At 45.3% G+C, this 144,179-nt stretch overlaps 1 protein-coding gene, 2 long non-coding RNA genes and 2 pseudogenes across 13 annotated transcripts; 3 read left to right on the top strand and 2 right to left on the bottom strand.

Annotated features, from left to right (window-relative positions):
- The first annotated feature begins 7,364 nt into the window (after positions 1-7,364).
- LOC146184805 (uncharacterized) lies at positions 7,365-75,704 on the top strand. 11 transcript variants are annotated; one of them, XR_014708920.1, is made up of 6 exons: positions 11,497-11,778; positions 20,000-20,124; positions 22,269-22,416; positions 26,057-26,150; positions 52,648-52,704; positions 75,447-75,704. It is a non-coding gene; the product is annotated as an uncharacterized LOC146184805 (long non-coding RNA). The 11 variants fall into 11 exon arrangements; XR_014708924.1 differs by lacking the exon at positions 52,648-52,704 and adding an exon at positions 17,685-17,786 and having other exon boundaries at positions 11,500-11,778; XR_014708928.1 differs by lacking the exons at positions 11,497-11,778; positions 52,648-52,704 and adding an exon at positions 7,365-7,385 and having other exon boundaries at positions 20,003-20,124.
- LOC146184806 (uncharacterized) lies at positions 33,652-38,445 on the top strand (annotated as a pseudogene).
- LOC146184807 (uncharacterized) lies at positions 74,351-75,065 on the bottom strand (annotated as a pseudogene).
- Positions 75,705-80,634: 4,930 nt separating the features above from the next.
- Positions 80,635-81,070, bottom strand: LOC146184808 (uncharacterized). Its single transcript, XR_014708595.1, has 3 exons — positions 80,960-81,070; positions 80,798-80,878; positions 80,635-80,730 (listed from the first exon to the last, which is right to left on the bottom strand). It is a non-coding gene; the product is annotated as an uncharacterized LOC146184808 (long non-coding RNA).
- A 4,308-nt stretch (positions 81,071-85,378) lies between these two features.
- LOC146184809 (uncharacterized) lies at positions 85,379-87,420 on the top strand. The gene is made up of 4 exons (XM_084608623.1): positions 85,379-85,469; positions 85,907-86,013; positions 86,105-86,217; positions 86,828-87,420. The coding sequence occupies exons 1-4, from the start codon at positions 85,379-85,381 to the stop codon at positions 87,198-87,200; spliced, it is 684 nt and encodes a 227-aa protein (XP_084464749.1). The 3' UTR covers positions 87,201-87,420.
- The last annotated feature ends 56,759 nt before the right edge of the window (positions 87,421-144,179 follow it).

The following is a 144,179-nucleotide window of genomic DNA, read 5'->3' on the forward strand; positions in this document are numbered from 1 at the left end:
TTTTCTCTGCAGTCTAGTGAGAGGCACTGGGGAAACAACAATCGGGAACCGCGCTTCACCACTGGCGACACAGTGAAAAAGGAAGGGATAGAGGCGAGCACGTACGCGCGCACAAAACGAGAAAAAAAACACCGATGCAATCGTCGCCGAGCAGGTAGAAGTGCGGAACGACTCGCATGAGCAAACACCTACACCGTAAATAAACTACTGCACCTTCGTGAAAGCAAAAGACGCGCAGAAGCAGGTTTAACACGCACGCACAACACCAACAGATTGCCGTATTCTGAAGAGAGAAAACTGCGTCGTCTGCTCAGGTGGCACCCTCCCGACAAGGAGCGCCCTCTGCCGCTAACGATTGGCTTTCATTGCAAAGAGCGCCATCCTCACCCATAGGGAAGCGCGGGCGCTCGTCACACTAGCCAATATATTCTAGGCACTATACCAATGCATTCGAGTAGTGACCGCGTGATTGCCGCCATCATCACACTGTTTAATGGTTGCCAGATGATTTTTACTTCTAAATCGGGCACATGAAGATGGTTTGAAGCTGGCAACGTAGATCGTGGGAAGATGGCGGCGTGCAGTTAACTGGACCAGACCTTCTTTATTGGAACGCTCCGTTGCTTCTGCGCATGCGCCAGCTTAAAGAAGTGAGGAGAAATAACTTTTCGGATGTGACGTAAAACTTGTTTTATGTTTTGTTTGTAAAATGTCTGCCGCTTCTCGTCGCTGTTTATAGCGATAGGCCGATAGCTGGTCGCCAGTGTCGCCGGCTCCGTGATCGCTCGCACGCCGGACTGTGCGACTTGGCTGTGGCGATGGTGGCGGACGGGTTTCTTCGCATCGTAGTTTGAATATCGTAGCCGAGTGGCCGTGTTCCTTTCCACTTGTTATAATACTCCTTGAGCTTCGGCCTCGCGTACTGCTGTTCGTCAAGCGGCATGCTGTGATATTCCCATGCGTTCTCTTAGTTACAGATAGCACCATCCCCGACCTGTGGACTCTGCGACGCTAGTTCTGCAATGCGTGTCCCGCCCTTGTCGATGGAACATGCCTGCAGTATGTTGCAAGTAACTGGTGTGGTCAGCATTCCATGTACTTACTTGCATTTCCCGAAATTTATACGAGTCACTGCCTTTGGATCATCCGGAAGTACGTATACAATTCGGACTGAGGTGTACAGCGCAAGCAGCGCAACACATGGGATGCGAAAAACTCGTCTCCGATCGAGTGCTTGAATGGAATCTCGCTGTCATTTTTGTCGTTGTCCTCGACTTCGACACCACTATTCAGCAGCAGCGGTAAACTTTAATCACCTCGAAATACCAGTATAAAAAGGCCGGTTGGAGCCTGTAATTTGTACGAAATTGCCTCGACTCTATCCTGGATTTCAAGAGGTCGGTTAGTGTATCCGCAGGGCAATTGTTTTGCCATTTTCGTTGCCTATATCGGATGTACAAACAGGAATTCGGTGTCCAATTGATGCAGGCAGCTTGGCACAGCTAATCTATTATGAAGCTCCGGTGCGATAGCCAGCCCGGGACTAACCGGGAAATAGAACCTCAACCGGGAAGGCCAGCTATTCATCACAGCTCGCAAGCGACTCACTGCCCGCCTACTGGGCTAGTCATGCAACCGTGGAATTCAGGTATATTTTCAAGTAAACTTCTGTACTTAGTGTACTTAGGAGTGCCGAGAGGTAGACCGCCCGCGCAAAGAAAAAATGCTCTCCACATCTCCCGACGCAGTCCTGCCTCTAGTTTTGCTCCTAAAGTTGAAGGCTCGAAGCGCAAGCTGTGAAAGTCCTGGTATTTTTGCACAGTATTTATCTTCCATCTGCTCTAGCTCTAGACAGTTCTTGTATCGAATTCCTGCATTTTTTTATTTTTTTATTTTGTTTCAGAAAACATCCCACGACGTCCTATTCGATCGATGTTATTTCTACCTGCCCTGTTGTGCTTATCATTGTAGACAAGCATGTAGACTAGTGTCAAAACAATAAATAAACAGTGCTGCGTTCGTGATTCCATCTTTGTCCAGTCATTGCCCTTGCGACTAGTTGCAGCATGCACCAAAAACAAAGTTTGCCAAGTAATTATTTCCTCTGCCTTAGGAAACTGCAAGGATATCGACTGATATCCCTTCATATTGTTTGACACAATCATGCTAATGATGTGTTGTATTTTCAAAGACCTGCTTGCTTGCCAGCGCAAGACGGAACATTTATTGCGGACTGCATATTGGTTGTGTAGTGTCAAAATACACACATGCATCTCGATTTCAGGACATTCAGTACCCTCGGGTGGTTGCAAAATACTCCTATTGTCATGATAGCCAACTGCAGCTATGGGATAAAAAAGGTATAGGGACATAAATCATTGCAAGAGTAACAAAACTGCGTAAATTTGCACTGTTAAAAGTATTACACAATACACAGTGGAAGTAGTTTTGCTAGTACCATTGCTGTGACCGACATGGCAAACAGTGCTTGTTGCCTTTAGTGATGTGTTGAGCACAAGGCCTGCATAGAGATTTTAATCCTGTCAGTTGGGCAGAGTTATGTCCTGTTTTTGTTGTGTTATCATACATGCAGGCCAAGGTAATGCCATATGGTCCTTGTTTCCAACACTGCAATTCTGAAAAAGTGACTGCCAACACAGGTCCGATGTACACCGTCCCACTGCTGACCGTGTATATTCCTAAGTGATGTCCAAGTCTTGGGCAGACACTAATCGACGCAGCTCACAAAGCAACATTCCTGCCAAGGTGGTTGCCTACCATAAAACCCACATGCCATAGCTGCCATTCATGGCAGCCCAGAAGTAATGAAGTGCTGACGAAACACATTTGAGATGTTCAGTGAGTTTACACAAGAGGGAGTTGTTAATATGGTTAATTAGTCAACCAGTGAAATTTACACTGCATTTATTTTGTTAAACAAAGCTCCTTTTGTGAAGTGAAACAAGCTCCTAGTAGCCACAGGCAAAAAGTAGGCAAATGGCTATACATATTGAAATACTTATTGTGAATCGTGTTTTATTGTCGGATTCCTTTGAAGGGACACTAAGGAGGATGGAAAGCAGGTTTCCTGCATTGCTAAGATACAGTGTTCTAATCTTAAAGAGACCACACGAGTCGCTTTGGGACTTTAAATAATATTCGTGATGACGTTGCCCGCCTTGTCCCTTATCGCATACATCTGGTTTTTGCCTATGCCCAATTTCTTCTTTACCGCTTTAAGGCTTCCCCCGTTCTTTACAGCATGTTCAATTTTCTCCATGTTATACTTCCTTATATCAGCCACCTTGCGCTTATTGATTAGCTTTGATATCTCAGCCAATTTGATCTGGTCTGTTCGATTGGAAGCTTTCATACTCTTGTGTTTCTTAATCAAATCTTTCGTCTCTTTAGACAGCATACCGGTATCCTCATACCGGTATTTGTCATATTGATCGTATTTATGTGCTGTGAGCAAGAACGTTCTGATACATTCTAGCAATGCAAGGAGGAGAAAGCTGTCTTATTGAAAGGTCAGAACACTGATTGTGGGAAGGTGCTGCTGAGAGGTTTGTGATGAGCAGAGCCTGTTTAATTCATCAGCAAGCCTCACTGCACCATAATTACGATATGACATGAACGGCCAACACTGTTAAGTTGCGCTGACATATTCATGTGTTTTATGCATGCACAATGTCCGTCATTTTTGGTTGCTGAGTGGGCTTACACGTATTTTTGATGTGATACCCAAAATGTGAGCTCTTTTTTTTTTTCCTTCTTTCGTGCAGATGTCCGTGCTTAGGCTACACATGACCACCTCTCTTGCATATGCTCTGGTCGACGGCTGGCAGAGATGCCCGTTTAGGTAACTTTTGGGTCGTCGAACATCGGACCTTCAAATTTGGATGAATCCACCGTCAACTGGTTAAAGGAGAATGATTCTCTCCTTGCTCCTCCAGGAGAGAAACCTAGCACATCTAATCTGACCCCTACATGCCCTTTCTTTTGTTGACCAAAGGTATGGCCGTATATATGAAATAAATAATTGAAGCCACAAATAAATCTCTGCAATCTGCAAAATATGCTTGCACATTTTATGCCATTACATTTAAAATAGCGAACACATTTCATGACATTCTGTGAAATGCAATGCATGTCTGCTAATTATTGCGATTGCTGTATATGCTGTACCAGTGTACCTAGGCAGCTGTTTTCCCTCTTTGTGGTGAATTTGTCAGTCTTCTGTTGGAGCAAAGATTGTGTTACCTTAGCATATTTTCTTACATGCATCAGTGCATACTTTGCTTGAATGCTTCAGTGCACCCTTTCAAAGGGACACTGAGTACAACTCCATTGAGTCATTGGTCTCAGTAAATATTTGATTATTTCTCTCATTATGGCTGTGTTGTCTGGCAGCAGTCGTGGCATATAGTATTTATTGGTGAGAAAATTTAAATTAGAAGCCTTCCCATGAGTCGATTCATGATGACCTTGCTGAAAAGGACATGTCACTGCCACATTAGAGTGGATCATGACACAATATATCTTGCAGTAATCTGAACCAAAACTTCTGTGTGGAAGCATGCATTTTACTCTGCAAAATTGGCCGGCAATGGCAACATCTTTGTTCTGTTTTTTGGTCTTTCCATCCTTTTAAAACCTCTGCTTTCATTTTAAGTGGTCTCTTTAATGGTTTGTGGGGTTTAACGTCCCAAAGCGACTCGTGTGGTCTCTTTAAGATTAGAACACTGTATCTTAGCGATACAGGAAAACTGCTTTGCATCCTCCTTAGTGTCCCTTCAAAGAAATCCGACAATAAAACACAATTCACAATAAGTATTTCATTATGTATTGCCATTTGCCTACTTTCTGCCTGTGGCTACTTGGAGCTTGTTTCACTTAACAAAAGGAGCTTTGTTTAACAAAATAAATACAGTGTAAATTTCACTGGATGACTAAATAACCATATTAACAACTCCATCTTGTGTAAACTCGCTGAACATCTCAAATGTGTTTCGTCAGCACTTCATTATTTCTGGGCTGCCATGAATGGCAGCTATGGCATGTAGGTTTTATGGTAGGCAACCACCTTGGCAGGAATGTTACTTTGTGAGCTGCGTCGATTAGTGCCTGCCCAAGACTTGGACATCACTTAGGAATATACACGGTCAGCAGTGGGACGGTGTACATCGGATCTGTGTTGGCAGTCACTTTTTCAGAATTGCAGTGTTGGAACCAAGGACCATATGGCATTACCTTGGCCTGCATGTATGATAACACAACAAAAACAGGACATAACTCCGCCTAACTGACAGGATTAAAATCTCCATGCAGGCCTTGTGCTCAACACATCACTAAAGGCAACAAGCACTGTTTGCCATGTCAGTCACAGCAATGGTTCTAGCAAAACTACTTTCACTGTGTAGTGTTTAATATTTTTAACAGTGCAAATTTACGCAGTTTTGTTACTCTTGCAATGATTTATGTCCCTATACCTTTTTTATCCCATAGCTGCAGTTGGCTATCATGACAATTGGAGTATTTTGCAACCACCCGAGGGTATTGAATGTCCTGAAATCGAGATGCATGTGTGTATTTTGACACTACACAACCAATATGCAGTCCGCAATAAATGTTCCGTCTTGCGCTGGCAAGCAGGTCTTTGAAAATACAACACATCATTAGCATGATTGTGTGAAACAATATGAAGGGATATCAGTCCATATCTTTGCAGTTTCCTAAGGCAGAGGAAATAATTACTTGGCAAACTTTGTTTTTGGTGCATGCTGCAACTAGTCGCAAGGGCAATGACTGGACAAAGATGGAATCACGAACGCAGCACTGTTTATTTATTGTTTTGACACTAGTCTACATGCTTGTCTACAATGATAAGCACAACAGGGCAGGTAGAAATAACATCGATCGAATAGGACGTCGTGGGATGTTTTCTGAGACAAAAAAAAAAAAAAAAAAATACAGGAATTCGATACAAGAACTGTCTAGAGCTAGAGCAGCTGGAAGATAAATACTGTGCAAAAATACCAGGACTTTCGCAGCTTGCGCTTCGAGCCTTCAACTTTAGGAGCAAAACTAGAGGCAGGACTGCGTCGGGAGATGTGGAGAGCATTTTTTCTTTGCGCGGGCGGTCTACCTCCCGGCACTCCTAAGTACAGAAGTTTACTTGAAAATATACCTGGGTTCCACGGTTGCATGACTAGCCCAGTAGGCGGGCAGTGAGTTGCTTGAGAGCTGTGATGAATAGCTGGCCTTCCCGGTTGAGGTTCTATTTCCCGGTTAGTCCCGGGCTGGCTATCGCACCGGAGTTTTATAATAGATTAGCTGTGCCAAGCTGCCTGGATCAATTGGACACCGAATTCCTGTTTGTACATCCGATAAAGGCAACGAAAATGGCAAAACAATTGCCCTGCGGATACACTAACCGACCTCTTGAAATCCAGGATAAAGCGGCAATTTCGTACAAATTACAGGCTCCCACCGGCCTTTTTATACTGGTATTTCGAGATGGTTTAACAAAACTTCAACAAAACTTTCGAGGTGATTAAAGTTTACCACTGCTGCTGAATAGTGGTGCCGAAGTCGAGGACAACGATAAAAATGACAGCGAGATTCCATTCAAGTACTCGATCGGAGACGAGTTTTTCGCATCCCATGTGTTGCGCTGCTTGCGCTGTACACCTCAGTCCGAATTGTATACGTACTTCCGGGTGATCCAAAGGCAGTGACTCGTATAAATTTGGGGAAATGCAAGTAAGTACATGGAATGCTGACCACACCAGTTACTTGCAACATACTGCAGGCATGTTCCATCGACAAGGGCGTGCTGACACGCATTGCAGAACTAGCGTCGCAGAGTCCACAGGTCGGAGACGGTGCTATCTGTAACTAAGAGAACGCATGGGAATATCACAGCATGCCGCTTGACGAACAGCAGTACGCGAGGCCGAAGCTCAAGGAGTATTATAACAAGTGGAAAGGAACACGGCCACACACGGCCACTCGGCTACGATATTCAAACTACGATGCGAAGAAACCCGTCGACCCGTCCGCCACCATCGCCACAGGCTACAGCCAAGTCCGGCTTGGAGCGATCACGGAGCCGGCGACACTAGCGACCAGCTATCGGCCTATCGCTAGAATAGCTAGAAACAGCGACGAGAAGCGGCAGACATTTTACAAACAAAACATAAAACAAGTCTTACGCCACATCCGGCAAGTTATTCCTCCTCACTTCTTTCAGCTGGCGCATGCGCAGAAGCGACGGAGCATTCCAATAAAGAAGGTCTGGTGTTAACTGGTGGCTACTGTGCTACTGTAGAGTAGGTGCTGTAAACAACGGCAGAATCGTCGCGTCTGGAGCATTTCTGGTGGTATGTTGCGTCGCGTACCTACTGTAACATCACATAGGTGTCCTACCTCTTCTGGGTTGTTATCGTAAGGCGGGCTATCCCTGCGATTGTTACGCGCTTCGCATGCATTTCGTCTGTCGAGGACACATGCATCTCCTCTGTGCCCGATCACCTGAAAAGACGTCTGAAATTTGGTTTGGCGCAAGACGGCAACCACAGTATATTAAAAAAACACAGTGACGAATTCCACAGCAACGGCCCTTCTTGGTCTATCCCCGGATGGCTAGTGCTGCATACAGTAAATGTCAAAGGGTGCTCGTGTGTGTTTACTGTTGATTTGCCTTGTGTGCGGATTTTTTATTTTGTTTCCTTTTATAAATGTCAAAGGCTTCTTAACTCCTGTGTATCTTGTGCATATTTTTACCTTGCGTCTCGTATAGGATGAAGTTGACGTATCTTTTCTGGCGCGGGACGATGTCGCAATGGGATTATCTCACCACAGCATCATCTTCAGCCATTTTAACAACTGTTTGTTCTTCAGTATACGGAGTAGCAGTTATGAGAAATCAGAAATGCGCTAAATAATATCGTCTTTATTACCGCATGTATTAGCGATGCAAAACATTATTCTAAAACAAATTTAGATGCCACTGAAAATACTCAATCATTCACCTTTTAAAATTAGCATAATATGTGTCCCCTAGTAGGCTGGGGAAATGGCAATAAGGAAGCTGAATATTCCTAAATATAAACAGGATCATAACGGTTTTTGTGCATCTCATGGCAAGACATGCACACAGCGGTAAGGCGTATCACTGAAGACCTTTTATTCGAGTTGCAGCCCGAAGTTATGGACTGAGCATTTTAGTCATCTCATAGTGTGCAATTTCATAGCCATGTAGCATTAAACGAGATGATGTAAGTATATCATAATAATGATCCATTCGTGGAATGCCATGATGCATATATGGGCGTGCCAAAACTAAGAGAAGGCTTGTAGGGCAGTTTTTAGCAGCATAAGACAAGTCTGAGCATACATGCCTGTCAGCTGACAAAAAAAAATAATGTAAAACTAAAGATTAAGCAGGAAAAAAGAAAGAGGGGAAAGAATCAAGCATACAAATCTAATCTAGCATAACTTGACTTGCTTCAAAGAAAACTCTAGTTGGCACAGGTATTATTATAAACACCTATTATGAAATTTGCAAATATAAAATGTGGCACGTCTACTCACACGTGAAGCAATATGCCGGATCCTTTTATAGCTGTTCCCTTGCATACAGCGCAGGAAAGCGTCATCGCGATGCGTGAAAGAGCAAGCACCTGTTTGCTATAAACATCTCGTTGTTTGAAGTGTCTGATCTCGAGGCGCTCGAAAACTGAAATTTGAAACCGAAACTCAAAGGGCGTATGCTATATCTGCTCGCAAACATGGTTTCCAATTGTTCTACATCATCCCTTTACGACCAAGAAGGTGCCTGAAAGATTATATAATGGGCTTGAAACTTGAAAAAAATGTATAGAAATTTGCTAGAGTTGTGTTATCTGCAGTGATTTTTAAAACTGTTGTTCGAACCTTTGTTCATTTTTGACGCAGTGAGCAGAAACTGTGCTGGCCACAATGACAAATTTGATGATGGTATACTGGTTAGTGTGACGAGCGCCCGCGCTTCCCTATGGGCGAGGATGGCGCTTTTTGCAATGAAAGCCAATCGTTAGCGGCAGAGGGCGCTGCTTGTCAAGAGGGTGCCACTTGAGCAGACGACGCAGTTTTCTCTCTTCAGAATACGGCAATCTGTTGGTGTTGTGCGTGCGTGTTAAACCTGCTTCTGCGCGTCTTTTGCTTTCACGACGGTGCAGTAATTTATTTACGGTGTAGGTGTTTGCTCATGCGAGTCGTTCCGCACTTCTACCTGCTCGGCGACGATTGCATTGTTTTTTTTTTTTTTTTCTCGTTTTGTGCGCGCGTTCTGTGCTCGCCTGTATCCCTTCTTTTTTTACTGTGTCGCCAGTGGTGAAGCGCGGTTCCCGATTGTTGTTTCCCCAGTGCCTCTCACTAGACTGAAGAGAAAAATGCCAAAGAGAAAGCGGTGGTGCACAGAGAAGACTTACTTTTTTGGCAAACGGGGCTACCGCTAGAACAAGGAGCGTACGTATTACTGCGTTATCTGATGCTACGTAAGTACGCATTCTGTACAATGGGAACGAAGCATCGATAGAAATGACGGAAGGTAAACGGCAGCTGCTTTTGTTGGCGAGAAACATTTTTAGAGCATGCAGTTATATTCACAAGGATGGAAACTTGGGCGAGTCGGTAACGGTGCTCCATGACAGTGTGTAGCACAGAGTGTACACAGTCAGGCGCTACAGACAGCACCTGTGTTGTGTACCTTTTCTGTGTCCCTCGATTGTCCTTTTGCGCTACACATATGTCATATGGATGCAGTTATATATATTAAGCGCATGTTTCACCTTAAGCGCGGCATTACCAAGCTTCATCGCGATGAACCGGCCGCGTCTCGTGCATATTGTGTATCTGAGAAAAAAAAACTTCGTCAGCTCCTTCATTCCAAAAAATGGTGACTTCGGCAAAACCTTGTGCAACAGGCCGCGATGTACCTTAGCCGCTGTAAGTAAAGGTTCCTCGTTTGTGCTCTGCTGTTTTTTTATTTTTTTTTTTAATTCAAATACCTCACAGGCTCCGATTGGAGTATTATGTGAGGGAGGTTACATAACTGGGGTGCGAAACAGAAGCATGTAGAAGATGGTTATTTTAACATCGTTATTTTCAAAACGTTAACGTTTAACCTCCACACCTTGTGCCCAAGACGGCACCAAAAAGGAAGGAAAGAAACATATGCGAGCAGCTACCAGCTCGCGTAAACGCCATAAGCGGGACGCAGGGACTGGACCCGGCGATTCGGGCTCGGAAATCAACGAGGGCTCCTGTTTTCTCGAAGCTGGCTTTCAAGACTGCAACGACTCCTCCGGCTCCAGTGAAGCGGGCATTGTGGGTGAACAGAGAAAGATGAATAAGGTTGACCTTGCATTCCAACTTTTTGGAGATGAGGTTATTAAAGGACTTTTTTTGCACCGGCGGCATGTGGAGACTATATACACTCGGGTGCAACCAACAGAAGACTTCGTCAAGCTAATCAATCGCCTGACACGAGTAATGACCTCCAGGATAACCAAGCGTGCACTTAAGCCGGGTAGCCCAGACATGCGTTTCTTGGAAGACTTTTTAGGATATCTGGACAAGTGGGAAGAACATGCCAGCATTGCCTTCCACTCGAATTGTCACCTTTGATTAAACATGCTGCCTTCGTTCTATTAAACCGAATATGTGTTTCGTGACTTTTATTCTTTGAGTTTGAAATCCTCCAAACGCGAAAGCTCTCATGTGCGTTTACCGGGTTAGCGTGTGGCTCACGTACCGATTGAAATTTCAAGTTCGAGCAATCTGCACAAAGCAATTCGATATTATCATTAGCATGTTAAAACGTTATATCAATCCTAAGCTCCTGAAAGAGCTCTAAAACAAAGTATTAAACGTGAGCCAAAGCAACGCGCAGCTCCCTTTCCAACTCTCAGCAGCGCGGCGCAATGTGCGCGAGAAACCGGCTCGCACCCTCTCGCACCACAGCGCCGCTATGCGGCCGCCTGCGGCTTTCATTGCTATGCGAGCCATCCCAGCCGGCGTGCTCGACACACTAGTCAGTATATTCTAGGCACTATAATGATGGCGACGAACCAGTGGCCAGTGAGGCCACAAAGCCGGTCGTGAGTGAGGCACTATAGCCAGTGGGAAGCTCGTTTCCCTGCCCAGCCATGGCCCAGCTTTCCCTCTAGAGTCTTTGTATTAACTCTATGTTCTCGGGGCTAATAGCTATATAGTGAAACTGAACGAGATTCGCGCGCTCTTTCGGCGAAGGCATACAAAAAAAGGTAAATAAATAGCTGGACAGACTGATTATGTTAGCATAAGGAATTTTAAGTACCCACTGCTGGCTTGCCACAACAAGTTCAGGGTACACAAGCGGCCGTTATAGCTCAAAAGGGCGCTTTCCACGCAACCGCCGCGCCGGAGTTGTTTTTGTTTTTTTTCCCTTTTTTTTTTCTTTTTGCCGACGCCATGACGTCAGTTGTCACGTCAATGTAGCATCACCGACGGGCGATGGTGGTGCTACGGGCCGACGGCGGTTGATGACAACAGTATTTCGTGAACTTAGTAGATCTACGGCTAGTGTTTTGCGATATTGACATGATCTAAACGTCGTTGTCATTATGCGTTACTTCCGAAGCGTCTGCGTAAATTTGAACAGACTAGGGGGTGTCGCAACTTCTGGTAAGGCTTTTTAGCCTTACCGACTCTACAAGGCGACTCTACAAGGCCGAGTCCGGTGATTGTTGGGTAAGTAAAACGTGTCTCTCGCTCCTTTTGTGGTCATCTAGTTGAGTAAGGTGTAGTACGGTTGGTCTGAAGTCCAGCAGATTTGTGAGAACTAATTTAAATCACAAAGACGAGCCGTGACGCAAGCGGGCTCAACGACTACCAGTGCAGATTGGCAGTGATGACCGCCGCTGTATTATTCTGCTCCGGTGTGTTTGGCTTTATATATGTTTCTGCCTCGGATTTTTCCCCGCATTTTGGTGATCGCGGTTTATGCTACCGCCTGCTATCCCGTGAAGTGCTGGTAGTTGCGTTTGAAGCTAGAAAGCTAGCCCGAAAGTATGTAAACAGGCAAAAATTCGATGGGTTGCAGTTGAGAACGATGTTCGCTTTTAAAATTGAAGTTTCTTGCCTTTACGAAGGGAGCTTATAGCTTGAGAGGCTACATAGCAGTGGAGCCTTACGAGGGAAAAGTTATTCCTGCTCAGAGAAAGGCTACTTCGCCTTCAGTTTCCCGGGAGGCAGAGTGCGCATTACTGATATCTGACTATTAATGCTGCAGGTGTTACGTTTATCCTAATTGCTTTTTTTTATTTATCACTTAATGGTCTAGCCTGGTGCTGTATGCAAAAGCGATTTCTTGAATATCTTTTTATCATATTTGAAAAGAATCAGAAATGCTTGCACATTTTTTTCTTTTCACAGTTGCTGTACAGCATCAGGGCACCCTGTGATGATGGGGACATCGGTGTCTTCTGTTGTGTTGTCACTAGGGGTGGAAGTGCTGCTCCATTTGCTCTATTCTGCTCCAAACTACTTTCCCTGCTCCAAACAGGCTGCTGTGGTGTTTTATTATCAAATTTAGTGGAGCACGGTTTTGCCTCTGAGTGGGTCAGTAATGGTATTGCTAACGAAAAATGTGATCCGATGATGTTTTATTAAGCGACTGTGAGAAGCACAGCAGGGTGATGGCATGTTGTGAGTTATGCCTATACAGCATAGGGGCTGCCTTCGTAAAAATGATGGCAGCATACCAGTGGCAGCGGTCTCTCTTGTGGAGCCTAATAGATTTTTCATAATGTTTCACTCACATTGTGTGGAGTCAAGCCACTGACACGATGAGGTAATTAAAGGAAAGGTTTAATGTGGTTGCACATTACAGAACAAACATGAACACACCACCACCACCTGCTGTGCGAATGTCGAGCGCTGAAGCTGATGCGGATCTGGGACCTGGTGGCAACTGCCGCTATAATCCGTCGTCATATGCTGCTTGGACGCAGGAACCACATCATCGTTCACTCCTAGACTCCATCACATCGGCCAACCTTTTTTGATTTATTACATGAACACACCATGTTCCACACTCACTTTGCACAACATGCGCACACACACACACACTCTCATCCCAACTGTTGCTCTGTAGTTCGCACACGCTGCTAATGATAAAGATGGTGATAGTTCTCTTGATGCGTCATGACACAAAATCTGTGCCCTATAACACTGGAGAAGGACAGGACTCACTCATAGGAAAGTAAATAACATTTCTTAACGTCCTCGTTAAGCAGAGAAAAAAAGAAATTACAAGAGTTCAACGCTGCTGAACCAAATATTGAGTGAAACCATTAGCTGCGGGTGACCGAGCGTTCTTCTCTTTTTCTTCTTCCTCAGCCCACATATAAAGCACCGCTTTAACCAAGCCGTATGAACGTGCCTTAGTGGCCTATAGGGGTAACATGAATGCCAGGGTCCTAGCAGGCTGATTCTGACATAACCGTCCCATGTGAAACGAGAGACTCAAGTTAGCAGCTCCTGCCAACTGAGCTGCGGCTCCCACCGTGCCACGCCGACCGCTTGAGTTGGGAGCCCATCTCTCGCTTTTGTGTCACGTGGGGTGTGACATCACAGCGTCCTGTGGGTAAGACGTGGCTACTGTCGTGCTACGCTGAAGGCTCGAAATCTAGAGTAGTATTGCTTTCGCAATAAAAACGAAGTTAACCGCACACACACACAAACAAAAACATGATAACTGTTTCATAGAACACTGTCACGGATCTGCAGTCTAGCAGGCACTACTTGCTTGCCTATGGGGACAAAAGGATAGTCATTCTGATGCCAAAACCGGAGACAACCTGCCACGACAGACTGGGCTCCGTCTGGTGCAACAAGGATCGGGACATCCTTTGCCATAATACTATCAATGCGCAAGTCCTCGTTGCATCTTCCAATACTCTTGGTAGAAGGCACAGTGCTATTTCCAAAAACATGTAGAGCTGTTGCCTCAGGTACCATTTCATTTTTATGCCGCACCTTGCTGCTGCCGAGGCACGCAAAAAACAACCAGAGTTACCTGTGGCAATGAGAGGGAAATTGCCACTCAAACTAACTTTCCTTGGTAAAACAGCTGCGCTCTTGATTTGACATATTGGCTAACTCACTGTGTTTGCTTCATTTTGTTGCCAAACTTGCTTGCAGTGACGCTGCATGTGGTCTGTTCGTTGCAGCGAAGACATTGCATTAGTCGTTTCAGTTGCGGACAGTCTTGGTCAATATTTTAACAGTTGTTACACAGAAGTACAGCACAGAGCAGAACTACTGCAGCTGCTAAATGAGGACATCCAGAACGTGCCTACACTTCTATGTGCTCCACCTCTACTCCCTGTGTTGTCTTCCTTCTTCTACAAATGTAGTACGAGGAGAAGATGGTTTCATGGTGTGAAGAACTGAACAAGGGTAAATGGGGTACGCCTCAGTTCGTAGATGAGCCAACGTTTCGACAAGTGGACTTGCCTTCGTCTGGACACATATAACATATCCGTCAATATGTCTATACAGGGTGTAGTTGTAGCATTTTTGCTTTCCTTTTTCGTTTGACAGCAGAGGCTGCCTGTCCTTCATACTTCTTTCTTCTCCTGAGGAGCATGCAACATGCTAGTGCCTTGAATGCGTGATCTATGTCTGGCAGATCCACAGTCCTGCGGTGACCCAAAAAACTCCTGCCTTTCCTGCTCAATTCTCTCTAATTTCTGTATGTTGTACAAAATGTCACCATCATCTGTGTGATTTTTTCCACCAGTGTCATTCTTAGTTGTTTTGAACGTAGCCCATGATCACTTGTTTGCGAGTATCAGTCCAAGTTAGCCTCTGCACAAGCGCACCATGGCATGGAAGTAGGTAACAGTTGCCTCGCTGCATTGCTGAACATGTTAATGCATCTTGTGTCAGCGTTCCGCTCTGACTTATGAATATCTGCCGAAAACTCTCCTCAAAATATTGCCACACTTTGATTTCAGCTCTCTTAGCACGCAGCTAATTTTGCAGGTCCAGTCAGTCGTGATTTTGCGGTCTCTAGCATGAATAACTCGGGCCAGTAGGGCGCATTAGCCGTTGTGTGGTTTTCAATCCAATCTCTCGCAGAGGGCGCATCCTCTCAATTGTCAAAATTAGCTATGCCAATACTGAAGTTGGGTATTATCTGGAAAGCAGTGATGTTACCTGGCATTCCCGTTGTCAAAGGCTGTGGCATCATCGTTAAAATGTTCCAGCAAGTCTATCAATATGCGGTCCTTTTTCACAGTGACGTTTAACATTTGATGCATGTCAACAGTTGCACATTGGTCGGGACTCATGATTGAAACAAATTCTGTCATAGTCGCAGCAGTCTCGTTATTGCCACCAGCTACGCCACTTGCGTTTTAAGCTTCTTGGTTCATGGCATACTATGCAGGCAACCGCGTTTAGACCTAGTTATCACCAGAATCAGTATTCCTTCAATCCCACTTCCGAGATACCTCTCTTTCACTTACTCACTAGGGGTGGAGTCAAGCTACTTCTTTCATGACATGAAAAGGTAATTAAAAGAAAGGTTTAATACGCTTGCACATTGCAGAACAAACATGAACGCACCATGTCCCGCACTCAGCTCACACACTACATCACACACGCGCACTCTCGTCACAACAATCGCTCTGTAGTTTGCATACAACGCTGCACACGATCAATGATGATGATAGTTCTCTTGAAGCGAATCTGTGCCCTCTAATGCAGGAGAGGGAGAGGAAGTTACTTGTACAGAAGTAAATAAAAAAAACTAACACGAGTTGTTCTATGGTTCTGCTGTGAAGACAAGCAGGTACTTCACCATTGAGGCTGTCATGCCTATGCCAGACAAAAGCATACTCAAACTGCTATGGGGTGACAGCACTTAGGTGCCAATCCCTAAAAGTGTTCTCAGGAGTATTGGAAAGCCATGGAGGGCCTATTGCCAGCATGTTGATATTAAGGAAGCCCCAGCATAGCTCAATTGGGCCGCCGCTGTCAGAAGGCCACCAAGTAAAGAACCTAAAGGGGGAAGAGGCTATCCTTCAGTACCAACTACCCTCCCTGAAGGCACTGCTAACCAGTGCCCATAAATTTATCAGTACAGGCACGGGATCATAATGCATATGCACAATATATGGAGTGGAAGCATGCTGCTCATCGATGTGAACTCCAAATGGTGCTTGAGTGCATCAGTGGGCTCTCTCTGAATCTATCAAGTCAAAATAGTGAAAAGCTTTTAGTTAAACTTTATGTTCAGTTATGAAGTGTAAAGTCAAGCATTTCATTTCCAAAGTCTGTTGCAAAGTTTTGCTCAGGTTGGGTTTTTTTAAGGATCTGTATGTTTTGGCTGTTTGTCTTGTCAGAGATGCATGCATAGTTGGTGAAGCATTGAACATTAAATAAAAGTAATCGTATTAGAGTTTTTTATCTCAGGAAGTAAAAATTGCCATTATGAAAGTCGTTTGAGTCTCAATACATGCTCCAAGACATAATTCGAGTGCTCCAAAACTCTTGTTTTATGGCTCAAGAGCTGCTCCAAAATGGCTTTATTACTTTTCCCTGAGCTGCTCTAAAATGATTGAGCCTGCTTCCACCCCTGTGTCACCTTAAACTGCACTCTCACTTCGTGCAGCCCTTCAAGTTAAAGAAGCTTCAAAATGCATGGTAATGTCTAAAGTGCTTTAAATTGGTGGTACCAATGTCTCACTAGCCACCATGTTTGAAACCAGAAGCATGCATGATAGAAACCTGCACGGTTTCCTGATCTGCTCATCATTGACTGCTTCGGCATGCACTGTGGAAGCTATGTCTTGGATTTGGTCATGGTGTCTATGATGTCAAGTAAAACGAGTGTGCAAAGACGTCATCCAGAGGTCTGGTCACCATGCATTCATGCTATTCGTATGCTAATCTGCATCATAATTTTTGGTGACATGCACTGCGCAGCAGCAACATTTTGGTGCATTTGAATGCAGCTTAAGGAGCTGTATACTATGTGAGACTGTTCTCAAAGCCAATAAATGCAATCCTTGCAACTCTGCTGCATTGTCATCAAGTTACCTATTTCATCACGTGGTTACTGATGGCACTGTATTTAGTACTCACAACACACACCTAAGTACACTGGCTTTCAGTGCCAATTTATTTTTGGAGATCTGGCTACCATGGATACTGGCATCCCATACAACACAAAAACTTGTGCCATTGAGGAGGCAAGTCTGGCTAGCATGTATGCCTGTAACTTCGCTGGTAATGCCAGCAGTTATTAGACCTCACCTTAAGGTGAGGCACTCGCTCTGTTCCTAGGAATAGAGTTCTCATTGCTGAATGAATGAAAGGTAGAGGTAGTATGTGGGCTTTAGTGCAATGTGCACAAATGCAGGCAACATTTGAGCCACCTAGAACATTTTCACATGTTCCAGTGGAAGCACCCTTCACTTAAATTTTCATTCAGGGTCACATGATTCTATTGCACTTGACCTGTTCCTGTGTGGATTCCCATCAAATGCATTGTTCTTGAATGACTTCTTTCCAAATTGTTGATATTTAAATTAAAGTAGTGTGGTGTAGCTAGCATGTTTTTCTGAACAAATCTTTCTATGCAGCTAACTTCATGGCAGCATCTGTTTGAAGCTGGAACACTTGCAGCAGTACCAGACTGAAAGACAAAAGTGTCCATGCAGATTGTAGACATGTAAAATAATCAAGTATGATTCATACTTTTGAAAAAATCTTTGCCCTCGTATTCGTTTTGATTGTGTGGCCAAAGGCAGCTACAGCACCAAGATTTCCATAGGTCAACAGGCCCACAAGAACCAATGCGACCAACCGACCTTCTGCAGCTTTCAGCGAGACCCAGCCGCTGCTGATTCCAGTGGCTATGGGGAATGTGAATAAACCAGTACTACTGGAACTAGAGAGAGGAGTCGCTGGAGAAAGATTTGATGTTGGAAAAGGTTGAGGGTCGCCGGAGAAGCGGTAGGCAGCGAACGCGATGGTTAGATGGCATCCTCGAGGCACTGCAGATGAAGTTATGTGATGTTACGAAGATAGTGAGAGACCGGAAAGCGTGGCGTGACATGGTCCATAGGGTCACGAAGAGTCGGACACGACTGAACTGAACTGGAACTAGTAGGGTCCCAGCAAGAAACCAGCAGGAAATTTTTACCTGGGATAAACAATTATCTTTGGCATTTTACAGCAGTTGCTACAATTGCTCTTATTATAAGGTGCTGTACTCCTAATACACAGCCCCAGCCCCTGAAAAGGTATTGGCTACATATCTACAGAAAATCATTTAATTTCTCATCAAGAGATTATGTATGGGCATATGTGGGTATTCTGTAGATGTTCACTTTCTACTCTCGTCAACGTGGACATTATAATGTATACTAAAATGATATATTATTAACACTTGCGGCAGAGTTTCACTGGATGTTCACTGAAGAAGTTGTTTGGCTAATATTTTTTTTTTTGCAAATTGATTTCAGGAACGTTTACATGGGACAGCATGTGACTATCACTTTTTGTCATCATTTCTACAATTAGTCATACAGGTTCGAAGTGATGACTTCCTTCAAAAGTCTCTTCTCTCGCGCTTGCCAGCTCATAGGTCTGGAGACTACCTAATATATCGTGCTCGTGTACTTTCCAATCCAGTCTAAACGAGAAATATAGCGCTGCTTTATATTACATTGACTAAAATCCAACCCACATATAGCACTAGTGACAATGATTGAAATATACCGCTAAGAGCAGTATGGGCTGCTTGGCAGTGTGCAAACCTTTTGCACGATCCAAGATGTGTTGGTTTCAACGCTGCATGCTTCCAGTCATACGTTGACGGCTGCCTTGTTTGCCAGGTTCGCGCGTTACACTGATTCGTACCCTTTTGACGCAAGCTTATCTTTTACGAGCTCGAGCGGCTCTGGGAGCTCGTCCATCATCTCTAGTTAGCCGCAATTGATACACAAATTCGCCAAGCACAAAATCACCCCGGTAAGCGCAGCGCGTAATAGATGAGCCAAGTGCACGTGCGCACGACCCAGAAGCACCGGACGAACTGCCACGGAACTATGCGGATGGGAAGAAGTGCAAACTTTGCCTTGTAGCCGAGACGACCGGTAATTCTAGAACATACCAGAACAAGAACAGCCGCTCAAGTATGAACTAGAAAGATTAGTATTCTAGTTCAATATACACGCAAGTGATCATTGGACCGAAATTTATGTGACGTGACCGATAACAGACTGACGTTTACAGAACACCAGAGCAAGGAGCCCACGCAATGGTCACTGGACTGAGATTAATGTGACAGTGTGACCAAACTTTTAGCCACGGCAATTTGCGTAACTTTTACGTGAACTTCAGCAAACAGCCGTACGTAAATGCGAGCCCTGCGCGAAACGAAACTGAAACCACGAGGAGTCTCGTCACAAGGCGCTAGTGGAAAACAGCGTCACTGCTACTCGTGGAAGTGACGTCGTGTCAAGTGATCGCATGCTAGAGCGTCGTCTGCTCGAGTGCTCCTATGGGATATGGTTTGTCAATACGCGTCCCGGTACAATCCTCTGCCCTATGTCAATTGCAAAATTCACAATGTAAATGTAGGCGTGCAAAACTTGTGAAATCAAGTGTAGTCATGCCCAGTTAAAGCTGCTTTAGTTATAATGAATGCTCGCTTATTGCTAACAGTGCGGGAGGGCCAACCAGTGTTTGCAATTTTGCCTCTGTAAATGCTGTGTAAATGCATTGATCCTCCCTAATGAACTGTACGTGAATGTTGGCAGTTTGAATAATTGACTGCAATTAATATTGGAATAGTATGTTCCTTCTCAAAGCAATTTTAATTTTCTTAATTTCTGTAAGCTAAAGGAGAGAGGTGGCTGCCTCTTAGAAATTTTTTTTTTTGCATTGGAAGAAGACAGAGCAGCAGTGAAAGCTTGGTGGTGTTCCAAGGCCAGTGCATTCTGGATGTGGCCACCCAAGAGCCTTGGCGCACACAGAACACCTACAAGGAAAAGTGAAGAGGCCAGAGCCTGAGCGGTGAGCATTTGGGGTGTCAATGTAGGGAGCATGATTAATGGTCATTTATCACATATATTTTCAGTCTAATGCTATGTATTTTAGGCTGTTCATTTTTAAATTTGTTTTTAATTTGCCTTCACTGTAAAGTGCCTGCCGCAGCCAGGATTTGATCCTGCATCTTTGAGTGAAGTAATCAAGTGCCCTACCAGCTTTATCACTGTGGCAGGTCACTAATGGCTAAGAGTATCACTAGCTTGTAAAGTTCACTGTGTCTTCATTGCACCTTTGAAACTTTAGCGGTATTCCCATGGGGGATTACGACAAGGATGGATGCGGAAATAAAGTGCACGACGTCAGCAGCCGGCAGGCAAACTCACCCCTGCTCCTAAACCTGCACATTCACATAGGCGACGGAGAGTTGCCGAGAATGATGCCGTGGTTTCCAGCCGCACACAGTACGACAGGAACAGCAAAGTACACAGGAGCAAAAAACCTGCAAAATAAAATAAACTAGTTTGAAAGAGCGAGGCACGTAAAAGAAATATAGAGTGCAAGAGACCAGGGGGAGGTAGATATTTGCTCAGAGCCTGCTGCCCATTTTTTTCTCTCGGGGACTCTGGGAGCTTTTATGGCGACTGGCTGAGATGTCCCGCTGCCCAGAGATGGCAGCTGCCACCAGTCAGTTTCAGCTGCAACATTGCGCAGCCTTTCGAAGGCGTGACATGAGCACTGTCCCCCTGTCTTCGCTTAGAGAGGGATTCAGCCACCTGTGTGAATACTGCTTTAAAGAGACTTGCAGGGGAGATATCAGGATAAGCCAAAGATATAGATAATTATCTCTTAGATATAGGACATGTAGTGCGAAGAGAGGATAACCGATGGTCGCTTAGGGTAACAAACTGGATTCCAAGGAAAGGAAAGTGTAGCTGTCTGGAAAGCTGTCTGCATTGCTAAAAAATTACAAAAGTTCAACACTGCTGAACCAAATATTGAGCGAAAGCATTAGATGCAGGTGACGGAGCGTTCTTCTTCTCTTCTTCTTCTTCCTCAGGCCAAATATCAAGCCCCGCTTTAATTAAGCCGTATGAATGTGCCTTAGTAGCCTATAGGGGTAACGTGAATGCCAGGTTCCTAACAGGCTGATTCTGACATAACCGTCCCACGTGAAATGAGAGACCCAAGTTGGCAGCTCCTGCCAACTGAGCCACGGCTCCGACCGCGCCACGCCGACCGCTTATGGGAGCCCATCTCTCGCTTTTGTGTCACGTGGGGTGTGACGTCACAGCGTCACGTGGGTAAGATGTACGTGGCTACTGCCACGCTACACTGAAGGTTCGAAACCTAGAGTAGTATTGCTTTTGCAATAAAAATTGTAAACAACTCTTCTGAAACCTTTCTGCATTATGAATGCTCGTGAAAATTTGCTGCGGTGATGTCATTTCTGTGATGTTGCTGCAGTTCGATTGATTGGAGGTGCCATAGACGAATTTTAAGCAGTGCGTGTTGGTTTATTTGTTCAAGTTCTCTTGCAGCTCAGTGAGACAACACATGTATACGAGGTGTGACACAAAAAAAAAACGAGACTGGTCTAATAAATTATTGTACAAACAGAATCAGTTCTATGTGACATTATCAAAGTAGTCGCCTTCAGCATTCACACACTTCTGCATTCGGTGCTGCCACTGCTGGTTACAGTTCTGGAACGAGATTTGTGGAAGGCTCTCCGTTTTTGCCTGAACCTCTTAAACTGGGGTAAAATGGATGCCCTTTAAGCAAGATTTAACTTTAGGAAATAAAAATATGTTGCATGGAGCCAAATCATGTGAGTAAAGAGGATGCTCCATAACAGTAATGTTTTTGCTAGTCAGAAACTGCTTGACAGATAGGGCCGTGTGAGCGGGTGCATCGTCCTGTGTGCAACAGGCATCCATCACTCCCCAACTGTGACAGTTTTGTTCTAATTTTTTCGTGAACTCTTTTTAGTACTTCAATGTAGTAGCGTTGATTAAGCTCGTTAATTCGGACTTCTAGGGTCCGTAAGATATGTCCGAATTAACCGAATGTCCGAATTATCGAGAGAACAAAAAAAAATATGCACAATTTTATCTCAACATACCTTTATTACTTAAAGTAATCACGGATGCTTGTCTGCTTTCCCGCAGAAACCCACCCTTCTGACGCTTTGAATCCATTGATATGCATCATCAGTGCAAACCTCTCGGCCTGCGCCATGATGAGGGGTCCACTCAATGGGAAGTTTGCATCACGCGAGTTGACCACCCACCGAAGCAAGGCTTCTTCCAACTCCGGGTGAGCTGCTGTTCGCAGACGCTTTCTTGCCGCTTGGAACTTCTCGCTTTCGAACGCCTGAAGAATCTATTCTTCATTTTTACATATGTGCTTAAAGTACTCCTTTTAACGTCATATTTTTTCATTGTTTCTTGTCGGGAGAGCCCGTTCTTAAGGGCCCGCAAAATTTCCACTTTGGTAGCCAAGTCCTTGGCCTCGTAGCTCTTCGGCCGTTTTGCCGGTGTTGCCATCGGGGGCGAGTGCGGTGATACCAGCGCACAACAGAGAAGCAGTGAGCCGCACTAAAGCGAGCAGTCTTCAATACAACAGCGTAGTGCACCGACAGCAGCAAAACGACAAAATGGCACCGCCAGTAACGTCGACTCGTGAAAAAACAAGAAAAAGCGCCCATCCAGCAACAAGTCGAGCCAAGTTGATTAATTGATATCCATGGCGATGCTGCTTTTGGGTATCGCTATTGCGCCGCGTTCGTCTCTTTTTCGTTTTCGAGCCTCAGTAGCTGCCCAAAGTTGTCCGAATTATCCGTTGTGCGGTCAAATCCGTCCGAATTAACGAGAGTTTCGTCCCATAGACTCCTATACATAATTCTGGAGACCAGGCGCGAAGGTCGAATTATCCGATTTTCCAAATTAACGGGAGTCGAATTAACGAGCTTTTACTGTAATAGGTTTCGACCCACCAACTAAGCAGAAATGTGTTTCTTTACACTACTGAAGGCCCAAACGAATGTAATTTTGAGGTAAATGAATGTCCCATGCTTGTACGCCGCCGAAACAAGCCCATTGTGAAAGCGTGCAGAAATCGGCAGGTAAGTGCAGCAGAAGCCGACGTACACTTTTCGGGAATCCCGGCAGATGGTGCAGCCATCCTGTTTGCACTGCATAGTGTACTAATCTTAAAATGCACTGCATTAACACTGTACTGGCCTACATTTTAGTAAATTATTTATTTAATAATGACATGAAATTTCTCTGATTGGGTAATATCCCCGACCTCACTCCTCACAATTTATGAAGGCACTATATTCTGCTGCGTCCTTAGCTAATGCGTTTCGGCTCTGTGGCTTTGGCTGCATAGCCACAAAAAGTTATCCAGGAGTATAGTTCACCTATCACATGAATAATCGAGCCTGCTATCTTGCCGGCTGGCCCCAGCCTCTACTTTCTGTCTCACCCTCCACTGAAAGGCAGATGGCTGTTTCACCACTGCATGCATGCATTTGCCTCTCGTGGCAGCATGCTTGCGCGGTGTGAATAGGTATTCTAAGTGCAAAACTGCCGTATTTACTCGCATAATGCTTGCACTCGTGTAATGCTCACACCCCCAACATTGGGTATAAAAATTTGGAAATTTTTTCCTTGCATAATCATCGCACTACCAATTTTACCACCACAAGAGTCGTCTGCTAGTAGTAACAAGCACCACCTTTGTAGCGCTACTGAACCTAGCTAGCCTCGTTGTGTGCACGCGCTACCTGGTGGCGATAGCGTGCTCAGGTAGATCATCACCATCGGTTACGCTTGTCTTTTTATTTTTACCTCCATGATGCATGTAGTCGTCGCCATTTTGCAAGGCGTCTCATTGTCATCGTTCCTTCGTTCCGTCTGTGTTGCTTGCTTTGTTCCACTGGCTACCTTGTTCTTGGTGCCGCATCATGGTGGGGCGGTACGCAAGTTATACAGGCACTTTTAAGCTGAAAGCCTTCAAGTACGGGTTACAGCATGGCAACCGCACTGCCAGCAGGCACTTGGCATCAATGAGTTCTGCGTAGCATGGAGACAGCGATTACAGTGTCGACACGGACTCGGATCAAGTCTCTGATCAAGAGTAGAACTGCAATGTCTGCTGTGAGCATTATGCCGCGAAATGCGGGGAGTGATGATGAGATTGCGTGTGGTAAATAAAGTGTTTTAGCGATTTGTGCTTTTGATGACCCTGTACTATTATAACAAGGGTAAGTTCTGCTTGAAAGTAATGTTTTGATTATATTTACAATAGCTGACCTATGAATCCCAATTTGCACCTATTTAAATTTGCTTTTAGCGCTCCAAAACTTTTGCTCGAAAATTTTATCCGCATAATTATCGCACCCCCCAACTTAGCATCAATTTTCCGCAAAAAAAAGTGCAAGCATTATGCGAGTAAACAGGGTATATGAAGTTATTGAGCTTTGCCTCAGGCTAGGGAGCAAACTGCTAATCACACATACACACGTACACATTCAGTGATGATGATGGGAGTGTGTGGCCTTTGGTGCGTGCTTGGAAACTTCAAATGGTTTTTGAAGAGACACACAGTAGTTGCACACAAGGTATTACACTAAATGAAAAAATGAATGTGCATTGCTCATAAAATGGCACACTGGAATGGTTTAGCTGCTTGAAGAGTACTGTGCCATGTGACCATGTGTGTTGTTTTTTTTTTTTTTACTTCACTAACTGCACTCTGTAGCAAGTAGGATTGCGGGCAACCCTTGTGATTGGCTCTTCTGTCTTAATTTTCTGTTTTGAAGTGCTCCCCGTGGTGTAAGTGAAAAGGAATCTATGTTCTGCTCTACTATCATCTGCCGCTTTCTGGCTATAGCCATCGGCAAAGGTGTGCATGGATAATCTTTATGAATGCACAGTTTTTCTAGTGGAAAATCGTGCCTTGCGTGCCGGCACTTCATGTCAATATTGTAGGCTGATGGCCTGTGGCGAGAAATTTTCTGTCAGCAAGCTAAACAACAGGTGATTCTACATGTGCGTAGTACTTTTCGTACAATTTTCAGCATGTCTGAAAATATATTCACTTGTTTACAGCGAAAAAGTATTGAGAAGACCACGCGCTCATCTCGTGTTTTGACAACATTCATGCATGCAAGTGTTTCCATGAGCACCTATTGAATAAAAAATAAAAATCGAAATGAGTGTTTTATAATTTCTTCATGTCTGCAGCCTGCACGAATCGGCGGTTGAAAGGGATGTAGTGGCAGTGAAGCTGCTTTACTGGCAAACTAGCTAGCAGAACAGGGCACAAATGCCGCCGAGAGCTTGAATTTAATTAAGTTGTTGTGTGTACTAGCCGCGCACAAGATTTAGTGCTTGTGTTTGAAACGAGCCTTTCTCTCCAGTGTTTGTCTAGCTCTTTTAAATGTGACATTTCATTCTTGGCTACCTTTGCTGCTGTGCTGTCTTGATATTTCGATGGTAGTTGCCCATTGAGGTGGCAAAATAGCTTTCCTTGACAGCTCTTATACTTTCTTGGCTCGTTACAGCCGTGGAAATACACCGAGGGTACTTTGCTTTTGAGCAATTTTCAGGCTTATTTTTGAAAGCTTTTAAAGCATGTTTGCTATCATGTAATGCTAGCCTAAACCTGACTTTCCATTTCCTATTTCCTTTCAATTTGGTTTAAGGGTACTTGTTCATCAGTGATGCTTGAACTGTTGTATACCCTGTAACTTTGTTAGTTGTTTTCTGTAGAGTTCAGAAGGGAGCTTCATATAGAATACCAACTGAATGTTGCCACAGCACCATAAAAGCCAGTTACAGCCATTGTGGAACCTGAAATGCATACATATGGTTATGTTGTATAAATGGTCAGCCGTTACATGTAGTTCGTCTCAACATAGTATTGAGCATATATTCATATGTTACAGGAGATACTACGATGAAGAAGGCTGTGCCCTCCTTGGTGACTCTTTGCCATAGAGCTGCAGAGGAGCCTTCAGCTGTATGTAAATGGGCCCACAGGTTAGTGCACAGATTAATGTTTACATAATATAAGCACTATGGCTTTCTCTACTGGCTTGTACTCTACTCGGGCACTGTGGACCATTCGAGTAATGGTGCATTCCACTGTGTGCAAAGAGCACTAATTAGGACTCTTGGAAATTTTTTTCAGCTTTGAGTGCTTTCCGCTGACATGGCAGCCACAAGATCACAGTTATTTTGTGGTCAGAGTTGCAGTTGCAAGAGCACTTGAGGCTCGTCCCTTCTGAAAAATGGAGTCTGCAGTAATTCATATCAGCATAAAACACAATACCCTTGCTTTGCTCTTGCTTCATTGCCAATGCGAGCAATGTTGGCATCTAAGCATCTGCTTGCAGATGAATACGAAGCAAGGCTTCATGGTTGGAATTCTGTTTTAGATGTGGGCTCAAGTGTGGCTTCTCTTATTGCATGTGTTGACATTACAGTGTAGCGCTCAAAATATGCATGCACATCAGACAAATACAGTAAATAATGTTTGCCAGTTACATGACATTACAAGGGCTACCATAGGCTGGTGATGGCAAGCACAAGAGTGCTCTAGAAGGGCCTAAACTATGCGAACGGCAGAGCAAGTATTCTCTCCTACAACTTGCTCAGCCGTATTCCACTCTGCCCCAAGCCTATTCGCCTGCAGGAATGTGCCACAGATGAGTGCACCGGCCATGAATGTTGGTGTCTAGGTAGCTTTCTTAAGAAACACTGCGCTTACTAAGCAAAGAAACAATGTAAAAACAAAGATGAATTACTTTTTTTTTGTACAAGTACAGCAGCACTCTATAGCAGTCAAGTTTATTGTGTATTTTCTTTAACATTTTCGGTGCAACTTTTCATGCACCATGCTTTGTGGCATGAAAATGTGTAGCAGGTGCTATGGGAGGCCATGATATTTCTGAGCAATGTTAATTTCTGCACGACTATGAGGAGTGGTCCACATAGCAAGGATAAGTGCAAAATGTCATTACTAGCCCGAATTGTTTTGTTCACTAACCTTGTGACCTTGAGATTTGAGCTTGAGAATGCTTCAGCTGCTTTAGGGTGCTTGGCTACTGAGCTAGAGGACACTGGTTCTATCCTGGCTATAATGGCAGCATTTTGATGGAGGCTAAATGCACTCTTCCATGTGCTGTGTGATGTCATTGCATTTAAAAGAATTTCAAATCTAAATATCTGGAGCTTTCCACTTCAGTATGTTAAACCGCACAATATACATTCATTATTGCGTTGCAGACTGATTAGCTATTCTCTAAAATATGTTTGCTATTGCAGTTAGGCTTGCTGAGAGATGTAACTTCATGTATAATTCCATACCTGCCAACTCTCCTGATTGTCTGGGAGTCTCCTGAATTTCAATTACATGTCCCAATCGTACGGACGTGACTTCAAATCTCCAGAAAAGTGGCTGCCACAGCACAGTGGATCTTTTTTTTCAAATTTTTTAAATTCTTTTTTTTGCGTGCTATAGCTATAATCCTATAACGTCCTATAATATAACCATGCTGGACAGCAGCGCGGGAGCAGTTAGTTACCAGCATGCAGCTTGAATCGAGGTAGTGGCCGCGGGCACCACCACGAACGCAAGCAACCGATGGGTGTTGCCATGGACCAGCATGAGGAGTCAGACGCTTTCACGAGCCTATATACCATATTTACATAATTGTAAGTCGACCCCTTCCCCCCAACCTCCACCCAAATCGCATGGCCTGAAAACAGTGCTAAAACAGGGACAAATAGAAAGGGACAAACACACATTTGTTTTTCAATTTGTTCATGTTCTAGTGCTGTTTTAACATCTTGTTCAACCAACTTGCCCAACAAGCCACTTTGGAAAGAATATTGCTTGGCTGTACTATTTGTCTCCACTTAAAATTGCGTATTTCGGTGATATACACTGCAAGCTTGGCCTCCTGCTCTGGATAGCATACCAACTGTGTTCCTTGGAAGCCTCTTCACTTGGCATTGAAAATTTTGTCTCACTGCCACCGCCATTCCCTCATAACCCGTTTAGAACCTTCGAACTTGTGGCTCACAATGCAGTTATTCGGCGTAAATGATAGCCCCCCTCCTTAGACTCTGTGCGGAACAAACGCTGAATTGCTTTTTGGACTGAAGAGCCGATGACAAAGCATGTGGCCGGTCATAAAGTCAAAAGTGCGAACACGTGAACCTCACACAAACTCAACGAACAATCGGTGTTGGCTCTTCCATCACTCCCTGGAAGTGCCTCCATGTCACATGACCCGACACAACTGACATGCAAAAAGCGAGCATCGCTGTGATTTGAAAAGTGGCTTTTCCGTAAATGAGTAAAAGTTAGAAAAGAAAAATTCTTCCTGAGAAGCGCGCACAGTAACTTAATTTTGCACTTGAAGCTGTAGAGCAAATAAATTTGCCGTAATCTCCCTGCTGCAGTTTTTATCATGCTCTTATTAAGGGTGCCATGGTTTGGTTTTGAATTTATGTCGACCCTTCCCCAATTCTGATTTTCGAATTTTAAAAAAGGGGTCGGCTTACAATCGTGTAAATACGATACTTGGAAGTTTCTGACGGTGCAACAACAGAGAGATCAGTTCAAAATGGCAGGTATGTAAGTCATTCCATGCCAAATGCCTGAGACTTTGTGCTTGAACCTCTGTGATTTCTCCCTCAAAATTTGTGGCTGTTTACTGAACTATCAAAAGCAATTTCCCTTAGTATCTTCCTAGGAAAAAAAATTGGAGTCATGTGACAGCCTTAGAATTTTTTAGTCCAAAGCAAAACTAGGTCCCTCCAAAAGGTTTACAAAAATTTTTATTTTTCTGGTCTTCAATTTTTTATGAACAATGTACAGAGTGGATCACTTAACTTAAATCAAGGATACCAAAAAGTGAAGCAATGCAGTTGGGTGAAAACAACAGCATATTGTTTGATGTCATGTCATGTAGTGTGGACTTGCGCAGCACATGTTTGCTTTATAGGATTTACTGTCCCAAAGCGGCTCAGGCTATCAGAGATGCCGCAGTGGTGGTCTCCAAAAATTTCGACCAGTTTGGGTTCTTTAATGTGCACAGAAATAGCACAGAACACAGGTGCCTTGCTTTTTGCCTCCACCAAAAAGCATTCATCGAGGCCGGGATTCGATCCCGTATCCTTGGGAACAGTAGTCGAGCGCCGTAACCACTACGCCACGCCGGCTGGGTTAGTGCAAAGAGAGGATGGCCGAAAACTGTAACAAGGGAAGGAAAGTGCAGGAGTAGGCAGCAGAAAATTAATGATGTTAAGAAGTTTGCAGGGTTCAAGTGGATGCAGCTAGCACTGGACTGGGTTAATTGGAGGAGTATAGGAGAGGCCTTCGCCTTACAGTGGTTGTAGTTTGTCTAATGATGATGGCAGTTGCCTCTTAGATATATTTGGTAATTAACCATGATGAATTATGCAAAAGTTTCAATATCCAGTTTAGGGCATAGTCTCCAGTATTTGCCATACCCAGTCATTTCCTCTGACGCAGTCATTCGAGACTATCTACAGTTCGGTTTGTTTGTGCCACTTCAAGACATGCACCAAAAACTAATTGTTCAGCATGATGGAGCAGATTTCCACAATGAGGCGCTTACTTATGCAAGACCCTCAAATCATGCGCTGCGCTTGGTTCTCATTGCAGCGAGAATCTAGTTTGTCGCTTGACGTGATGCTGTGCTCATAGCCGAGGCCTCCCACCCAAACCACTCTTGCTACCTATACCTAGCTCCTGCATCACCGCAAGGCATGTTCAGTTAGTTTTTATGCTTAGCATGGGCTGCAAGGAAGAGCACCGGTACTGAAGGGACTTTCTTATATGGTGGCACTCGGAACATGCGCTTCATTCAACTTTTTAATGACTGTTTTTAGGCTGCGGGTACGTTCCTTTTTTGCCCTTCGCTTCGAATCCCCTCTGCAAGAGCACTGGAAATTGACACCTTCTTGCAGGGCAAGTAGCGGTGACTGCAGCAGCTTACAAAGTGCTTCTTTCCAGCAAGGGCATAAGTGTGCTCTTCTTGCCATAGCCAAACGAGAAAAATAATCAAGGCAGTGCTTCAAGGTACTAATCTGCAGTATCAATCGAAGAGACTGCACGAATTGTTCTGCGCTTCACCATATTCCTGTCAGCTGAGCTGCTAATCGTGCAGTGAGGCATTGTTGTTGGCGAGGGCTCCTTTTTGGACGAGGAGATCTATCACTGGTTTCTCCGCTGCTGTCTCCATAGCTGCTAGCGGGCAACGTTTGGAAGTTTGAAAATTAAGTGATTTGGATATTATGAAGCAGTACGAAAGCTCCTTCTTGCCTAGAAATATGCATTTAAATAAGCAAAACAGGTGTATTTCAACGTTGCAGTGATTTATTGCTCAAAGGGTTTGCAAAGTTTATATGTACACGGCGCTTCTCCATAAGAATGCCAGCAGAATTAGTCTAAATAATATGCTTGCATGAGAGGCGCACACTAGTAGCCATTTTATCGACGCAGCATGGGTGTTCCAAGCCTTTCTTCCACCTTGTCCTTGAATGCAACCGCCCACATCATTTGAACTTTGCGCTTATGACGTGACATGAGTAACATGGGAGGCTTTTTTCTAGGGCCAAGTGCATTTCATTGAGTTGTAGACAGGATTTGGAAATAACCAACCCATTTTTTTTCTACCAGTGTGCCTCCTACATGATAATTTTTTTTCAGCATTTCAAGGAGGCCTACAAACTGCAAAAAATGCCACATGACTGCGCTGCTGCGCACTACCAAATGCATTTTGAATTAACAAAATGTGCACGCTTTCTGTCTCAATATCAGTGGCTGTAGCACTATCAGCATAGTCTTGAAACTCAAGTGTATCAGCATGTTGTGTCCAAGCATGGCAAATGTGAGCTGCCATCAGTGATAAGTTATGGGTAGGCCACCAATAGGCAGAAGCTTTAATCAAGCTTTCACACTGACATAAGAAAAATGGGAGGAAAAGCACTGAAGTTGCTTAATTTAACGTAGGGTCCCCTTTCTTTGTATCCTTGTGCAGCCTATCGAAATGAGCGGCGGCTGCTCACTTGGGTAAAGTCAGTGGGCACATTTCGTTCATCCCAGATGCTGTTAGGAGCAGTGCAGTATGGTAGGATATTAGCATAGTCACGTGTTATTTTTTTCATGCTTTGCAGACTTTGTAGAAATGCCAGAAAAAGCAGCCATGTCAGACGTAGTTTGATAAAAACAAAACTGCTTAGGTTGATTTTGAACCCCACAGCAAATTGGTGAAATGCACTTGGCTCCCAACTTAATATTTAACGTTTTGAACAATGAATCTCGTTATATTGAATAACTGAGCAGAACGTAATGTATATTGAGAAGTGCTACATGACTGAAAACAATGTTGTTGGCAGGCTCCTCCCCAGAAAACTGAAATGCAATTCAATTGATAGTTCATTTATTGTGATTTTATTTGGTAATGCAGTCGAGTCCACTTTAACAATATTCAAGTGCCATAAAATTTCCATTGTTATAACCGATAATTGTTATAAACGGTTTGCACGAAAAAAAGCATAACTGCAGAGAGGGGTCACGGATGGCAAGTGACATGCGAGCTCCGCCGAGACATCGTTTTGGTGGCCCCGAAAGGGGTCTTGTAAAAAATGCGAGCAGGTTGCCGCGGCTGCCCCTCAGCTTGAGAAATCCCGAAGGACCGCAGGGGTGAAGAGAGAGAGAAAGACGAAACTTTTATTTAAAAGCAGAGGAGATTGGAGCACGCAGGCCCCTGGGGTGAAATTGCCGCAAGCATCTCACCACGTACCTCTCACTGGCTTGCACGAGAAAACCCCATGTCCGTTAACCTTGCTTGCCTCACGCGAAGCGTGTCGACATCCGTCTCCATGGCATCTAGGTACACTATTTAGTGCAGCGGAAGGTCCCTCGCGAAAACAAAGCCCCAGAGGGACTGAATCAACTGCAGGGCCTCTTGCGAGAACAACGTTGAGGCAGCCTGCCCTACCGCGTGATCGTCGCTGTCGTCATCAGGCGCCTTGTTGAACGCGTTTGCGCCCACTGTCAAGCGAGGACTACCGTATTTACTCGCATAATCCTCGCACTTTTTTTCGCAGAAAATTGGTGCGAAGTTAGGGGGTGCGATAATTACGCGGGGAAAATTTTTGAACAATGCTTTGGAGTGCTGAAAGCAAATGTAAATAGGCTGTGAACCGGGGTTCTCAAGCCAGCTATTGTAAATTTAACCAAAACTTCAATTGCAAGCAGGACTTACGTTTGTAATAAAACCACAGAGACGACAAACACTAGCTGCAGAAACACTTTATTTGCGAAGGCTGGCCGCCCGCAACATCACCATCACTCAGAGTCCGCGGAGTCCACGTCGACATTGCCATCGCTATCGCTGGTCGCTGCTTCGTCGGACCACGGAAGGCACGCCGAGTCTTGCTGGTTGCCTTGAGCTTGTCGTGCTGCCGTCTCCAGTAGCGGACACAAAACTCGTTGACTCCAAAGTGTCTGCTGGCAGCGCGGTTGCCGTGCTCCAAAGCGTACTCGACAGCTTTTAGCTTAAAGGCAGCGGTGTAGCTTGCGTATCGCCCCATGGCGAAGCGGCACCGAGAGCACGGTGACAAAAGTAGCACGCACTGAGCGAGGCCTACGAAAGTCTTCGCAAAATGGCAGAACTATGCGCGGAACTCGGGAGAACGTGCGGCGGTACCAGCGGAACAAAACTGACGAAACACCTTGACGTTTCCTTCTCGAGGCGCTCGGAGTGGTCGGAGCTGGTGATGATGATCGTCGGTTGGGTCGGGTAGCGCCTCCTGGTAGCGCACGCACCTAACGGGGCCAGCTAGTTTCAGTAGCACTAGAAAGATGGCGCTCGCTACGCGTAGTCGACTGCCGCAGTGCAACATGTCGACTCTCGCGGCAGTGATGTTGGGGATGCGATGATTATGCGAGGAAAAAAAAAATTCCAATTTTCGATAGGCAATGTGGGGGGTGCGAGCATTATGCGAATGCGAGCATTATGCGAGTAAATACGGTATTCTTTGTCGACCTTCTCAGAGGAGCGGATGATCGTCGACGCCGTCGGTTGCGATAGTGCGTACTCCTTCGCGATACTGCACTTGTCGTCTCCAAATCGATAGCCGTGCCGTGCGCTTTCTTTTCACTGGCAACGTTGTCCGATAATCAGCGGATGGATCAGCCATCTTACGTTTTGGCGGCAATCCAAATGAGACGAAGAAACCGCGTCGCCAGGAACAACTTCGACGCAATCAACTTGCACAAACAACCAAATCCGTTTGCAGAACTGCACAAAATGAGGGGCGAGCGGGTGAGTGAGCACTGAGCAGATCAGCGGATCAGCGCTGTCGGCGCGTTGGCGAAGTCCATTTGTTTCGGAGGGTGGCATAGCGCAGAGCTATGGGCACAGTTCATTTGTGTTCCAAGGGGTGGGAGGGTAGCGGGAGAAAGCGCACTGGCTTACAATGCGGAGAAGGCCAGAAAACAGGTTCTATTGTATGAGCGCGCGGCGGGGAGGGTGCAGCAGCTGGAATTTCTTTTTTTTTTCTTTTCAAAGATTTCGCATTTAACTACCTTTTGGCAGAACTCAGGAGCGAGACTTCATTGTTATAACCGATAATTTGCCAAGGGGGCATTGTAGTAAGCGGGTTATTTTACCCTAGAAAACATTCAAAAGTGGACGGTACAGCAGGTTTTCATTGTTGTAACCGATATATTGTTAAAACCGGTATCGTTATAAGTGGACTCAACTGTAATCTCTTGTTTTATTATTAGAAATTGAGTGCCAGAGTACCGGTCGTAGTTACCCTGTCTGACACGTCACTGCAGAACACAGCCTTAGTGCTACTCATACTGCTCTTCCACATTCACTGAAATGCTGAGGCATTGCTCATGCACTTTGACACAGCTGGCGTGATCTCGTTCTAGCTACTGCGTTTACAACATCAGCGATACGCAAGGATGCAATCAAGTGACTCAATGGGGCTTGCAGTTATGATTGCCTTGGGGCGTGCACAGTGCAGGGTGTGCACAGGTGCTTGAAAACCTTGAATACCATTGAATTACGGAAGTCTGTTTTCAAGGCCCTTAAAAACCTTGAATTTATGACTGGTCCTTGAAGATTCTTGAATTCCTTGAATACTAAATTTGAACTGGTGTTTTTCGTCATGAAAACGTTTTTGTTGCTAAACTTTTATTATTGACTGAGTTCTGAATGAACTGCAGGGAAGGAAACGTATCGATTTTTAGCCTATTTAGCGCATTCTCGTTAGGCGGCTGGGAACACTGCAGTGGGCGCGCGGCTGCGTCGTCCCATCGCTATCGCATCGCCATCACTCACCGAGCCCAACGTTTTTAGATAGGTTTACCGAGCCGTGCGGCCGTGTCTACGCTGGCGTTGCCCTAGTGCTTGCATTTTTGGAATGAGCGTGGCTTCTGCCTGTCAGCGCACGTGATATTTTCATATGTGACACAATGCCCGGAAAGAGCAAGTTTCAGGCTACGTGGCTCCACCATGACGAATACAAGCAGTGGATTGCGCCTGATACAACGAGTCCGCATCGGGCTAAGTGCAAGCTTTGCGGTAAAACTGTGGATGTGACTGCCATGGGTGAATCCGCTTTAAAAAGTCACATGAAAAGCGGCAAGCATATTGGCGCAATGAAGGTAGCGCAAGGGAGTGCGTTGAAAAGGTACCTGACGCCGGTCGCGGTAGAGCAGTCTACTAGCGCGTGTTCCTCGCAGTCGCCAAGCCTAAACGATGCTTGCAAAGCGCACGAGCTTGTCACTGATGCTGAAATTCTTTGGACTCTGAAAGTTGTGACATCCCACTTTTCGTACCGGTCGTCATCCCAAGCAGGGGAGCTATTTTAGCGCATGTTTCCGGACAGTGAAGTGGCAAAGGCGTTTTCTTGTGGTGAGAAGAAATGCACCTATATGACGTGTCATGGTCTCAGGCCTTTCTTTCTTTCAGCATTGCAGCGAGAAATAGAACAGTGTGAATTCTATGTCGTACTGTTTGACGAGTCGGCAAATGACTTTCTGCAAAGTAACAAATGGATGTGCACGTGAGGTGTTGGGACTCTGCTCACCAAGTGACGACCAGGTATTACACCTCCGTTTTTATGGGGCATTCCACAGCCGATGACATTCAGGAAAAGTTGCTAAGCGCCCTCGAGCCTTTGCCTCTTGCCAAGATTCTTCAGATATCAATGGATGGGCCCAATGTCAATCTGAAGTTCTTCAAAGGTCTTCAAGAGCACTTGCAACAAAACCACCAAGTTCTGTGTGTGGACTTAGGAACTTGTGGGCTACACACAGTGCACAATGCTTATAGGGCTGGAGTTTCAGCGACTAAATGGGGACTTGACTGCTTGTTGTCTAGTCTGAGTGCAATTTTTGAAGGTGCTCCAGCACGGAGACAGGACTTTTCGGCAGTTACAGGCCAAGATACCTTTCCTCTTAAGTTTGTCGCCCACCGGTGGGTGGAGAATGTTCCTGTAATTGAGAGAGCGTTGCTGTTGTGGTGTGACATGAAAAAGTACATTGAGGCTGCTAGAAAAAAAGAAGTCAACCTGCCAAAATGTGTATCGTTCAATAACTTGTGGGAGTTCTGCTGTGATGCTTTGCTGCCAGCAAAGTTGAATTTTGCCTTATGTGTGGCGATGGCACTGAACCCTTTTCTGGTAGAGTAGCAGACAGACAAACCAATGGTCTTTCTCCTTGCAAGGGATTTAGAAACTGTTCTCAGAAAGCTGCTGACGAAGTTTTTGAAATGTTTGATCCTGTCTGCCAAAGGGATAGTGGGTCTGCTGAAGATCGACATTGATAATGCCGAGAACCATGTTCCACTTGAAAAGGTGGATATAGGCTACACAGCAGAGCAAGTTCTCAAGAATTCTAAAGTGAGCTCAAAGGACGTGTTTCAATTCCGGATGGAATGTAAACAGTTTTTGATCAGTGCCACAAAGAAAGTTCGACAGAAGCCCCTTGAAGTTTGCATTTGTTAGGGGTCTTTTTTCACTAGACCCCTGACAGATGTGCTCGAAGCCAGAGGAATGCCTTGCAGGTTTCAGAAAAGTGTTGGACACCCTCATCACTGCAGGTAGAATGGCTGATCACCTTCGAGACACGGTGCTGGTTGAGTACACGGAGCTCCTGCACGAGCAGAAACATCAGCTTAGACAATTTGACAAGTGCGCTGACAGACTGGTTGAATTTTACCCTGATCTCTTGAAGTTCAGTTCAACCTACTCGAAGTTTTGGAGCATTGTGAAACTTCTGCTTGTCCTCAGTCATGGCCAGGCAACTGTCGAGCGTGGATTCAGTGTAAACCGACAGGTGTGCGTTGAGAATCTGAAGGACCTTTCATATGTTTCACAACGGATCGTGTGCGATGCGGTTGAGAAAGCAGGTGGTGTTCTAAACATTCCAATCACCAAGGAACTGAGGATCGCTGTGTCAGCTGCAAGGCAAAAGTATGGAGCATACTTGGAAGCCCAGAAAAAGAAGGACTTTGGAGCTTCAAAGCAGAGAAAAAAGCACTGCATTGAGGAAGAGCTTGATGCAATGAAAAGAAAGAAAAAGAAGCTGGAATTGACAATTGATGATCTCATGGCATCTGCAAATGCCTATGCTGATAAAGCAGAGGCAGAAAACAATGTGACACACATTGTAAAATCCAATAGCCTCGGAAAGACGGCCAAAGACAAGAGTGAGGAGCTACACGCCATCAAGCTCCAAATTCAACAAAAGCTGCTGGAGCTCCCCTGAAGTAGCCCTGAGGAGCTGCTTCCTAAGGATTTTTTTGTTTTGTGCAGTTGAAGCAGTGGACAATATTTTGTGAGGGTATAGGAAATAACCAACAATTTTATAAAACAAATTTTTTACTTTTCTGCGGGATATGACCAAACTTTCACTGTGATATTTTATGAAGCTATATTTAATTTTTTTCTGTGCAATAGAAGCAAATCTGCGTAGTGATGTTTTTTTTCTTTGTGGAATAAATATTTCAGACGTTTTGAGAGCACTGTTTGAAGATCTTTGACATGGAAAAAAAAAATTAAGCCCTTGAAGGGGGCCTTGAAAATCCTCCTATGGGGGCTTGAAATTCCTTGAATATCCTTGAATTTTTTTCTTTGCCACCTGTACGAACCCTGACAGTGGCACTATCGAGTCTCTCTTCTTTCTTATTTAATCACAGCTTGGCAGGCTGATCAAAACAGGAGTTTGTACACTTCATGCTGTTGCTAGAACCAAAGCGCGATAAAGTCTATTTTTCGCAAAGCTTGTTTAGCTGTGGTGCCCACCACAATGTAAAGGCAAAAAAAAACACTCTCAAGCTTTGCAATGCAATTTGGCAGCAAAAGACACAGTGAAACAGCTTAAATGCCATCAAAATTCAGGCGTGCAGCTTGGTTGCCTGACTTTAAGGGGGGATGTGGGTCTTACAATAGTAAAAAATGGACAAAAAATCGAATGAGAAAATTGCATTTTTTGAATGTTTATACCTTCAAGCATCTGCCCTAAAGATATCAACGCTGAATTAGATGGAGAAATACAATAAAACTGACTTTTAAAAAGCGCCATGGGAGCCGCAAAGGGGCCCAGAAGGAGCAGAATTTGTTCAAAACTCTCGCGCGTGCCGCGGGCGAAGCAGCCGGCCGGTCGCCGCCCTCTTGGGCTGGTTTCGAAGGCTTGTTTCTTTATAATCATTTTGCGGCATGATAAAATGGCATCACTCAAGCAGAACGACTGCCATCGCAGGTTTTCCGAAAGTCGTTCTCAGCCACTGATTGGCTGGCGCGCATCCTCGTGAGGCGAGCCTCGCGTCTCACGCTTCCCATTGGTCACCACGACTGGCACCAATTTCTTTTTTCGTGGCGGCTGCTGTGCACATTTCTTGCCTGCTCTTGCTATCGTATCAGTTTCTCTTGCAGTCGGCACTGATCTTTTGAACGTACGCGAGTAAAGAGCGTATAAAAAAATTAAAATGAGAGCTTCCAGGGAACCCCACACGTGCTGCTCAAAAACGTGGATGACTGAGCACTGCCAAGGTCGGCATAGAATCTTCGCCGAGTGCTTCCAGACACATTCATGACAGCATGAATACCTCTGTCTGCTCAGTTGATACTGATCAAATTCATCGACGGTGCCGTCTGCAGCTTCTTCATCGTATCACCTCTGACAACTGATTCTGACAGCGTGCCATTGTCCCCGTACCTTGGCCGCGACTTTGTGGACGAGCTCGTTTTTTTTTTTTTCGCAGGGTGTGTGATAAGTGCGGCAAACAGGAAATTTCGCAACGGAGGGCAAATAGAAGCTTTTGCTCCAGCAAAGGACTCTGCATGCAGCTCTGCATCTGCTGCACAGCAAAGTTTTAATATGGGACAGTGACCAGTTTATTAGATCAATTTGAGAAATATATGCCACTGTGTTCTGGCCTTAAACCTTGTGAAAGCTTATTAATATGGTGATATCATGTTATTGCACAATTTTAAGTATTTCTTTAATATGTAGGGCACTGGAACAGGCATGTGAAGGGATAAATGTAGTTTCTCATGCTGATTCTAAGGGTAGAACATGGATTTATGACAAGCTATTGCAATATTGGGGGGATGGTACTGTCACATATTTAGTATAGTCTTTCTCTTGAAGAACATACACTGATGTCATTCACACTGCTATAACTGAATTCTAGAAAAAGTTAGTTTTCTGAAGCTTCAAATGCGTTTTTCTCATTTTAGTGTTGTTGGGCAATGCGCTCTGCCTTACGGGGATTTTTTCTATGTTGTTTTTAAGTGACACTGACAAATTAGGTATCATTGTAATCATACTGAAAAGATCTAGGGGGATGCTATACATATTGCGCTGGTGCAATTGTGCTAATTGCAAATTAGCATGTTAATGAGAGCTGATTAGAGAGAAGTGTATGTAGTAAGAGTTGATCAGTTTCCTTGCCTATAAGTTGCTTTCGAATGAATAAAAATAGCATCATTCCCTATAGCGTGTCTTTGGCATTGTGTCTATGCAATTATTTTTTTCTGTTCGGCAAGGTGAAATTGCCAAAAAGCCCCGTAAGAAGTATCCTTCGATTATTCTTTAAATCTGCAGCAGTCCCTGAACCAATGTAGCTATCAAAAATCCAAGTAAAGATTTGAAATCAGCATGAAAAACTGGTCAAGACTGAAAAGTTTCATTCAGACTGGACAAATAATAAAGAAAATATTTTAATACCCACATCCCCTCTTTAAGGTCTTCACCCCCCCCCCCCCCCCCCCCCCGCTCTTTGGCCATGGCCACATGCTACATTGGGAACATATATGTGCGTGCTCTTTGCTAAGATGGGTGATGAGCTAAATATATTCTTACACGAGTGTGACGCTTTCATTGGAAAATGTAATAGTTGGTACGATTTAAGCCCTTGCTTAATTGTTTGAAAATGGGATGAAGATGCTGAAAACTGAAAGTTGCAAGAGACAATACTTGGGAGCGAAGAGCCTCAAAAACGACGTAGATAGTAATTTCCAAAAACAAGTACAATTTATTGGTCGAGATTTGCGAGGTATGTATACCAGGTGTTTCAGTGAACACTATAAAATATTTTTAAAAGATTCATTTAAGTGCTTTCTGTCAGACATCACTCTCATTTTTATTTTATTTATTGGGTTCTCGTGGTCAACAGGTGTCAGCCACAGCTAGTGCAGCCACAAATTAAGCCCACAGCAATAAAAATGCTCTCATACTCTTTCCATTTTGCATAACGGCTAAACATAGTGCAGCGACCCACGTGTTTTTGAAGATCCCTTTGCTTATTCTGCTTACAGCTGAGTGGCGAGCTGCCATGAGATTGCCTGAAACATTCTGTGCATTGGTTGACTCCTACTTTCTGCAGGGCAGGGAGCTTAAAAAAATGGCAACAGGCTAATATGGTGACATAAAAAGGCTCTTTGCTTGAAATGTATACAGTGCATGCTGTGCAATGACACCGGTTTTGGGCAGAGTTTCAGGGAGTCAGCTCACGGGGCTATCTGTGTGTCCGTGCTCGCACTATGGCGGCAGTTCACAAGCATTGACTGGTGCAGCATGCCGGCCGAGCTTTCACACGTGTACCCTGCCTAATATGTGGAGCGATCTTCGAAAACTTGCGTGTTGCTGGGTGGGGCATGTTCAGCCGTTATAGTATTTTTATTGGCCGCAACAGAGTGAAGGCTGTGCCTTGGGAAAGCAAAGTAGAGGCAGTTTTATTGCAGTGGCCTTAATTTGCAGCTTCATGTCTGTTATTAGTATTTCTATTCACGACAACCTGATAAACAAAACAAATGATGCCAGAATGACGTTTCTCAGAATTTTCTAAAAAAAAACATTTTAGTGCGCCTTTAAAGAGTTCAAATTGAAATGCAGTAAACCCTCGTTAACACGGACTCGCATATCTCGAAAAATTTGGTGAAGTCGAAAATTTCCCACGCTGTGCCTTCACCTCCCATAGGTGCTATGTATTAGCTTCTGTTTATCTCGAAGCAATTTTCGGGCTTAATGCGGATATCTTGAAATTGAAATTTTGACCGGAAGAACCGAAGGCAACCGTCATTACCGAAAGGTGATAGGGGCTCCTAGCAAGCGTTTTGTTCTTATACTAAGTGCCGAACGCGGTCACGTTCGAAGATCGAATACAAAATTCCCACAGACACAGCCGTTTTCCGCCTTGGGAGCAGTCACATGAGCGCCGCTCGCGCGCGCGGGGGCTGATGGGTTTTATTGGGCAGTCGGTTCAGCCAGTTCAGCGTGGTTCGGTCAGTTGCCCTTTGCACGTGCAAAGCGGCAAGTGCGATTTAGTGATTGTGTGGTCCTGTTTCGTTGTGCTATGTGCACGAAGCGTTGATTGATTTTTGTTGTGTATGATTGCTCTGGAACAAAGTTGAATGCAGCAGTGGCAACCAAAGGCTTACGCGATGCGTTCAGCAGCTCGAGGACGCTTTTGTCAGGCTGAATGCGAAGCAGGCAAAGCATTACCCAGTTCTGCCTTCTAGAATAATAAAATTCAGTTTTTTCTGAATTCTGTTGTGTTTAATTAAAAGCTTCCCTTGTGTAGTGGAGCATCAACGGGCCAAAGGCCGCCAAAGGATTTTCGCTCGTCGCTGTCGCGCTCAGGTTCTGGGTTCTTGGAAAATTTCGAGTCTCACCCGGAAGCAGCTCGCGAGGCAGCCAATCGCAGAAGGCTTTGGGCTGCTCAATTACCATCCTGGCTTTTTTTTTTACGGGTGAAGTTTGTTTTCCTAGTCCGGTTTGAGCGAAGAACCTGCAGACGCTCACCTCGTCTGATCCGTGCATATATGGGCACATTGAGACAGTTCAGTAAAAGCTTGGTAGGGTAGTAAACGAAAATAAAAAGGCTAGTGTGGCTAGATATTGTTAATTATTGAAAGGAGCAAGAGAAAGCCACTGCTTGCAATGCAAGTATGCATTTGTAGCAGCACACCACTGCGCTGCCACCTTTTTATTTTTTTTTAAACGCGATGCGTAGAAGATTTCATCAGTGTTGTATTTCAAGCTGTGTAGTGTTAGAAATGGGATATAGCGGAACTGTACTCTCCGTGACCGAACGACGACGGGGCGGTAACAAAGCAACAATTAAAATGTGCCTCTGTCGCAGAGTCCTGTAGCTCCATGCGATGTGCACCAGTGGCAACGAAGGGCGGCGGCGTGCGACGGATCGCCAGGGGTTGTGGCCAGAAATTTTCTGCATTTTGCCTAACTCGAAACTTCGCTTATCTCGAAATTTTTCCCGGATTTTACAACTTTGAGTTAACGAGGGTTTACTGTATATATAGATATATATATTGTTACGAAGAAGATAGGCAGTGGCGCGAGAGGAGCCCTCGTGCTAGGCCAATCATTAAATCATCCTTCACCCTATCGCCATGTTGTGCTGTCCTCTTCGCTTGTCACCACATAACATTTTTGGTTCGAGGTACAGCGTACGTCATCCCCATCTTTGCCTTGGAGCATCGACGCCATCTGTGTGTCGGGACCATCGACCGAGGGCCCAGGGACATCGCTGAGCAGCTTCGCCCCAGCTCTTCTAGCCCAGACCCGACCAACTACCAGCCCCCAGCCCGGACCTGAAGGCAAGGAGATTAGACAGACCAACCAGATCCAAGGCGAAGGACCCAAAAGACCCGAAGGAACAGATGGACATGAACACGCAACCCCTGCCCAAGCCGCCTGACGTGACCTCGAGCCATCGGTCCCATGGACTCTGGTGACGGATGGTTGAACAGCTCCAGGGGAGGCGGATCACTCACGCATCAGACATCATGGTGGCAAGCAAGTCATTCACTCTTGTCTTTCCTTGAATATCCTCACCGTCACGTCACTATCAATTCCAAACCAACTGATCGGGACGATCGCTCGGTGGCCCCAGGAAGTGTTATGAAGAAGATAGGCAGTGGCACGAGAGGAGCCCTCGCACTTGGCCAACCATTAAATCATCCTTCACCCTATCGTCATGTTGTGCTGTCCTCTTCGCTTTTCACCACATAACAATATATATATATATTCAGGAACAGGCTCTCAACTACAGCAGAGATAATTTAGTGTAAACACTACTTTAATTTCATAGTTAATGAACTGATATTCGTGAGTTTACTTTCTAGTGCTACAGTTGAGTAGAAATTCTCAGTCATTTCTGTCAGCTGCTTTTGCGTGTTCTGTTAGCTCCAACTGGAAATCTTCCCCACCCTCAAGAAATGCTACGTGTGGACTAGCCACAGTGCCCAAATTCTGAAAACAAACTTTAGAGAATTGCCTATTCATGCCTTAGCTCCTTCCTCGATTTTGACCCATCTATCCAACCGGTCAGTAGCATTTTCCGAGTTTCTGATTGAAATTATTCATTAGTCTTAAGACTAGATTTTCTCATTTTTGTTTTGGATTTAGAGGTCTGAGCATGAATAAGAGGTAGGCAATGATTAAAAAACTGAGTACTAAAAGCAAGAAGACAAACAAGTAGGGAAAAAGCACTGGGACAGGTTCAGCAAGATAGCCCGACTGTGATCGCCAGGGGGGGGGTTCCTTGGCACATAGTGATGGCTGCTGGGAATCCTTCTGGCAAAAAAATTTTGAAAACCCCCACATTTAGGCATTCCGTTCTAGTAAAGAGTTCAGAGCCACTAAAAAGTGAGCACAATATAGGCCTCTCTGCAAAGATTATGATACCAGGGAAGCGTGTGGATGCACCAGAAGAAAACCGGCTTGGTGGGCAAATGCTTCCTTTTCAGTCAGGTCTCCCGTTTTAAGACGCACCAGTGAGTTGCTCGTTACTGTGCAGTTTTTGCCTCAAATTGTGAGTTAACTGTGCTTAGATTGTACGCAAGTATGCAGTGCCCCTTAGCGCTCACACCTATCATCAATTCTCTTGAAAGTGATCACATAGCCTCAGCAACTATGAACTTATTTTTCTATTCCAAGGACATGCATGGCGCCTTTCGGAGGACCTGAAACCCTACCAAATGCTTGAAACACATATGACCTATGCATGCTGAAAGAGGGTCTGTGCAGGCCTATTAGAGGCATTGGATACCTTTTTTTTTTCGAATATCTTTCTCAATAGTCACAGCCAAGCCCCTCAATGCATGAGCAGTCGTGAACAAAAACAGCAGCGTATGCTTGAGCTCTGTGCTTGGCTGGGTAATTTCCTTTTTAAGTACAGACATCTTTAGTTTGTGTTTTGTTCGACGAGAGAAACAATCTGTTACTCCTTGTTTACTATCGGTGAGTGCAGGAAAAAATTATTTCCACCCCGTTGACTAATCCAGTCACCTAGAGTGATTACGAGGGAGCACGATTTTCTCCGCTGCTATAATTATGACAGAAATGGGTTCTGAAGCAAACCTAAAATAAAATTATTTGGGTATTATTAAAATACAAAACTGCGCAAAAGGGACGGGACAAGAAAAGAACACAGGACAGAACTTTCGATAATATTTCGATAACTTTCGATAATCGAACAGAATATTCGATAATATCTGGGTGTCAAGTCTCCTGCAAACTTGTAATTACATTATAAAGCAACAAAACATGTCTTGTATCTTATAATAGTATTTACCCAGGGCGTACAAATATGCAAAAGTGCACTTAAGAAAAGATAGGGTCTTAAAATATTTTTCTTTTTTATTTGTCTAATCTGAATGAAACTTTTCAGTCTTGATCAGTTTTTCAAGCTGATTTCAAATCTGTACTTGGATTTTTGATAGCTACATTCGTTCATGGACTGCTGTAGATTTAAAACATAATCAAAGGGTACTTCTTTTGGGGCTATTTGGCAATTTGCTTTTCCAAACAAAAAAATTGCATACACTCAATGCCAAAGATATGCTCCAGGGTGTGATGCTCTTTTTATTAATTTGAAAGCAATTTATAGGCAGGGAACAGACCAACCCTTACTACATAGGCTTTCTCTAATTAGCTGTCATTACCTCTCATTACCATGCTAATTTGCAATTAACACAATTGCATCAGTGCAATATGAATAGCATCACATACTAGATCGTTTTAGTATGAATACAATGATACCTAATTTGTCAATATCACTTAAAAACAACATAGAAAAAGTCCCCGTAAGGCTGAGTGCATTGCCCAACAACACTGAAATGAGAACAATGCATTTGAAGTTTCAGGCAACTGTAACTTCTTCTAGAATTCAGTTATAGCAGTGTGAATGACATCAGTGTATAGCTCTGCTCTTCAAGAGAAAGGCTAACTAAATATGTGACAGTACCATCCCCCCAATATTGCAATAGCTTGTCATAAACCCATGTACTACCCTTAGAATCAGCATGAGAAACTACATTTATCCCTTCACATGCCTGCTGCAGTGCCCTAGAAGGTAAAGAAATACTGAAATTGTTCAATAACATGATATCACCACATTAATAAGTTTTCACAAGGTTTAAGGCCAGAACACAATGGCATATATTTCTCAAATGGATCTAATAAACTGGTCACTTCCCATACTGAAACTTTGCTGTGCAGCAGATGCAGAGCTGCATGCAGAGTGCTTTGTTGGAGCAAAAGCTTCTATTCGCAATCCGTTGCGAACTGCGGCGCGAAATTTCTTGTTCGCCGCACTTATCACACACCCTGCGAAAAAAAAAAAACGAGCTCGTCCACCGAAGTCGCGGCCAAGGTACGGGGGACAACGGCACGCTGTCAGGGTCACTTGTCAGAAGGGATACGATGAAGAAGCTGCAAATGGCACCGTCGATGAAGTTGATCAGTACCAACTGAGCAGACAAAGGTATTCATGCTGTCATGAATGTGTCTGGAAGCACTCGGTGACGATTCTATGCCCACCTTGGCAGTGCTCCGCCATCCTTGTTCTTGACTGGCGCGTGCGGTGTTCCCCGGACGCTCTCGTTTTTATGTTTTTATACGCTCTTTACTTGCATCGAAAAGATCAGTGCCGACTGCGAGAGCGATTGATACGATAGCAAAAGCAAGGAAGAAACGTGCACAGCGGCCGCCACGATGGCGAACTAAACAAAACGATTCGTACAGATTCAAAATTGGCAAATTCAAGGATATTCAAGGAATTTCAAGGCCCAGTTAGACTATTTTTAAGGACTCAACACAATGCTACATGCAGCAGTTTTCAATTCCGGGTACCAATTTTACTGAACAAAGTAAAAAAAGATACATTTCAAGGAACAGCTTGTATGCACTAAGCCTAGATTATACTAAGCCAATGTATTAAACCAGTATTGCATTAAGCCAATATAATTAAAAAATGTTCCGTCTTGAAAAACACCCTGCAATGCATTGCACCAGTGTCGAAGAGCAATCCATTCTGCAAAACTGCTAATGGAAACTGCAGAGGAGCTCCTGGCGCTTTTCCTGAATCTTCTCGTTGAGGTTATATAGTCAAACCTTAATATAATGATCACGCGTAAAACGAATTATTGAATATATCGAACTCGTCCGAAGTATTTTTGTTAAACACATGCATTTTTAACTTCCTGTAGCGAACACGGTTTGGTATAAAACATAAAACGAACTTCGGGACGCCGAGCACTACCTCACTTTATTAGCAGGATGCAGGCTTCGTTGCACTACAGGTGTGTTATGCGGCGCAGCAAACGTTCCGGACTACCTCGCAGGCGCTGACAGCGCCACAGATGCCACGTCGGCATTGAGAGTAGACAGCCAAAAAAATCGTTCGCATCCCACAATTGCTGACAGCGCTGTTTCATCAGTGGTGGCAGTGACACGATCGAATGTTGTTGCTTTTGCCCGTTCGCGTTCTAGTGTTAGCAGCGGCGTGGCCGTCGTAGCGTGGTAGCATTCTGTGGAGGTTGCGTCAGTGGTTGTGTCGAGTGTGGTGCGTGGGTGTGCGTAGTGCTGTGATGGCTGTGAATGGGAAAAAAAAGAGCAGCCCTGACGTTAAAGACTAAATTCGAGATAGTTCAGCGTGTGGAGAACGGCGAAAAGAAGTGCATTCTTGCGGACTTATTTGGCATGCCAAGGAGCACTTTGAGTGCCATTCTCAAGAACGAAGCTGTCATCAAGGCACAAGCACAAGAGACCACACAGACAAGTGCACTGCGTCTTCGGCCCCCTGCATTCGGTGACGTGGAGAAGGTGCTCCACAAATGGTTTTTGGACGTGAGAGCTCGAAACATACCGGTGTCGGGACCGATGCTTCCACAAAAAGCAAAAGACTTTGCCTTTATCCTCGATGCCAAAAACTTCGTCACCAGCTCGGGATGGCTGCAAAGGTTCAAGGCACGCTACGACATCGTAGGCAAAACGATCTCTGGCGAAAGAGACGGTTAACTGCGAGAGCATCAAATATTGGTTGGAAGAGGAGTGGCCGCAAATTTTTGCAAAATATCAGCCCAAGGACATCTTCAATGCGGCAGATTTTGGCAGATGCTACCCAACATACATCGGAGACTGACCCCAGCAGCGCGAGAGAACTACTTGTAGAAAGTCATGCTCGGCAGGAGTGCACACTAATTTGCGCTGAATGGGACAGGGATATAAAGGAAAGTGCTCCGCGGCGGCCGCCGGTGTGTGTGGATAGCATCCTGCCCACCTGCAGGTATGCACTCGCGAACGATCCGAGTCGTTCGGGCTGCAGTCGCACACAATTCCGAAAGGTCAAGAAACTGAAAAAACCGGTGGCCGAGGAAGACACCAGACAAGGTTGAAAGCTATGCAAACGCAGACGGGACAGGAAATGCAGAGACCGTGAATGCGTGGGCAATGCTTGGGAAAACAGGCACGGCAACCGGAAGCTTTAGAACTGAGCGTCGACGCTTTGTGTGCGGGGCTAGCAGGGCGGAGTTCCTGAGCTGTTTTCTTCGTTTTTTTTCTGGTGTCTCCGAGTGTTGAGTTGAGGGGAGAGAGGAGTGTCATTTTTAATTGCCGATATCTCCGGTGGTAATGAAGCTAGCTGAAAAATTCTTGCAGTGAATTGACTTGTGAGAAAGTATCTATCTCTCTACCGATTCGCTTTACCTCATTTTAGGCATTGCATGACCCCTTTAATATATATAAATGACTTACCAGAGCTCCTCTCATGCAATATCCGTCTATTTGCTGATAACTGCAGGATTTACCGTTCAATAAAAAATATCTCCGGCCAAAGTGCCCTTCAGGATGATCTTAGCCGTGTTAAAAAATGGTGCGATGATTGGCTAATGACCCTTAACCCAAACAAATGCAAACTCATTTTGTTTCACCGCAAACATCAACCATTTTCTTTCTCTTACAGGCCTGCTAATACAGTTAAATCTCATTACAAGAGACAGTTACAAGAGACACTCGGTTATAAGAGACGTTTGAAAATGGTTTGGTTGGTTTTCCTATGTCTGCCACGTTAACAACATTGCATACAAGAGACATGGTTGCAAGAGACACTCGGTTATTAAGGGCAACTTTTTCAGGTCTCTGGAGTAAATTATTCACTATTTAGAAGAGACACAACCAAGGTGTGCTCATGCAATGCATCTGGAACGCACCAACTCGTACATGATGCACTTCAGATTCCCTTAGCTAAATTATGTTCCATATCAATGTCCTTTTTGTTGTGTATGTCAGGAACTGAGGAGTGCTTCCCCATGATTGGAAAGTCAAAATGGCATTGCATTACTGTTACCTACGAAGCAAATCAAAAGGCATGAATGACGTCCATCATTTTTAACTCCTCACTGTTAAAATTTGATCACAAGATGAAAGCTTAGAATCCTGGTGTCTTTCTCTTTGTGAATTATCTGAGGGTGACAAGCATGTAAGAGTGACTCAGAGGTACTAGAGCAACAGGAAGGCTTGCAAAGGGAAGTGCTTTACCTCCAGAATTTGGGAAGAAATACACTCAGCGTTCACAAATGTACATACTAGTAGTATGAATAACATCGTTAAGCTTTCTTGAGCAATTTCCTGTTAATGCGTGTGAATGCATTTACTATATGCTGATGTGCAGTAAACTGATCAACCCAGTGATTTTAGAATTTTTGGTTACAAGAGACCTTGCTTACAAGAGACATGTTTTTCGGTCCCCTTGAGTGTCTCTTGTAACGAGGTTTTACTGTACTTCAATAGAGCTCATCCACTCATATAAATACCTAAGTATCATTTTAAGCCATGACTTATCTTGTCGCGAACACATTACTAACATAATTTCTTCTGCGAATAAAACCCTAGGATTTCTCAAGCACCATTTACGGCATGCTTCTACAGATGTAAGATTACTTGCCTACAACACACTGGTAAAACCTGAGCTTGAAGATGCATCCCCCATTTGGAGCCCCCATCAAGGATACCTCATCGATGCACTTGAAGCCATCCAAAATTGCGTAGCTTGTTTCATTCACTCGCAGATTCATACGAAGACAGTGTATCATCCTTGAAATCTCAGTCTAACTTGCGAAGTCTTTCTTGCCGTCGCCGCACTGCCACACTATCTCTCTTCCACAAATTCTATTACAGCTCGCTCCACCAAGAACCATACATCTGCGCACCTCCGCAACGCATATCCCATCGCACCGGCCACCCATTTCAAGTCGCTCATTCATGCGCCTGTACCGTAACCATTTCCTCTTTTCACGAGCTGAGTCAGACTGGAACAACCTCTCCCACTCCACTGCTGCCATCACCTGCCCATCATCCTTCAACGCCAACATTGAAATGTGTATATCAGGTGAAAATCTGTGAAAGTAGTGTAACATTTGATGATTATCTACCCCACTTATGTAATACCTTGAAAGGGGCCTTTAACCCTTTCGCTGTCACGAACGTACCAGTATGTTTTTGCACTCCCCCCCCCCCCCCCCCCCCCGCAGTGTCACCGACGTACCGGTACATTCTCTAACGTGTGTTCACAATTTTGTGCCCAAGCGCGAAGCTGGCGCACTTGGACAGGCTGCGCCATCTGTAAAATCTTTTCTACAACTTTGTATTTTCGCCCCGCGTTGTATTGGTACGTATATACTGTAGAATATGGAACTACCGCGCCCAGCCCCGCCACCTTTGCTAGGGAGCGCGGTCGCTCCGCGCTCGCTATTCTATTGCGCTAAGCGATCACGCAGTGCGCGTGTTGCGCGGCGCGTGCGTGCGGTTACGAGTTCAATGGTTGTTCTGCCATCTGCCACAGGTTTGCAGGTTTTTATTTTTATTTTGTTGGCATGTCTGCTACGATGTACCTCGTTCAGGGGCTCGCGCCGTTGCCACTTAATAGGTCGACACGACTCGATCGCTGCTATCGCTCTCTCTTGGCGCACCCTTGCTTGCGGCTAGCAGCAGCAATGGAGGTTGTTTTAGCCTCTTTTCATCTCCCTCTGTCATCTTGATTTCACAACGTGCCATGCTTTCCGTTGTGCGGGCCACTGGAAGTGCGCCCTCGTGTGCGCAGTTACTTTCGGATAGCTGACTGCGGGGGACCTTCGACTTCGGACTGGAGCGATGGCTCTTTTGACTATAAATACGAGCCAAGCTCGGATTCGGACTCTCAAGAAGTATCTAGGAGTTTTTTCTTTTATCTTTATTTATCTAATTTATATCTAATTTATATGACGTTAATTACAAACACCTGCAGGACACTGAAATGTGCATATTCCGTCGACTGTTATTTGTATAGCAGCCATAATCAAACATAAATCGTTATGCTCGTTCCCTGAAACCAAGTCGACACTGGGGGTGCGTCACGGCCAGAAACGCTTGACAGTGAAAGGGTTAAGGTTAATAAATGAAATAAAAACCTTGTCAGTTCAAAGTCATTGAGACCGAGAAAAAGGTTCAAATTAACCAGGTTTTCAAATTACTACAACACTGCTAAAAATCTGACCCAAGCAAACAATTTAATTTCGAGAACACGCTGGGCATACCCACCTTCCTCCTTTTCAAGCTTCTATCCATCAGTCATCAATGAAAGCGCTTGGTCACCTGCAATCAAGACCCCGCTTTTAGCATCATTCATTTGAAAAGGTATTTGCTGCTATCACGATTTCCAATAAACTAGTGGCAATATTCAGCACACACCCTAGTCACGAGATGTTAAAGCGAACATACCGAAAACCAGGCTTGCATAACCGGATGGGCTGAGCAAGCCATTACCAGCACTTCTGTCAAGACTTTCTTTGGAAGGAGCTTATGTCAAAAGATAAGCACACCGCAATGTTATTGCTGTGCAGCATCTTGGCGCGTTACCATAAAATTCGCTGTGGACTGCAAGTATTGAATTTTTTGTGTTAAATTTGGAGTAGCATAAGTACAGGATGGGTTCATTATGCGATCACAAGTCTATAGAAGCTGCACAAAACACACAAACAACAGAACTGGCACTAACGCCTGGCAATTTATTAAAAATGACAGAGCTTTAAAAATGTTTAACTCACTGAAACGTTTATCACAGAGGCATAGATGGGCATACATCCCAAAAATTGCAGAAAGGCATGTGCTACTACTGAAAGAAAAGGATTTATGGAAAATGCCAGCAAAACAAGTCATAATATCAAAAGCTGAGACAAGGGGAAAAAACAAAAAAACCTTACAAGGGAACAGAACTCCAGCAACATCAAGAAGTCATTAAGCATAGCTAAAGCAGAGTCAAACAAGTAAAAGCAAAATAACGAAATAACACCTGAGGAGAACCCCTGCTATAACAGCAAAAGTAAAAAGTGTAGCAACGGTAGTGTCATAGAAGTAAAAAGAAATGAGAACAAAGCTATCAGCGAAGAGAGACCTACAAACAGAAATAGGACTAGGCAGTGCTACAGACAGGAAACCCAGTTTCTTGGATAAGGCATTCGATGGTTTGCTTACGCACTAGTCGCCTCCCCTGGATGTGAGCCAGGCTTCGATAACCTCCCTCTGGCCCTTATTTCAGACTCCCCAAACAGAGGCTCGCACTTGAAGTCACAGTTCGATTTGTAGTCATTCTCACAAAAGCACTTCTTTTCTTGCAGTGGTCTGCCAGATGTCTGCCCGCATTACCATTCACACACCGCTCATGATACGCTAAACATTCATCTATGCGCCTGCCAGTCTGCCCTATGTAAGAACTAGCACATAGAAGCGGAATCTCTTACTCAACTCCGATAGTATATTTCATGGATTGCATCATATGTTTGAGACCACAATCTTCACGCTCTTTTTTCTTGGTCATCATGTTGGAGGTGATGGACAGCTTGCATGGCACAGAAAACACCAGATTGATCTTGCACCTACTGGCTATTTTTTTTTAGATTGTGCAAGAGCTTAGAGAAGTATGGGACAAGATCCAAATGACTCCTACCTTGCTGCCTAACATGCTGCTTCTTGGGCTTGAGCTTTTGCAGAATGCCTTCCGATACACTGGAAATCACATTTACTAGATACCCTGCACCCCTCAAAGCTTTCATTCACACAGTGCTCGCTGCTTCTTTTCAAAGGTGACTGCTGGCTATTACTGACAATCGCCCATTCGGCAAGCTTAGAGAGTGCTATCATAAGGTAGGAGGGCTTTCCTTGAGCGAGGATTGTACTCCAACAGATGCTTTCTGAGAAATAGAAGCATAAATCTAGGAACTGGATGCGGTTGCTCTGCGGGTTGGAGAGGAGAGAGGCTAAGAGTGCACGCACCGCTGCCTCCAGTTCAGCCGTACTTTGACGAAGCACCGAGAGTACCCACGGCTGCGTTGCAGTGAAGGACGATTCACTTCTGCAGGTGGGTGCTTCGGCAGTGGTTTTTTCTGCTTGGAGCTCTGGGGTTGAGGTGCTATGGCATTGCTTTGCGGTGCCACTCCACGGCTCAGAAGGGCTATTGATTCATCGGTTTGTGGTGAAATTAGTACAGGGCCGCTGCAGGCCGCAGCTTCAAACTCTATGCTTAAATTTTTGTTAAAATAAGGAATTATAGAAATTTTTTTCGTTATCTGAGGCTTCGAATTAAGCAAGTTTGAACTATTGCTGTTATACTGTAAATTTTTTTTTTTTTTTTTTCAGTTTACAACTATACATCTAGGAATTTTTAAAAGTGGTTGCTGGAACATCCAAATTCAGGCAGGTTCCTTTCTTCTCTTGTCTTGCATCCCCCTATGTAGCCATATCACACTTGGCAATTTTAGATGGTACAGGATATTTATCACATCAGTGTACAGGGTCATCTACTTTTAGTATGAACAAGCATGCTGTTTTCAGAGTGCCATTGCCTTCGATTCGGCCACATATTGACGCAGTTGCCAACTTTCAGGTCGCAATGAGCCTGCAGCGCTTTGCTTTGACATGTGGCTGCCTCGCACACAGTGGAGCTTTGAAGCATGCTTTTTTGCAGCAAAAATGGAAGATCCCATACAATGTACCAACAGCTTCGTTGCCACTGCCATCAGAGTGTGGCATCCCTCTCAGCACTACGATTTCTGTCTCCCCTCTTGTGTCATTTGGAGCCGTTCCCTCCTCTCTATCCTACTTTCCCACAGGCCCTTGGTTGCTCTCTTTTAATGATTTCTTAATTGTCTCTGGAGCCAACTTCTGTTTTCCTAGCTGCCCTTTCATAGTCATTGCTTTAGTTGGCCACGAATACTTGAAGGCCACCGACTGGCCTTACTGAAGATGGCTGTGGGAAGATTTGATGTCCTTTTGAGGGCAATGCTTTTCCGCAGCCAGCATCTTTCCTCTTCCGCTGGCCATCCATGCAGTGCCAGCCTGCAGGGTTTGCCAGTTCTAACAGTTCAATTGCATGAAGTATTTGCCACTGCATGGGCCGCTTGCACACGCATGGCAGTCTTCCTGTCTGCTCGTTCTGTACGCAGTCAGTGTGGTGCAGTTGCGTGTATAGCACCCAATTTGTATGCAGTTTCCCTTTGCCAGCTGGGTGACAAAAGCAATGATGTCTGTTAATGAGTCTGTTTTTCTTATTTTCCCAAATGATGAAAGCTTCAGTCAGCATAAAGTTTCGAACATTCCCTGTATATAGCACTGCTCGCAGTGAATATTCATAGGTTTGTAGTGCTCATGTGGCCTGAGTTCATGTGTCCCTTGTTTTGTGTTGGTTTTATTCTTAACTAACCGTCAGCCCGATTTCATGCCCTTGCTTAAACTAAACTTGTGTGAATTGCGATACAAGTGTGGTAATTGGTGGGCAACCTACAATATGTTTATTCATGAGGTTAAAGCTTTATGGTTAATTTTTATGCCTGATTTGGTGGCAGTGTCAACTAGAAGGAAGCTGTAAGATTTGTTCAATTACAATGCTAAATAGAGCAAGTCATAGTTGTCCATCTTTTGAACACACATTCTTGCCGTGTAGTTGTAGAGTAGCAGTCATTGAAGGCATTTGTGTGCTTTAAAGTCAAATTTTGTTTCTACAATTTGATGCATTGAGAGCATCGTAATGTATGAGGTAGACTGCACTTAAAAGTACTTCAGCATTACATTTTGTGACTTGTGCAAAGGCAGTTGTTAGTATCTTGCTTAGGGCAAATCCATGCAGTGTGGCGGAGCAAGACACCCAACAGTGTGCCATCTGTAGAATGTGCTTTGCAAAGTGAGGTCTGCTTTTTGTATGCCAGTCTCTCGAGCTTCACAAGTCAGTTTCGAGATGAAGTTGATAACGTCACCATGAACATACCATTTCTAGTTCTCTGATTAGTTTAACTTCAACATGATAGGCTTCATTCAGCTGTAAACATCTGCCTAATTTTGATTGAAACGATGCATTCCTGTAGTATATATTAAGAGGTTCGCTTTACAAGAAACTCATTGCTATTGATCACTTAAATAAAAAGGTGTGTTTTAGTGTGCAGTAATAATTTCCAGCGCTGTTATAGATGGCAAGACTTGAAAATTACTTTTTTTGCAACATCTTAAAAGTGCTTCAGGTTGTCTTCTAACTTGTTATAATTTGAACATCCAAGGCTCAGCAGCACATACACGAGCTAAAGGAGGGAACCTTCAGTTTTCTAGCCAGCATAATAATGGGACTTAGGTTTAAAGACAGGCCTTCTGGTCAGAATGTTGGTTCGCTGCCAAGGTTCTTTTCAATTCTTGTACAGCCTTTGTCAAAAGTTTAGTGCGCAGAGGGTTTGCTCTTAAGGGGAGACGCGGGTCTTGAACGGCCGAAAATGGTCAAAAAATCGATTTTGAGATACACCCATTTTCTGAAGGTTTAACCTTTCGAGCACCTGCACTCAAATTGTTAACGCTGAAGTTGGTCAGGAAATGCGATAAAATCGGTTTTCAAAACATCACGGCAGCTGCGAAATGCCCTCCGAGGAGAGAAAATGTGTTCGAAATTCCCGCGCGCGCCACGGGCGTTCCAGCTGGCCGATCGCCGCCATCTTGGGCTTGGTTTGAAGCTGTTTTCTTTGTGCGCAATTTGCGCTATCTCAAAATGGCGTCGCTCAAGCAGTATGGCTGCGAGCGCCGGCTTTTCGAAGGACGTTTATGGTCTCTGATTGGCTGTCACGCGGCGCGCATTTTAAGCGCGCCGTTTCGCATCTCCTATTGACTTTCGTGACCAGCGCGTCATTTTTTTTTCTTTCTGTTTTGCGTTCGCCGCCGTGGCTGCCTCTTCGCGTGCGTCTGCGTTTGCGCTCGCGTTTTTCGATGCACTGTTTTGTGCCAATCGTTTTTTCTTTTTTTTTTTTTTTTCCTTGCAATCGAGATGCCGGAAAATGGTAGATTGTAATCATGCACGCAACGAGCCTTTGGAAGCCGTAAGCAAAGGCGTGGAACAAAAGCCAGAAGGCGCCGGTCACAAGCGTGCTGTCGGGGCTTGCGTTACGACGACACCGTGGGTTCAAATTACAGTACGAACTATATCCCGGATCGCGATACACTGATGCCGCCGCCTCGTACTACTCTACGGCGGAGCCGACGCACTGTGTTGAGCGGTCGGCATAAAGTCCGTTTTGTCGGAAGAACTGAACTGTTTCAGGAAGAACTGAACTGTGGAACTATGCTATTTTTATGTTGCTAGGTTGAACATATCAAATTTGGGGGAGAGTAATGTCAGACTAATTATATTTAAAAATTATGAGGCATCGGCATAATTGTACATTTTTATATGGTAACGCACCTCAGTGATAATATAAATAGCATAGCTCCACATGGCAGGTCTTTTGCTACAGCTACATTTCAATCAGAGCCAAATAATATTGAGGTAAAGTGTCTTAATCACCCGTAAGAAATTACCTAATTAGGCATCAGTTATTTTTTCATAGTATGAGAACTAATTGAGATATAGTAAAACAAATTACATTTTTGAAAACAGCAGGAAGAAATACATTTACACACCGAATTGCATTGTGATATCTATAATAAAAAAAATTGTTTTAAGACCAGTGTCTCCCCTTAAGCCATACATTATGACTAATAATCGTGGAAGTCCTAGCCATTGGAGAGGGTAAGATGAAAAATATTGTTGCCTTCAGCAAGTTAGGAAACCTAGGAATGCAATACGAGCCACATAGTATGGCTCTGAAGGTTATTTTCTGGGCTGTAAACTTTTGACAAAGCAATGTGTTGGGCAAGTTGATTTTGGACATCCATATATAACAGCACACTTGACAACTTGACAACGCACTTGAAAATAATGTGCGGAGGAAAGATTCCTCGACAATGATTCTAGCAGACACGCCGACTTCTGTACAGCTTGCGAAAGAGGCCGAGGTGGCAAACGAAAAGCTTTTTTTCAGGGGTTTCGCACATATGAAAGAGCGGGATTGGGCAATGCCGCAAGCACTTATGCAGTGCGCAAGGGGGAGGAAGAAAGACAACAAACCATCAAAATGCCTGGAAAAATCGCAGCTGAGGATCCACAAGCACAGAAAGAAAACAAGGCCAGTGCACAGAAAAAGAACATGGTGGAAAACTAGTGTTTTGTCAGTGTTGGGTTGTGCCAGGTTGTGTACGTGAATGTGTCAGTGCTGATGTCGGGGGTGTCCGTCAAAACGTCGACCTGCAGCTGTGTATTTTCAGTACTGCGCACTGTTACTGGTGCACCAGTGGTTTCATCTTGGAAAGAGCACTACACGGGGGCCACTAAGAGGGAGAGTGAGCTGGAGCCCTACGAACTGAGTCTAAAGCCAGAGGTCTAGTGGGAACTAGATGAAATCATCAGTTCTGTGGGCATTGTGACTGTCACTGCAGATCGAATTGATCAGTGATAAGAGATTGATGTACTGTGGCCGATCAGCACCAACGAATCGGCAATTTGTTGCAGGGCACATAGAATAATGCTCGGAAGAATTTGGAATCATTGTGTGGGCTACAGTGTGATTCGAACCTGTGCCGCCATGCCACTACGGATCCATCTTGTTTACAGTGTTGGTGTCCGGTTGTGGAAGCTGGAAACCGGTCTTAGTGGAGCATGCCATCATTGACTGACAAGAGTCATGATCGAGTTGTCAGTAACGATTTCATAATGGTGGCCATTGAAGTGAAGTGAATGGTGGTCACTGTTCTAGCTTCGAGCTACGTTTCATCTCAGGGCGTGGAGCGTGTTGCAGATTGGGCAAGAATCTGCAAGTGGAACGACGAGGAAGAAGTTTAGGACTTGCGTGTGCAAGAGAGACTGAGCACCATGTTGGCATATTGGGAATAGTGTGGACAGCCGGGCATTAAATGCAGTGTAGAGGCGGCCTGGTGTCTGCCCTGCTTCTATAGCTGCCGCCTAGATGGGAGGAAAGCAGCATGGTGAATGCAGCCAAGGTAGCCTCATAAATGAAACAGTGCGGAATATGTGATGGAGACAAAGGCTGAGGTCATAGGACAGTGTGCTGAATCCTGCGTATAGTTGGTGTACACAGCACGTTGAGAACTGCAAGCTGTCGACAGCAAGCATTCATGATCTGCTTGTGCTTGCCAGGTGATAAGTTTTGCGGTTTTGTTCTCAGCTGAGTCCTGCGAATTGCCTGCTCTGTTGTGCTAGCTGCAGGTATGATGAAATTGCTTTTTGTCAGTAATGTGCACTTGTGGTCTTCACTGTGTTTACGCAGTAGATAGGCAGATATGCTGTAAATATAGAAGTACCAGATGCATGTTGAATCACCTCTTTTTTGGTTCATTAAATTTCCAATTCTTGGTCACAACGAATGCAGTACAAGATGCTGGCATGCAGAGCAGTGTTTTCCAAAAGAAAAATTGTCAGGCAGCTGATGCATGCTCATGAAGATTATGTGAAGACTATGTGCACATTTCCTGCCAACAGCTATAGCCGGCAAGTATGAGAGGCCAGCCTGTAGCTTGTGGCTTGGGCTGCTTGATGTTGAAACCCTGCTTTTACTCAGCCATACGAATGTGCATGCAGCACACCTGGCTCTGGAACAAGGGTCTTGGAAGTTTTATTCTACTCCCACTCTCACACCTAAAATCAGCTACATAAGCTCTTCGATTTGGCTTGCACTGGCTGCATTAGTTCTGAAATGTGCTGCAGTGGTGGGCGTGCAGTGCCAGTTCCAACACTGGCGTGCAACGGCAGCTGTCAAAACGAGTGCAAATGTAGGACTGCAGCCTAGCAGACGTGTGCGCATAGTATGGGCACCATGCAGGATTAACTCGCGGCGCAGTGCGAAGAACACTTTCGTACTGACCCGTGCGCCTGGCCGTGCAGCGGAGATGCAGCAGATCTGCTGTGCATGGGGCACATTCGCTGCTCGTTCTTTCGATTTGCGGCATTCTATGGTCACAAATGAATTGCTAGATTGCAGTCCATAGGTTGCTGATGTTGTACACATTTTCATTGGCCTGATAAAATATTTTTCATGTCCCCGAATAAGCTTTACGAAATGAGGCGACGCAAAGTTTGGGATCGCTGCCGTCCAACGAGCAGAGAGCTGGCAATCATGCCCGAATTTGCCGCGTTCAGATTTTCCACGAAGCATTTTTCCCGAAAGAGGACACTGCCTGCACCTGCATTAGTGTCCTTTGTCCACCTGCAAAAAAAAATAAAGAAATTGGGCCACTCATAGGCATCAGCGGTATCTGCATGGTGCCAATTAGCATGCCCAATAAATGGAATGCACGTCTGCTGGGACCGCCGTGTGCGCCCAGTGGGCCACGCTCGTGGATGCAGTTGTTCATTGCATAATTTTTATTTAAGCTATCCTGTGGTCTATATTTCCCTGTCTACGATAACTTGCGTAAGCACCATTACAATGCAGAGAGTAATCAATGGGAATAGAGCATTTTAATTGCGCATTTACTATGGCTTGCACTTAGTTTCGCGAATTTGGCTTGGTAACTCTTTTTTTGCTTGCCTGCTTGCTTTCATTATTTTTTTCCTCCCTCTCAGCTTGTTCCTTTTTTTTTTCATTCCACGCTTGCGTGATTCCTTTCTCTCAACGGTAGGGTCCTCCGAGCAGTGGCACCTGGCAACAGGTAATGGAAATATTATAAAAATGAATAAGAGCGCATTTAAAGCTTGCAGTACTCATTGCCACAGTGGCGCAATGGATTAAGACTACTTACCTGAGTACTTAGCAAATAAAACATGCTCGAATCCTGTGTGTGCAACTTTTTTCTTAATTTTTTTTATTGCAACATTAAAATAAGCTACCAATATCTTTCCTGAGGGGGGGGGGGGTGTTCCTCTTTAGGTTGCATCACGTGATGTTTTTAGTTCTTAATAGCCACAAAACCAACCGTGAACAGAGACACGAGGTGACACCATGACAATGATAACACCATTTAATAGTTTTCAGCGTAATCATTTCCTGCCTTTAGTGAGTTGTTGCCTTTAGGTTGCGTTCAGACACCTCTCGGTAGCAATCACCACTTAAACTGCTGAGGGGTGACCGCTGAGGAGAAAGAAGTTGCGGGATCCTACCGTTGAGGAGACTGAATTACGCTCCACGCTTATGCCGCTACTTTCCTTCTCCTCTTGGGCGGTTTCCTTTGTCCATCCCTCAGCCTGATGAAAGGGTGGAGAAAGAATGTGAGGATAACGAACTGTTAAGAAAAGAAGTTAAAATAAGCTAAATTGAAACTTAATTTTATGAAGACATTTTATGCAACATAGGAAGCACGGGAAGCTGCCGAAAGCCTTGACAACCTACATCGGACGATTGGCCGATGTTTGACCCGTTTTAATCATTTCCCCAAGTATTCGCTAAAACTTTTAGCTATGTAGATGAGCGCCTTGTCTTCCTGGAATGTAATGCAAACTTAACAAAAATATCTAAAAAACTTCCCTATCTGACTTCGAAATACAAGCTGTCCATTTCGCTCTGTAGATGTGGTTCATAAAGCCCATGTCTGCCATTCCATACGCTTTATTCATTTAGCTGTGTTAATGACATTTTGATTTTTGCTGAGGTGTTGAACCTCAAATGATAAGCTGTTTGTCATGCCGTACTGCTCAATCGAGACTGTAGTAAATAAGAAAAGAAAAATAAAATTCATTTTTTAATTATTTATAAACGCTCTGAACAGATCTTGCATTCGCTACATGCCATCCTGCTCCAAACAAGTGGTCGAGCGGCTGGCTGCCACCTGTTACCCTCCCCTGTCAAAACTTAATTTTGTGGCAGAGGACTTGAAAGGGCTGTTAGAGGCAAAGATTGTTAAAAAAAATGAAAGAAAACTACCATTCCAGTCAGGATTTGAGGCAAGACGTTCTTTCACTGAAAAAGAAAATTAGACTTGCTACAATTTTGACAGCTGACAGAGAGGAAGACATGCATGTGTATTAGAAACTGTAGATCGCTTGTGCTGTGCTGTAAGGGAGTTCCCATTCTCATAGCTGTTTTGCTGTGTCAGCGACTGCGTGCCATCTGCCATCCTTTCTTTTATCATCGAGAAAAGTAGCAACTGCCTCACCAGAAAACAGCTAAAGCTCTTCAAAAGCCATCTGGTTAATATAGGTGCCTCGGCATTTTGAGCCCCTGGTAATCTCGTTCTCGAGTTTTCAGGCTTGGTCGCTTTTTTTTTGGGGGGGGGGGGGGAAGGGGGAGGCTTTTTTCTCTGACTCCAGCTTCATTCATTTCTATTCTCCCATACTTGTTCCATCCTTCTCAGCCGCTCAATTCCCTGCAGCTTTCTTTTCTCTCAGCTACCTCAGCTTGGGGCGTTCTAGGCTGGCCTTTGTGAAGCTGTGCCATACTTGGGAGGAGGGGTGTTCACCACAAATGTTTTATGTATTTTTCAACATTTTTACCGTGTTTTTTGCACCCCCACCCCCCTGCCACCTTCATTTTTTGCTCGGTCTTTTCCAACTGCCCGCGCTTCTCCTGTCGTCTTTCATTTCATATGTTCCAGCCTAGAAATAAATGCCCAGCAGGCACCCAGGGCTCGTCCCTGTCTCTCCGTCTTGTGTCATGTGGCTCTCGCATTGTTTGCGCTTCGCTGCATTGCTTCAGCTGGCTGAAACTGCCACTATTTCGCTGCGCAAGTACACGCCCTGCCCAGGCGGCCGCGCGGGTCACTACGAAAATGTTTCGGCGCTCACTTGTGGCGCTGCTTGTTTGCAGCGAGTGCTGCCCCCTGGGTTTCTGCACGATGCTCATACATGGCATGTATCGCATGCCATTACATGATCACCTCCAATTTCGAAGCAAGCTGCCATAGACCTGCAATCGGAAAGTGATGACTATGGCGACATTGATGTTGACTGCGATCAGCTCACCATTGTACGCGCGGCTGCACGATCATTGGTCGGCGAAGATGCCATTCATGCTTCTGGGTACGAGAGAATTTAACGTAAGCAATTGCCACGAGCCTTAGTTTAAATAAGACTGCCTAACGAGACAATTGACTGGTTCAGTCGTATAAATCCAAGGTTCCGATCTTCCGTCTAAAAGCGCATTGCTTCATTGCACAGTGCATACATTGACTGAGACATCTGTGTACTCATCTGTGGGCGACCAGTTCGATGTCACAGTCGCTGTGCACGCTATTATGTGGGTGGGTCTCACACACATTTGGCACGGCAGCAATGACTATCACAACTGATTTCTGTTCGCAGCTGCTCGTCTTTTTGGGTCAAGACCAGTGACAAAAAAAAATACATAGGACAATGTGTGCGAAGGTGCCGTATCATGGCCACATACCGCTATATGTGCAGCATTGTCTACTCTTGGCCGAGCGGTGCATACACCATGTTACTTTTTTCTGCACTTCTCTGGAGTGAGTGCACGATGGGTGAGAACTCGTGCAGAACTAGTCCTGCCCCTTGACAAAACAAGAAGTGCAGACGGCACGCGTGGCACTGGCAAATCAAGGGTGGCAGTCCTACACTACTTGAACTAGTGCAGCCAAATCGAAGAGACCTATAGATTGGCTGCCCTTTGTCATATTGTGCGGTTTCATTAAGTCATGCAGCCAACCTGTAAACGATCGCCAGCCTGTCTACTACTACCACTTGCCATCATAATTTTTTACTCTCGCCGACACTGGATTTTCTGGAAAAAGAGACCTTTAATGCAATAAAACCATCCAGCAAGGCTTGTGCAGAAATCAGCAGAACTTGTGCAGTTTCGTGTCCCAATGAAGGTGGAACTGTGTGCACTTGACAAATTGAGGCCATCAATTTCTGTCTGCTTTACTAGTCTTGGAAGGGATGCCTGATGGGTTGGAGACCTCTGTTACAAAAATATCAAAAGTGACATCACTAGAGTTCATTTTTTGTGAATACTCTGAATGTGGAAAGGCTTCGGGACGTTTGAAATTTTTATTTCTGTGCAGAAACAACATTGTTGTGCACTCGGAGAATAATCTCTTGCTTAGTTTGATGTTTCCCCGCAGCATTCCTATAACTTGAATTAGGCTAGTAGGTTGTACTGCAGTGGATATCAAATATAATAACTGGGAACATATGTGCATTTTCTGTGCAAACTACTGTTTATTGGTGTGGGATGCTGTTTCTGCCAAAGGACGAATCCCAACATAAAAACTCAATGCCTCTTTATTTGGTTAATAGTGGCAGCGGACGAGCATACTGACGCCACACTCGTCTTCGAAGCGGAATGGAAAAAGCCCCACTTTCCAGCCGGGCAGCCTGTTTTTTTAGCCGCCGTCTGTGATGCAGCGGTGGCGCTGTGTTTTATCGATAAGGCAGTCCAGTGTGTGGCCGTGTTACGCTGGGACGGATGATAACAAAGCAGAGGCTGTGTGGAAATATGAGCAGTGTGTGTCGCCACATCACCCCCCTCCCCCTCCGTAAAGTTGAGAGCCCTCAGGGCTTGTAAAAATTTGTGCAGCGTACCCGACGTCCATGGCATGTAGTGAAAGCGGCAGGCTGCGATGTCGGGGGTCATGGATGGATGCCTGTGGGTGCACTGATATTTCCTGGTTCGGCGGAATCGATGTAGGCTGGCTTCAGCCGGTCGATAGAGACGCGGACATCGTTACTGTTAAAGCGCAGGGTGAATGTTTTGTGATCGCGACGGAAAACTGGATAGAGTGTTGTAAGGTGGCTGGGAAGGCTTGTGGACAGTGTCTGCATGCACATCAGATCCTTGAAGGCAAGGGGCAGTCATACAGTGGTGAGCTGCAGGTGACAGGCAGATGGCAGTGATGGTGCGTCAGGGTCGGGTGATGAAATCAGTGAGATCTGACGTGGTGGTGGTGGACGGCGGTGCAGCAAAAAAAAAAGCAAAGATGGTGGGAGGCAGAGTGGCTCCCTGTAGATGAGCTCTGCGGGTGTAGCTTGAATGTCCAGTTTGAAGGTGGCGCGAAGACCCAGGGCGATGGTTGGGATGGCTTCGAGCCAGGTTGAGCAGGGGTGTGAAACTCCCTATACCTCCCAGCGGCCACGAATTACGACGCTAGCGCCAAACTCCCCATTATAGCGGGAGGGGGCGCGTAAAAATTGGACTTGACGGGGCAGGCCGTATAGCGGAGCGGTCCAAAAAAACGGTGCGTAAGGGGGTGTCGGTAGGTTACTTCAAGCAGCGTGGGTCACGCGCTTGCGTGTGCCCGCTCCCGGGAGAATGCTGTGCCCGTGGATTTTCTACCGCATCATCGTTCTGCAGCGGCGCGACCGGCTCACGGCAAGAACAGTGTGATGGAAAGGAAAACTACAAGCATAGCACTCTCAAGGGCGCAGGCGCTCGCGAGCAAGCGTACCCGACCGTAGTAAGAAATAGCACAGAGAACAGCAGATATTGTTTCCCATTTTTATTAACTGCACGTGAAACAGAAAATGAAGAGATGCGATGAGGTATCCCTCACACACACGCACTTTGCATAGCCAAAAGTTTACAGTAGTCTTCTGTGTTCTGCGCTAACATTGTAATCTTGGATGCTTGCTTTATCACTACAAAATAACCCAGTTTGCTGGCACTGCTTCTGTCAGCATGTGTACAGTTGATACGAAATTAAATAAATAATGCACATAATCATTCTACGCATTCCATACTATTAAAGCAGTGTAGAAACATGAAGCAAATACCTGCGTTCGAGCTACATAGTGGTAGGTATTTGATACAAGTAATCGCATGTCACTGTGCTAAACATAACCAAAATGCATGATTAAACATTTACGCTATCCTTCCTGAAAGAACCGTCTTCTTCGAAATGCACTTACGTCTCTCCACAGCACATGAAGGTAACAGGTTCAACAAGACAAATCACAGCGGATATCGCCGACTGTAATGGCCAGCACAATCAGCAGATGAGATGAGTCCATGGAACTGGAGCTGCACCCAGACAAGTCTCTCGTCTCACGAAGGGGCGAAGAGCCAGCAGGAATGAGGTGCTTAGAGTAAAAACACCGCGACGAAAAATTGCGACTTTGGCCGATAAGCCATCACGCAGAGAATTCACAGTGCTAGGCTACGCAGACAACTGACACAGACGACGGTTTTAATTCAAAACGAGCGGAGTCGTAGCGGTTGCAGCGGTTCACGCGAGGACGAAGAAAGCCATGCACCGGAGTCGGCGGCGCCGTCAGTGCAAGGGAAAAATTTAGGCGCGAGGGAGAAGTCCTCCTCCCAGCTTTTTCTTTCCTCCTTTCGCCCCCGCTTGGGAGAATTAGACGGGACGGAAGTGCCCTGACTTTCCGCGGCCTCGGTTGAGTCCGGGTGACACATGATGGCTGCTTTAACTGAAATAGCGTTAACTGGCCAGAGGGTTATTTTTATTTTTTTTATTTAAGCATACTGTAAGCCTTGCTAGGCTCTTACAGGAGTGGGAGAACTGATGGCACCGTTATACAGAATGAAAAACATCAGAAACACACAAAAAATGAACATACGCACTGAAACACTATAACGGGCATTCAATTTGACGCATATGAAGCACTGTAAAGAGCTGCGAAGTGACACAATAAAGGAACACGTTAGACAATGCTCCAAGATGTAAAATGCCTGGTGACTTTAGCGCACTGGCATTGAATGCAGGAGCATGCCCAGGTGCGGCAGTCACACTGCATGGAGGGCCAGACATAGTGGCCGGCCACGAGGCGTGTAGAGGCGCATATGCCGGGATGGCTGAGATTATGTAACTGGTTGTAGAGGCCGCGGCGATGGGAAAGGGGCACGTAAGGCCTGCCACGTGCTGTTGATATGTCTCAGTAGGTAGTCGTCGATCCAGGTATGGGGACTTGTTGCAGCTGTGGTGAGGACCTGCCCTTAAGACGTTCTTGCAGTTCGACGTCTGTATTTGAGCCTTGGCAAGGACGTCTGCTGTTATCTGCGAAAAGCTGATAAATGCTACACGTGAAAGTGCGTCGGCGACCACATTGTCCTTCCTGCTAATATGTTGGATGTCGGTGGTAAACTGGGCAATGAACAAAAGCTGGTTCTGCTGGATTGGCGGGAGTTTGTCGCGGCGTTGAGAGAAGGCGTAGGTCAAGAGTTTATGGTCGGTGTAGATAGCGCAGTGCTATGCTTCGAGACCGTGGCAAAAGTGTTGAACTGCTTCATATATCGCCCGAAGTTCGCTGTAGTAAGCTAGCGAACTTGACGGGGCGAGGGCACGTAGTTTCGTTCGTGGGACTAGCTGCAAAAGGGGTCGTTTTCTGAGCTTGGAGTTTCTTCGAGAAGAACGCCAAGGGATGCCAGGTGTTGTTTATGCGTTGCATAAGAGCGGTGCCCACGGCGAAGTTAGAGGCATCCGTGAAGAGCCCCAAGAGAGCGTCTAGCACAGGATGGGAGAGAAGCATAGCGATGCAGAGAGCAGCTTTGCATTCTTCGAAAAGTTGCATTAAAGCTGGTGTCCACGTGACGGTTTCGTTTCCTCTCAGGCAAGACAAGGCATCATGAAGGGGAGCCGGGTAGTCAGCTGCGTGTGGTGATATGATCGGAGGACCGGGGCCTATAGGGACTGCACCGCAAGGCATTGAGCAAGGCAGGAGACGGCAGAAGTTGTTAGGAGAAGAGCAAACTGAAGATTTATTTTACAAATTTACAAATCATAAACGTGTAAGCACGTGAAAAGAGCGAGCTAGCTCTTAATCAACTGAGAGCACAGGCGAGTCACACCGAAGCAGCCCTCGTAGGCTGCTTAAATCACCTTTCAGTCCCACTGTGGAACTCGCAGCTGCCCAAATGTCCAATAGGCGCTGAGCCACTTCTTTTAGCTCCACCCATGGCTTCTTTGGCTCCGCCCAATTGTTCCACCAGCACCTCACGCACAAACGTGCACACATACACACACCTCCTCGCACTTGTGCAGGGAATATGGTGTACCACTGCACAACAGCCAGGCCATCCCCGTTGTTCTCTCTGAAGTGGCGATGTCCCATCTGGTTTCGGCCATCTTTGCAATGGTGCCAGTCAGGCGATGGGCACTTCTTTTCAGCAGCGCAATGCCTGGTCCTAATGGCCATCGAGCGGCACGAGCAGCAGCATCTTTGAGTCAACAGTAGCTGGGTCACAACATGACAGCATGCCGCGGCTCCTGGTTCGCCCCGGGCCGTGGTCCATTGTTCAGGTGAGGGGTGCCGAAGATCAAGAGACGCCCGTTCCAGTTGCCGACAAAAGCGCTTGACTTCAATTAGCCTGTTGGGAAGATGAGGATCCGTGCTCCTTTGTACTGACGTCCCCCGTCAGCACGCCCCGGCCCGCTGTCGCATGGAAAAACTACATCCGGCCTTCCAGCGGCACTCTCCATATGCGCGGACCCTCCGCGACGATTTAAGGCCCCGGGCATAACAGCTCAACGCTACGCAGGAGACGCTACGAAGTGGTTGCATCCGATGGGTGCACCACGAATGTGCGTCGCTCTCCGAATCCAAGGGGTAAAGTCGTCAGCCAGGATACTCTGCATAGCTTGTCATGGCCCTTAACTTGGAGCGTTAGTGGTCAAGTCTGCACTGAGCCCCCACCTCAGCTAGGCAGCACACAGCCAGCCTCAGAGATATGCCAGGCGCTAAGTCTTAGCAAAATTGCTGCACACACAATTACAAAACAAAACAAAAAATAGAGAATTGAAAACGGCTACCCAGCCATCGCTACGAAAGCACATGGGTGGATAAGTGGCACGGCGAACCTGGTTTGTACGCTGAATTTGGATTTTCACATTGCGCTCTTCTTAATTTTTTGTTTTTATTTGGCTTTCAATTCTCCAAAAGAAAGAAACCCGCACACAGTTACACAAAGACAGGAAAACACAAAGCTTAACTATTCACAATGCGCAAGAAGAAAGCAATTGAACAACAAAACACTTGTTTTCCAAGTGTCCCGAGCTCTTTTGCGCCGTTACTGGGGAAAATTCCGGCTGAGGCCATCGGCGTTACCGTTTTCTCGCCCTAGGCGGTACCTGACTTTGAAGTTGTACTTTTAGAGTGCTAGGCTCCGGCGCAGCAGCCTCCCGTTTTTAGCGGACATATTATGTAGCCACGTCAAGAGGCAGTGATCGGTCTCGATCACGAACTGGGAGCTGGCTAAGTAGCATCGCAGCCTTTTTGTTGCCCAAACTAGACACGCACACTTTTTCTCCGATGTGCTGTAAGCCTGCTCTCGGTTGGTCAGTTTGCGGCTTACAAACAATACAGGATGCTCTTCGCCCCGCATGTCGCTCTGACTAAGCACTGCTCCCATACCACTGTCGCTCGCATCGCATTGAAGGATGAAGTGACGGTCATAGACTGGAGCCCTCAGAATTGGCTTGCTCATCAGTGCCATCTTTAACGCTATGAATGTACTCTTCTTAGCCTCATTCCACGCCACCCGAACAGGTTCGGTCTTTCTTAAACTGTCAGTAAGACTACTAGCTATCTCTGAGTAGTTTGGAATGTAGCCATGATAACCCGTCAAGCCCAGAAATGCCCGGACGTCGGTTTTTCTAACTGGCCGTGGGTAGTCCTGAATGGCATAAACCTTTGCATCTAGGGCCTCCGGGATCCTCCGCTAATGACATGACCCAGGTATCTGACCTCGGCCTTTGCAAGTTGGCACTATTCGGCTCTGACAGTCAAGCCTGCTTGCCGCAGGTGGGTCAGGACTTCGTGCAAATGACACAAGTGCTCCTCCCAGCTGTTAGAAAAAACCGCAATGTCAAGGTAAGGTAGCGCGAAACCTTCTGTCCTTTTAGGACATGGTCCATGAGTCGAGAGAAACAAAATGGGGCATTTTTCACCCGAAGCTCATCATGAGAGGCCGAAAACTGCCTACGGGCGAGGTGAACGCCGCTTAACAGCTCGCTCTTTCCATCAAAGGAACCTGCCAGTATCCTCGTGTGAGACCAAATGTCGAAACATAGGCAACCCTGCTGACAGTCTACGCGTTCCTCCAGATTTGGAATTGGGTAGAGTTGGTCCCTAGTCAGCATTCAATTTCCAGTAATCAATTTCAAGGTCTTAGGTATTTGCCAGGCACCTGTACCAGTATGAGCGGTGACTCATATTCACTGTCGGAGGGTACAATGACTCCCAGCTCCAGCATGCATTGGATCTCTGATGCTAGTATCTCTTTCTGCTTTGGAGAGACTCGGTAGGTGCGACAGCGAATGGGCTCGTTTAAAGTTAGCTCAATTTCGTGCTGTAACACCTGTCTTTCCGGGCCGATCCACAAAAAATGTCTTCATACTCTAGAAGTTGTTGAAGATGGTCCTGCTGTTCTTTGTTTAACCTACCGTTTACGTTGATTTTCTCTAACAGGCCCCTGAATGAAAGAGATTCGGCGTCACCACCCGGAAAAACGAACTCTGTATCGACCTCCTCTGGTGCGTTAAGTGCAAGCTGAGCTATAGCTTCAAGCTCTTGGTAGGGTTTCATAAGGTTCGAATGGTAAATTCTAGTTTCCTTTCTCTTGCCGGGCAACTACCGTGTAGTTAGTGTCAGACAGCTTACTGGTTACCTCAGCCGGTCCCTCCCATTGGACGTCCAACTTGTTGGCCTACCAGAAGCAACACCTTATCACCCACTGTAAATGTACGTTGGCGCACCTTTCTCCCATAGTACTGATTTGCCTTCTCCTGCGCGAACCTCATGTTACTTTCTACTAGCTCCCTGCATGACCTCAGCCTTTCAAGCAGGCTTGGCTCATAGTCTACCACAGTTGCGTCGTCGCCGGTACCCTCCCAGGCCTCTGACCATTTTGAGGGGCGATCTCTGCGATCGTCCATAGACCAATTCTGCTGGGCTGAAGCCTGTGGTCTCATGAGGCACTGACCGCAGCGCAAACATGGTTGCAGGCAGACAGGCCTCCCAGTCTTTGCGATGCTCGTAGCACATGACCCTTAGCATCCGTTTTAGAACGGAGTGCCACGCTTCCACGCTGTTGCTTTGAGGGTGCCTGGCCGAACTGTGAATAATGTGGATGCCACACCTTTCCAAGAAAGTAGTGGTTAGTGCGCTTGTAAAAACGCTTCCCTGGTTGCTCTGTATCTCAGCCGGAAATCCTACCCGAGAAAAGATTGACAACAACCCGTCCACAATATTCACTGAGTTCAGTTCTTTGAGCGGAACTGCTTCTGGGAACTTGGTTGCTGGGAAAATCATTGTCAAAATGTAGCGACATCCAACTGAGTCACAGGGAGCGGACCGACTACGTCTACTACGAGGCGACGAAAGGGTTCACTAATCACCAGGACTAGGTTCATGGGAGCCTTCAGTACTTCGCCCTGTTTCCCGACCCACTAGCAAGTATCGCAACTTTTGACAAATTCTTCGACATCCCTGAAGCACCCGGGCCAGTAGAATTCCTGTAGCAACCTTGCCTTCGTTTTCTTCACACCAAGGGGGCCCGACCATCCACCCCCATGGCACAAATTAGGGATGCCTGCCCGGTACTTTTGTGGCACTATGAGCTGGTCGAACCGAACTCCCTTGGCGTCTCTATACTGGCGGTACCAAACTCCGGATCGCGCCTGAAGAGATATGTTCTTCTTTGCTATGCCCTCTCCTACTTGGTTGGTTATATTTTTGAGCATTACATCCGCTGCTTGTTCTGCTGCAGTCGTTTCTCGGTTTACCTTTGCGAGATCTAGCAAGGAATTCAAGCACGGTGGCACAAGGGATGACAGCTTCTGGCGGTTCATTTGGTGACCTCGCGCTAGGTGCCTCACCGTCAGGTTCGCTTTCACTGGTGGCTCGGTTACGATCGCACCTACTGTGTTCTTCATCCCCTGTCTGCTCCGCTGCAGCGACAATGTCCCACTTTTCCCCGACTCACTTCTGCTATCCCACGAGTCTTGGCACGAGTCAGCGCCAGAACAGGTCGGTCCCCGAAACAAAGACCTCTATCTTGTAGCTTCTGCTCTGAGTGATTAGAAAAAAGGTACGGGAATTGTTTCAGCAGATTTCACGACACCGCTGCTTCCGTGCTCAAAACACTAAAAGGGCCTTCAATCCTAACACATGCGACTGGCAAGCAAGCGCTTTTTTCTTGCGCCACCTGCCTAATCCAGGCACATTCCCCTGCAAAATTTTCAGGTTTTACATATGTGGGGTGAACCACGTATATGGTGGCTACCGAGTCTCTCAGTACGCGGCATAGTGTACCATTAACTTTCAGGTCTCGCAGGTATGGCTCCAACAACCGCAGGTTATCATCATTAGTCTCTACTAATGAGAAAACAACCTTCGGGTTACTGCAAGCATTCGCAAAGTGACCTGGCTCGTTACATCGGTAGCACATTGGCGGTTTTATGGATTCAAAGGCTTTATTCTTTCCTTTGTTTACTGTCGCCTTAGAAGAATTTTCTAACTCTTCCTTCCTGTGGTACTCCGCACTCGATGTTTCGCCTTTGGGTTTGCCGTAATGTTCCCTCGGTCTTTTCATTGGCTTAGGGCTTGGATGGGCTCTGTCCCTCGCAGTCTGGCGTCTAGAACAAAACTCTTCTGCCAACTCTGCCGCGCATTCTAGGGTTTTCTCGCCCAGCCTGTCCTGCACCCACGTGCGCATTTCTTCTCCCAGGCAGTTATAAAACTGCTCTAGGCAGATTGCCTCGACTACTTTGTCATGCGTCCCGAGTAAGGTCGGCCTTCATGTTATAGGCAAAATCTGGGAAAGATTCGCTAGGCCGCTTTTGAGTCTGAAACGGCGACGGAAGGTGTCCGGGGACAGGCGGTACTTCTGCAGTGCTACCTTTGCTTTAGTGTAGTCGTCTGCTTCTTCTTTAGTCGAGCTAGTACTTGGGCCACTTCACACGGTAGCACCGTTAGCAATTTCCGAGACCACGATGCAGATGGAAGGCCTAATGACTCACACATACGTTCAAAATTAACCAGAAAGAGTCCTATGCCCTCACCGAGCTTGTATGGTTGTAGGAGATCCTTCATCCTGGAATTTTGTGTCCCGTGTACTCTTAAGGAGTCGGGTGTCTCGCGCCCATTAGACTCAGCTAACTGTAGGGTGAGCCGCTTGCTCGCCATTTCACGTTGGTGCTCTTTCACGCTCCTCAAGAGCCTTTCTCTCGCGTTCTTCCCTTTCTCTATCCAGCCTCTCCTGTTCATGTTCTTAAGAGTTTCCTGTTATTTCTTAAGCACTTCCTGAATGTCTTCCCAACATTCCTTTATTTCCTCTGCAACTGCTCCACTTTCCTCAATTGCCTGTACTGTGAGCGGTTTCCTATGACTCGACCCACAATCGATCCCCAATTCTCTGCATATCAAAACCAGGCCTGCCTTGCGCAGCTTTTTCCATTCCAAGACTGCTCTGAAGTGACGGCTATACACTACTCTAGAGGTTAAAGAAGATCACTAAGCAACTACAACCACCAATAATTACCTAAGCTTCACAATTTCGACATGTGTTGTAAAACCTGGCAAATCTCAAGAGAAAGACCGTGCACTCATCCAACTGGAGCCAGAACACTGCACAGACGACCACACCGCTGCCATCCAGATATGATCGGAGGGTCTTCACCGCAAAACGTTGAGGAAGGCAGAAGACGGCAGGAGTTGTTAGGAGAAGAGCAAACTGAAGATTTATTTTACATATTTACAAATCATAAACGTGCAAGCACGTGAAAGGAGCGAGATAGCTTTTAATCAACTGAGAGCACAGGCGAGTCACACCGAAGCAGCCCTCGTAGGCTGCTTAAATCACTTTGCAGTCCAACTGTGGAACCCGCTGCTGCCCAAATGTCCAATAGGCGCTGAGCTGCTTCTTTTAGCTCCACCCATGGCTTCTTTGGCTCCGCCCAATTGTTCCACCAGCACCTCACGCACAAACGTGCACACATACACACACCTCCTCGCACTTGTGCAGGGAATATGGTATACCACTGCACAACAGCCAGGCCGTCCCCGTTGTTCTCTCTGAAGTGGCGATGTCCCATCTGGTTTCAGCCATCTTTGCAATGATGCCGGTCAGGCGATGGGCACTTCTTTTCAGCAGCGCAATGCCTGGTCCTAATGGCCATCGAGCGGCACGAGCAGCAGCATCTTTGAGTCAACAGTAGCTGGGTCACAACACGACGGCATGCCGCAGCTCCTGGTTCGCCCCGGGCCGTGGTCCATTGTTCATGTGAGGGGTGCCGAAGATCAAGAGACGCCCGTTCCAGTTGCCGACAAAAGCGCTTGACTTCAATTAGCCTGTCGGGAAGATGAGGATCCGTGCTCCTTTGTACTGACGTCCCCCGTCAGCACACCTCGGCCCGCTGTCGCATGGAAAAACCACATCCGGCCTTCCAGCGGTGCTCTCCATATGTGCAGACCCTCCGCGACGATTTAGGGCCCCGGGCATAACAGTGGCAAGAAATTCCAGTAAAAGTTCAGCATGCCGAGGATACGGCGAAGGTCTTTAGCGGTGGAGGGTTGGGGGTAATTTTGCAGGTCCGAGATTCGTTGAGGCAGAGGTCGAGTTGCCTCAGATGAAACTTCATGGCTGAGGAATTTGACTGAAGCGCCGAGCATGCTCTTTGGGACTTTGACAAGTAGGCCGTGGTCATTGAGGCATTGGAAAAGCAGACGAAGGTGCGTGTGGTGTTTGTCGGCGTTGCGGAGAAAGACCAGTATGTCGTGAAGGTAGACGAACCAGAAGTCGAGGCCGCAGACAACTTCGTCGATGAAGCGTTGAAAGGTTTGTCCAGCGTTCCTCAGGCCAAAGCTCAAGAAGGGAAACTCGAACAAGCTGAAAGGGGTAATCGCAGTTTTCTGGACGTCTGGGTTGATGGGTATCTTCATGTAGGCCTTCACCAAGTTTAGCATGGAGAGAACATGGCAGCCATAAATGCGATGGCCAAAGTCCTGTTTGTGGTGAATGGGGTAGCTGTCCGGAATGGTGCGGGCGTTGAGGGCACGGTAGTCCCCACAGGGCAGCCAGCCTTTGGTCTTCGGGACAAGGTGGAGTGGCGAGGCCCATAGACCGTCGGAGTGGGAGGCCCATGGACCGTCTGAGTGGCGGGCGATTCCCTCACGGAGCATGGCTTCGAACTTTGCTTTGGCTATGCGCATGTGGTCTGGAGCAAGGCGACGGGCGTGGCAGAAAACCGGGAGCCTGGGGTGGTCCGGATGTAGTGCACAGTGTTATGCTGCACCTCACGTGGCAACCTGCTAGGGTGCGTCAAACCGGGAAATTTGGCAAGGATGGCATGGTACACTGAATAATTTTCAACACCAAGTACTTTGATCCTAGGCTGGTGGGTAGTCATCCGCTGTCCTGGCAAAGAATGCCCTGTTGTCGTGTGGGTTGTGGCAGCAGTTCAAAAGAAGGTTGTAGTGTGCCAAAAAATCTGAGCCGATGATTAGCTCGATGACGTCAGCAATGACAAAATTCCAATGAAGGCCACGGCATAGGTTTTTGATCGTGGACCGGTTTGCTGCTTTCAGCTCGAACGACTTAGGAGGACGGGTACCTTGAAGGTGGGCTCGGGGTTAGCAGTAGATGTTGGACCTGCTGTTGGCAAGGAACCGCTGCTTTGTAATTTGGTCAGTGACGAAGATGCGATGGCCTTCAGGTTGCCAGCTTGCAGCCGTCTCTATGAGCTGCCGGTGGTGTTTTTCCTATGTCCAGCGAAGCAGGGTGGTTGACATTGTCGTGCTCTGTCCCCGAAGCATCGATGGTAGTAGCACTGGTTGTCGTCACCAGGCTGCTGCGAGGGGGTGGTGTTACGGTCTCTGCTTTGTGGGTGACGCATCGTCGAAGTGTTGATCCAGGCGGCGTTGAAGGGAGCTAAGCTGTCGACTGATATCGTCGTTACAGCGCGTAAGCTCTGTGGTGTTCAGCGGTGTGGCAACAGCGTGAACGGTGGGCGACAACTGCGGCACAGAGACCTCGATGACATGATCAGCGATCCCGGCAAGTTGGTTGAGAGGTAGCATAAGCTGAGCCTGCAGAATTACCTGGACGTACGGTGGAAGTCATTGAAGCCAAAGTGCTCACAGTAAGGAATCCTGGACTTCCATGTTGACCGCGAGAGCACGCAAGTGGCGGTGGAGCTGCAAAGGCTGGTGCTCGGCAAGTTCTGCAGACTGTAGTTGTCGCACCTTCTGGTCTTCGGAGAGGGACAGACGGCGAGTGAGTTCAGTCTTGAGGTGTTCGTAAAAGTTGGTCGTTGGTGGGTTGACAAGGATATCCCAGATCTCGGCGTAGCGGGCATCGACGTGGGAGACAATTGTAGTGGGTCCGGTCTTGCGTAATGTGTGCAAGGGAGAACTGGGCCTCGATTGGGTGGACCACACTTCGGACGAATTGGGCTGAAACGGCGGAAGCTTGACAGGGACAAGGCAGACGACGTGTGGGGGAGCGTGCCGGATGCCATCTGCAGGAGTTCTGTCGTCCTCGGCAGAGCCAGCAGGATGCTGCTGCACAGAAGTGTTGATTTTCCCGTGCCGTTCATGAAGCTCTTGCTGTTGCTCATCCATGGCGATGTGCATAGTTTGTTGTCCGGGTCACCAGATGTGGGATGTTGTTTCTGCCGAAGGACGAAAATGTAACACCTGTTTATTTAGTTAACAGTGGTAGCGGACGAGCTCTGACACCACACCCGTCTCCGAAGCGGAATGGAAGTCGCACTTTTCAGCCGGTCAACCTGTTTTTGTAGCCGGTGACGTAGTGGTGGCACTGTGTTTTATCGGTGAGGCAGTCCAGCATGGTGGCCGTGTTATGCTGGGACAGATAACAAAGCGGAGGCTGTGCAGAAATATGTGCAGTGTGTGTCACCACATTTGCATTGAAACCAAATATCTGGCTGTTAGTATGATTTTAGTCATTTGATGGACCTAGCCGTAGCTTTACTTTGTCGCTGATTAAGTCAAGTGAAATTTTGGTTATGGTGCATTAGTGAAATATATTTCTTTTTCAAGTATCTCCATCTAACATTAAGTCCATGCCATAGCGCATTTCTTTGCATCATGCCCTTACGCACAAGAAGTTCTTGTAGCATTTCCTGCAAAAATGTTGTCATTCACTTCCTTGAATCACAGTGAGTGGTGACAGTCATGCTGATGTTGAATTCTGTATTTGTACTTGCAGTTGCTCTTCAGTGCAGAACTGCAATGGTGGTTGCCATCACTCTACTGCCTTGGAAGCCATTTGGGACCTCTGTGTTCCATGGAAAGTAGCCCACTCACCAGTCCCTAATTTGGACAGGACTATTCCTTCTTGTGCAAAACTGAATGAAAAACACAAGGCATGCATGTGGCCACTTTGATGTGGATATATGTAGGAGATTGTTCGTTGACTTTATAAACTGTTTTGAACATTTGTAGCCAGCATACCGGAATGTGGCAAAATGTGCTTCACTTGGTGTACTGTTCATCTTCCAGTACTTTTTTTTTACTTCCTCTTAACAAACAAGACTCATTACATGCAAATGGCCATGCAATTTAGGTATGCATTATCTAATATAATCGTACAACTCCATTTGTGCATGAAATGCAAACCTTTATCAATATCAAAAACCAAACATTCATTCTGCAGATAGTAACTGTTTTATATCATATTCCTGCATGATCACTTCAGAAAGGTTGCCTAATGCTGGAAAATACTTTTAGAATGGTATGAGGTAATGGAAATGTGTTGTGGTATTATTGTGTGTTTGGACACTAGTGTACAGCTAGTATTCATGACATGTTAGTCAACTGGGGCTATTTATGTGACTGAGTTGCTAGATTCTTTTTTGTGCAGAATGATTCTATGCAAACAATACTGCTTAACATCTGTGAATCGATGCATGCTGCTTTTTGGTCATTGTGGCTGTCCTATATTGACTAAAGACATTCTATTGTTTTTTTGTAGGCTGGTTATAGGGGGAGGAAAGACCCTTATAGACTGCTAAAGTATCCATTGTTGGCAGCCAGCCTGGGAAAAATTTGGCCAACTAGGGTGTCACGGGAGATTTGGGTGGGAAGCCTTCATTTGTGCGGGCTGGCCCCTCAGGACCCGCTAAAGGTTCATTTTAGGCGCACACAAGGGTTTCATGTTGGCTTTTAATGAGCTTCCCTCATTTCCATATGCAGCCCCTGCAAGTCCCTTTCTTCAGGTGAGCCACAGGGGTGTTACATCAGCTTTAAGGGCATGCCTCTTTAAACAGGCAGCTCCTTTGGGTCCCCGCAGCCCTCTACCTGCCTATGCGATCCCATTTCAGTTCAGTGTGGGTACCCTTGACTGACTTTACTGGGGCAGATCCAGGACTTCCATGACTGTCCCCAAGGGGCAGCCTATGTTGGTCCCCAGCAATGCCGACTTGCAAACTCCCCACATGGGCCCACTTAGGCAGCCCACTCTTGGCCGACAAGGGCCCGCAATTCAGAGCCCTGTTTGTGCTACTGAGATCACATTCATCCATTTTACTGAACCAGCATGTCACCAGTCTTGGAGCAGGTGTAGTTTAGTATCCCTTGTGAGGCAGGTGTATGGGAAATGCACACCACTGAGCAACAAGTTTAGTATTTAAGGCATCCACTACAATTTACTGAAATTGTACTAGATTAGTACCTGTTGCCCCTTCTCAGTATGTTCCGTGTGTCCCAAGGTTGGACCCTCATCCTGAAAATTCACTGCAACAGTCCCTGGGACAGTTTTAAGGATCTCCAGAGGTTGGGTAGTAGAACTTGTTAAGAACTTTTTGAGGATCACTGAAGGACATTCTGAGGACTGCAGAAACTCATCAGGCATCCTAAGGACATTTTTAGGATGCCTCCTGTGGTAGCTCATTTGAGGTGAGGTGGAAAAATCAACCTTCCAGTGCCCTTGGAGGCCGAAACAGGAAGTCTACACCTAAGCTGTGCTAGCACTTTAATACTTGGTTAAAGTGGGGCTTATAAGTTGATTTGTCACTTATCCTACTGTATCCTATCCTTAAAGGTGGAGTTTAGGTGTCTCCAATTATTTTATGTCCATCTGTGTATCTTGCCTGGCAACCCAGATCCCCAAGGCTAGCAACCTGGCTGTGAAATCTGCAAAGCCTATAGGCTGGCAACAAGCAAGAGTTCAAATGAATGCTATTTGGGCTCGGCACCTCAAGGTGAATAGTCGTGGGCCCCTGCAGACGTTCCTGATTGGTACATGGTTTTAGAAGTCATTGCACAGACTCCCGTGTCGACTGAACCAGCATAATAGAAGTGCTTCTGCACCCTGGCCCCTGATGCACACCAATGCACTAGCCGAAAACAAATTCAGCCAGAGAATGGACCTGCATTTAAAGGCCACATCACCAATGATCAAAATGCATGAGCACTCAGAAGGCTGCAGTGTTCCTGCATATATGCAGGAACAATGACTTCCTATATATAGGAAGTCAAAAAGCGATTGACATCTTCAACACTTTTGTGAACATTTTCCAAGGCTAGTTGGCACATTACAGAAATCAGTTTATAGTGCAGGCACACAAATTCAGGGAAGAATTGACAGGACGGAATGCTTAGTCCTTGCAATTCTTGCATTGCTGTGTTTGCCTTTGCTATAAACCATTTCAATATTTAGCATGTTTAAGTTGTCACCCAAGGCGCATGGGGGCTAATGTGTGATTGTGGAGAAGTTTGAAGAATATTTAGTCAGGTAAATGAGACGAATGCTAGACCTTCAAATGTTGGTAATAAAGAGATGACTAGACATTTGAGCAGTTTTTATGTGATGTTCAGCTAGATGTCCAGAGCTGTAGTTTCAGAGACCAGAAAGATTCAATGGTTCAAGACCTAGTTTGTGTTTGGAATGGCAGACAAGAAGTATGGACATGGCTGCTATAAGGAAACACTCTACCCCTAGACAAGGCCTGAATACTGCGAAGCCACAGAGCTAGCTGCCAGTGAAAATCAAGCATAGAAGGAAAAGGGGAAGCTAAAAACACTCCTAGCTAGAAAGAGTGGAAACGAAGCCACTTATGCACTCGCCCAAGATATCTACCCTGGACGGGCACCGAGCAGGTCGACAACCCATAACCTTAGGAGGGGTTAAACACCTACAAGATCTGTGAATGCAGCAAACTGAACAGAAAAACATCCTCCACTCCACATAAACAGATAAACAATGAAGAGGACAAAAGTCTCTGCAGACTAAAGGCCAGAAATGATCCCAACCCAGTATGGCTGCACCATTTAAAAGTAGAGGACAGACAACATGAATGCTGTAAACACTGCAAACAGAGAGGTACACTTGACCAAATAATCTGGCAATGCCCCTTTTTGCCTGGGACAATGGCCAACATTCAAGATGTGGAAGCTTGGGAGTCCTTTCTACAAAGCAAAAATCTTGAGACCAAAAAAGAAATCTGTCTGGCAGCTGAGGCTGTGAAGAATCACTATTCTTGCATGCTCCTATATCGTTGGCAATAAAGTTTTCAATCAATCAAAGAAATATCACTGGTGCCCAAATTAACCGCAGCCATGGGCTGCGAAGACAGCCAGCATGGGGCAAAGCTTGTAGCATATGCAAAAAACGAAATCACATTGCAGTGTGCTACAGATCAAAAAAAGCATTCCAAAAATTGACTGTCCAGTGCAAGCTCAAGTAGAGCCAGATGACTTCCAACTTGCGGGCATGAGAATAAGTTCCATATCAAAGGACCAAGACTGCACGCATTTACTTCTGTTTATTGCAGGTTAGTGCCTTTTTTCTCACTGAAGTAGCAAAGCCTTCATTTAGTTTTTGCTGTCTCTACTGCCATCAAGTGCTCTAAAGTGTGTCTTTCATTTCGAATTGTATGAAATGCTGAAGGAAGGCTGTCAGAGAACTGAAGGAGGAACTGAAATTAGGCCTTCTAAGAAGAAATAGGAAAGTCTAAGAACAAAAGAGCATGGTTTTCGTACTGAGCTAAAAGAAATCAGCAAAAACCTAGATGAGCCCACTAAACACCTTGAAACCACACTGAATGAAAAGAATGCTTTGCAAAAGGAGAACGAAACACTGAGGCAACACGTTTTGAAGATAACCTCACAGAATGCCAAAATAGCCTCTTCAAGTCTGAGCAATATGCTAAACAAAATATCGAAATCAAAGGCATCAGTGAAGAACCAAACGAAAGTTCCTGAAATTCCAGACAAGATTGCAAATGCTATCAGTGATTCCATATCACAGTGATGTAGCTGTGTTGCATCGGGTACCAACAAAAGACAACAAAGTATAATAGTCCAGTTCCGTCGACTGCAGAAGCATGACAAGGTTCTTGATAAGGTGCAAAACAAAAAGTCCACCACATTGCTTGTAGCGACAGCAGCAGCGACAGTATCGGAAAGAATCTGAGGAACCCTCCCCATTTACATCAATGAACATCTTGGTCTAGCTCTTCGTGAAAAAGCTAAGAGACGCTATTGCACACAAGCGAGACTTTTGCTGGCCCTTTGTATAGGCCAAGAATGGCAGCATTTTCATAAGCTGAACAGTTTTCCTGGGTTGTGCCAACTGTAAATGAAAAGGATTTGCTGAAAATCTGTAGGAATTAATAGGATTGTAAGTATATGCTTCAGTCGCCCCATGCCTGTTCATTTTTTTTCGGTGTGCGAGAAAGCTGCGAATAGTTTTACCCTGAAGCACAACAGAGACGGGCAAATCAATAAAGCTAATTCATAATTGCGAGATTTTTATAACAAACGCATGAAGGTTTGTTTTTGCTGTTAAAAGGATGCATGTGCTATAAAATTTGATGTATTTATGTTTAATAGAGATGTGATACATTGATGACAGTTATTATTTTGTGCTAGTGGGCTACAGCTATTAATTTTGCCATCGGAAAGCTGTCAGGGAAGGTGGTGTGTCCATTCAAACCAGTTTACCTGGTTTCCAAATCATATTAGATTATAAAGGCATTACTGATGACTATGAAACTCTGCATACTATCAAATTACTATGATAGCATGTTGCATTACTCGCATATGCGACCACCCTGACTTTCTTTGGCAACCTCTTTTCGATGGAGACAAAAAGCAGGGCGTTCATGTGCTGTGCCTTCTCAGCGCACATTAAAGAACCCCAGGTGGCTGAATTTTCTGAGCCCTTTGCTACGGTATCCCCCATAGCCCGAGTCTCTTCGGGAGGTTAAAACTTATAGAAAAACGAACTTCCTTAGTCTTAGACTAATTTCCTAAGAGTCAACTTGTTCACAGTGGAGTAGAATAACAAGCACATAACGTAATCTGTCATAAAGTGATGCCGATGGAATTTTAAGCCCTGAACGGCGATCCCCTTAGCATGTTCGCCCGTCCAACGTAAACACGAATACGTATTTGTAACATCAATATTTTTTTATTTTAAAATAAGTCCTTGATCTCGGGACCTCCGGATCGCTTCAATCCAGGAAGGGGAACCGGCAGTGGCAAGTCTTCTACAAAAAATTGAAGGGTTAAAACCCACTTTTCACTGCATCCAAAATTAAAATGTGGTTAACTTACAGTTCCGGCTGCCTTTCGTTTCTTCACCACCTTATTCCCTCCCGCATCGACTTTTCTCATTCTGGCCCAATGGTACCCGGCCTGGTATGACAAGAAAGAGTACATACATAACAATAAGCACTCACAAAGCTGACTGGAGCCTTCTCCAGCACTTACACTTACCTCTGCCTGCTTTCTTGATCTCTTATACTTCAATTTTAACAATTTCTCCTTCATTACTTTAATTATGGCGTCAATTACTTTCAACTGCAACATCAGCTCCTGATGTTCCGCCATTTTTTTAGCAATGGGGCGAAAAAAATTGCTGGCAACACTAGCGCCGCCGGTTCCTGTGTTTTTTAACGGTAAAAACTCGGATTTCTCTTGCCTTTTAGAAGTTCGAGTGCAATACAGTTATTAGCAGTGAAAAAAAAATATTAGCAATGCGTTTTATCTTAAAACCTCAGATTTTTGCTCGCTTCAAAATTGTGCAAGCCTCTTTTGCCACAACAAGCCAATCCACTCTGTTATGGCATCGCGCGCTGCATTGCCATTTTAGCGGATTTACCGCTAAATGTAGTGGTGTTTTTGATGTCTTGGCGGGAAAAATTTGCATCCAGCGGCTAGCGAGTTTTTTTAGCTCATTACAAATCTTATTTGGTAGGTACCGTTGTCTTAGTGAATTTCAGATTCTTGTAGTGCATTTTTAGTCGATGTTAAGCTCTGTCATTCTTCTCTTCTTAAAAGATGACTGCAGGTTATGTGCGAAGAATTGTGGGAGTGATCTCAAACAGCAACAGCCGTCTGGTTGTCCATAATGCGGTCAATTCCGTAGGCGTTGGTATGGACAGTTATATGATATGCTTTGAGGTAGTGAACACAGTGATCTTCGCAGCTGGTGCTGTTCTTCACGTGGCTGCTCTAGGGTGTCAAATAATCCCATCCATTGACCCGTCCGTCGAACTTACAAGGCGCGTGGCATAGCTAAGCGACTCAATGCGGAAGTTTAAAGATTTTTTAGCCAGTTGAACATGCTGCACTTACCTAGCAGTGTGATTGGTTTCCTTGTAATTGCTATTTCCAAATGCTTAAAATATTGCACATTACCCTTTTAAACAATTTATTCCGCACTGTGCTTAAGAACAGCAGAATTGCCTCACGGTCTATTTATGTCAGTTTTTCTTGCTTGAGAACTAAATTATAGGGTTTCCGTCTGCGTAGGTTGAGCGCACACGCAATTCTAAGCTCATTTTGAGTTTGAAGGTTCTAAAAGAAACTGCTGGAGTGGAAGGCGCGCCCGCCGAGTGAAGCCTCCGCGACGCCATCCTGAGGGGCAGAAAACGAGCCAGTTGCAGCCTTTTTGCGTCCGAATAATTACGTAATTAACTTGTTGGCCTAATTATTTTTTGGACACAGCATTATGTCACCCTCTATCGATTGACACTCTACCACTTCTCAATTACTCAACTGCTGAGGACAACTTTCACATTTTTTGCTGTAAATTATTATCTAAATACCTTATTGGCCTAATTATTTTCGGACACTACATTACGTAATGTAGTTTCCAAAAATAATTAGGCCAATAAGGTATTTAGATAATAATTTACAGCAAAAAATTGAAAGTTGTCCTCAGCAGTTGAGTAATTGAGAAGTGGTAGAGTGTCAATCGATACAGGGTCACATAATGCTGTGTCCAAAAAATAATTAGGCCAACAAGTTAATTACGTAATTATTTGGAGGCAAAAAGGCTTCAACTGACTCGTTTTCTGCCCTCCTCAGGATGGCGTCGCGGAGGCTTCACTCGGCGGGCGCGCCTTCCACTACAGCAGTTTCTTTTAGAACCTTCAAACTCAAAATCAGCTTAGAATCGCGTGTGCGCTCAACCTACGCAGACGGAAACCCTATAATTTAGTTCTTAAGCAAGAAAAACTGGCATAAATAGACCGTGAGGCAATTCTGCTGTCACTCTCTATCGATTGACACCACTCATTAACCTCTACCGTTTCTCAATTACTCAACTGCTGTGGACACGATTTTGCTGACGTGGTCTGCGGACGCGATGTACGGACGCGGTCTGCGGACGCGATCTGCGGACAGAAATCTGTGAACATAGCGAAGTGATGCTTTTGCATGAAAAAAAGCAGCTAGTGCTAGAAGTTCTGAGCATGTCGACAGAAAAATGTTTTCTGTGTCGAATCACTATCTGATAGACTATGATCCTTAGGCAAGCTTCTCTACAGGCTTTGCAAAAGTTTAATAGAGGTCTACTCAAAATTAGGATTCATAACATATCGAAAGAGTGGAATATATGTCTAGTACAAATGACAATATGCATGAGGCCTGTCCTTTCAAAGCTTACCTTATTGAAGAGCTAATGAAGTTTCAGTGTTCCGCATCAGGCACATGACAATAACCATGACTAGTATCACTGTTCATACCCAAGCAGCACACAATATGTTGCCCACCTGGGGCACGTATGGGAAAGTTGTGCTGGGACAGCCACAATAACACCCATGAGGGCCCCCTTTAGGGATCAAGCGGGCAAGCCCAAATTGGGCTTTTCCCTGCTTTTCATCTGCTAACTGAGTGCACATTCCCACATCTGGCCCTCAAGGGTTCCGCTTGGGCAATTTTAAGGCCGATGCAAAGCATATTTTGCCTTTGTGTAGAAAAACCCTGGGCTAATCTAAATGGGGCTGACCACTCAAAAGCCCAATAAGTTCCGCATTGGCCGCGGCAGGGCGAAATACGGGGCCCACAAATTGCCTACATGGCACCCTTGAGGGGTATTCGAGGGAAAATCAGACGAAAATGTGGCCTCCAGGCAGAAAATTCCTGAGCTACCCCAAACGGGGCAGCCCACCAAAAACCTAGATAATTTCCGCATGACCTGTAGCGGGGCTGGAAAGTGCTCCTTGCCGCTTCTGCCCGCATCGGTCTCTTGCGGGGCACTTTAGGGCAGATCCAATGCTAATATGGGTCTAAAGCAAATAGAAGACGGGCTAGCCCGAATGGGGCTGCCCACTTAAAAGCCAAATAGTTCCCGTATGGTTTGCGGCCGGGCTGAAAAGCAGGCATGGCCCCACGCGGCCCAGACGGGCATTTCATGGGGTACTTGCGGGCAAATGCAACATATATTCGTATTTCATGCGGTAAAAATACGACCAGCCCAATTGGGGCTGCCCATGAAAGGCCGCAGTGGGGCCCAAATTGACCGTAGGCGGGCTTACCGCTCTGAAACATCTCCACCCAGTCTTTAAGGCACCATTTTATTTATGTTATACCGGCCGCTAATTGCCTCTTCTGGAGGTTTCACATAACTGTCCGAAGCATATCCATGCCGTGAATAAATATTACGCTTACTCTGAAAACTACGTTAATTATGTAGTATTGGCAGAAAATATGCAACAGTAACTGTTCCGCTTTATGAGTATATACTAACTACCTCCAAAATTTTCCTGGCTGTTCCTGGCCCTACGGGGCTGGGACTGATAGGTCAATGCTGCTTGCGGCGGGGGCTAGCCTGCCACCGAATTTTTATCTGTTGTGGGCCGACATTGCACCCACCACCGCTTGGGTGGTGGACGACAGCTGTTGCAGCACGCGCCTTTCTCTGCCTCTTCTTTTTCGCTCTTCTGTGCTTTCTTCTGTCCGCACAAGGTAGCGGAGGTAGCTCAGCTACAGAGCCAGTAGCAAGCCCATAGAGTTTCTTACACTCCAAACTAGAGGGAAAGCTGAGGGCGCTGCACTTCAGCCACCATGGGCGCGCTAAGAATCATGGGTCGGTGCTCTACGTGATACGGAACAGTCGGTCTTTCTTGGGTGCGCAGAGTGACGTGCGAATATGCACCGCTAAAGTCATATTAGCGAGGGCGCAAAAGGAGTCTTCGCCAATAAACGGTTTCTGTTTTCCGAAATTCCACTAAAAAACTTCTTAAAATAATTGTGCAACCATAAATGTTTCCAAAACGCTTTTTTTCCTCCTTTTCAGTTCGAAGTATTGGTATCTATGCTTCTCAAAACTTAACCAATAAGAGAAAGAGCCATCGCTTATTCTGGATAAATTTCACACTGACATGGCTGTTTTCGCTCTCTTTGTGCAATTTATAGTCACTATATTGAATATTAAGACAATTTTTACTGTACGACGACGTTTACTTTGCATTATTTTTGGCCAAAAGATGTAGTTTTGCACTCGGTTAGGATGGCTAGAATTGGGAGTGGGAAAAGCGCGGTGCCGTTACCATTGCCAGCCGAGTACCCGCTGTGCGTTCCTGCCGCTTGGAGAAAATACGGCGCTCCAGTCGGGGGCGCCGCTAGCCGGCAGCAGCACCGGCATGCACCAGCAGTCTCGCAGGCGTCGTACGAAGCATAGGTCGTGGCGTTGCGAAAGTTTTCTGCAGTGCTGGCCTGTATTTTTTGCGTTTATATAATTCTTTAGTGCAAGTGGTGAGTGGCTGTCACCATTTTTTCACACGATCCCAAGAATGCCGTCAAACGTGAAAAAAAAAACGCAGAGGTGGTGTTTTGTGCCAGGTTGCGACGGCGGCTACAAGTCGTGTGGAGAAAAAGTCTCCCTCTTCGGCGTGCCTGCCTGCAAAGATGATTTTGAAAGGTGGGCACGTGCCATCCCAAGGGCCGACAAGCCGCTGCAAGAGAATTCAACGATTTGTGAACGGCATTTCCACAAAAGGTACGTGCGTGTTTCGGCGGTTCTCACGTGTTGATTGTACGCGTGAAAACATTGCAAGAGTAACAACAGAATGCGACACGTGGGCTATGAGGGAAGCTGCAGTGGGCAGCTCAAGATTGATTGAGATGATCGGAGCTTCTTTAACGTGAATTGACATCGCACAGCACAGGGATGTGTTTAGCGTTTCGCCTCCATCGAAACGCGCCCAGAATGAAGCCCATGCATCGCAGGACGTGTGTTAGCTCTTTAGGTTGTAGTTGTCATTGCATTCAAGACCGGGAAGTTTTCCTCTAACAAAGGTTATGCATTTTTATTTCTATAGGTTCATTCTGAGACACTTCGTACACGTGGTGAACGGAAAAGAAGTCTCAATGGCACGCGATGTTCCTGCCCTGAAAGTTGGGGCTGTTCCAACAGTTTTTTCAAATCTGCCTAAGTACCTGATAATCAGCGGTTCTTACATTTCATCTCGGATTTTCCTCATCTTGTGAAATGCTTGCGAAACACAATTATGAAGCACGGCTTCAACACGAACAATGGCCGAGTATGCATGCTATTTTATTGTCTTTATTTAGATTTGAAATGTTGAGCATGTGGTAAGCAGCTGGTTTGACACTTATCATCAAATTGTGCAGGCTCACTGGGAACATGTGGCAACAACCTGGAAGGTTGACAGCAGTGCCTTCACCTTGAAGGCAGCGCCGAAGTTGACAAGGTCCCACATATATCGAAGTGGGTTTGAAAAGATGAGGATAAATTTGGCCTTCTATATTTTTAGCAGTGCAGTTGTACATGCAATGGACCTTTACAAGGCAAAAATTGAGCTACAATATACAAACCTGGAACCAGCAAGGGCGTTCATTAACATAATGGCTCAAGCAATTGAAGCCATGACGTCACGATTTCCAGCAGAAGCTTAGAGGTATGTACATAGCAGCTGAGCTCGTTTCTATGTGCTACTAATAATTTTTTTTCAGATGTGGAAGCGCTAAAGAAGCTGCACTTGATGGCCTGTTGGAATTTTTAGATCAATGGGAGGCCTATGCAAAAGGGCTTGGCTTCTTAAGCAAGAACACATCAGAAGGTCTGCGTGTTACCATTCACTCCACGAAGGACATATTGAAGTACCTCACTGAAAAAGTTGGGTTTAGGTACTTGATGATCTCCCGCCTTAGTCAAGACTGCTTGGAGCGTTCTTTTGGGATTGTAAAACAGGCTAGTGGAGCCAATGATCACCACACACCTTCGCAGTTCATCATTATCATCAAGTATGCATATGCATTTCAATACTGTCCATTGAAATATCAGGCATATACTTTTAAATTGTTAATTGTTCTCATTTGCTTGTGTAAATGCAGGTGCTTAAGCTTTTACAGCTTAGCGAAAAGCCCCAAGGGTGGAAATGTGCCCCCTGGACTTTTAGAGTCCCTGCTGTCGGAGGAGCAGCTGCTTCCAGAAAGTGAGGAAACCGCCTTGGGCGACCCTGGACTACCTGCCGAGGCAGCGGAAGTGGCCATAGACCATGTGGACTACGTCGAGGAACACAGCGATTCCCGCCTTGTTTACTACATCGCGGGCTATGTTGCCAGGAAACGCATCCTTTCAGCTCATTGTGAAGCATGCAGTGATACCTGCCATGTGACAAAAGAAAGTGTTCCGCATGAACTGCCAGCAGAAGCTTGCAAGCAATGGGACATGGGAGGGCTTCTGTACCCATCAAGGTGTCTGTAGAGACTAATCCAGACCCTAGAGGACAGATTAACGCGTGCATTTAGCACTACACGGCTTCATGCGAAAGTGGTAAAGGATTTCTTGTTTCTAGCCGCCATGTACCACAGATTGGCTGTAGTGTGCATTCCACTGTTCTAACAATGTCGGTGGCTAGGTTTTATTGCATCGCGCGTGTGCACTTCTTGCTAAAAGGATTGAATGAGCGCGAGGCCCATGACAAAAAGAGAGTTAAGCCCTGTGTTTTGTAAAAATGCGATGCTGCTGAGTTACTGTGCTGTTCGCAATGAACTTGTATTAAACCACGAACATTTTGTATTTTTCGTATTTTTTTACCTCATCGCGCATATATTGCACTAATCTCTTCCTCCATTAAAATACTGTGACAGATGCACGGCCGACACATTCAAAGTCATCTCCAACATGCTGGCCCTCCGCGGTAATTCCGATGAGAACTGCACTTTATTTTTTTTTATTCGAGATTCTAGTAAGCATACGCGCGACAACTCCTTTAAGAAGCGGCCGCATTAAGAGCACCACAGAGAGTGAAGATAAAAAACAGCGCTGTATCAGTTCTGTGGATTCATTCCAGCGCGAACGCCGCCAACTTTGTCTGTGCTAGCAGTTTTGTGAGGAATGAGAACAGCAAATTAGAATATCTCATATCTAAGTCTCCCAGGTGAAAATTTTTTGCTTGTTTGTACTGGAACCAGCAGGTAGCCTGCTGGATTTTTGCTGGTTGTACTAGTTCCAGCAGGGTGCTTGCTGGTTTTCCACTGGTCCCAGCAGGCGACCTGCTGGCTGTGCTGGTTCCAGCAGTGTGTGTCTGCTGGTCTCAGCAGGCAACCTGCTGGCTTTGCTGGTTCTAGCAGGGTGCTTGCTGGTTTTCTTTGCTGGTTTTAGAATTTTGCTGGTTCCCTCCTGGAATGCTACTGGAACTAGCAAGTAACCCACCCAAGTTTACATACGCATGTAATGGAGTTCATTTACGCACATGAGAACTTGTTGCATTCCCCTATCGCGAGCTCATTTATTCTACAAAAACGTAGCACAGAAAGTATATACCCGTTTTTACACCATGTTTCTGCTCCGTGATCAAAATATCACCGTAGCTGCGAAAGACACCTTTTTAAAGAAGCTATACTTTTTTTTCGGCCGGTAGCCGCAGTGTTATGCCGCTATGAGCTATTGCAAACATCAAAGATGCAAAAAATGTTATCTGATCTTTACGATTTTGTTTATCACGGCGTAATGCACGAGGCTGTTACTGCTGTCACCTTCATCATCTGCTAGCGTAGCAGACGACGCGCCTTCGAACGATCTGGTGCAACGATCAGAGCAGAGCGAATACAATTACGTGTAAGAAGGTCTACAAATAGTAATATTAGCACAATTTGAAATATTTCAGGAGTATTTGTTCGTAATGTTTGACAAACGCGCATTTTGAGCGCTTACGACACTATCGTAACCAGTCTCCGGTTGACGCTCAACAAGCCAAAAGAAGCCGTTCCGAAGTTTAGACGTTTACGTGGTGAGTTGTTCTGTGCTGGCTCGTGTTTGCGAATGCAGGAGTATTTTGTGCTTTTTACAATATTTAAACGTCGTCGTCAGTATGAATTATTTAAGGCATTTTATCTGAAACATCTACGTAAGTTTGAACCGGTCAAGGTCGTGTGACAACTTCTGTCAAGACTGAGAAATGTAATGCGACATCTGCAAGGCCTAGGATCAGCGTGTGCTTGGTAAGTAAAAAAGTGCATCTCATTTCTACTTTTTTGTAGTCCTCGCGTTGTGTAACGTCTAGTGGATTTGCGAGAGCTTATTATAGGCACGGAGGAAAAGAACAGTGAAGCAAGCGGGAACAGTGAGTCAAGCGCGCACCACTGCCAGCGCAGTTCGGCAGTGATGAGAGCCGCTTACTAGTCGAGTGACTATCAAAGTGAGCTGGTAATTTTGTCGTCCCTAGTTTAAAATAGGCCATATCATTTTGCCGAAGTATCATTGGTGCTGTTTTCGGCAAGTAAAATATCTTTGTCGCCCAATTGTTTTTCGCTTTGTACGAACAATGGTGAACAGCCAAGGATTCAAAGAACGTCTAATCGCAAGTTAACACACTGTGCAAGTTAACACACATTCGATACGGTTCCTTGCAAATAGACTAACTAGACTGTCTTTCCATGCCAATCCATTTGCAGGGTATGGGTGTATGACTTGAGTGGCATACCAAACAAGGTTAAAAGAATATGCCGCTAAACAGTCATGTCTGGCTAGCAATGGGTATACCTCTAACCTCTCTGATTTAATTTAAAGGAGCGAACAGTCTACGAGTCCAATGTAAACGTTGGGGATAATTTTTTTTAGGTTTGTTATTGATATTGACAAGAATGAGTGTTATGGCGATTTAGGGAGAAAGAATATTAAATGAAAAGCGGCATTGTTTTTCCTTCCACTTTTCATTTAATATTCTTTCTCCCTAAATCATCTTAATACTCATTCTTGTCAACATCGACAACAAACCTAAAAAGAAAAATTATCCCCAATGTTTACCTTGGACTTCTAGACTGTTCGCTCCTTTAAATTGTATCATAACGAGCCCCTCATTTCATCTAACCTTTCTGGTAATACCACACCAGTTGTTGTGTGGCATCTGCCTAAAGCAATGCATACACTTTCCTAGGAATGGCATTCTCATGGTTGAATGAATGAAACACCATGGGTGCGTGTGGGCATTGGTGCAGTCTGCACAGGCACATGCAAAAGCTAGCCACCCACACATTAGTAGAAGCGCTGTTCATTGAAAATTTTCTCTAAACGTGGTTTGCATCACACTTGACCAGTTCTCATGTGGATTTGCACCAAATATGTGGTTCTTGGGTAGATGCTTTCAATTTCCATTATTCATCTTTTATGTGCAGTAGCATGGTTTTGGTAGCATATTTTTCTGGTCTTTTTTTTTCATGCAGCTACCTTCATGGCACCATCTGAGTTGGAGCTGGAGCACACCTGCTGCAGTACCACAATCTCGGAGAGAAAATGTGTCCATGCAGATTGCAGAATTTACATGGGCATGGAAAATAAAATTAAACTATGAGTCATGACTAAAACCTCTGCTGTCGCCTTTATTTTCTTTGTGCAGTCCAAGGCAGTCGCTGCACCAAATTCTCGTAGGCTGACAAGCCCCCAGAGAACCAATCCACCAAATTCTGACTATATCAGCCCTCGGTTGAAACCTAGCAGCCAATGGTTCCAATAGCCGCTGGTCCCAGTGGCTGCTGGTCCCAGCAGCTACTTGTCCCAGCAGCTACTGGTCCCAGCAGCTACTGATCTCAGCAATAAACCAGCACTGCTGGAACCAGCAGGATCCCAGCAGGAAACCAGCAGAAAATTTTCACCTGGTAAAAAAAATACTCTTCTGCTTCTAAGCGAAAAAATATTCGCGCGATCAAATCATTCGGGCTAGCTTGGAGCCACCCTACTGGAGCAGTGCAGATGCCGCGAGAAGCGACGGCGCCCCCGCCGGCAGCGCCGCGCGCGGCAGGAACGCGTTTTGCGGCCAGCTTTCAGGAGCCGGTTTTCACACCTCCCCATTCTAGCCACCCTAACTCGGTAATTCTCCGGCCCATGATGCTTTAAGCGCCCATGGTGGCTGAACTGGTCATCAGGAAACTTCATGTAAACTCCCATAGATGGCAGCACAGCTTTCCTTCTAGGTAAGAGTAAGAAACTTTATGAGCAGGCCCGTGCATTTTCTTCTCCTTCTTCCTACAGCCACAACAACATTATTATACTACACACACAACCGGAATAAATATTTAGACTAACATTTTGGAGGTCTTGTGCGCCAGCCCACGTTCATATTTCTTCTCAAATTTCTCTTATGCTACTGAGTATCGAATACAAGGGGAAGAAATAGTGCTCAATGTTTCACACATGATGATTAATGGAACTTGGGAAGCCCCGAAAATGCCAGATTCAACCCATGAGGGCAGCACGTGGTACCCCGAATCGGACTGGCCTCTGCAAGGCCCGCGCCGGTACAATTCGGGTATTGGAGGGATTAATAGACATACAAATTAAAACCTTAGTCAATGGGGTGGCACTGCCTGTACAAACGTATGACCCATTACTGATTCTGGTATGCTGCCCACATTCTACTTCTGGGCTGAATGCGGGCAGCCATATTTGGGCTGCCCACACGGATACAGATTGGGACCGACCGCGGCAAAATTGGACAGCCCACGCGGGGACTCTCTTGGTACGTGTTGCAAATCCCGCATGGGGCACGTATGGGCTGCTCCACCGGCCCAACGCGGGCCCCACGTCATAGACCTCTTGTGCTACTTTGGGTAGTCTAAAAAAAAAAGAATGCGTGTAACGATGATTTCGCATTGCTGTTTGCTACTTTATCTAAACCAAGGATTAATAATGTATTCCGAAGGGATCTTGCTTTGTTTATACTTCAGCAGAGTAGCACTTCCTGAAATTTATTAATTTATTTAATTTACTATTTGCAAATTTTCGCATAAGTATCTTTCAGCCAGTAAATTTTATGTTTGCCAAAATAAAAACATTTTGGCACTCGTATTCATGTTGTTGGCAATCTTGTGTAACTGCGTAACCCACCAGAATTATTGTTTCTCCTGGATGGTTTACTGTTTGTTTCTTTGTTAGCTGGTCACAGAGCTTGACAGCACCCGCTGCTATCAAGCTTAACTAAGTTACCTGTATCAATGTGATGGTTAGGTTTATTATTTATTGCAGTATGGGTTTCCTTTTGTGAAGCATCAGAAGCAATGTTTCTTGTCTTGCTTTTTCTTTCAAAATACTGAATTCAATTGTTATCCAGGTTTCTCGCGTGCATTGTTATTTCTCATGTTTGAATCTTTTATTTTGACAACTTACATGACTGTTCCCATATTTTCTACTTTAGGCTGGAACTAGGTATAAACCAACACCGTGTTTACAAAGAAGGCGCTGGCTACGTCGCAGCCGACTAGGGGTGAAACGTAGGGCTAGCGCCCATAGGAATACATAGAACCGGAAGGTTCCAAAGTAGTTTTCTCATTTCACGGGGACCTATGGTATGGTTATATTGGGTAAAAAGCAGCTGGGAACATTAGAACAGATTACGAAAGTACAAAATCTTATTACTGTGGCCAAATATTTGTAAAACACCGCGATACGTATGGGGGTGTGAGTTGGGAAGGCGACCCGTAGAAGCGCATGTAAACACAACTTACCGCAACACTTTTCTCGTTTCGCAGAGCACCAGAAGTGGTAGCCGGTCGTTAAACGTTGCCCAGTGCTCTGAAGAAATGTGTGACAAAGTATGCTGCGTCATTTCTGTGTTGTGAATCCGGACACCCCCGAAAAGAAAGCTGGGTGTAGCGAATCTCACAGTTTTGTTTATAGTCTGATATGCTGCCGCATGAGCAAGTTAGCTTGATAATACTGTCGCTCAAGTGATGCAGCCTACACAGAATTACATTTAAAAAGCAGTTGTCAAACGCCATACGACAATATGAACCGAACGAGAATCGCTCATTGCAGCAGACGACGGCGCAGCCGCCTCCAGGTCCGGAGCGTCTGCTGGCGTCTGCTAGTGACGGCACCGGTGATGCATGGTCGTCTGCAACTGTCCACGGTCAGTTAATCGTGCTGTGAAGAGGCCTGTAAATCGTCAGACTTCCAGTGCTTGCAAGGGAATGTAATGTGTGATGCAGCAATGTCGGACTACGTGAAAAGCTTGTCGGAATCGGATAAACAGCGCTACAATGAAAGTCTGTACACTGACGGTGTTGTGCACCCGGACCCATTTGCTACCAGAGCTCCTCAATATACTACCAGTCGCGAAACTTCCCATAGGACCCATGTATCAAAAAAACGGCGGTTTTGATTAAACAAAATTCGGGTGTTTACGAATGGTAGCGGCACCGGCAGCCATTAAAGGAAACTGCGTCTAAATTCCAAACTTTGTGATTGTTGATAAATGCACAACCATTATGGAAAATAAAATTAGTTGAAGACTTGCAGCGGCAAAGATTGTTAGGATAACAGCCATATAGTTAGTTAAAAGAAGAGATAAAAATTTGATTTCCAAAAGGCAGTGGCAGCAATAGCAAAAAGCTTGTATTGAGCGCTTCCAGATGGCGCGATAATTTATAGGCACTCGAGAAATGCGTACAAAATTCGGTCACTTTTTTAAACGGAGTTTCGCAACTGGTATGATCCAAAAGCTCTGATTTGCTACGTCTGAAACACATTGGGAAGTCCTCCAGGCTGACGCGGGTGCTCTTACGCAATTGGGCATGGCAAACATTGCTGTGTGAGTTTTTCTCCGAGTCGCTTCACTGCAGAGACCGTCCAGGCATACAAGTCCCTGGAGCCATACAATTATTTTGAGTCAGGTGGGTGTGCGCAAGTTCATCAACGGTCATATATTAGCTAAATAATTTTAATTAATTTATTTTATTTATTTTGAGCATACTGCTAGCCTCTGTCGAGGCTGTTGCAGGATTGGGGTACATCATGATAGGTAATTAGTAACACGTCACATGATATACAAAAGAGTATGAAATAACGTCGAAAATTGAGTAGACATCATGCGCGGTAATGTCAAAATCTGTAGTGTAATATGCAATACAACATACGTACAGGTGAAGTTATATTTCTTAACAATTGTAGTACTCAAATGCTAGATTATCATGTTCGGGGAAAAAGATCACGGCAGGTTAGAAAGAAAGAAAAGCCGCAAGATTTTGAGAGATTCTGAGCCAACAACATCCTCAGGTAACGTGTTTCATTTCCTAATTGCTTGCGGAAAAAATGAATAACGGAAGCTGTCAGTATGAAACTTATACTCTAATAAATGCTGTGAATGTTTAGTTCTAGTATTCGATGAAGTTACTAGGTAAAGCTCGGAATCTATTTTTAAAGCACCATTTATCAGAAGGAAGAGGAACTTGAGGTGTGAAGTTCCGGCGCGGTTACTAATACTGGCAAGGTTCGCGCTGTTCAAAAGTTCAGTTGGGGAGTCGTTAGGTCGATACTTGTTAAAAATAAACCTTACTGCTTTCCGCTGGACACTCTATAATTTATTTATGCATTGTTGTTTGTGCGGAAACCAGCAAATAATGTTGTATTCGAGCACAGGCTGGACAAGGAGACAATATGCTAGCAACTTGGTGTCTGGGGAGGCAGACGGGATTGATCGCCTAAGAGAAAGAAGCGCGGAATATGCTTTTGATGTTATATATTGCACATGTTTTTTCCATTTCAAATCTGAAGAGATAAGGACACCGAGATATTTGTATTCTTGGACTGCTTTTAATCGTTTATTTCCAACTTCATACGGCAAAACTAGCGAGTTCTTGTTTCTTGACACAGTCATGAAAACTGATTTCTCTAGATTCACAGTCATCTGCCATTCCCGATACCAAGTTGCTATTTGACCAAATGTCTTGTTTAAATTTACCTGATCGTCATGTGATTTAATTTCTTTATAAATAATGCAGTCATCTGCGAACATTCGGAGTGTTTCGTTAATATTTGATGTTAGATCATTGATGTAAAGAAGAAATAAAATAGGTGCTAATACTGTTCCCTAGGGTACGCCGGACATTACTTAACACGCTGTGATGCACAACCATCATAATGCACATACTGGTAGCGTTCTGAACGATAATCTTATATCCAGTTCGTGACTTTATTACAGCCAAGGAAATTGCGAAGCTTAAACATCAGTTTCGGATGCGAGACGCGATCGAACGCTTTTGATAAATCTAGAAATACGATGTCGACCTGGCTGCGTTTGTCGAGAGTGGATGCGAGATCGTGGATTGTTTCTAATAGCTGGGTTGTGGTTGACACCCCTTTCCTAAAGCCGTGTTGGTTCGGACAGAGCAGATTAATTTTTCAAGGAAAGTTACGATATGTTTCAGAATGATATGTTCGAGGATCTTCGATGCAGCACAGGTGAGTGAAATAAGGCGATAGTTAAATTTATTTGTGGTGTCACCAGATTTATGAACGGGAACTACTTTAGCGATTTTCCAATCTCACGGCGCATCTGCGTTTTCAAGGGACTTCTTATATATCAGGAACAAGTATTTGGATACCCACTCTGCGTATCTTTTTAGAAATGGATTTGGGATATTGTCTGGACCGCTAGATTTCTTTTCATCAGGATTAAGGAGAAGAGCAAATATACCTGATTCACTTAGTATTAGTTTGTCTAGATTTAGTCTACAGGACGTTATCTCTGATTCTAGGCGAGGCATAGAATCATCGTCAAGCGTGAAGACCGATTGAAAATACTCATTAAACTCATTAGCCCTCTTTAAGGCCTCTTGCGTGGGTACAGGGCTTTGTCGGTGTTTTCGAGAGTTCAGATATCTCCAAAATTTTGGGGGGGCGGTTTTGATGAAATTGCTAAGGGTAATGTTTGTATATTTATGCTTTGCAGTTTTAATTGCTTGCTTTAGGTCATGTGATAGTTTGTGAACTTGTTCAATGTGTATTGCCAACGGTTTGCATCGTTTAAGTTTCCTTAGTCCTGACAGTTTGCGTTTCATGTGTATGACGTCCCGAGTTATCCAAGGATTAGGCTTATTTACAGTTTTTACCCTTGCATGAACATAAAGACTAATAAGTAGTGTTCTACTTTGAGCTTAAACGTCAACCATATATGATTGCATGATACCGACGGGTCTGCGTACATAGCAGCTAACTTTGAATAAAAGCAAAAAAAGGCATCAAGAACACCAACATCGTCAGCATTTTACCAATCATAAAGTTGTATCATTCTTTTGGCATGAGCTGGAGCAGTCATCGATAATGAAGAAAAATGGTTGCTTTGTGATCTGATATTCCATCAAGTATTTCGTAAAAGAATGTACAGTCAGCAAAGCTATTACTTATAAAAGTTAAATCAAGGACACTGGCTCGTCGCTGTAATACGGGTGGGTTCCCGCACGATTTGTTTAAGGCTGAAAATAAATGCAATGTCAAGAAGTGCTTCGGCAATAGTTTGATCAGCGGGTCCAGTATCAAGAGTTCCCCACGCTATAGACCGTTTTAGTTTCGATGCCTGGGCGCAGCCATCTTAGTTTGATGGTGGCGCCCAGTATGAGCCAAACTGGGAAAGTCCGCTGCGGCTCCTCTTGACGCCATCTTGGACTGTGCTGTGCATGTTGATGCTGCGGTGCGGCAGTGTAAAAGTGCTGTTTCGCGGCGCTCGTGAAAGCTATCCGATATCTTGGTGCTATTTGTGCTTTGTTTGAGCGCGCCAGTAAACCGCATACTATCCGTATCGCATGGCGGCAGCTGTTGGAAACAGCACTAGCGGCCGGGGTGACTGCGAAGGACTGCGCTCCACTTCCGCAGTGAGGATGTATCTGCTGGATATTTCGCGATACATGTATTCACAGTTATATTTTATAATCGCAATGGTAACTTTACACACAAACACACAGCGAATGAACCGTACGGGCAGCTACAGAACGCGGAATGCAGATACTACAAAATATGCTTTCCAGTTATCGCCTCAATGGTTTAACGTGAAGTGCGACCCATTTCGATATACGATCGAGCTGTCCTGTTTCAACAATGTATACTTTCAAGTTAAACTACGGTTCAAGACCAGCACATAAAAGAAGTAGTGTCTAAAGTACCATCCGTCGACGTTTTTATGCAGCCTTGGTGTTCATCCCGTGGCGCAACATCGTATACGTACCCCCGTACCGTACGTCGTAGCAGCATTGTTTGCACGACGTATTGTTGAGCAAAACGTCGAAAAACGCGCGCTCTCAGCTGCACCACGAACGAAGACGACAAATTCGCAGCACATACAGCAGCGCTTATGAAAGCGGCGCCGCCCGCTGGCGCGGCGGATTACAGCATTCTCGTCGAGTATTATTCCCTAGTCGTCGCTAGGCCTAAATTGTTTCGCATCGAAGGCACATCCTACGGCGCAATTTGTAATCGCTCAGCGCTAGAGTAAATGGTCTCTCATGGAACAGCCTTACTGCCGATCCCATTGTATCAGTAAAAGAAATATGTAAACTTCAGTGACGCATTATAGCAGCAGAGCCAGCGTGCAGACGATGAGCCGCGTGCCGCACCATGCGGCAATGTGTTGCGTAACTTATTTGTATTGCAATTATCAATAACACGGTATGGGTCAGAAATCCGCAAGAAATATATATATTTTTTTGCTGTCGGCTTATTGTTTAAGTGAAGAACAGATTTTAACACGCTCTTCTTGCGTAGGCGGAGATCTACCGTATATCGTTGGCGCGGAGGGCTTGCGGGAGGCACGGCCTGCCCGGCGCGCGTGGTTACTACGGCGGAGGAAGTGAAATGGGCATCATATTTGTGAGTCCGTCATTGGTAGTAAGTCTATCTGGCTTACATAAAACGTTCATGGGCGATTTAAATCAGGATAAACTGGAAAACGGTGAAGCAGAAACATATCACAGCCGAACTCGGACTGTCAATGCATGCTTCCCGCATACGCTCTCGGCAATCATCTTGCGATTTCTTTGATTATTTGTGCAGTCCACGATCACGCATTGTTGTCCCGATGATATTACAACTAAAACGGGCGCTAATAAAGCTATTTAAGTCTCTCAAACGACAATATACCGAGGTGCAAGGCCGCTCTGCTATGCATGAAGCGTGCGAATGCACAGCCCACTCGGTACTGGCAACAATGGGCCGGCGCAAGGAATCTGGTTAGAGAGTATTTTCCTCCTCTCCTGCTTGCTCTTGGTAAAACGGTCTATACCTGAAAAGTTAGAGTCCCCTGTAAGAATAATTTTTCTGAAATGATTAAGGTGACGCTGCAAGTAATCAGACAGAGAGCGCAAAGTATCGACACTACTATTAGGTGGGCGATACGTTGTGTGTATTTTTGTTTTTATTTTTCCCCGTGGAATCGCTATGGCTGTCGTATATCGGTCTGTGCTTTCTGTGCGATTTCCGTCTTATTTTTTTTTTCTTTCCGTACGGCGCAGACCATGCAGCGCGCGCATGGACATCGGAATATAGAGCTGGTCAAAATGTTTGCTTATAAAGGCCCCCGTACGGTCGTTTTCAGAGGCGCTGCGCTCGTCCGCCTTCCGCCCGCTGCCGGACGCGTTCGGCACGGGAGGCGCATAGGGTGCTATACGGTCACTTTTGGGCATCTTTTGGGTGGCGGATTTCTCCAGCGCTCTGATTGGCGCGCCCGGCGCGCGCTGCTTCGAACGTCGAAACGCTGCATATGACGGCTGCGGCGCTGGTTTGGGGAAACTTTTCCTCTTCACGGTGGCTCTCGATCGTCGGCTATCAAATTAATTTTCACCCTAACTGTAGAGTTCTTGAGCCCCCGCATATACAGCACAAACAGTATGAACTGACCATTAGTAGAGCGATTAAGTCGCCGGCGATGCAATAGTCCAGCAACAGCGTAGACGCACGCATGCCCCAGCGGCGCCTGCTTTCGCCGTCGACTTGATGTGTTTATGTTAGTATGAGGAGAAGATGATACGAATTTTTTAAGCACTCCCGGACGTATACATTGAAAAGTAAAGTGTATATATTCATACCTCCCCTGCCTGTGTTCACGCGTTCACTTCGCTATAACACTCGCGGCAAAGATGCAGGAGCTGGTCATTTTATGTTTTCATCCGAAATTACAGCCTGAACGCATTTTACAACAAGCCTGTTTTACTGGGAAAATAGACTGCAAAGCATAAACAAGCATGCACATCATTTGTAACATGTACAGAAGCGCTATTTTGCGTGCGGTTCTTCCCGGTGGTAGCAATCTCTTAGTGGTGTACATTTCGCCACGTAATCCTCATTTCTGGCTGCAACGTACAGCTGTGGTGCTGCGTATGAGATGCATTTGCACGCAGAAAATGTGTCGAGGTTCATGACAGTAACAAATCTTTAAAAGTGCTTGGAATCATTTGCTATGGTATCCATGCCATAGCCGATGATTCAAACAGTGCATGTTCAAATTATCTCTAAAATTCAATGGGATTACTTCTTCAAAGACATTTAAAATAGCTGCTCAACTAGTTTATTTGTATTCAGTTTGGTTTTCAGCGCTATTCATATTTGATTCAGCAGCAAGACTATGCTATTCATAATCAGTTTGGTTGGCAAAACTACAATTCGCATGCCCCTCAGCACGTAATACCAGTTTCTCCATCTCAGTGCTGCCTATATTAATGAGTGCCTTCATGTAAATTGCAGCATACACTTCCTTTTCTTGACCTATGCCATTTGGTCTTCCTAGGTTTCATATGTGTGCACAGCTTTTGTCATTTCAGACACTGAAAGTAGTAGATGAAATCTGGCGATTGGGTGTTAACATGCAACACAGCTCAAGCTACTCAGCTGCGGCATGTACTGAAAAGAATTGTTACCAATTGAGACAGCCTCTACCAGCCAAATTTCAAGTGAAATATTTGTACAGTTAGTGTTGAGCACAAATAAACAAGAATTATGGCACAATTGTGCTGCTGCTGAGGAAGAGTCTATAAAGTTTTCGAAACATTGCATGATATAAAATGACTATTCTAAGTACAAATATGTATATATTGGATGTTTTGTGTGGAATGAGTGTTTTATTCTTCTGTTGTAGTTTTATTTCAGTGTTTCTCATACTTAAAAACAATACAGCTAAGAGTAAGCACTGAAAAGTTGCGTCACTGCACGACAGAGTAATAGTGCATGGCCAGAGCGGTCAGTTGGGATCAAGAAATACTAAGCGCCCACTGCCTTTGCATCAGCTAAGCGTCCCCACTTGTAGAGAAAAACTGTCTAGGGGCTAATTGTAAAACAGTGACCAAGTGTAGTGGCATGTCACTTAGTTGCCAGGACAGCATGCAGACTTGATGGAATTTTGACTTGTCTGTGAACATGAAATACTATACTTCTATGACTAGTGTACTTACCTACCCGAGTCCTTTGCTTTGTTTAGATAACTATACTGCAAGCCCATACATCAAGTTCATCGTGGAGTGAATACACAGATCCTCAATACAATTAAAAGAACAGAAACCAATTGTAGTGGCATGTAAACACAGTGCAGTTCTCCGAAAGAGTCACGGCAAAACTGCACCTTGTGATATCAAATAAAATATCTCCTCTGAGAATTCAATACTCTTCTGAGAAAGAAAACTGTGCTTGGAACTCTGAACTGCAAATAAAAGAAAAATGGAAGAAAGCGAGTGTGTGGATGTTAGGAGTCCTTTCCACGGGAGGCTAAATTCCTTGCAAACCCAGATGTTTTATACTCGGTAGCTCGTGTAACAAGTAACGAATGTTAAGACAGAGAGGCAAGGAATGCAGCACTGAACTGCAAGATGTTTACTAGGTCAATATTATAATTGCATATAGTGAGAAAGCTGCTGGATAATCTTGTCAATCCAAGAAAAATGCTTTTATTGACTGTTTACAGTCACCTGGCCTGTTTGAGACTGATTAAAAAAATGCTGGCGATGCCCACCATCGAACCGTTTGAAATTATGGTTTCGTTTTGTACTTACACTTATTCCCTTAATCAACTGAAACTGGCAGTGCTTTTTTTCCACAATGCTACTTATGCTTAAAAACCCATCTAATGTAGCTTTGTGTTTTGGATTGCTCATCTCACTGAATTTTATGTATTTACGGGCAGATATGGAGGCTTCTGGGTCATTTTACAATATCACCAAGCTGCAGGTGTACCGTAAAGAACACATTTCATGCTATGGCCAACCGCTGCAAGATCCTTCGTCAGGGAGTCTGTCTCCACAAAAGCATTGAATGTAAATGTATGGACCAGTGAGGCTTTACATAACTGCCAGAGGATGCATGCATATGTAATAGTCATTCGCAACTCATCCATATGTGCCATTTAGTAACTCAAATAGCATCTGCCTTGCAATGGTACATGCCACTAGGATGCTACACGTGCTGACCATTTTATGCTTGTAATACTTGCTGTAATGCTAATTGGTTCACACTGACCATTTGAGCGGCGCAAGGACATGATCACAGGAAAAGAAGATGGAAAGAAAGAGCGCCTTTCAATCCCTCTTCTTTTCCTATGATCGTGTTCTTGTGCCGTTTTATTGATCATGTTATGCTGGGTTACTATTTCTTGAATGCATAACAGCGCCCTCACTTCACTGCCACTGGAAGGTTCTAGTCTCTGCCTCGTTCAATAGCCCTGGGTTTAGCTCGCCCCACCAGATTCTGCTCGCCTGAAGAGCTCATGCTGCATGATACGTCATCCTGTCCCATGTTAGATGTGTGTAGGTTTCTATATGCATTCCTGATTCTATTATTTTTTCTTTTTTTGCCTGTGTTTCAATGTTACTTTTTAGACGTTTCCAGGATCATGCACACATTCCTGTGAAGCTTTGTGGATGCGTTCCTACCTGCGCTGTAGTGTGTTCATTTCCTTCTCTGCCATTGTCATTTCCCTTCATTCACTCTCCAGGCCTTTGGGCTGCGTCGAATAACATTGGCCAGCACTACTGCTTCTTGTGCGCCTTGTTTTTGTGCTTTTCGTTCCCACTTTGTTCCCCTAATTAACGCTGGATAGAAACTAGTCCATGCAGTTTCACACTTGGGAGAACCTGCCTGCTTTAATGCGAAGTCCCCAAGTAGACGAGAAGGGGGGGGGGTACTGTTGTAATGCAGCAGTGATACACAGTGATATGCACAACATATAATAGTGATGATCGCACCTTGTAAACTAGCAGACAATGCTGTTTCGCCTTTGAGCAGTGTGGATGACCATATTACTGGGTTCTTTTCTATCACAAATTGAATAAATAGATAAGTTGGCAAAGCACTACTCTTGCTCATTCATTGCAATTGTGTTTTCTTCATTCATGCAGCCTTGTACTGTAGTCTCACTTCTTCACACTTGTGCAGTGTTGCATGTGGAGACAGGCTCTGTGGAATTTTCCATACAAAGGGGTCCTTGCAATGGGTATATACAGTGACAGCTTCATTTAGGGGAACATTATAAAAATAGCCAGCGAGCTCAACAGGGAAAGAGAAGTACATTGCTCTGAGTGGACACATAACATGCTGTAAGGTGCTGTGTTCCAGAGTCGTGAAGCGCACTAAGCTTTCGGTCAGTCCGAGATTGCTAATTAGGTACATGCTGACGCAACTGCATGAATTTTCACTTGACAATCATATCTGTGGAGTACTTAGAAGCACTCCAGTGATTTTAGGTGTGTGTAACATGGCTTTTTTGAGATTTCAGGCTGTTTGTGCTGCCTGATAGTAATGCTGCACTGCTCTGGTTGAAGCCAGGAAATTCAACAAAGCAAAGGATATTTTATCCAGAATTCTGCACGCTATACCATGAACATAAAATGAGTGTTGCATGTCTGTAGCAGCAAGCTTAAGCTGTTATATGCATATCCCCAGTTGTAGCATCTCACATCTGTTACCAGTATAGTGGTCTTTGAAGCCAGAAAATAAATGTTTATCCTCCCCATTTTGGTTCTCCTCAATATTTGGTTCTTGCCAAGTAATTTCCATTTTTTTGCTGCACTAAGCAGCAGCATTTAACATTCTCAAGAAGCATCTGTTTATGCAGCTCAAGGCAATGCAAGGTAATGTGGTTGTGCGACGGAATTTTACCCGAATTATCATGCTGTAGAGGGTTGACACTATCGAACCTTCACGGTTTAGTCTCAAGTCTTGCTCAGTTGCAACTCATTATTTGAATTCATCTTCCCTCAGTGTGATCAAGGGCCCTGCCCTGATAAAAGTGTGCAAGTACCTACATATAGTTGTGTCATTGCAACTGGAAGAATGTTTAGCCAGGTTGAAAATTCTTTTCAGATTGTACATTTTTTTTTTTCATTCTGCACCATAATATTGCCCAATTCATTTCAGTCTTATAATGGGCCTTACCATCTTTCTTAGCCATTAATTTGGTGGCATCTTGCTCGTTGGGCCAAGGATAGAACGACACAAGTTGATTACACGGCATGTGCTCTATTGGGACACGAATCTCGCCTCTTGTTTTTGGCTCAGCACCAAACCCTCGGTACCCATCATAGATATGTACCCTTTTAAGAGAGACAAAAAAAATTAACAGTTTTGTCGGCTCACCATCATGATGCCCAGCACCCACAACATAACGATTAATCAGAACAAGACGTGGCACAGACAAGACAGGCTTGCTATAATCTAGCTATAATTGCAAGAATTATACTTCATGAAGAATCAAGCCACTGAGTGGTGCCGATGCTTCTGTAGTCACATCAGCAAGCAGACAGTGGATATCATTTCATTAATGCAAAATAGTTTCCAGAAAGGTCACGTCGCACCCAAGCCCGTTTTCAGGCACAGTACACACGAGCCACAATCAATATTTATGATGGACACGTTGCAGGGACAAGGGCGTGCATGCATGGTCACTACAGGGAGAGGAACAAATGCGACTACCTGCACAGATCGAACTTTATTTCAGCATTCAGAATGCAAGATATGTGTAGTGAGCTTTTCAAACGAATCAAATCCTTGTAGGCAATTTCAACCACGAAATAATTAAGAAGTAAAAATTAAAAAAAAAAAAGAAATGAATCAATGAGAGCAGGAAATCTGCAGTAAATAATAGGTGCATGTTATTGCCGTTATGAAAAGCATTTTTTTTTTTTTTTGGCTGTTCATAAGACAATGAGGGAAATGTATATTGCAGAAAAATGCCGCTGGTCAGCTGTTCACAGGATTTCACGTGACGTCTGAAGTGCTTACATGTGCAACCTGCCTGTCTTGAGAGTACAAAAGCTTATGAGATGTTATTTTCTGCATATACCTTTGGTTTTTCATTGTAATGCACTTGAAAGGACTGTGGTAGCAGCCCATTTCTTAGCAAACTCAGTCTGAAATTACCTGCTCCTTCTTATACCTCTGCGACGCGAACACTTGTGATCCTCATTGAGGTTTTCAGGAAGCATTGAAGCATCCAGTGCTGCACGGCCGTTTTGAATGACCACTGAGAAGCTTCCTTCGTGTGCATTAGGTGACATCGAGGGTGGCGACGCCCGCTCTCGGATGTGCTTCAAAACTCAAAGAGCGCTCAGAAACAGCTTCGATCCAAAAGGCTCGGGCACGATTGCACGAGTTGAATGCAGATCGAGTTCAATGAGGATAGAAAGTGTTTGTGTGACCGTGTTACATACCTTCTACTCATTAATTTCTGCTATAAATATGCCTAAAATCTTTGCTCCTTGAGTCATACTTGAGAGTACCAGCATTCATCACTCTCATGAAGTGTTACTGCATGCAGCTTAAGGCATGCCAGATGTAAACAAATGCCTTGTGCCATGTATTTGCACCCCAAGGTTCACACTATGCTCTGTGAGCCTGCATGATAAAGCTGAATCCATAGAGCCTTATACACTTTCGTGCAGGTGGTTTTCTACTGAGATCTTGCTTGCAGGTACTCTTACTCTTTATTACAATGCGTTTTTTTTTTTTTTTAATGAGAATATCATGAGGACTGTCCTGCACAATGTGCAGAAAACTTCCATCCTTCTAACCTTATACTGCTCCAATGGGGAAACTGAATAACACATAAGATTGCATTTCATTTCAGACTGCTCCAATGGGGAAACTGAATAACACATAAGATTGCATTTCATTTCAGATTGTGTCTGTACTTTTCTTCCTGTACCATATAACACTGCCCAATCTATTACACTTGTCCTAAAAAATCTTACACACCTTCTTAGCTTTCTCAGCCATTTCTACAGTAATCGTTCCATTCACAGAACAAGAATGCGTTGTTTTTTTGTTTTTTTTTTCTCGGCACTAAAACTTGGTTACAAGCCCGCTGTGGTTGTGTGCCCACAACTCATACCTATATATAAAGAGGCCAAGAACAGTAGCAACAATGTCGTCCGTGCACGGTTGTAATGAGAGCATTCGGAGTACAACGATTAATCCCAATAAACACATCTGTCGAGACATCACACGAAGCAACGATAACAAGCAACCATCACAAACATACTTCACGAAGCATCAAGCAGCAGATAGGTGCCGGCTTCCCGACGCTTCTCCGTGCAGACAAAATTGTTTCGCGCACGTAAAACACAGTTTTCAGAAAGGGCACTTCACACCCACGGCAGTTCTGAAGCACAGCACATACACGAAACACGATTGATATCAGTGATCGGCACGTAACACGAACAACATCGTATGCTCGCGATCGCTACACGCAGACGAATGAATGCGACTAGCACAGCTCAAAATTCATATCAACATTCGGAAAACAAAGCGTGCGCAGTGAGCTTTTCACTCGTAACAGATATACTTGCAGGCGATTTCCAACTTGGCAAAACAGCAGACGTTCCGAACGTATCACTTTCGCTACACTCCCACTAATTGTGGCAGCTATGAAACTGTCTACGCGCACAGGGAATTAATTCACTGCGGGGAGCTGCTTCTTGATGCTGTCCGTGAAAATCCTGCAGCAATAAACACGTCGAGGCACCGCAACTGTGTAGCAGTAGTAGTACATCTTCCGTAGGTTTGTCGGCCACTCGTCAACTCGGTGCAGGCCAACTCAGCTGGGGGAACTGTCACTCGATGGTTGTGCACATGGCAATCCAAACTTCCAAGTCGCTTTGAATAATCGTAATAAACGAGCAATAGCGACATGAAGTCTATCTTTCATCGACAAACACCGTCAGCCTAGGCCTTCTTTCGCCTACGCTCGGTCGGCGGCCATCTTTGAAAAAGTAGGAGGAGCTTGCGATGCGCCTCCAGAACGCATGCGACAAAAGTTGAAGTTCGCGAACTCTGTGCGGCAGCCGGGCGGAGGACGCATGCCTCCGTCCGCCCCATTGTTAGGACCTGGCGGATGCGTTCTCGAGCGGACGGGCGCAGCGCCCAAATAGTGACCGTACAGCGGCCTTAAGTTGCTCACCGCATGCATGTATCGCGACGCAACTACATAATAATTCATTTTAATACTTACCATCTACTTAGCCACAATATATGTTTTCAGTACGCAATGACGTCGTGCCCGTTATTTTACGTTTTTTTCCTCTCAATTTACAGAATGAACCATGTCTCAACGGCATCATTATACTGCCTTACGCGGCTCGTGCAAACCGCCAGCCCTTGCAGTGTTTTTTTTTTTACTTCCGCCATACAAGATCATGTCGGGACACGGTACAAAATGTTCACCAAAACAAAACCAAAAGAAAAGCCGCTTGGGCAACTCGTTTCCTAGATGTGGGGGTTCGTCTGGAAACGCGAAGCAAATATTTATTGATAAATATGCTTTACAGAGATATCAGACGCGAAATGTTGTTGCATACGTATATTCAGGGCCTTAAAATAATGCATCAGCTCTTAACGACTGCTTTCGTAGCCGCAAAAGTCAGCTTCTTTGCGAACCCTTCTTTACATATATTTTGTATCGGCCGCACTATCGCAATGCATTTCTAACTCATATTCTAGACAACGAGATATTTTAAAAGTAGATTGCCTCCGCAATGGCACAGCGTACTTTGTCACACACTTCTTCAAAGCACTGGCCATCGTTTAACGACCGGCTACCACTTCTGGTGCTCTGCGAAACGAGAAAAATGTTGCGGTAAGTTCCGTTTACATGCGTTTCTACGGCTAACTCGCACCCTCATATACGTTTCGCGGTGTTTTAAAAATACTTCGCCTCGGTAATGAGATTTCATACTTTCACTACCTGTTCTAGGATGTTCATGGTTGCTCTGTGCGGAATAACGACATCATAGGTGCCCTGTGAAATGAGAAAACTTCTTTGAAATCTTTGGGTTTCATGTATTCCTATGGCCGCTAACCCTAATTTTCACCCCCAGTCGGCCCAGCCTGGCGACAGAAGCTCCGCCGCATCGTGCTTACGTCACAGATCGGTGTTGGTCTATATTTTAAGCTTTAGAGGAGGCTTCAACTCCAGCTGCAGTGGACCTTGGCGAAGACATTCAGCTGGTATTTCACAGGCCATAGGCCCGATCCCGATCGAGAAAGCTGCATCCTGGTGACGCCATAATGGAAAGAAATTGTCCATCTAACTCCGCTGACTGGAGTTACACGAGCATTGCTTATATTTTGCTTGGTTTTTCCGGTTTTGCGTGGTTTAGCTTTTGATTTTGGATTCTATTTGTCGAGACCGTTTCAGCAAGTATAGTATACATTTTAATTTTCAAATTACAATTAACTAACTAGCGGTAATTAATTATGACATGCAGTTAGTCCAGTTTAATTATATTTGGTATTAGAGATCAAATGATATACAACTTCTCTGTAGTTATAGTATGAATTTTAATTGTATTCACGATTAGCTCGTTAGCAGTAATGAATTGTGACTTAGAATTAGCCCACACCAAATGTACTGGACATCAGCTGTCTAATGATGTACGACTCAATGATGTGGCATGTAAAATAGCAGTTAATTTGTCCGCTATGTTTAATTAAGCCTTGCAATTAATCCAGTGATATGTTCGACATAGGATGCGCAACTATGTAATACTAGCGCTGCTATAACTTGACTCAATGTTTTGACTTTGAGGTAGAGCTGCGACTTTTGCACTGAGTAGAGCTAAAAAGTCGCAGCACTCGGATATCATCGAGATCTTTAAATATCCAGGTGGTTCAAATCGATTCGAAGATGTCCAGTGTGACTCATCTGATTGCCCACATCATTGTATTAGAACTTAAAAATCCTTTAAACACTTGAAACACACTGGCAACGCCGGAAAACAGCGCTCCCCAGCGCTTGGCAGACCGCTTCTTGCCCCCCTCAAGATGGCCAACGCTCGTTGAAAGGCACGAACAGTAAGTACTGTGTAGTGCGAACTGCCCTGGACGTTTACTGTGAATGATATGCTAAAATAGTGCAAATGAACACTCGAAGAAACCATTCTCTTCTATCATCCAGATATATTGGATAAAATTTACAACCTTTTCTGCTCAAGGGTGCTTATGAAGCGCGCACGAGCAGAGGTTATACTTCCGACGGCGCTCGAAATTCTGATTTGGTTTTTGCTTAACCTGTTCTGTGAAGGCTGTGATACCGAATCATAAATTTCCTTCCATTTTTAAGCCATGCAGAGGCTGCAGTGCACTTATTTTTACATCCAACACCGCAGTACACATTAGCGGTTATTTTGGGGGTTTTTTGAAAATATTAAGCGGATATTTAGCGGATTTTCAGACTGGTTTGGCAGAATGCTAGACAATAGAGGTGGCAACATCGCGCGCGTTTGGAGCGCCCACTGTGCTTATATATGTTTGCAGCATGCTGAAGGGATAGGTGGCTGCTCCTGGCCCTGCGGGGCTGGGACTGGTAGGTCACTGCCGCTTAATTGCGGAGGGGGCTAGCCTGACACCGGAGTTCTAATCTGTTGTAGGCCGCTATTACATCCGCCACCGCTTCGGTGGTGGAGGACGACAGTTGCGACACGCGTCTAACTCTCCCTCTTCCTTTTCTTGCTTTCTTCTCTATTTTCTTTCTGTCCGCACGAGGCAGCGGAGGTGGTTCAGCTACAGAGCCAGTATCAGGCCTGTGCATTTTCTTTTCTTTCTTCCTACAGTCGCCAGTACATCCGCATATTTAGTTGAGCATCCACCACTTGCGCATATCGGTTCTTCTCCTGTAGCAACACCTCAAGCGCATCAGTAAAACTACCAAAATGCGCCTTGTCGCGCGGAGCGCCAGCGAAAGCGCTCGCACACCGTCGTCAGCACAAAACATTCGGCATGAATTACATACTTTATTCAAACATGAGTCGACAATGCACGTACAAAAACGACGCATTTGCTCATGAGTATCATGACGACAGTCACTTTACACTTATGTGCATTCATAGTGAAGAGACCTGGGGCCAAATTACGAGAATTTCGCTCTCAAGTTTTAGAGTTTTAGATTGTGACGCCACAATGACAACACCATGACTCCTCGGACATATAAATGCGTCACGAAACGTGGAATCAACCAATGAACGCCAGGGTGCCGAAAACATGCCTGAAGCACGGCCGCTCAATGCAGGCGCACTTGGTGCGGCCCGTCGCGTCGCGCCTCAATGGCTGGGGAAGCGCGTATTGGGAGAAGTTACAGTTTCCGCCGTCATTCTTCGCGGGGGCGCCACCACTCCATGACAAGGCGCCGCCGGCACGGACGAGCAGACGACGCGGAAGGAGCGCGCTGGCTGGGTTGGCGCGTGTTATCGTTTTGACTACTCAGCATAACCGCGTGGTTCTGATAGTTCTGCATGCGTGTCATCGGTGCCTGTGTCAACGGCGTCCTAAGCGTATGCAGCACCATGCCAGGCAACTGCTGTGTGCCGCTGTGCACCACGAAAGCAAGAAAAGATCGGTTACCATGAGTTCCCGTGCGATTCACAACGTCGAGCAGCATGGCTGAAAAACATATTTCGGGAGGGCTCGGACGGAAAAGGAAGCCGGTGGGAGCCGAGTGACAAGTCACTAGTATACTCACTGCACTTCACAGATGACGATTACAGGAAGAACATAAAACTGAAGATCCTGCTTCCTTCAGCTGCCCCTCCGTGTTCCCGAACTGCCCACATTACAAGTTAAGTTACTCACGCGGGCTCATGTTGAGCCAAACAACCTTGAAAAAATTAATGTGCGCAGGTCAATAGCTTTATTTTCCCCACTTGTTATAGCTACACTTCATTTCCTCCTGGACAACCCCCCGTGTCATCCTGAAGCATGTGTGTTTCAAGATAGCTGCGCCACGATCACTTTTATGACGATGATATCAAAATGGTATGCCTTGCCCAACATCGCATAGATGAAGCGACACCAAGAGGAGCCGCTCCATTTGTCAGATGACGAGCGACTCTCTTGGTTAAAGTTGGACTTTGCCATATCGAAGACATTCAGGCCCAAGGAGGCACGTCGAAGCAAAGGCTAACCAAACAAATGTACGAAGCAACAATCATGACAACCAGATCCACAGTGGCGCAAATTAAGTACCTTCTTGGTCACATCAAGTATCTTACAACAATGTCTTCTGTGTGCCTTACTACTGCATTGCATTTAAGCGAATCTTATTTTCAGCTTCCGATACGCCCTAAAGCAGGCTCTGAAAGCGGGTCTATAGTATCGCTTTTTAGCAGCCTAAGGCTATTCAAAGGCGGGAACGACAAAGTTGACGCAAGGGCTGCAGTTTTCACCTCGGAGAAAATACTGAAGGTACCACTAGCGAAAAAAATATATATATCGACTGAGATTATACACATTTTGTCATGCTTTGTGCAGGTTGGCATCATGTAAGCATCACTCTGCAAACGCACCTATCAACAATTAGGCAGCTATAAAACTTGGCATTCGTGATTATGAAAGTCGTACCTTGCCAACTGCCATATCACGTCTGCTGCGAGAGAGTTTTCGAGTCAGCTTGGATTCATTCATTTGTGGTGTGAACCAGCAGCTGACATAAGAACTGGCGCAGCGCGCACGCTCCATCACAGAACGCCTCAATCCGGCGGAGAGCACGCTCCCAGACTCTGCGTTTCGAATACTCTTGCTCCGGCCGGAGCAAGTAGGTGGCGCTCGCGAGCAAACGGAGACGGAGAAAGTACCCATCATTCCGTGCACTTGCCCGCGCTTTTCGTGCGCTCACGTCTGCTTTGCAAGCCTGCAGCCTTTCTTCCCTTTGATATGGAGGTTACACCAGCCGTTTACGCAATTATATCCTCCTTGCTCGAAGAGCCGAGCGCGGACACACACGGTACGACTCCTTCAGCACTTTCTTTAATATGGAAGAAAACTTCGGTTCACGTACCGAATGTTTGCAGTCTTCCAGAGCCGAGCTGTAACGTGCGCGGCTTTGAGTTTACACGGACGATGGACATATAAATAGTTGATTCTTCGACAGATGAGTCGGAACTGCTGCTCTCCGACTCGCTGTCCTCAAGCAAAGCGAGCGCAAGAGCGCGACGCGAATCACCATCCATGGCGGCGGCAAATACTGATCGTCTGCTATGGAGCGGCACCGGCGCGGCGCGTTGCAGAGACCAGCCCAACGCGGCGAGCCACCGGAAATGGATGCGCTAGCTAGCGCATGCGCAAGCGTCGCTCGGAAAGTCACGTCACGCAAACTTCCGGTCGGTTCCCCCGATTTCGGCGGAGCAGTTTTGACTGCTCTGCGGAGCGACCCTTGCTCGGCAATTGCTCCCGTTCTGCGTTTGGAAGACGCGATCGGTGTTCCGGATCTGCGTTTGGAAGACAATTGCTCCGAAAGGAGCAGAAAACGTTGCTCTGGAAGTGCTCCTGCTCTGCGATTGGAATTCACCAATAGAGTTAGCACCGATTGCATTCTTGGCTGGTTACCTCGCACGTCCATTTAAAGAGAAAGTATCAATAGTTTTGCAGAATCTCATGAAGCATATTTATTTATTCTGTTCTCAGTGCCTGCCCGTGTTTTCATTATTTATATATTACCAAAGTTTAAATAACTTCTAGTGCTTACTTTAGAGTGTCAATAATTTTATTTTATTAGTCCCCATCCATTTATTAACTTCGTGCCTTGTGATTCCTTGTAAAACCCTGGACTTATCACAATTGTTGATGATGGACGCCTAAGGTATCTGAAAATCACCATGCACCTTTGTTAGCAAGGTGATGAAGTACCCGCAGGTCATAAGAAGCAGCAAGCTATGCAACATGTTAGTTTCATCCCTTCTTCCCTATTTTGTGCAATTTCCGGAGTTGATTTGCGAGAGAGAAGACCGCAGTCACACTAAGGACCTAACCACACTAATGCGACCACTGCTGACCTACTGGACAGGCAACATCAATCAGACAGTGGAAAAAATCACGCTTGCACATAAATTATTTTCGAGGAAAGTTCTTCGCTTGTAAAATAAGCTTGCGTGTCTTCTGTGCATCACGCGGCTTCATAATCAAACGAGAAAAAAATGGCCTGAGCCTGCGGGCGTGTCGTTGAACTGGCTGTCTTGTGTTTTTTTTCTTTTGCAATAGTTTGTGTTAGTATGTTTTGGTGATGGTACCGACTTGAATATTATTTCCAGTGAAAACGGAGGAACAGGCTGAACAAAAATGTTGAACGCTACGTCCTGAATTGTAAGTTTCCAGAAAAGTGCACGCTGAATAAATGACCCCAAACCGTGTCCCGATTTCAAGATTGTAATATCTAATACGTTATTACAGTGGTTGAAACGCAACTAAAGGGGTGCGCACTCAGCGAAGCACACGACTGCCTCGTTCTGGTTGTAAACGGAAGACCACGAATAACTTGGAAAAGCCTAGTGATGATGACTTGCTGCTATCACCTTATCAATAGCAAACTTGCACGTAGCATCACATAATAATCCTAAATTGAGCAAGCGCCGACCACGCGGACGCTGAAACGAAAGCACAGCCAAGGCCGCTGTGCGCAGCTCTCCGCCCGGACTCGTCCCGGAGCGGTGGCGCCGCAGCGGTGGCGATGAGAACTAGGTTCAATACGGCTCTTCTGGGCGACGCGACGGGCCGCACCCAAGTGCGCCTCCATTGAGCGGCCGTGCCTGAAGTGTCCCCTTGATTTCAATGGCCTCGCCGATCGCCGCGAAGTCGCACGGGTTGACCGCTACGCGGCGTTCAAAAACGCCATCGCTCAAAAACGTTAACTTCGTCCAAAAAGTAAGGAAACGTTGTTAAAAGCTCTGGAAACAGTCATAACGAATAAGCAAATTCCGGAAAGCTGACGGCAGAGTAAAATGAATTTGATTTATAAAGGGAAAGGAGAAAGGATGCACATAAAATCCTACAGGCCGATTGCCATAACATGTTATGTACAGGTTGGCCATGCAGGCGGTAAAATTAAAGGTGCAAGCATGGATAGAAAGCAACAAGATACTCGGAGAACTTCAGAACGGCTTTAGAAATGGTGGCGCTTAGATGATAGCCTGTTCGTGCTTACCCAATGCATAAAAATATCTAGAGTGGAAAATAGACGTTTGTATTTGGCTTTCCTGGACATAAACGGGGCGTATACAATAACGTAAATAGGGAACTCCTGTGGAACATATTAAAAGAAGAAGGTATCGGTTATGAGACAGAGTTCCTACAGGAAAAATACCGGGATAACAAAGTAGAAATTACATGGGAAGGGATAAGAAGTACGGAAGATGTCAAAGTATGAAAAGGATTAAGACAAGGCTGTCCTCTATCACCGCTGCTGCTCATGCTTTATATGATAAACCTGGAACGGAGGATACAAGACAGTAACCTAGGTTTAACCTGTCATATAGATTAGGTGGAAAGCCGGTAGAGCAGCGCCTCCCGGTTTGATGTATGCAGACGATATTGTGCTGCTAGCTGAGAGTCTGGAAGAATTGCAAACTCTAGTTAAGTATTGCGGAGACAAAGGGGACGCTCTAGGCTTCAGTTTTAGCGCAGTTAAGTCGGGCTTGATGATTTTCAATGGCTCAACTGATCAGGGTCTTAAAATACAAGACCATACCAAAATACAAATACCCACAGTAGCAGAATATAAATATGTGGGGGTATGGGTAAACAAACGAAGGATTGGCATACATTGGAAAACATGAGCAATCACTTAAGGCCAAAGGCGAAGAAATGCCGGGATAATGAAGCATAGGGCATTGTGGGGATACAACAGATATGAGGTTTTGAGGTGTGTTTAGAAAGGAATTATGGTGCTCGGACTTACTTTCGGAAATGTGGTGTTGTGCCTAAAATCAGAGGTACAGTCGACATAAATAAATCAGAGAGCCGTCGGACGATTAGCACTAGGTGCCCACGGCAAAACTACAAATGAAGCGGTACAGGGAGATATGGGCTGGGCATCTATCGAAGAACGGGAAGCTCAGAGTAAAATATTATATGAGGAACGCCTGAGGAAATTGGATAGTAACAGACGGGCAGCTAAAGTATTTAAATAGCTGTACTTAAAAAGCGTTGGCTCACAATGGAGGAAAAGAACTAGGAAACTAACTAGTAAGTATGCTAGTCACAAGGACGGAGAAATAAAGAGCATTAAGCAACACATGAAAAACACAGATGGTAAAAATTGAATAAATTCGATGGAAAAATAAAACAGTGTGGAATTATACCGAAAGTGGAAAAGTGCCCTATTTTTTGAAGCTATATCAGGGTGCCTTAGAACACGCAGCTACAAAAAGAAATTTAACAATGAAGATGACGCATGTGCTGTATGTGGTAACTCCAGTGAAACAATTGACCATATCATACTCGAATGTAATGGTATCCATCCGGAAGTTGATGCAAGCGCAGTCGCTGTTCCTGAAGCTCTGGGGTTTAGAGATACCAGTGGCAGGGTGAACAAACCGGCGGTGGAAGTTAGAAAAAAACGACTGGAAGATTGCTGGCTTAAAAGCAGAGAAGTGACAATGTTAGTAATGTAGAAACAAAATTTATTAAATAGAATGATGGTATAGTTAACCAATCTAAAACAATAATTAAGATATAGGGAGAAAAATGAGCATGATATCTACTGCTACCACCCCGTTTCAAAGGGAACGCTCCTATATTCCATCCATTCCATCCATCCGTGTAAAGGTAGCGACAGGTCTTGATCCAGCCGCCCCTCCCTCCGATAGGCCGGTTGGCAGCACGTGACCTCTTCGCCGCCAGGCTACGCCCAAAGGGTCCAGCGATGCTCGCTGCGCCGCTGAAAGGCACCGCGATCTGCACTTGTCAACGTGATATTGGCCTATTAGTTGAGCAAAAAGTACTTCACACACCTCTATTGCATTTTTAGGAGTGTATATGCAGTACTTAATGCTTAAGCTAACGCAAGAATTGCATCTCTGAACTCAAATTTTGAAGCGCACGCGTGACATGCGGCTGAACCGGGCTGCTGTGCTTTCGGCTGCCGGAACCGTGCGGAAAACGCGAAAAAGTCATTTTCCATTCCTCGCGGTGACGATAATAGCAACCGAAGGAAGCTATGGCCTCATAGGATCGGGCGTAAGATTTTTATGGCCACGGAAAACACCCGACTATGAGAAGTGATTTCTGTTTGCTTAAAAAACCGTTCGCTTGCCCGGGATGACCTTTGCTTGTGCATATGCTATTTCATTAGCAAAATATCAAGGACGCTATGACTATGTAGCCATTAATTGTACTATTGATGTCTAGTGAAAACTCTCTGCTGTTTCGCGCCCCCTTACTTTCCCCGAACAGATCAGAACTGCAATACAACACGTGGAATCAATGGTGTCAAAATGCTCAGAATGAAAAGGAAATGCTTGATAATGCTTATTATGAAAATTTATTCGGAACAATTGATCACTTAATTGATATAAATGAAAAATGAAACATTGGAAAAAGAGGAGGGTGCAAATGTGTCAAAATGGTCGAAATGGAAAGTCAATATTTGCCTATGCTAAATATCGGTGTATAAAAGTAAAAAAAACAACAAAAAAAACAAAAGTTTATACCATAAAAAGTGTAAATACACCCGTGTGTGTGAAATGCTACTTTGCGATTCTTTTAACGGAGGAGTCTCGCGGCGTTACACCGAATGCAAACAAAATCCGCTGAACGCGCACAGGGATTTCAGTTTGCCAAGCACCTGTTCTGCGTTTGTATCGGCTTAGGTTTGCGAGAAAAACTACCCGCTTAACTGTTTGCAACGAGGTATCGTTTGCGTAGCTCCGGAATGGAAGGGAGTGAAATTCAAATCTACTACTTGAGAATAGTACTGTTACTTCAGCACCCCAAATTAAAAAAAATCCCCGTCTCTTATATTCCACATTTAGTGTCGCGACTTCTCGCAGCAGTTCGGAGTTGGAACGCCTTCTTAGTCTCAGTACAAACACCGCGCGTACTACGAAACAACAAATGGGTACGAATATATGTCAAGGCAGTATCCAAGCTCAGCATAAATGCGCACTTCTATAATATTTATAATAATATTCATGGCGGTCAGCGAAATCGAAGAAATCTATAGGAACATATATAATAACTCTGTCATCAATAAAGGAATGGGTCGCCAGAACTTGCAAAATTTCTTTTGATAAACCCATTCAAATATACAACTGAAACATCGCAAAGTTTTGCGAGAAGTCATGTTTAGCTGCGACACCCGGTGCATTGAGAAATGAAAAAAAAATTACCGACGATTACGTTACTTCCTAATGCGAAATTTGAGCGCAGCAAATAAGCTGTTTCACCTTTTCGATAGATTGAGGCAAAGAAATCGAGCAACGCATGTATGCGCTATCACAGAATTTTTTTTTTTAATTTTTCACACGTATTCCTTTAACAAAGACTCCACTAACAGTTCTTGACAGTCATGAAGGAAGCTTTGTGGTCGGAGAAGTAGACTGATATATGTTCGACTTGGTACACCAATGCTTGATTCTCAAAGACGAGATCTATAGAAGTGCCTCGCAAGGTTGTCACAGCCGTGGGGCGCGTTACGAGCGAGAGGAACGGGATGTCCTCCCGCATAAGTGTGAAGAAATTCCTGTTTGTCTTTATGTCAACATTAAAGTCCCCCACTACTAACATCGGTGTCGGCTCGGGCGGTGCACATATACAGATCCGCCGCCACCGATCTGGCTCTCTGATTGCCACCGCACAGGGGTTGCATTGGAGGAGGAGCGAAGAAAGGAATTAAGTTCGAGCCGGCGCTTTGACAACCGGAGACTCGCAGGAAGAGGGGGGAGGGGGGCGGCGTGTACACCCAGCGGCAAACGATGGGGGCAGAAGCGCGCGCAGCAAGCGGACAACGCGATAAAGGGAGGAGGGAAGAGATAGCAGCGACTGACTGATGCTGCCGATGCCGATAGTGAGTCAACCCCAGCTGCGGAGTTGGTTTCAGGGACAACGCCGCCGATGCCGACGCAAACAATATGATACCCTCGCTTCCGCAGCGCCAAGAACCAGGTCTAGCTGTGGGAAGGTGGTCACGTATTCGTCGACGTGCCGGGGCCTACGTGAAATAACCGGCGCGTCGGCAACTGAAGAGCACCCTATCCGCCACACAGGAACAGGGGGGGGGGGGGGGGGGGGGACCCTGCTTTCCTCTTTCTGCATGGCGGCGACGGTGTTCTATGCAGTCACGTTAACTTGACTCTCTAGCGGCGTCAAGATATGTTGTGCTTTTGGGTGCGGCACCAGGCCTGAGTTAGTAAAGGTGTGTTCTCCGCGCCTGAACGAAACAAGTGATCTGCACTGGTGATCAGTGTGGCTTCACAGAACCGACCGGCGAAAATTCGTGCCCCAAGGAACACCCTGTTCTGCTGGATACGCTGGTTGATTGGTTTCAAATTATTTTCGCTTAGTCGCGAAATAAGCGTAGGAAATATTTAACGTGAACATGGTGCGCCTGATCACAACATGTGTTTACCTTCACGCGCAGTATATGAGTTTACCTTCCAGCACAAGAATATGCAGCATCCGCTTTACTTGCGGAATTTTGCAAAAGCTAGCGTCACAGTAGAGTAAATAACTAGCCAGCTGGCAGCAGATGCATCGATATTCAGTTGTGCGATATCACACATTATACTCGTGCATGCATGCGTATGGGCGCGTGTTCGTGTGCGGATCGATGACCGCCCGCAGCTCTTCCTTTTTTATTTTTAGTGCTAATGTAAACGTGCACAAAGCTTTATGCACAGATTTATTAGTTATTTATTTCTAGTAGCACGATAAAGAAACCAAGGTGGTGGAAATTTCCGGAGCTCTCCACAACGGTGTTTCATAGTATGATTCGCTTTGGGATGTTAACCCTCATAAACTAAACCAACCAACCATATTTGTTGTTTGTTCGCAGCTGGCGACTTCTGGACAATGTGTGTGAACCATCAATGTACGATGTTGATGTCATTTCAATTTTTGACGGCAGTAAATGTGCGAGGTTCTGGCAAATTACGATGAAACGTACGGCGATGAAACAACATCAGGCGATACCATGAAACCAGGAAAATACAATATTCACAACCGCGCGATGATAGCGATGATATAGTAAGCCATGTTTTTTTTTTTCACGCTGAAAATGGGCGAGACCAGTGCTTTAGTTTTGCTTCGTTTAATGACGGCGCCGCAAAAAAAAAAAGTTAAGTTAGCGCAAAACAATATGCTTCAACAAATTAAGCCTGCTTGGCGTTCTTGGCGCAGTGACGGCGATACTACGTTGTATGTTATTTTGTTTACGCTCTCTCGGAGAACCTGCTGTTTCACTTTATGTTGCCTATACAAAGCGATTTATCGTTTCAGAGCGTGATAACGATCCGCACATTGCTCCGTGTTTTACCATGTCCGTCCCCGTGGCGCCGACGGAAGGCATTCTCCACTACTTAACAATATACACAAACGTTCCTGAGACCTTCGCTGACATGCTATTTTACACTCGGTCACTTTATAATGTTGTAACACCCTAGCATTGCGCGTAGAAAAGAAGTCGATTCAAAGGGACGGGGATTTGCAGTAGCAGGCGACCTGCAGTTTTCGCCGATCCACCCACGCAGTTATTTTTCCCCTCGATTGCTGACTACGGTATCAAAGTTAGCGACCGCACAATCAGTGTTGGCACTGTCTGAATAAACGGGCCAGAGCCTTCCCGTTTTGCTGAGCTTAAGAACACGTTCGAAGCCTGCGAATGCGATCACTCGCCGTTGAGACAGCGGCCGGGCCCGGCGGTCTGGAAGGGAAATGTCGCCCGCGGGCACCTTTGCGGTACTCTGAAAATTTTCCAGTGACTCTATTCAGGTTTACTCAGGCTTTCTCATTTCTCTAGTGCAGGTTCTGCAGTGTCCTCGTAATTTTCTACACAGGTATGAAACGAAACTTACTAAGCTAACTTTCTTACTCTTTATGTCCTCCACAGAAATTTCGGGCATTTTGTAGAAAATAGCTTGCAAACATAACTTTTCAGACATTAGTTACCGCTGAGGCAAAAATTATATGTCAGCTGATCTTCCTTTGGGAGGCTCCCATATTTGCTGTTAATTCTGAAAAATGTGGTCCTCTGGCTTTAAATGTCAGTATGAGTTATTTCTGTAAGAGTGCAAGACAGATCTCCGAAGCAAAATGTTGGTACTCATGTAAACCTTAGGTGATTTTTGTCATGTTGTTTGTAATAATATATGTTAGAATTGTTTGTACAGTTATTTCAGAATTATTTGAGAATACACCCTATTGGTTTTCGTAGTCTTATTTACTCGTTTCGGGTGCAGGACAAACTTCAGAAGCAAACGTTTGCTATATATCAGGTGCTTTTCCTATCTCTAACGTTGTGTTGATATAAGCTATTTGTCTGTATTCCACAGTTACGTCGCATTTAATTTTAAAAACGCTGTCAAACTGTTTTTTGTTGCCGTTTTACGTACTCGTGGCGGCTACAGGGGAACCTTTGAAATGAAATTTACGCCCCGAAACGGAATCTCAGGTCATTCCTATCGATGTGTTCATGGCAGAATCTTTTATTACCGCACACTTGCCTCGCGCATATTTATAGAAAGGTGTTCGTAAAATCCTGGACTTGTTAGGTGCCGATACTATGTCGCAAAATTATGACAAGTTATTCAACATCATCACGTAAACAAGCGGCGCCTGCATGCTATACACAACATTTACAAGCGGCGTCATTTAATAAAGTTTAAGTGAGGAAAACCAACTCACTGAGCAGTCAGATGCGTATATTCGACTTTAGCTAATTTGAGTCACATTTTTCATAATAAAGTAGATTCACGTTTCGACTCGTTAGCGTTAAGAGACCCGTTCTGAAAAGTCTGGTGTCGTCGGCATATTGAGAAAGTAATGCCGGGCATGACAATGGCAGGTGTTATTTGGCAGCCGGCATGACCATGTACTGATTGGCCGGCTGGTTTCCGGACGTGGCGAGACTACCTGACAGTGCGTGCGCTGTGAACTTGGGGCTTGATTTGACGTGATTGAGAGAGATAGGAATCAAACCTCCTAGGACCCTGCAAGAAGTACGTCACACCACAAAAAGCTTGCGCTACTACTCAGGCAAACCTAGTAATGCTTCTCACATAACTTGCTAGGCTCTTAGTAACTGCAGGTAGTAAAGGAATCGTAGTAGCCTTTACTAGGTCTAAGAGCTAGTACCTCCAATAGACTCATCTAGCGAAGCCTAGTAATACGAACAAGGTTTTGACCTGTAACCACCCAAGCAACACAAAATGTTGCCAAAACGTTGCCTGAATGTTTTCCGATGTCGGTCCGTAAAGTCGTCAATATATTGCTATTGTCACTTTTTAATCACCATGCAATGTTACACACTAACGTAGTGCGATGTTAGAACCGTTGTTTTGACATTGTTGTTTAGCAACGCTGTTTTGACATTGGCACTAGCGTTAGTGCGACGTTAGGACGACTTTGCAGATGTTTTCAGAGAACCCATCAAACACATTCACACGGCGATGAGGTTAAGTATATCACTCGGACAAGAAGCACTGAACCAAAGGAGCACTACGAAGAAGCACACCACAGCGCTGCGCGCGCAGACATAAGAACAACTTTCAGCGAGAGTATACCCCCTACATGAGGCCAAAATGTTTTAGAGCCAGTGACACTCGCAAGTTGAGAGAAGATTTTTCAATCCTTCTTGCGCTTACAATGACAAAAATAAAAAAATACAAAAGTGTATAATCATGTTGCTACTAGTTTTTATTTTAAAAAGTCCGCTCTATCGTCTTGGTGGGAGCAGAGTCCACATTATGTTACAAAATTCTGTTCACCTTTTTAGTCCTAGTAACCGCTGCTAGTTCAGTTCTAGTAACTAGTAATCGCTGCTGCACCAACTACCTTGGTTAGTAATGACTCCAGTTACTACATGCACTGCGTCTGGGGTAGTAAACAGTTAGTAGCATGATAGTAACTATAACATAAGGTTGCAATAACGGCTATTGTTACTAGTATAATATTGAGAGGCGGGCTAATTGGTGACTAGCATTAGAATGCATCTTCAAACAGCTCAAAAGATCAGGGAAAAGGGGTCCTGCTGGTTTCTTCCGTATCCCTTGTCTTTTTGCGCTATTTCAAGATGCATTTTAATGTTGCTGCTAGCTTCCTTATTAAACCGCAAGAGTTTTTTTTTTTTTTTTCGAGAGGGTAGGTCACGCGTGCATGGTGGCCGTCGCACCAATCTCACAGTATTAGGACGATTGTGGCTACCGCGGCTGGAGGCTCGGAAGGGCGGTTTAATTATCGTGAAACCGAAGGTCGTGTTTCTGCGTCTACAATGCTTTGGCAAGGATAAAAATACTACTACCTATTGGACTCCACCACAGCCCGACAAATAGCAGAGAGGCGACATAAGCTTGATTCATGCAGCTCCGCGAGTACAGTGCATCGTTTTGCTTCCCGTTTGTGCGCATGCTTTATCACACTTCATAACGCGGCGTCGATGTCGTAGTGTACCGCAATGATCTTTTCGTTTATTCGGTTTTATCGATTGCGGAATCTTAGGGGAGAATGCAATGTGCAGGGCATCTGTTAGGAATGCACGAGAGCCCGACCTTCCAATGTCAGACCGCTAAGCGCGATTAATTGGCTTGCGTAGAACATTGCAAGATGGACGGTAAGAGGTTGTAGTCACCAACAGGAGAGCGACTATGAATATACGCGACATTCTTGTGTAAATGTTGCGACCTTTCAGACAGCAAACTGAGGCAGTCTGTGGTCTGTCCGAATGCAGAGTAGTTTGCCGGAAGTGCTAAGAGGCAGGTAATGCTCCAACCAGCCAGCATGCGTTCACAATTATTCCTGCAATCAATTATTGCGACTAACTGCATATTCATAAATATTTTGATCTTATCACTTAGAAGGTAATAAACAAATATTGAATGAGATAAGCGATGAGACGCATCCTTCGAGAACAGCACAATAAAAATGTCTAAATCTGCTTTGCAGAAATCCAATTCCCCATTTTGAGATCGCTCAAACAGATGGTTTAACTCAAGAAAAGAACCACGAAAGAAATGACGACACAGTTTTACACATGAAATATTGTTATGCACTGTAATAAACGCCTTTTTAATACCAAGCATAAGACTAAATGACACTTCATTTGTATGTAGGCAATCCATGACCTTTTCTAATATTTCTTTGACCGAACCAGCATCAGACCCATAATCACACACATGAAGAAGATTCAACCAAAATACAGACATTACATATAATATGCGCGTTACTAATATTTGTAATAAACATGATAAAATAGATAGAATAATAACGGTAGTTTAAACATGGGATCCAGATCTGTAACCGTTGCGTCTTTTTTGTTCCTTGAATTTGCTAGTCAGCTTAGCGCTTGTGCTGTAGAAGGACTACGATGCGATGCATAGATGGCGAAAACGGCTGTCTGGGCCACCTGATTCGGATGCATGGTAGTTGTTATAGGAAGTCAAAAGAGAACCTGTCAGACTACACAGCGCCGTCGTTGCGGCCGCTGTGCACAAAAAAAAACTTATTGCAAAAAAAACACACTTGCTTGTAAGCCAGATAAGGTTGGAAGTGCAGTGCGGGAGCAGAGACTCCTTACCTCCCCACCCCCATCCCCTGCACACGCTACCATTCCCAGATGGGAAGGGGACCTCGTACATGCCATGCTGGCCGTGACCCGTTTGCCCTGCGGGCCAGCGCTCGCACTGTTGAAAGGTAGGTAACGCAAGCGCCAAGCTGGGCCGCAAAAGAACTAGCCCATTCTGACCCGCGCCCCTCACCGCACTGTCTCGGCCATGTGGTAGGATGAAGCTCCGCCCCTAGAGGAGAGAAGTAAGAGAGCGAGGAGGGCTTCAAGGTGGTTACCCACGTGGTGTTTGTTTCGAGAACTCAAGAGCCATGATCGGGAATTCTGGCCTCATGCATGCATGCATCATCAGCATGCATACATCACTCTTAACTCCGCAAAATGCTCAGGAGACCATTGACTTCCAAATAATTGACATCTCGATCAACGCAGTTACTAGACTATTCAAGTACTGTGCGCGCGTAGAGCCGTATAAACGTTCAAACAGCGGTCGCTCCGACCGACAGATACTACATACGGTTGTTCAATCGCAGTTTTTTCGGTTTCCCAGCCCGCCTTGTCGGCCCATGCCGCAATTATTTTTCCTCGTTGCCATGGTCAAAGCTAGTTTATTTGCTTGTGTCCGAAATGCCTGCATGCATTTTTTTCACGCTTGTGTAGTAATGTTCTACTGCATTAAAACGCGCTAACACTGGGACCAACAGATTGTGCTGGTTGCGGCTGGGACCCCCATGCAGAGCTATGCGCGGTGCATGAAGCAGTAGCCTTGTGTTGCAAGCACTTCACTGCGGAAAAGCGCATCACGACGGACACCTTGCTTTTAGTGCGTCACGCCAAGCGGTGTATATACTACAGGCCTCTTGATAACAATCTTGAGCTGCCCCGCCGGAGTGGTTGGCCGTGCATGGATGTGGAAGGAGGTCTTGACTGGAGTCCATTATACCCCTAAATACTGTGGGCATCCGCACAAAACACACTAGAATGTGTTCGGACTCCCAGTTTAAGGAGAGACCTTGGGTCCGCTGACCAGAAACTCCGCGCGGCCTGTTTTTCAGGTGGTGGCTCAGCGCTAGGTCCTGTGACCAGGGGCACGGGTGGCCTTCCTCCAGGCTCACTCTGTGTGACCTGGGCTGGAGGTCTCTGTGGCGCTGTGCCCTATTGCACCGCAACTGATCAAGTAGGGTTCTGAATCAATGACTATTCCTCTCTTCCCTGAAAGTGATTGTGAAGTGAGGATGATAAATAGCTTCAGACTAATCGTGAAGGTGTCTTGATTTTGAGCCCTTGTTTCTCCTTCAGGAGCCTTCCGATGATAACAAGACTTGGATTGCGCTGGTTATTACCTGTTGGATGACTTTCGCAGCAATGCCAACAACAGGTCGGATATTTAGAGCGCATTGATATACGCCAAATGTCGACTGTTCGGCGGATGTCCCCGGCGTCGTATGCTCTGCCGCGGGACGTGTGGAGGAAGACAATTCCTGTAGCACGTTTGAGTGCTGAACGGCCCATTGGTTTTGTGCTGATGGAGCTGTGGCGACCCATGGGGTGATTTTGTTCGCGTCGATCATGAAAAAGCTACGCTTATCGAGACAACGTAAAAGCTGTCGTTCTCCATACTATTAGGCGCCGGGATTGTTGCTATAACTGCCATGAGCGTACTTTTGCTAGCACACCTGTGGCAAGTCGTAGTTTCCATGTAACATGACAGAGCACTGATGATCAGCTGTTTCTGTAACGTCATAGGACCCAGGATAATAGGTAAGAGTTGGGCGAAGAACGAGATAAGAATCGTACACTCCAGGACCTATTTTAATCCGGATTCAGAAATGCAACCAACACGGAACGCAGGCATGCTCGCATGGCTTGGGTAAACCTGGGCTTTATGTCGTGTGGGGTAATTTTTGCTGAATATTGCTAAGGAAAAGCACACAGCGGTAAACGCTAGTTCACTGTTAAGCGCACACACCACCAGAACAAATCCAGCATACCCTGAGCGTCATCTACTACATTACACCACACCAGCACGTCGTAGTCGTCTAGATACTGTGCTCCGTAACAGTATTTCCCACTCCGGAAAAGCACCGTCCCGGTACGTCCTACACGGGAGAACTTGAATTATATGGTTTCAGACGGGCGACATGCACGAGTTCTGATTGAGGGGTTGTGGAAGGATACTTAGGCTGTAGAAGGGCAATCTCATAGGTCACATCGGTGACTTGCCGCAAGACGCAGTAAGGGCCCACGTACCGAGGCAGACGGTTCTCGCACATCCCCACACGGCGGGCCGGGAGCCAAAGAACTACGAGGGAACCAAGAGGGTAGTGGTCGTCACGGTGATGAAGGTCATAAGGACGCTTTTGAGAGCGCTGAGACGCTCCAAGCCGCTCTCGAGCAATGTGGCGAGCGGCATAGCGCGGGTGATGGTATCCAAAGCGTAACTGCAGGAAGAGTCGTCAAGAGGCAGCAAGGTGTCGAAGAGGATTAAAGGTCACGGCTGAAGAGTAGATAAAAGGGAGAGTATCCGGCGGTATCATGGCGTGAGGAGTTATAGGCGAACGGGACTAGAGGTAAGGAGACGTCCCAGTCACAATGATGATCGGACACATACAGAGACAGCATGTTGGTCAGTGCGCGATTAAGGCGCTTAGTAAGACCGTTCGTTTGCGGATCGTAGGCCGTGGTAAATTGGTGACGAGTAGCGCATAAGCGGAGAAGGTCATCAACCACTTGAAAAGAAAACAGCGGCCACAACCTGTGAGCAGGTGACGTGGAGCGCCATGAATCAAGATGACATCATGCAGAAGAAAGTCGGCAACGTCGGAGGCGCAGCTGGTGGGGATAGCCCTGGTTACAGCATATCGGGCGGTATAATCAGTCGCCACAGCAATCCATTTGTTTCCAGAAGTCAATGTCGGAAAAGGTCCAAGAAGATCAAGCCCCACACGAGAAAACGGCTCAGCCGGTACTGGGATTGGTTGCAGGGGCCCACTAGGTTGAAGCGACGGTGTCTTACGGCGTTGACACAGCTCACAAGCGGCGAAGTAGCGACGGACAGAGCGTTAAAGACCAGGCCAGAAAAATCAGCGTCGCACACTGTCATACGTGCGTGGTACTCCCAAGGGGCGTGATACTCCTGCTGTAGGGGCGTCGTGAAGTGGGCGAGGACACTAGAGCGCAGATGAGCCGGAAAAACCAGTAAAATGTCTCCGCCATCTAGATGCACATTGCGTCTGTATAATGCCTCGTAATGGAGCACAACATGCTGGTAGAATTGGATCGGTGTTGTTCAGCAGCTCGTCAATAATTGGTGGCAGGGCAGGATCACGATGCTGTTCGGAGCCAATATTGATAAAGTCCGAGATGGACAAAACGTAATTCTCAGCAGTATGGTCGGACAAATTGGGAGGATCTACGGGATGGCAGGACAAGCAGTCAGCGTCTTGGTGTAAGTAGCCGGACGTGTATACAACAGTAAATGCGTACTCTTGTATCCGCAAGGCCCAGCGACCTAAGCCGCCAGTGGGGCCCTTAAGGGAGGACAGCCAACACAAAGCATGATGGTCTGTCACTCCGCTGAAGGACCACCTAAATAAATAAGGACGGAATTTTGTGAGCGCCCAAACAAGTGCAAGGCATTCCCGCTCTGTAATTGAATCAATTGCTCTCAGAGGACGAAAGCAGGCGGCTGGCACAAGCAATGACACGGGAGGAACCATGCTGGTATTGGGCAAGGATGGCACCAATACCATCGCCGCTAGCGTCGGTGCGCAGTTCCGTAGGTACAGAAGGATCGAAGTGCGCCAGAACAGGTGGAGTGGTGAGAATGGGAATAAGAGCTGTGAAGGCATAGGCCTTCACAGCTAATGTGAAGTTAATGTCACGAGAGCGGGTATAACGGATATAGGTTGGGTGTGGACCATAGTCGGTGCTGCGATTACTATAGTAGCGAGATCGAGGTGGCGGAACCTAACGGCTGCTGCAATGGTGAGAAATGTGGCTGACACGTGAGCAGTTGAAGCAGATGGGTCCGTCATCCGAGGTTCGTCATTCGTCCGGGTTGCGGTAGTGGTATTGTGTCTGAAAGGGCGTGGTAGGAGCCGCAGCAGCTACGACTGGAACGTTTGGTTGGAGTGAGGGCTGAGTGGAAGGCTGGCCAGATTTGAAGCCCGCTTTTGCGTTGAGGCCTACATTTGCGAACTCCTGGCAAACGACAGATTGGATTAAGGCTATAGAGCACCTGCTGGCTGAAGAGCGAACGGAACTGGCGTCATAGGTTCTATCTCTCGGTGAGCAATCCTGGCCAAGTTGAAGGAATGAGATGGCTGCTGTGGTGTTGGACTATCTTCGCACGAGGACGTAGCAGCTGTGTTTGGAAAGTGGTCGAAGCGGTGAGTAATACGGCGGTGTTTTGCTTGCTCAAACTGTCGGCAAACTTGGATGATTGAGTCGACCGTCGGATAGTCTTTGCAAAGCAGCAGATTGTAAACGTCGTATACAATTCTCTTAATTATGTGGCCCACCTTGTCTAATTCGGACATGGCGCTGTCCACGTTTCGGCATAGGGCTAGAATGTCTTGAATATACGACAAGTATGATTCCATCGAAGACTGGGTACGGGATGCGAGATCTATTTGGCAAGCCGATCGGACGCAAGCTCGGCGCACAAAAAGACCTCGCATCTCGTACCCAGCATCTCCACTAAACGTTAAGGAAAGTACACAGTGGTAAATGCTAGTTCATTGTTAAACGCACGCACCACCAGAATGAACCCAGCATAGCCTGAGCGTGGTCTTCACTACACCACACCAGCACGTCGTCGTCGTCTCGATACTGCACTCCGTAACACTATGTTAGCTTACTGCTGTATCCTAATACCAATCTAGCGAAAGCTCCAATCCAGAAAAAATTAGTTCTAACACTATGTTTAATGCCGAAACACACGAGACTTAATTCCGAAAGAAAATATAATGCCCTTGCTTAACCTTTATAATTACAGGTTGAGGCAAGCTTTCAAGCAAAAGGTAAACATTCATTTTTCGTCACGAATTCCTTAGCCGTAAAAAGAACCCGCTCTTACGTCAGAAGATGCGCTTAACCATGGATGGTGGCCACACCACGGGTCAATTATTCTGCACAGAAACACACTACCAAAACTTTATTTCATATAGCAGGTCTTCCAAATTTTTGTTTCTGATCCTTTAAATTGAAGAGCATTTTTATATAAATTTCGCGTATTTTTGCTTCAATGTTGTGGACATATCGAGTTTCAAGTTATTATTTATTCATATTTTCGTTTGTATCGTTGCTTGCATGGCAAATGAGAATTCGGACTCTAGTCAAATCACTTTCTTCTAAAGCGACTTTTACCTGCAGTATCCTCCTTCGTGAATAGAAATGATAGAAATGAATAAATTGTTCTCAGGAGATAGAACAACAAATTAAGGAATTATTGAGTAGCAAACAGCATGCGCACGAAACAAAATCCGCAAGCAGACCCGCCGACGAAACCGTTATCGCCGTTCCGTCATAGGCTTAAAGGCGAACTTAAGTTTAAGCAGAAATGTTTAGACCGGAGCCCTCTGGCGACCGCTTCTGGCTTCAGCGGTCTCGGCGTTAGCATCGTTGCTGGTGTCAACGTCGGCATAAACTATGAGCTTTTGCCGTCTGGGCCACACTATCTCAATTGGCACTGGCTCACATGTGATCCCTCGGATGGGGCGGATCTCGGCCTCCCAATATCGCATGATCTTGGAAATCACAGATGTTTCGTACAATACGGCGAGTGCCAGTGTTAAGAACCAGAGGGACTCCTTAACATGATGACCTCGTACATTTATTGGCAAAGGTTAAGTGTACGCGGAACATAGTGGCACTTGTGGGCCACCTCTTAGAGTGTGGTAAAAGTTAAAATGGGCACCAAGATAGTGCTCAGCCTCTAGCAAACTTTAAATTGATGCGGAACACTGAAGTCTCGGACAGTTTAAGCAGCGTGGTTATTCTGAGGGGACCCGTTTGGGGAGCGCCTTCAAAATTGTGTACTACCAGCACATCTGTGGCTCTTGCAGAAGTCACAACAGAGCGGAAGTAGCCGCCATTTAGCTGTGTAATGGTTTTCCTGTCGTACGCATTGGACGATTGGTAGTACATCTGATGAAGTTCGGAACTATGTCCTTGCTGTAGTGGCTGTGTACTTGTCGCCTGCCGCGCTCAGCAAACACGTCGTACACATCCTGCGCTACGCGTTGATCGAACATAGATACACATCAATAGTACTAATGTCGGATTTGCATCTATATGTAAGAAAAAAAAAAAGAAACACTTCCGCACGCTTATGTGCGAAAAAAACCTCCTGGTTCTTCCTTGGAACTCTTCTACTGCTATGATGACCTCGCAAAACACTTGTTTAGACTGTGGCATAAAAACAAAACGCATGAAAAGCTGCTGCTTTGCAGTTTTGTACGGCGGCGCACAGTGATTGTAGACGCAGCCTCATTAATGCTTGTTCCTTTGAGGATTCAGTGCCGGCGAGTTTTCCTGTGAGAAAGAGAAAAGGGAGTACACAATTTATAAAATTAATCAATAATGAGTCATTTGCGACAAAAGTGTCAGATATAGCAAGGAGGCTACAACCAATACTTCACGTGCATTTTCAAGAGTTATTGGTCGCACAATACACCTATATATCCGGTATATCAGTGCACTAGTCTGAACCTACTAACGTACTGAGAGGAAGCCACAAGCACATGGCAACTGCTTCGACAAAAGTGTGCTTCTTTAACACGGTCGCTAACTAAGCACTCATGCAATCGCCCCACGTTCGTAGATTCTGCTCTAGTCTAGCGGACTGAGTTACCGGCATGCATTTACAGTACCAATACGGAAAGTAGCGCCGCTTCCCTCTGAACTTCATATGAATATGTAAGAACTATATTGACGAAAACAGCACTCGCCGAAGTCACAGACGAAAAAGATAAAGAAAAAGAAAAACAAAACATAAACACATTGACGTTTCGGCACCGCTACGGGTGCCTTGTTCACAATGGAAACGAGATGGGCCGTTGCTTATGAAGTTAAAGTGTTGCGTACAAAGTGCATGTAGTACATCTCGGGTAGATTTCCCCGCGTCCTGTTTATCGCTTCGCTTGTCATTTGGATGTGTAATGATTCCTTGAGTATAGGCGGGTAGGTAACAGTTTTTCCCTTTCAAGCGGAATCCCAGTCAATCAGGTGGCCCGTGTCTTCTTTGTGCTCTGCTAGAGCGTTAGAAGTCACTTTTTTGTTCTGCTGAATTTCCCTTGCTGAATTTCCCTTGCCGGACGGGTTTCCGTCGAATCCTCAACTATGTAATAACTATACCGGCAAGTTGGCAACTGGTTGGCACTACAGGAGTTTTGCTATTTGCTGTTTTCTGTTTTAGATACCATGATATAAGTTTACGTTGCGATAGCACGAACGAACTCAATTCTTTTAAACAACTTAAGCAAGCAGTAAGTTTTTGTCAGACACCGTTTCGATATAACACGGCTTTCAGACAACGTGCAGAGTCGCTTACATCACTGTCCTCGTCTCCTTGTAATTCTTGCCCATTGCAGCCCTGCGCACGGGCCGCCCGCTCTTGGACAGCAGGACCTCCTCTCCATCAGGGGCCGAAGGGCGCACTGCTGCAAAATGGCATATACACACAGCTATTTTGTCCGGAAAACTGGAAAAGGAGAATATGCGTTTTTTTTTATTCTTATGCGGCGTGTTAAGGATCAATAGTTCGGTTTTAGACACTGTCTTGAAGATCCGGATCTAAAGTCTACCCTAGAAGCCCTCCTGGTTTGCTCGTTCTGCTAACAGAAAAAGGACGAGATTCTGGCAGCTCCAACAAATCATTCGATGGCTGTCAATACTGGTCACTGTTGGAAATTTCCAACCGCAAAATGACGTCGTCAGTACTCCATAAATTTATCTGTTACCCTGTTTCACCAATGGTTATTCACATTGAAAAGCATGAGTCATTGGACATTAATGCTTAGAGCGCAACCCATATCCGTATCACTTTTTGGTTGGCTTCTGGTGCAGGACGAACGAAAATTTTTGATGGGAGCTACAACTGAAACTTAGAACCATTATGTCATACATACCACATAGTGAATACATTTGTTAAGTTAGCACTAACCATTGTAAACATCATAGGCAACAGAACCTAATATTGTAATGATACTAACGACGATGAGGTAATGGGTGGCAGTAGAGAAGAAAGTGGTGGTGGTGTTTTGAGCTAACAGACCTCACCTTGTTCCGTTCCCATCTGCACTGTAAATAAACACCCCTTTGCTATTTCATCGTGACAATATACAATATACTGCGCTTTCTGCGGAGAAAATAGCTTCAATATCAACTGACATTGGAGGCGCACGACTCTAGTTCGACCAGAACTCGATTACGCTTCAACAGCGTGGGGCCCCATTGTGTTAAGGTATATTGCGCAAATTGAAATGATTGAAGGACCTGCTCTAATAGTATAAGAGCTGCTATCTTCCTCTGGCACCGATATGCTGCAGCGATTGAACCTTGAGGTTATTGACAGATGTCAAGCTAGAGGTGAATCTAGAGGACAATTATGTGCATGAATCGTCCGACAGTACTGCATAAAGAACAACTGATATATCCGTACCGATGTTTGTCTGGCTACTGGTGCAGGATTGAGTTTCACAAGGAATTACATAAATCAGTGTGATTGTGAAATGCATGAAAATCAGCTTTCTTGTCCTGCGACGAAGCGACTAAGTCATATCGTGACCATGGTGCTTTCTTCAGGTGTAATTTTTGGTCCGTCCTTTTCATCTCCTCTCTTGTCTGCGGACGTGGCCAAGGGGTGCAAGAAGAATGTCAAAATACCTACCTTACTCACGATTGCTACAGGAGAAGCACGGAAAATTTATCGGGCTAGTCTTTCTTATGCCTACTAAGAACCCTGCGATTCGAAATGGAAATGATCTTAGTACGTTTTACTCGCTAATACCAGTATAGTGCTCTTAATCACATTTAACCGTTAGCCTTAACATAGCACAGATTTCGGCTTAAGAAGACCTATTTACTTTGCTCTTTCCAAGCCATGGACTTAAGTCTGTCGTCTTAGTGTGAAAATGGGAATACCTTCCCGGGGTGGACATGTACACACCAGCGCCTTCTATTCTTCTAAGCCAAATACTCTCTCAAATATCAAGACAAAATTGCAAAACACTGCTGCAATGGAGCAGAAGCACGTGCAGCAGACAGGGTGAGTTGCGTTCCGAAGGTTTGATTGGCTTTCCTTTTCAGAAATTTACTTTACAACAATCGTCAAGTCATGTAAGTCATGTGCTGGTTAGCACATGTATATTTGAGATAAACAGCGGGTCCGAAATTAGTACAACAACGAAAAAAATTACTACCGCACCTGTAAAGGCGCAACAGCCTCTTTCACAGAGCTTTCACACGCAATTATAATATATCGTGTTCTGGCCGGGGTATTTCTAAGTTGATATTTCTATCTATCACTTCCCTGCACCTAAATTCTGGTACGCTAAAGACGTGCGTAGATGGTGCAAGATCCAGTACAAGTATTGGAGTAAGAACCAGGTGCTCACACTCAGGCTTTGTCGCGCCGCTATCAACTGTCTCAGTAAAGGGGTCATCAGAGTTCCTCCCTCTCTCTTCATCCTGTGCCTTCCAGCTGATTCGATCCATGCCGGGCGGTTGTTCGGTGCAGGGAGATGTACCAGCTGAGGCTTCGATGTTGGGGAGCAACTCACTCTGCGCCCTTTCAATAATGACAGGATCACATATCTCCGAGTCCTGCACAAATACAAAGAGTTGATTTTAAACTCTAAGCCGGAACATTGAAAGTAAGGCAAAACGAAGCTTTAGCTTCGTATTGCCTTTAGCATTTTAGCTTGCCTTTAGCTTCGAGGCTTTAGCATTTTAAAAGGCCGAATTCCTATATTTTTTATCAGCTGTCAAACCTAACGCTGTTATTTCCCATTAGAATTGGTAAAGAAAGATCGGCAATTCTGAACACTGGTGTCATCACCTATGAAATCAATAAGGAATCGGGGGCCGAGACAGCGCTGGCCCACGTGGTCGCACATGATAAAGAATGAAAAGTGATGAGAACATGACATTCAGTGCAAGTAAACAACTCGGTCTAACAAATATTTCAGGCTACAGATTGAAGTCAAACCTTTTGCTTACGAGGCAGGCATTCTACAATTAAAACAATCACACTTCTGTGGCACTGTCAGTGAAGCTCGGCACAGATTATGTAACAAATAAACACTAAACGCTTGTTCATCGATTCAATGTTTCAGGTTCACAGAAAGTAAGGACAATGATGTGCAAAAGAAATTTTGTTGCGCTCTGCAAGATGCCTATTCGCCACAGCAATTCAGTTCGCCGCCAGATTGGCCCGTGTTCGTAGCGCCTACTCGGGCTTCTCTTTTAAGATGGGGGGCTGAAATGAGAATCCAGCCTTGTCCGAACCTCGCAACCATAGTTCCTAAGACCAGGCATCCATGTCCGTGCGATTAGTTAAAAGGGGATGTGTATCTTTGTCACTCGTGGAAACTTGGGCAAAATACATCGCAGACCTCCACACGACGTCTGCTCTCGCATGCGATGGGCAGAAGAGGGCAGCATCATCAAATACATCTTCCATCAGCTAAGATAACCATGACCAACTACTGTTTCGAACGCAGTGCTAGGTTTAGCCACGTTAAACTGCAATATAAAGCAACAGTGTCTAATGGCACGTTACATGGAAAACCCGGCGTCGGTGTCAAAGTTGGGCTCGAAAAGTCTCCAGCATGGTGCTGGTATAGGAGGTACCGGGCAGCTGACATGGCCGAGCATAGATTATTCGATGGCTTGTTCGATATACGAGATCGAACGGTATCAGAAAGTTGGGAGGTGCTGCCCCCTCGAGTTAGCTAGGGGGCGAGGTGGACTCAACCTTCATGTGCACTTGGACGCCTAGTCAGGCACCCTATTCTTAGGCCGCTCAGCAACGCTCACACGGCTTGGTTAAAGCGGGGCTTTATATATCGACCCGTAGCCCACGCTGCCCCTTCATAACCTTAAAGGCGGAAGCTTAAGGGTACCTCGAAATGTTTAGATGTTAGACAGCTCACCTGTAGCCGTCTTTACCCAACAACAAGGAGCACTCGCCAATCAATACGAGCGTTCCGAAAGAAACATGTGAAATGCGTTAGTTAAACATATGGTCACACTACGGCAGTACATCGCTCAAGGTGGGGTATGGTTTGGTTCGGCTTATGGTGTTTAACTTCCCAAAAAGAGTGTCGCTATAAGACGCGCAATAGCAAAGGACTCCGCAAATTTAGACCACTTGGGGTTTTTTTAGTGAGCACTGTCATCGCACTAAACACAAGTGCCCTTCTTTTGTCCCTCTCCCAAAAGCGTCAGCCGCGGCCAATTTTTCTTACTGCATGCTAAGGTACAGCAACTCTCACTTTTCTTGCTCATAATTAACGGCATATTTCCTGCCAGCAATCATCGAGTGCTCAAGTATTTATTCCCAGAGCGTAACTTGCTGCCTCATTCTACACTTTCCATGCTCACTCGGACTGGAGCTCTTCTGACATGCCTTGCTCACTTTCAGAGGTCTATCTAGCGAGCTGCCTTTTATTTCTCATTTGAACTTTTTTTTTATTGAAAAATATTTCACCCTTCCAGATCTATGCTATTTTTTTATTTTTTTCCTTTTACTATAACCATCTGTTGAAGCCTTTGTTTTTTGTTTTCATTTCTTTTACAGGAATTTAAAACGAAGGATTTACGTCACACGAGCTTGCATAAATGCTTCAAGAGGAGAAGCGATAGCGACACTGAAACTGATTTTTTATTAAGCGTCATTTTTCTTCAGTTAAGTTGTAAAAAAAAACTATAACTGCAACGGTAACACGTATCCGAAACAAGCGTTGGTCTAATTTGTTCGCATCTCAACGACACTATCGCCAACTAAAAACGTCATTTAGGCACGTACCCCGCCCCCATCGGCATCTCAACGTTGCTCAAGCACATATACTTCGTAGGATTCAAACAAACACTCTTATTACACCTTCCCGACAATTCCATTTCCGTCTTCGTTCAGACCCTTCCTGTTCCAACTGTCCTGCGCTGTATGCCAATCTAGAACACTGCCTCTACTACTGTCCAGTCGCCCAGTCCAGTCACTACATCCCCTTCCCTTCACCTCCCTCCTGGAGTGCCTGGCTGTCATCGGCACAGATGGAAGACCAGCTTGCCTTGGTAAACCAGGCGAAGGATATGTTGAGTGCTTAATTTGCGCTCTTAAATAAAGTGTTTTTCTCTCTCTCTCTCTTCATCTCAACGCATTCACTGCGTGCCCCCCGATCCTTCGTGGGATATTCACTGCCTGCGCTCCTGGCATTCATAAGGCGGGGGCTCGAAGAGCAATGGAGATAAATTCATTGAACTTCGGATTTCTTCTGATATGATTCCCTGAATTCTAGGTTGCTGTGACAGCTACACTGTTTTGAATGATCAAGCTTTTTATATCGTGTAGTACCACTACTACAGCTCCAGGAACGTTTCTGGAGCATGCACCATCTAAGAAGCCAGGTTTGAATGGCGACAACACTATAACATGATTGTGCACGTGCCGACATATTGGCCTGTAGCGGATGCACTCCCCTGCTGGGAACCCAGTTGCTATCTACGTTTTGAAGACATTCGTGTTCTCATTCTTGCATGGAAAGGAAACCGAAAATTCGCAAGAGCGTAGTATCGGTTACGATCCTGTATTATTTTAGCCGGTAATGAAAAGCGCAATCCCTCCAGGAAAAGTGGAATACTATTTCGGCAAGGATTCCATGTAAAACGTTCAAAATTTCAGCGCAAATAAAGGTTTGGCAGGCCGGTTGATTCGTTTCAAAGGAAACGATTGCAACAAATTGATCGGACCGGCAGACCGATCTGTGCAGACTAAACAGTGAACTTTTTGTGACGCATCGTAAGCGAAGTTGCTCACCGATATTGAGGCCAAAGTATTTGGCGCTTCCGAGCCGGTCACCATTTCCTCGGCCGAGTTGACATCTGGACAGGATCTAGCTACTGGAGCAGGCAGCTCAGCAGGGCCCGCTTGCACGAAACGATCTTAAGACTGTCTTAGCCATGTCCAAACTTAACTGGAGTCTAAAGGATAGGCCGCTTAAGACTGGAGTCAAGACGGGGCTTCAGTACTGACTTGAATAAGTCGCTTGCATGACTACGACTCTGGTGCCATATTAGTTAAGACACAAGGACGCCAGGCACCTAAGTAGAGAAATTAGGAAAATACAGGGATGCGCTGGCCCTGTCCCCACTGTAAGCAGTAAACATTCCATCTATCTTGCACTGTGCAAAATCCGTGCCATTGCTTTTTGCGGCTTAAGATTGTGTTACGAGGAAAACTGCCCCAAGTGGTTGCTGAGGGCGTTCAGGGAAGCCACACTGATGAACAAGAGCCGTCTTAAAGTAGTCTGGTCTTACTAAAGACACCGTTTAAGTCTGGACTTACCTCGGACTTCACCGTGCAAGCCGGCCCAGGTGTGGTGGGCTTGTCCTGTGCTCTAGATTTTGACCGCCTATGTGACCTGCCATTGCTCCCTGTTAGATGCAGAAAATTTCACGGATCAGGAAGATAAAATAGATCATACACCAAACGAAACCTTATTCGTGCGTTTTTTGTTGAAGGAAATATTGAGCTCCGCTCCACTAGAAAACTTGCAAGAGCCGTTATGGTCATCGTCATTCACACTGACATCTGACTGTTCCCGCTCATGACCATGGTGAGTGCCATGGTCGTGAGTGATTTCGCACCATTTCTGAAAATCGCAAAATGCGCATGTTTCAGATTTTGGTGAGCGGCGCAATACGAACATATAAAATTCAACTATCTGCACTAGCACTAGTCACAAATGTGTGGTCCACTTCCTGAAGAAAGCCGCTCATAACAGCTTACTAACTCAGCGGCTCCAGCCGTGGCAGCCGGTTCCAAGCTACGTTAGATTTCATATTGCCATTCCTGACAGTTACCGCCTCTGTTTTCATCGGGCAGCAGGTAAACATGAATATTCGCCGCATACTGGCCTTCCTGCACTGCAGTATATTTCTTCAATAAAATTGTCGACTACTGGTAAATATTCACCATGAATATAAAAACTCCATTTATATCAATGACTCGAAGAGAACCACACTGATGTGTATAGCAAGCCCCCTAATATCGAGAAGCATTGTCAGTGAACATTGGGATGTGGCTTGTCACTGGTACACGACTAGCGATGCCAGGTCTCAAGTCAGGACCCTTATTTTCAGCAACACTAAAATTTTGGCTAATTACCATCTCCGGATGCTTTGTATTGGTCCCAATCGGCTGTCGACTGTGGCGACCCCTCGTTCAAGGAGCACCGGGCTAAGGTTGGCCACCCTGAAGAATGCGCTCCATTCTGGCGAGGTCCAGGGGAATCTGTAAAAAGCGAGGAATTTATGATGAAGTGGAGCAAGCAGAAAGGGCACATCAGGAACGCAGCGATGAGTTCGTATTTGTGCCGGTCGCGCTTATTCCCTGCGTTCGCAGCAGCACCGTAATTTGTCGGATAGTGCGAGGCTGAGAGTTGAAGATAACGTGTTAGCGTACGGATGACGAACCTCACTGACGAGGCCAGCCAATCCTTTTGTGATGCAGCAAATGGAGCAACGCAGACTTGGGAGGGCAGGACAGTTAAGAATGCACCTAAAGATAGTGTTCTCCTTTTCGTACACTGTGGTGCGAAACGCCCATCTGTTAAAACAGCGGGTGCAAGAGCGCCTTTGTCCTACCGCACCCGGCTGTGTTCTTATAGTTGGCTGAAAAAGCGTGTAATGTACTTTTGTTCCTGCTCGCTAGAGATGTGGAGATTACCGGGTCTCCTGACGTTGAGCAAGTGTTAAAAAAGCCGAATCAAAGCATTTCAGCTTGGCTAGGCGTTCTAATCTTTGACTAATTTTTGCTAATCTTTAACTAGGTTTTTGACTAAGGCTGACTAATCTACTAATTGTCTGCGGGATGGAAAGCAGTTTAAAGACTACGGTCGAAATATTTTGCTTGGCTATGAGGTTGTGCACGCTGACCACGCGGCGTTCAACTTTATTTTCTTATTTCGCCGGCTGGGAACGCCGACCTTAGCGACTCCGCTTTACAGTGTCGCTGTGCGCTACAAAGTATATTAACTGGACCTCCGTCGATTTAATATGTGCCTGTACCAACCTCTTTCTCACCCAAAACGATAGCACTTCAACACTTCAAGCTGCCTTGCTTTATGCTGCAAGACTCGTCAATAAGTCAGGTTAACTTGAAGACTTCATTTTTCCTAACAACACGTATATAATGCTGTATCCAAATCATCATTTACATCAAATAATAATTGGGAAGAATTATTCCACCTTCCAGCAAATTATTTAGGCGCTAATGAGAAGGACCAAAGGCGGCATGGAAAACATAACAAAACATGATGTGCATTGTGTCGAAATCAAAGGCGTGCCCAATAAAGAAATCATATGGTGCCACCTCGAGTACGAACCATTTTATACGCTATGCATGCCGCACGGCGCGCTTTGCTGACCTGCAAGAGCGGGTGTGTAATGCATGTAACTAGAGGCCATTCTTAAACCTAATCTCAAGCTGGTATTCACTGGTTTTTAACTTAGCATGAAATGACTGAAATGCACAATGCAATCAAAGAAAGAGTACGCGTGTTCTTCTCGATTCTTTTTCGTTCATTTCTTCAAATAGACACTCTCCCTACCGATATCACCGAAACTACGCGATTGAATCCCAAGCTTACATTTGTGAACCGTTTGCCTGAAGACAACGCAGCTAATAGGGATGGTATCTCGGACCAATTGATCGTCCTGATAAATTTTAAATTCAGTAAGCCTCTAATGTACCACCTGTTTGCAGCCCATGGCAGGGTCCAGATCTTGAATTCAAAAGATTATTTCCTCTTCTAAATATAAGAGCGAAAAATTATAGTGGCGCTCATGGTATAGCAAATATCTTCCTTGAATATTTGTCAAAATTGTATTACATTGACTTCACCTTCCCTTTAACAAATAAATGAATCCGAACTCGCTACACCCTTTTTTGGCTCACGGCAAGAGTGGACCCTCTGTTCATATGGGGAGATAGACTAAGCTTTTAACTACAGACCAAAATCTTTATTACGTACATTTCCCTAATTGTTTGAAGATGTAGTAACCAAATATATTTCTCATCATCTCGAATCAAGCCATTCGTTTCTTTGTATCAGCATCGTTTTTAGAAGGGTGGCACAAAGACTACGGAAATAACATCAGCGATAGGTGACTTTTCCTTAGCTGTACACAACCGGGAACGAAAGATGCAGTTTCCTTGGACGTGTCAAACACTCCATCGTGCGCTACACGTTTTGATCATTCAAATGTTGATAAAGGCGTCCAGAACAAATACTTCCGTGGTTGAAGGCTTATCTGAAAATGATACACAGTTTGCAGAGAAAGAAGTTGTGAAATTATATAATCTTGTATTGTCAGGGGCACCCCAAGATTCTGTGCTCGCTCCATTTGTTATTTCTAATTCGCTTGAAAACTTGTTCCTCCGACGTCGACAAATCTGTTAGTATAGAATTATTTGCTATCGATTGTGTTATGCATAGGGTCTTTTAAAAGCTCCTTCTGCGAACCGTTAGTGAAAGAAAATCTTTGTACGCATAACGGTGGACTAGTGCGAATGAAACTGCATGGAACATTCAATGCAAACTTTGCATGGGACCGACGACTGAAACTTAGAACCATTATGTCATACATACCACATTGTGAATACGTTTCTGAAGTTAGCACTAACAATTGTAAACATCATAGGCAACAGAACCTAATATTGTAACGATACTAACGACGATTAGGTAATGGTTGGCAGTAGAGAAGGAAGGAGAGAAGGGTGGTGGTGTTTTGAGCTAACAGAACTCACCTTGTTCCGTTCCTATCTGCACTGTAAATAAACACCCCTTTGCTATTTCATCGTGACAATATACAATATACTGCGCTTTCTGCGGAGAAAATAGCTTCATTATCAACTGACATTGGAGGCGTACGACTCTAGTTCGACCAGAACTCGATTACGCTTCCACAGCGTGGGGCCCCATTGTGTTAAGGTATATTGCGAAAACCGAAATCATTCAGTCTTCTTCTTTGGACCATGGTATAACAGTTGCTATTCACAAGGGTGGAAACTTGGGCTAGGGGGTAGCTGTGATCCGTGACGTGACAGTGTAGCGCAAAAGCGCGAAAGACACAGAAAGGGTATAACACAGGGTATTGTGCACCCTTTCTGTGTCTTCCGTTTATTTTTTTTTTTGTGCTACACTCTAGTGTCAAGAGTTGCTATGTTCATCTGGCACTGATATGCTGCAGAAATTGAATCTAAGGCTCAATATGTGCGCCGTAAGGTAGACTGTCCTATCTGATCCATAACAGCAGGATTGGTCTGCGGCGTACAATGTATCTTTCCCGTGTTCCACACAGCAAGTCTAAATTTACCAAATCGACTATAATTCGCCCCATACTTTGGCAGGACGGATGTGTTCCAGAAGTTCTTTTTTTCCGTTCTGGACAGAAGAGTGGAATAGTCTGCGAGCGTCTGTTTAATATTCTAGGCGAAATGTTTTTTTTAAATTCATTTTTACGTCATCTAGTTCTAAACTCTATTTGGGCAGCCTTATTAAGAGCAGTACCAACAGCGCACATTTCGGTGTTAAATCAAGATTTCTGCTGGGTCTAATGACGCATTGAGAATCTGAAGCTCTAAAATGCTTGAACTGTAGCTCCTGCTTTTCTTCCCCGCGTCTTCAATGGCAGCGTAAAAAATCCTCTTTTGAATCACATGAATCCAATAATTCGAGGAATAGACTCGAGAGAATTGGTTAGCTTTCATAAAGTCATAAATTTGGTGCGAGCGTGGCAGCGAATGATGAAAGCTAAAGAAAATATTTTGCCTTCCCATCACACTCGCTCTCTAATTTTGACTTAATCCAAAATTACTAATAAAATGCATTGCGGGACACCTCATGGCTCCGCCTTTAATGGTCTGACTAAAGAGCATTAAAAGCTGCTGTCTTCGGCTCTCCTTGCATGATGCTCGATCGGGCATATTCACTTCGCTAATACATTAATGTATTAGCCAATAGCGGGTCTTCAATGTCACTCATACTCGTTAGCATTAAATAATAATCAACATCATATGAAACACAAGGCGACACAAAAATAAATCTCCTCTTTAACCACGTCATCCAAATGTGTTTCCTGACCTCGTAGCAGCATATCTGTCTGGGGATCCATCAGACCCGCGTGCGATTATCATCGGCCGAAGTTGGCGCTCCCTTCATGTTCTGCCACATTACGTGGTCACGTGAAGTCACAGGACCTGCCTAGAGCTCAGGTGGCCGGTCATGTCACCTGCAAACTACTGCTGGCGCGAACTGTCCTTGTGTTTCTCTCCCAACGCTCTGACGGGTTTTCCGTTGCATAGCAGCCATGAGGCTGTGGCGTGTAAAATTTCTCATTTATCCCGCTTACCTCAATTGTTGGCCAAGCAGCAAAAGCGAGATTTTCTACTCTGGCACTGTCTCCTTGAACGTTATGGTTATCGACATCGTAATGCAGACCGAACGGTAAGCTACACCGCCCTCGAGCCATCATATCTGACGCTAAAACTAATACGGCGTCCTTTCGGCTAAGCATACATTTAGAAAATTATCATGCGTGTAGGCGTTATGTAGTGCAGGACATGTAGAGCCAACAGAGGATAACAGACGGTCGCTTAGGGTAACAAACTGGATTCCAAGAGGAGAAAAGCGCAGCTTGGGGTGGCAGAAAGTTAAAGGGGGCGGATGAGGTTAAGAAATTCGCAGGGGTTAACTGGATGCAGCTGGCACAGAACCGGGTTAATTGAAGGGATATGGCAGAGGGCTTCGCCCTGCAGTGGGTATAGTCAGACTGATGATAAATAAAATTAATAAGGTTTTTGAAAGGACTCACGAGGTTCCAGCAGCGATGACTCGATATTCAAACTGGCGAAGAAGCTGGAGAGTCCGTCGAGCGCTGTGGAAAAAAATATTTTTAATATTCTTAGTCAGAATATATATATATATATATATATATATATATATATATATATATATATATATATATATATATATAAACAATCACAGGCACTGGTTTAGAGGCTGCAAATCTGATATCGCTTAGCCAGAGTATCAAGGTACAGTAGAAGGCCAAGAAATGGTGGAGCGCTTGTTGCGGTGATACTAAAAGCAGCAAAGATGTCCACTCCGAACTATTGTCACCTCCACAGGATTTTGAGCCACGCATGGCACCCGGGGTGACACACATTAATGAGCAAAATTTTATCAGACCCTTCTGCAGGTTCAAGTAGCACAATTAATGTTTTAAAAACAGCTTTTAGTTTTCCAACAACGATCATATATCCAGAAGTAGCCCCCACAAACATCAGGGGATCTCGGATCGGAAGAGGATTCAGGCAAATATTGGAAAACATTTCTCTGGCTTGAACGCCGTCGTTTGTGTTGTACTCTTCCTGCTAAGCAACGACAAGGCCGAAATAAAAATGTGAATTTTTCCTCCATGACGACTATGTCGACGAAATAAAATGTTGCCAAGCCGGAGTTTCGACGCAACCTCTTGATTTTCATTATCAAACAAAGAGTAGACACACGGCGCTGGCGTGTATGCGCGCGTGTGTGCGTGCGTGCGTGTGTGTGTTTGTGAATATGCGGCGTGCGTATCTCAGCTAATTTTAACCACGGTTTTACAATGAACCGGGTGCTCTAGCCATGTGACAGCTGCAGACATTCGGCTATCCTAGTCTGCGGTATTATGCGTTCGCTTTCGGTAATTGCTATTAAACAAAATTACCTAATTTTTAATTCAAACCCTTGAAGTCGGAAATGGTAAAGCAAAAGTGGATTGCGGAAAGGGACAGCTGGCTACACTTTTTTTGTCGAGCTACGATGTCTGTAGCTTTAAAATGGGCTTCGAAGAAAGCCCGCAAAAAACCCGTCACTGTGGTGCACCGGATAGGGCGATCAAATACTGTGACCCAGGGGTCGGGGTCGCATCCTGGCAGCTGTGGCCGCTTTTCTAAGGAAGCGAAAAAGACCGCGGCCGTTAGTTGTGCGATGTCTGTGTGCCCACTACGGTATCTACCATTGCCTGAGTTGCTACGGGACGTTAAACCCCATAAATCAAACAGAAAGCAGGCCACATGCAAGAGTGTCCACGTGACAGGGCAGCAACTTGAGCTCTTCCAGATGAGCAGTGAAGTAACTAAGTCCACTTTTCTCCGTAACGCTGCCCTGAACAGGATATGCAGCGCTATAGCAATGCTAATACAAAACAAAGAATTTCTTGGTCCGAAATGATGGGAAATATTTGTGGCTAATACATATTCAAGGAATGGGTCTCAGGTTAAAAAGTGTAATACACTTCCTGACTCGAATAGACGGACTACGATAATCGTTAACCAACAGGGGTACCGAGCTCTGGTTCAGTGAAGCGTACTTAAAAGAAAAAAAGATAGATGCCACACTGTAGTTCGCCCAGTCCTTGAGTGCGCTTGTTCTGCTGTGTGGGGCCCCCTTGTATGAAAATATATTGCGCAAATAGAATTTCTTGTGCGACTCGTTCTTAGGTTCACAGCGTCAGTTTCTATCAACACCTGGGGCCGATATTTTGCTGTGATTGATTCCAGTGTATATACATGTACACCGACAGAAATATAGGGTTAAATGCCTTATCTGCTATATAACAGCAGAATTAGTCTGCAACGTACAACCTAAATTTCTCGTGCTCCAGATAGTTCATCTAAAATAACTAATCAGGTATGGCGCTGGGGCGCTTGATTATGGGCCCAGTATGACACTGGAGATTGGGCGTGCTGTGACCCGGCATATTGGCACGCTCCGCATGGTGGCACTGGTCGCCCGGAGAAGAAACAAAAAGCCTGGGATAAAATGTAAAATCGAAAAAGTAACCAAGAACCTCAAGTAGATTAAAAAAGCTAAAAAATTAAAAACAATAACTAAACTAGGAGCAAAAAAGCGCGCTTCGACCTCGATACCTCTAATCTAGGCGTGGCCGAGTGGCCACGCCTAGATTTTTTTTTTTTCCGAGAACTACACCTTTGAAACATGTTTGCAGCTTATGCCATGATCGCATTTATTAGGTTGCGACTTCATGTTTCGAGGTGTACAGGCCACTGCTGCCACTCTAACAATTACTACTTCTTGACCATTGGAGCTTGCTGCCTCCTCTCACGACTTGCAAATAATGTTCTGGATGCCTATGCGCACTTTGTGGTGCACGGAAATCATTTTATCATG

This window comes from Amblyomma maculatum, chromosome 7 (assembly GCF_055883805.1).
Source record: "Amblyomma maculatum isolate TAMU_Amacu chromosome 7, ASM5588380v1, whole genome shotgun sequence".
NCBI classification, from domain to species: Eukaryota; Metazoa; Arthropoda; class Arachnida; order Ixodida; family Ixodidae; genus Amblyomma; species Amblyomma maculatum.

Excerpts from the sequence above, each read along its gene's own strand:
- LOC146184809 (XM_084608623.1), top strand. The coding sequence starts at position 85,379 with ATGATTTTGAAAGGTGGGCACGTGCCATCCCAAGGGCCGACAAGCCGC. Across the intron at positions 85,470-85,906 it reads GAACGGCATTTCCACAAAAG|TACCTGATAATCAGCGGTTC; the intron begins GTACGTGCGTGT and ends AATCTGCCTAAG. Across the intron at positions 86,218-86,827 it reads CGAAGTGGGTTTGAAAAGAT|GTGCTTAAGCTTTTACAGCT; the intron begins GAGGATAAATTT and ends GTGTAAATGCAG.